Raw genomic sequence first — 116,837 nt, forward strand, 5'->3', positions numbered from 1 at the left:
ACAACCAATGCAGATGGAGTTTTCTTGGGCTAAAAAACGCCAAGTATTCATTCAGCTTGCAATGCTTACGAGGCACTTTTGATTTCTCTTCTCCCCAAGAGTTTGGCCTATAAGGAAAACAGAGTACTTTAACAAAACTGCTTTGAACAAAGTATTGTAATGTTAAAAGTACTAGTTGACCCAAACAGACGTTATCACAGAACTATTCCATTTATCTTTATGAATATTCTTGCTGTTATTCACTATGTATTTATTTGATTATTTATTTGTGTTTCAGGGTACAGCCAATGTAAAACCAAAATCTGACAGTCTGATATAGTGCGTTCTGCAAACAATATCTCGGTCATATAATGCAGTACAAAGAAGAATATTGTAAAAATATTGTTCTATAGCCATAGGTTATACCTACACTATGATTATCTAGATATAGCTTTATTTTAAATGAAAGTTCTGATGAGAGCATTTTAAATGTATACCATACAAAGATATTCACTCTCGTGGGTATCGTGGAAGAGTTTAAAGGAAATTGGAAAACAAAGAAATTGCTTTAACAGTGACCCCTAGTGGATATAAATAGGACTAGTTCAAAATGTTCATACAGCGCCTAATCAATTTCTTTCAGTGCATCAATAAATCATACATCAATCAAATATTTCTACTGTCAAAGAGTTTTGTGTGTGTGTGTGTATATACATATACATATATATATATATATATATATATATATATATATATATATATATATATATATATATATATATATATATATATATATATATATATATATATATATATATATATATATATATATATATATATATATATATATATATATATGTTGTTATAACTTTTATATATGCGTGAGTTACAACAATGAATCAGTGCTAAAGAAACTGCCTGAGCAAGTGGGATGTTTTGCAAGAATTGGATTCACTTTGATCAAATGTTTGTTCTTCTAGTGGTCAGTAGCTCATTAACAATAGATAGGAACCTTACCGTCAACAAATGCGATTCCATGACAGTCCAATAATTGGACTTTGGAATAATTGCTCGAGGGGAATTAGCCCATAATTAAAAGGCATCTGCTTTGGCTAAAAAAATATATTCATCTTACAACAAAACTGGGCTGTTCTGTTGTGTGGACTTTTGGCATTTGTGGGTGATGCACAAATTCCCAAGCACATGATATCCGCACAAACACAACTTCATACACATCCAAGTCCCCGCCGCCCCTGGGAGACCAAAGGCTGCAAATGACAAGCCTGCATTGAGGTAATGACATTTCCGCCTGCATAATGTGGCAAAAGTCATCTTCCTCCAGCCCAGACAACAAGAGAGATATCAGGGCGGCACCGGTGACAAGCTCTGTTCTAATCGGCAGGTAAAGCTTTCCTTGCAGCTCAGGGACGAAGCAGGCTAACAACTAAATAATTGAACAGGAGCAATATGTTGAGGAATGGTGGGGTGGGGGCATGGTGAAAGAAAAGGGGGAGCGCAGGTGGATGTGAATTCTCCAAAATCATGTCTGCAATGTCCAGGGCTTGGGGTAATAGTCATCAAAGGTTGGGTTGGTGAAAATGTCAAAGTACTTGGCTCACATTTACTGGTCTAGAAACATGCTAGCGTCTACCTAATTTCTCAAAGTAGCCCCAAGACACATGCACAGACAATAATCAGCTGCTGCCACACTGTTCCTCATATTGTGGACCATTGTGGAACACAGGGGTCAAAAATATTTAATACTCAAAGAGCCATTCTGACAGCTCAAAAAAAAAGCCAACAACAACAATACTGGGAGCCTCAAAATCTGTTCTGCATCTTAAATAGAGTGGCTGAAGAAGGCAGGAATGGGAAAACAGGAATGAGTCAAAAACAAACAAAAAAGCAACTACAAAAAACATAAATGAATGAAACGCAAAGAAATTGAAAAAAATGGCAACAAACAAGAGCATAAAATACAGAAATACAAACAGCTGCAAACAAAAAATGCTAACAAAATTCACATTGATACAGTTGCAATGAAACAATATGCTAGAATCTGACACCACACAAAAGTTGAGCGGGACACCCTGGTCATCTTGGCAAAAAGCTGCCTAATATGAAAACCTCAAACACATTTTGGCTGGAATAACATTTTTATATTTAATAAATAATTCATTGCCTGTTTCTGGATTTCTGTGTTGGTTTAAAAAGTAGGAAAAACAAAACAAAACATTGAATTGAAGTTGAAGTTGAAGTTTTCAAACTTTTGCAACTGACGTCTAACACCTAAAAAAAATATTTTAAAGTGCCTGTATACATCATATAAATTCATTTTTTAGACCTTTTAGTTTTCCCTCAACAAAAACACCCCTGAAGTGCAACGGCATCAGGCCCGTTTGATCAGCGAAAATGAGAGGGTCCTCACTTTGCTACATCACTAATTGAGGACCGCCCCCAAGCTGCCCAAGCAGACTACACACACGCCCACTTTTTCCTAGTCAGCAATGGCGAAAGCTGTTAGGGTACAATATGGTGCACGTTTGTTCTTTTTCAGCGGCGGTCCGTGCTTTATAATGTTGTTTGCCTTTTTGGGGATGTTTTGCCAGAATTTGCAAATCTCCATGTTACCATGACAACAATATTCTGGCATTTCCAGCATTTCTTACCTAATATGAAACGCTACTTGCTAGCAATGATCAATTCCCAATTTCACATGAAAATGTTGCCAACTTTGCATATTGAGAAGGGCAGTGAAGAAGCTAGCGTTCGGTGTGGTCTGACCTTGGGGGAGACTGTTCTCGTTCCTCCACAGGGTGAGAGATGGATCGTTTTTAGAGGGAAAGAGAGAGAGAAAAAGAGAAAGAGATCCTGTGAAGCATTGAAGTCACACATGGCAAGTGCCGCTGGGGCAGTCATCTGAAACAGACGCGGCCCCTTTATGCAAGCGAGATCATGCCCTTTGACACAAACAACAGCACGGAGCTGTACAGGTACGTGTATCTTACTGGACAGGACAATAGTTAAAAGGCTTTGAAATTTCTGAGGGGGGGGGCGTATCAAAACACATATCTAAAGAAAAAAATCACCATGAAAGTAGCAGTGATCATTGGCTTTTCTAAGTTAGACGTGTTTTTTTTTCTTTGCATGTATATCATTGAGGTTTTTGAATTTCACTACTGAACATTACACCGATAGGTGTTTATTTTCCCGCTCATGTTATTAACACTTTCAGGCTCAAATTAAGTTTCTCGCTTTTGTTTTCCAACATCTAAAAAAAAAATGCCTCAAACAATATTAAAGGTGCTTCAAGGATGTAACAAGTTTCTTGCTAAACGACGACATCTTTAGGCTTTTTGCCTAATTGCAATCTTAAAAGTATGTGTGCGCCTTGATGGCTATTAAATCAAATGTGCAGCTCGAGGATTTTATTTGTCACATAGTTCTCTTTCTCTTAGCTTTCAACTAAAGGTGAAGCCAATAGTGAGTTGTTTTCGAACAAAGAAGGGTTCCAAGCATTGTCAATTTGTCAAATGCCTTTCTAATGTTTATTCTTGTCATAAACTGCATTCTGAAGTCCTTTGACTCGGAAAATTGTACTCGAAAGCCTCTTTGAACTGGGAGGCAGAAAAAAAGGACCACAACTTCACAAAAAAAATGTTTGTTGTTGAGGTTCGCCTTGAACGCTTTGACACAGGAACTGGGACGTTCCGACTTCCCACCTTCCTTGATTGCAGCATTCAAGTCTGCGACCTGATTAACGAGTAATGTCGTCACAGTTTGGTAATACCAAATTAATTTAAATGAATGTTTAACTTATTTTGCCATATGCAGAGGTAAAAAGTAAATATTTTGCTGAATTTAATTACTAAATTGTACAATTAATTCCTTTAAAAACAAATGCTTCCACTTGCTGTTAATTTAAAAATGACATCACGTGCTCAAGGCCCAAGTAATGGCCAATCACGGCGTACATCTTTGCTGAGTTTGACCTTGTGATGATGACAAACTGAGCCTTTAGTGGACAGCAAGTGGAAAAATAATTGATTCATCATATTATTTATATACAAAATAACATATTTTTACTGTATAAAAGGCTAAAATGTTGTATCCCTTAAATTAAAGAATTACTTTGGTGTCATCTTATGGCTGCTTGGTAGCAAGGAACAATGCAAAAGTCAAATTAGGAGTTTCATTTAGAAAAAGTAGTGCTTTTCTGCCTTCTCGTGTCCTCCTGGCACTGAGGAACAGTATTAAAGTGAGCTAACTAAACTTTAGTTGCATTTTGAGCGAAAAAGAAAAGTGCAGCCATCTTACCAGGGCTTGTCTGTGCCTTTGTGCTCCATAAACAGCCCTGTTTTTCTTAAAAATCATGCTTCCAGCTGTGCAGTATTTCTCTAACAATACCCATCAAAGGAGGGATTGTGGTGGAGACCTCAAGTGGCCTCAAAGAGGTGTCACAGTAAGCAGGGGTGTCAGAGACTTGTCACTTCTGGGTGGTTGAAAGTATGAAAAATACCCTCTCTGGGGATGAAGGTGGTGAAGAAAGAGTTTTTTTTTTTTAAATGTGTGTGTTAGCCTTGACTCACTGTAGCCTGTTGCATCAGCCCTTGTCAATCCTCCAGACAATAGGTCTCCATCTACACAGCAGACAGTTTTCACCTTGAAGGTTGATGGCTATATTTTTCAGCGTGACAAATGACGCCAAGAGGAGATCAAAATCGTTGCTTTCACAACTGAACGCTGACAGCTTTGTTTCTCACACCGAAAGTTATATGTAGGTTGATTATTTGATGGATTATAAAGAAGGGAGGATCCCATTAAAAGTCATTTCAGACAATAGTGGGTTCCGATTGAATGTCATTTCTTTATGACAAAAGAAGACTGTATTGAGCTAAACGTTTTTTATGGTTTTATAACAATATCTTTCTAACAGACTTTTTTGAATGAATCGGTTGTCCTTAATGGATCACTGAATTCAAGCGTGGTGATATGATGGAAGGAGAAAAAAAAAAGACTGTCGTAACGAATGCCAAAGTGTGCTAACAAAGCACATCACATAAAGTCCCGCGTGTAGGCTTGCTTGCTAAGGTGCATAGTTGCCAGAACCTTTGCTGGCATTAACATCACAAAAAGCGTCATGGATGTTCACGGCTTTTGAGAAACTGCCAAGCCTCAGTGGACTAGTTTAAAGGAAGACACCCAGACTAGAGCAGTGGAATCATGTTCATGGGTGTGACAAATCTGGAGGCCAGAGAACTACACACGTGTGTGTGTGTGTGTGTGTGTGTGTGTGTATACATATATATATATATATATATATATATATATATATATATATATATATATATATATATATATATATATATATATATATATATATATATATATATATATATAAATAAATTTCATAAATTGTCTCACTAATTGCAATTTTATAAGCTTCAAGGTCAGTTTCAGCTACATCACAACAATAGAGCGGTGCAGTGCCTGTTGAATGATAAAATGATTCCAGCAGAGAGGCTCAGTCAGCCATTTCCCTTTCTGCACTTTCGCTGATGATTATTCTTGATATAAGGATTATTATCCAATTCCAATCACAGGCCCGGATGACTCTTTTGTTATTAACTTTCCTACAGGATGTACAAACTCTTCCTGGACCATTCCCATTCAATGATTGCTTTTGGCCGAGCAGGTGATATAGCAAATTGCACTGGTATGTTTACTTTTATTATTGATTTCCTTGTTAATATTGAGGGGAGCGCTCCCTCGGCTCACTGCCCAGCACTATCTTTCTATACGTTCTGCAAATCTTATTAAAGAAGACAGTTCACTGAGTACCATAAAGAACATATTTTGAATCCCTGTGGCATTTTGTAAAATAAGTTAGATCATGCGAAATATGCCATGAGCGTGGGCTGGGTCATCGCTTGCATGCTGCTGTGAAACTCAGAAGTGTAGAACCTCAAAAGTGGAACTTCCATCCTTTATCCATCCATCCAAATAACATCCATTTTCAATTTTCGCTTATCTTGTTGAGGGAGGCTGGGGCCTGACAATCATGGAGCGCACACTTCTACCCTCTAGATTTTGGTTGATTTCACAGTGGGGTGTTGTTGAACACTTAGACCACAAAATAGAGGGGTAACAGAACTCTGTTAATGTCAAGGCCACTGCTTTTTTTATATATATATTATATAGCATTTACCTTCTGAGTTTGAATGAACATTTGCATTTGTAACCAGGTCTGATGCAAGTGTAAAAGAACGGAAGTGGAAAAAAGGTTAATATAAATTAGATTTTCCAGAGGCCCAATCTATACATTTCTGTCCATTTTGTCTCATCAAGATGATACATGCATGTGAAAAAAAGACAAAGAGTCATTGAAAAATGTAAATACAAAATTCACAGCGGCCCTCAAAATAACACACAAGGAAACAAAACAGGCCTTGCCGTAGACAATACACGATCCATAACATCAAGTAGACTCAGCCAACAGTGATTGACACCAGGGAAGTAAATACAAACAAATTGAGAAGATAACAAGGCATACCTGCACAAGAAAGGTTGCTGGAAGAAGCTAATTGGTTGACATTAAAAGCAGGGTGATGAGAACAAGTACAGATGAAAACCTAATGAGCAGACATGACATACATAAAAACATGAAAAGAAAACTATTATGTCATCAAAACAATGTGTTGAACAAAAAAAAAACATACAGATAGGGTACTAATATACATGCTGCCTTTTAGCGGGTTTTCATGTTTGTGTTGTGTGGCCCCAAGCGGTTCCCGTGTTATTATTGCAGCTGGAAATCTGCACACGCCTCACAAAATGCATTTTAACATTACACAACATTTTACATTTACTTGATAATTGTATACCTTGTCACCACCGTAAGCCCCAAACAGTCTAAGACCAGGGTGCGAATTGTAGCGCGCGCAGCGACGGCTGAGTCGGGTCCCAGTTGGGTGCTAGCTAATGATACTAGCTCACGGTAGATGGATAGCTGGTCTGCGTCTCACTTTAGAGGCGAAGGCCAGCTTGGCCATTTTAAAAGCACAACAGTGTCGCTGTAACACTGTTTGGCATGCTGCTCAGCATCTGTGCGTTACTCACACAGAGTCACCCGGGGAATACTTTCTACCTCTACTGATCACTGGCCTGCACCTCCTGGCCCTGAGAAATCAACAACCAGGATTTATAGATTTGTCTTAGATTGGCTGTCCCACATTTGTACCCCCATAAATACTTTTACAGCTTTGCTAATGCCACTGTGGGGAATAAACAAGGTTGCTGTGGATGTGGGTGAAGATGAGAATTTGCAGGCGCCTCAGACAAATCACAAAATGGAAGCTGCAACTTGCATGGAGATGAACATCTAATCTCAATGCCGGAGTAGTTTTACAGAGCAACGTTCCATAACATCACTCCAAATATTTGCCAAAAGGCGCCTAAACCTCCTTAAACAAACTGAATAACGTTGGACTAAATTCTTATCAAAGAGATTTTGGATGAATTTTTGAAGCACGTTACTTTCCTTCGGCTTTAAATGCTTCTCATTTGGACAACTTCATTAATTTTGCAAGCATTCAGGGAATAAAATATGCATGGTGAAGCCATCGCTCTCTTCATAATGAATAAGTGTACCTTAGAATTGACACTTTTGCTCTCCAAGTGACTTTGACTCATCAGACTGAGGCTGGAAAAGAGATGTTGAGACATTGTGTGTCGATGGTTTGTATTTTTAAATGTACAAGTACAAAGTATGAATTCGTGGAGTGGATACACCTCACGAGTGCCAAAAGATACTTTTCTCGTGACCTCTGAATACATCTGTGGCCACCATTTTGGAGATCCATGAATTGTTTTCTTTCGTGACTTTAAATCCTTTTGGAGGTTGAAAAACTAAATGTGTTAGCCAGCATTGTAAGAATGTGGTAAATTATTTTGCTGTTCATCAGGTGAAGAAAAACTAAGATATAAATACTGTAGTTACTTAAAAAAAAACCTTTCAAATGACTTTAAAAATAATTAACATGCCAATAGTTGACCTACCAGTCGTCCTTCAAGCAACTCCAGTTGGTCCAAAATGCTGCTGCTCGCTTCCTAAACGGCTTGAAAAAGCAAACCCTAAATTCTACTTCTAGCTTCCCTTCACTGGCTCCTGCTGTAGTTTAGAGTTCATTTTAAAACACTTGAGCCTTTTCCGTTAATCTCATATTAAACAATCAGGCAAGAACCTTTTCTATCCACATTTAAAACTCATCTTACACATTTTTATTCTTTGGCGTTCAACTCAGTATGAAACTGATATATATATATATATATATATATATATATATATATATATATATATATATATATATATATATATATATATATATATTATGGTTAAGATAAACACATTTATGTACCTATATGTGTGTGGGGGGGTATTGATTTCTGATATTAATTTAAGTTTTCCACACTCCCGAAACATGCATGGCAGATGTATTGGGACGTGCTAAATTGCCCTGCAATTGGCTGGCAACCATCGTCCCACACCTCCTGGGATGGGCACCAGTAAGCCTGCAAACCTTGTGAGGATAAACAGCTGCAGAAAAAGAACGGATTGACTGTTTTCAGCCTTTAAAATATGACTGATTTTTAACCCCTACAGTGACTTGTATGCAGCAATTTTAAAATGCTATGTATAGTTATTTTGCACATGTTCATCTATTACCGTAACTTAAATATACTCAATAGATTATAAATTGTTTATGCATGCATTGGAGACTTTTCAACAATATTATATTAATAGTAAACTCCGAAAAAACATGTTATGACATCGGTATTATGGAGTGATATCATTATATGTACGAAGTAAGAAGATGCTGAGACGAAGATCCAGCACTTACAGTGAGCCCCTTGCCAAACAAGTTAAAAATTCTAATGATAAGAACACGTGCAGCTCAAGTATGAAAGAGAGCTGGCGCACAGCATTTATCTTCATCTGAGTCTACTTACAAAAGGTTAGCGTTCATCTTGCTCAAATCTTGCCTGATAAATGCCTTAGTAACTCAATATTTTCACGGCGGGGGTTCACATTTGTCATCGTTGGGATGGCGCGCAGTCGGCCACAGATGGGACCCCCCTCTCTCCTCATGCAGGAGATTCGGGCTGCAGGTCAGACCAGATGAGCTCATGTGATGGATGACCCCATTCGCTTGGATCTTAACCATCGAAATTTAACGTGCTAACATTTTTGTACACTGGGTAAAGCTGCAGTGGAATTGCTTTACAAAGAAATAAAAAGATTAATTGATATGGGTAATTTTAATAGATTAACAATCAACTTTGACTTTGTCACATGTAAAGTCCAATTATTTATACGACTTTTAGAGGAGCGTAATGTTTTTTTTAAATGTGGATAGTCGAGAAAACTGCTCCCAGCGGTCAGAACTAAAGGGAAGTGGTTAAGCCATCTTATCACAAAGACCACGTCTTCAAACTTGGATTCATATCTGACTGACATGCGCCCACTACACTTCTAGTATCACTCGCCCCCACAGGGGAGAAAAACAATTTGATTTCCAAATCCTCTGATATGACAGCTGCTGAGGGGGGAAAGTTCACTCTCGGAGGTTTACTCTCCGTAATAACGTAGGTGGGGCGAGACGGGATTGTAAAGGTAAGCTAAAGCGGCTGGAGCAATTTCCTACTGACTTCACTCTATTTGGTTTGTTTGCAATCTTTTTTTTTTTTGTCCTTTTTTCTTCGGTCATCTTCAATCTTTTTTTTTTTTTTTAAAGCCGCTGCTACCAACAGCCGACTGTGTTGATCTAATACTCTCTCAAGTACCCGCGAAATGTAGATATGTGAGTTTGTTTGCTGAACAGAGACATGAACTCATTTTAGTAAATAAAAAAAATATTTTTTATTAAATAAAAGATGAAGACAATCTCTGATGGTCATCACCTGAAATCCAGCCAGACGAGGTAGAAAAAAAAAACACTTTAGCAACATTTACTTAACAAGACTAAATTCATCAGATGAAGATAGAGAAAATAAAAGCTCTCTGTTCTTGTAAACGTAGATCAATGAATGTGCTTAAAAAGGGTCAATACTACATATTCCAATGGTACCACAAATACAACTGCCCACTTTAGAGTTATTTTCTCCAAAGGATATGTTCATATAAGGATACATATGGTTCTGCTGGCCCACAAATTCAAGCCTTGGCATCTTGAATGAATGAAGTATATAAAAGAAGGCATGACAATGTTAATTTTGTCACAATACAGGAAAAAAAATCATGTTGTTTTTATCTTTTATTTCATTCGTTATTGAAGGGATATTTCAATCTACGTTTCATTCATGTCTGTGACACATTTTGTACAGTATAAGTCAAAATATTTATATTATGGCCGCTTAGTGATTCCATTTATTTCCTGGTCGGGAAGTGGTCTACTTCAAGTGTCGTACTTGTTTATTCAATTCAAACATGGTTGATTAATTGAAGTATGGTGTAATTTAAAGCATTTTTTGTTTGGTTTGGCTGAAAAAAACAACAACAACAATGTTTTCTTTTAACAGTACTTACCTGTAAAAGTTATCATTTTGTTTTTTTCTTGGCATCATTATTGTCTTGTTTTGGCCTGGCTGATCGAGCGAATTGCTGCAATTATCAGTTGAGGACATTAAACATACAAAGGAAGTCAATGTTTACATTCACATTATTAAGCATTTTCTCATCAAATTACATGCCTTCAGTGGTCATGTGTATCAAGTCATTAGTTTTAAAAATTACACCGAGAATATACTTTAATTTATATGCATACAATATCCGAGGGGTCGGACATTCTACTTCACAGAATTTCCTTTTGGTGGGGGTTTTCCCATCCCTATTAACCGCGAAAACAAGGGAACACTGTATATCTGTCACGAGACAACCATTGTGTCTTTACTATGACCACCAATTTGTACATTAGGTCACTAGCTGACCACATTTTGGACAGATTATAATTATTAGCTCCCACAACAGGTCAAGTAACGAAAAGGATACCACCACGAGGGGTTTGTCGAAGAGAACGTAGCCGTTGGTTTCCCGCAAGGCTTTCTCGGCACTCTGCTCACTGGAAAGTCCGACAAAAGCCTGCCCTTTCATCCGCCCTTCTTTCATTAACACCACGTCAAACCTGGCGAAGGAACGGGAAGCAGGAGACCATCATTAGCACTCGTGGTTGCTGTGCACGCTTGAGGAAAAAAAATGCATCTGCTTAGTTCACTCGGCAAAAACAGCATGCATTAGGGAACCAATTGAGGCCTGGGAAATGAAAGAGGGGAAGAAAGAAAAGTATGTTTGCGCTCGAACTACAGGTCTTTTATGGCACTACAAGAAAGCCTAAAAATTTGGATCCAGGAAATGGAAAAGCTTTACATTTTCTCCTAATAAAAAAACAGCCTGCTGAATCCTAAACGACACTCCTGAGAGCCCTCAGACTCAGAAGTGATACTTTCAATTGCAAACAGAATGATGCTATAAAGCTTGTGATCACCACTACTGGTGCAGCATGTTGAATCTTCTCCGTTTTATGAAATTTGAAAACTGGGTCGCATACTCACATTGGACTTCTAACACTGACAATTGTGCTATAGAACTGCACTGCTTGAGCACTTCCAATAATATAAAACATCTCTACTAAAGTCGAGACTTCATATTTATTGCATTTTCATTTCTTAAATGCAGACATCCAATAATTAAAATAGCTGAAAATGCCACGCAAAACACACTAATTGTGCAAAACGGAGGGATGTCAAAAGAATAGATTAATTGTGATCAATGAATTACAGTCATAGTTAATCGCTCTAATGTAATGTTCTATCTCTACGATTTTTGTATACTGATTAGATTTTTTTTAACGCATCAGGCTTCTTTTGCATGAAATGTTGGGGGTTGAAAAACAACAATCAATAACACCCTGAAGCAGACACTGATTAGCTGTCGTGTTTGGCCCATAACCTGTTGCGCGCCTGTTGTGGTGGGGGAGGCCAGAAGGAAGACATGAAAATGGAAGAGCATGTGACATTTGTTGGGTTCGATGAATGGTAAACATAAATGGTAAATGTAACTTTAAAAATGGCCCAACCGAAAATTTGATTAAAGTAGAGAAATATAAATTCTCTAGAAGAGCGATCTTAGCACAGAAGCAGCTCAAGTCTTTAGATCAATTAATAACATCTGAATTATTCAATCTCAATTTTTATTTTTGGGAGGTGTGTCACTAAACCCAACAATTGTTCAGGTTTGAGGTCCCAGGTGAGGAATTAAAAGTACGGCTGGTGTGCGAACATTAAAAAAAAAAATCCCTTCTGATCTGCATGTCTGGTTGGATCTTTTTTTAATAACAGTGAGCATGCATTACTAGAATCTCTCAAGAGGGAATGTGACAAATTGCTCAAGTCAAAAATAGCTGATGAATAAGCCAAGGCGTAAATAAAACAGATGGTTACAAGACTCGTTACTTTAGCTGCCATTTCATCAAATCAGTCCTTACAACTAAAATAAATTGATGGACAGAAAAAGACACTTACATGTTTCTTTCAGTTTCTGATGAGGGATCAATATATCTCCCATAGATGTACTTGAGGTCCTGGAAGACAAAATGACAAACAGAGAGAAAATAACAGACAAATGCAGCAGAGGTAATTATGGGATGATTTTACTTGGACATTCAACATTGCAGCAAATGTAAGCACTTCAGCAATAAACATGCAACGGGACCAACACAAGTGGGTCGAGAGCCAAAAAAGAACCTACTTTCTCTTCCACTTGTTTTGCAATATTCTTCACGTACAGTCTGCAGGTCGGTTCACCTGGCTCATAATTCTTAAATACCGACATCCTTTTCATCTCTGTTTTCAAGGAGGAAACAGTGAGTTTGAGGTCATATTGGAGCATGTGTGCATTCCAACGTGTGTTTTGTCATATCCTTGCTTACCGTCTCTTGAGAGGCGACCTTTTTCAAGCTCTTTTCTTGAGATGACATCTGAGGGGAGATCCTGCTCCTCATCATTGTGCTCCTCACTTTGCTGGGACGGCGGGATGCTGGGGTACATCTTCCCAAATCCTTCTGCAGCCTCCGTTTTGTTGTTGAGGGAAACCTCTGTGCCATCCATTTCTGAAGGGTAAACGGGATCTGTTGAAGAAGTTCCAAAAAGGACATTAACTTGACTTTACTAGAACAATTAAAGGGTTTATCAAACAACTGTTGGATGCTGGAACAGATTCATTCAAATTTTAGTGATTCTCAACAAGAAATGTGGCTTTGAAATATTGCCACTCTGGTGATTTTTACCATTCAAATGAATATGTTCATTGGTAGACGGATTATTGTAATTATTTCCACAGCAGCAACTAGTTTGGTTGAGGTACTTTTCATTTTGAAGGTGAAAAAGAAAAGAGCCTACATCCACTATGTGCGACATGGTAGGGTGCACTAAATTCAAGTTTTTTGTTTTTTTTTGGTGAGTGTGTGTGTGTGTATATATATATATATATATATATATATATATATATATATATATATATATATATATACGTGTGTGCGTGTGTGTGTATTACACACACATTCTTTCCCAGTTATCTGCCCTTTTTCTTTTCATTTAAATGACTTGTTTATCAGACAAAACAAGACTAATCCAAAAAGCCACCTGTCGTCGTTTATCTTCACTCCTCGCCTTGAGGAAATCTGCCACGCTTGACTTTGAGATCTGTTTTACTTCTCTGGCGTTTGCTGGTGAGTCAAGTTGTAGCGAGAGATAAGGTGTCAAAATAATATAAAAGGAAAGAAGGGAAAGTGCACAGCCGACAAGTTACACAGACCCCCCTCCCCAAATGACATTTCCACACACTGATAATGGCAACACCTTTTCAGTGCGAGTTCCTGTGATATACAGGATTGCTATTCTGGTTTCCCCCACAGACAGCAAGCATCAAATGTTTAAGCAAATTCCCAAGATTAATCCAATAGTAGTTCTCTAAGGATTATACAGTAAATACTCAGTGACCAAAAAACTGAGTTGCTCATTTTCCCGATGAGGTGCATTACATTTTAAAGAAATCTGCTTTTAAGACAATTATGCTCAAATCGACGATGGCATGAAACAAAATTAGTCCTGCGCTTGTGATTGTTCTCAATTGACATTTACAGTGATTAAAAAAAAAACATGCAACAGCGATTGCCATCTGATTATTTCCAGAGCTGACAATTTCAGGAGTCAACTTTTCAAACACTAGTGATAAGTATTCCAAACTACACCACGCTTCCATGAATCTACACAATAAGGCACAAGACTTAGACAAAAAACATAAAAAAACATTGATGCTACTTTCAAAATAGCTTTGAATGTAATTACTTCCAACCCTTACAATTATGCAGAAAGCAAATTTGCTTGACCAACATATTGCGCGGAGGGCGTGCTAAGCGTTATAACTTGATTTCAACTGGTAAAGCCTTGTCCACTTATCTCCCAGAATTCAAATTCAAATGTATTTAATTTGGATCAACTGCTTGAGAAACCGTCAACCCGGCTTTTGATGAATATTATTTTTGTGGAATATGAATTACGCTGCAAAATACACTCATTCACAGCTCAAATGTTTTCAAAGTTTGGTAATGTAACATTCGCAAGCTAAGTTGTGGCAGGTTATTAGTGAGCCCTGAGCAGCTGTGATGTCATTTTCAGTTGGCATTAAGTAACAAAATGGCCACGTTCTGAGATAGATAAAAATGTGTCGATTTTGCTGCATAATTTTAGACAGATTTGAAATTAATCGGAATGTATTAAGATTAGATGAGATGGAGAACACTAAAAAAATGGTTGAGTTTCCCTTTAAGAGTAGTTGTGTATTTCGAAAATATCTAAATTACAAAAATGTTCGAGGATTTGATTTTTGGTTTTCCCATTTTTTTCTTCAACAGAAAATAGAATGAGTTTTCAAGCTTAAAAACACACTGCTCAAAAAGCTTTTCAGTCAGTTGGAGGGTATTTAAAATTCCAGTCTTGGGTCAACATAAAATCAAATTCTGATAACCAATTTGTGACGTAAAAATTAATCTTGCTTTCCAAGGGTAGAATAGGGAAGTGGAAGCCTTAGCATTACATACCTTCATCACACTGTGTCTGACTTCCCTCCATCCTGACTGCCACGTCAGGAACCGAAATATGGAATTCTATTTTCTTCGGTCCGGCAGGGTTGGGCTGCTCAAACACGTCTGATGGCTGTATGACTGGAGCACTGACGACAGCAGAGACAATCGCACATTTCTGAACAGACACTTCTTAAAATGAACCTGCAATAAAAAATAGCTCCTGTGTGGCGAAAAAAAAAAAAAGGTCTCCAGATTTTCTGGTTAACAGTTCCCAGTCCACCCACATGCGGCCAGGAGACAATGGGTACATAAAGTTTCTAAGAGACTTTGTGGTGTGTCGTTAAGTGAGCATATGGATGGGCAGTATCTTCCTCAACCAGCACCAAAAACCTTAGAGGCCTTTTTTTTCCCTCTTTTTAACAGTTTGTGAGACTGAATGTACTGTACATGGGGGGGCATGCCTGAATGCTTCTGGGGTACCTCTGAGAGTTTGGTTTGGCCACAAAGAGGAGATCCTTGATCTTGGGCTTTTTCCTTGTTGAAGATTTTTTTGGTCTCAAGGGTCTCTTGCATGCTTGGTTGACTAGACCCATCAGACGAAGAACCCTGAAACAAAGCCAGCATTGGAAATGGGACCATTATTCAGCAGTGCGCATTTGAAGCTTCAAGCACAAGTAACTTCAATACTTTATTTCATGCTTTCATGTCATATTATGGTGAAATTATTTCATGTTTTAAAGCGAGAATTGTCGTGTGATTAGTTACTATAGTCATTTGTGTCACCTTTGTATGATTGTTATAAAATTCCCACCTTCGTTTGTGTATTCTTGTGTCTTGCTGTAACTAGTTTGTTCCTTTCAATATTTAAATTTGAGTTCCTCAGTGGCATGTAATCAGAATGGCAAGCCCTCTGAAGCTGTCTTTCTAATTTTCCTTCCAGGTCTAGTTTTCCGATTCTAGTTTTCAAGATCTCAATAACAATGCTCATTGCAGTTATTTTTGAGTACGTGTACTGGTATAGGTCGTTAATAAAGTCGTTTCACACCTCTATTTATTAGTATGGTAACATTATTAGATACAGGCCATCTTTTTGAAAGTCAATTGAGTGGTCTCAAAACGTGAGCATTCAATTTTTCACCTCTCTTTGTCTTCATCGTCGCCACTCTCATATTCCGATTCTTCATCAGATGACATCATCATTTCCTCTGCTGGGGTAGGTGGGAGATCAGGAGGTAACGGCGGAGGCATGGGGATGGGTGGGGCAACAGGCAGGTGCCCATACTACAAAACGCAATTTGAAAAATAACAGCTCATACTTAAATGACATCAACCAGACACAAATTTTCTCTAGTTTCACCTAACGATCTCTTTATGACATAGGTACTTGTTTAATAACAAATAACTGACATCTGAACATCTGACAACTCACTAGGGGGGGTCTGGGAGTAACCGCTCCAAATGGACACGGTAAATTCATCTTGTTCATCAGATGCAGCACCTGGTAAATAGAAGATAAAAACCCTAAGAAGGTGTGGTTTGGTTTATGCAACACATGCAAATATTAAAAAATAAATAAATAAAAACATAGATTGCACAGCTTTTGTGCTTTCCATTCAGAATGCATGGATCAAGTGAGCTTGAGGTGCAAAGTGTGAAAGAAGTGGGGAGGGGGTGATGCTGTTGCTGCCGCGGCACAAGAGCGCCACCAAGAAGCAAAAGCGGCAAACAGCAGTCAGTGTTGAAAATCTAGCTCAGCTCCTCAGAAAATGTTAAACCCATAACTCATGCTTCCCACTTATGGTTTATTATTAACATGTACAAATTGGAATTTCAAAAGGTAAATGTTTTTGGATGATATTTAAAGGAAATGGATGCAGTTCAAAGACCCCATTTATGTTTTCATTTTATAATAGCTCAACTCCCAAGGCTAAACATGCAGAGGTCTTTTTGTAACATATGCGTTTTTGGTTTTTTTTTAAACAGCATGCAAAATTAGGGTGGGAAAAAATAACTTGTGCATATCAAAGACATGTGACAATAATTCTCTACAATTTACTGGGTGATGAAATATGAAAGGAAACAATGTGCTCACCTGGACATAAAACTTGGGCACACACAAGAGGGCATGTGTTATATTTGTCAGGACACTATTGGAAGGGGGTGGGTACAAATACTTCAAAGTGGGATTTGGGTGGTATTTCAACCTGGAATTGACAAAAGGCAGAAATGTATGATAAATAACAATATAAATGTATGACAAAGTTAAGTCAAGTCTCAAAGGGTTTCATAGGTGAAAACGAAATCATACAGAAACTCACAAACACACATTCATTTAACATATATTCAGAAAACCCATTTCTTGTATACTGTAGACCACATAGTGTGCAGTACAGGTGTTAAACTCTCACCCAAGACTCGGAGCAATACCCGTTTCTATGTGAGAAAGGTTAGACTGCTTAGTTTCTTGTTTGTTCTGCGTTTCCTTGCCAACCTTATTACTCCTATTAGAAAAAAAAGAAGAAGCAAATGACTCAGATGTCTGACTGAATTTCAACTGCAATGAAAATGCAATGAAAATGAGTCTTTCTTACTTATCTGACACAGGTGGATCTTTTAATACTGTGATGTTATCTTGGCCTTTTGCAAACTCCACAATAAGCTTTCGATTGAGAATGTCAAGCTGATGGAGCCGGATCAGAGCCTTTAACAAATGATCATCAAGTAAACAATGAGTGTAATACCTGTAGTATATGTATTATCGATAGCACATGTACATACTTATTTAGAGGCTCACCTTTTCTGCTGCTTTTTCACTGCGAAAAGTTGCAAATGCTGTGTGTTTCTGTGGCAAGAAAAGATTAGATCAGAAAAGATACAGCAATCATCCATCTTATTCAGTTTCTTAAACTATATCTGTGCATCTGTAAATTCTGAGGCTGAAATAAAGTAGTTAATTGAATTGAACTCACCATACGGCCAATGTTTGAGAAAACTCTAACGGATTGGGCTCCAAAATACTTGAGCAGGTCCTCCTTCTCATTCTCACTCAGTTCAGCTGGTAAATGGCGAACCAACAGTGTCTTGCTTCCACGCTTCTGGTTTGATCCCTCAGGCAAGTCCATTTTTTCTGCAGGTCAACATGGTAGCTTTACTAAACACTGTGAAAGCTTCTACATTCATACATTACAAAAACTGTTATTCATGACTTGTTAAAACCTGGAGTCAAGCGCTTATCTTAATGTGATGGTCAATCGTATATTATGTCTAACTTCATTCATTTGAGTCCATTGCCAGTTGTGATACACTGCAACACTTGATGCAATTAGTTTACAATTACAACCTGAAAGCATATAATGTTTACCAATTAGACAGAGGATTGTGTACCTGCTACCCCTCAACTCTGCAATATTAACCACACAGAATCTTTTGTGTTAACATTTGGAAGTATGGTGTAGACTCTCATCTCAAAACAAACTGGCGTTGTGCAAATATAAAATTATTAACAAATTACTTCGACTTTTGACGAGTCATTTTCAACTACATTTACATTCCGTTACATGTATGTCCTTTTATGAACTCTGGAAGCATGCATAATGATATTCAAAGCCCACCTTTAGTTCGTTGCTACATTAGCCAGCAGCAGCACACGATTAGAGTTAAACAACTTCCGCTCTGCTCTTCTTCGGATACGAAACGTGTGGTCGGTAAGCAGCAAGTGCACACAGCTGCCCTCATGTGTTCAGAAATGAAACATCACTGTCATGTCAGTTGTGCTTTTTTTTTCTTTTTTGATGTGGTTTTCGTATGGAAAGCCGTTTGAGTGTTTATTCGGCGTTTTCGCTCTTTATGGATACAGTACATATCAAAATTATTGAATACTTTCTAAACCTTTACATAGGTATGTAGTAGATTGCCTTCATGTAATTAACTTGTGATGTATATTTCAAATATATTATAATTAGAATCAAATACGTCCAATTGTATTTGACTTTGTGACATTATTGCTTAACGAATAAAAGGGGGGGGGGGGGGGATTCATGAAATAAATTTGAATAATGCATTTCTGCATTTTTAGCTATCTCTCCACAAAAGCAGAATAGTTTTATTTCTAATATTATGTGCAACACAAATCAAGAATTTGACTTTTAAATTACAATTCATAGACTCCAGAAATTAAAAAAGAAAAACAATTGAAACAAATGAACTTGATATAATGAATAAAGCGAAGCGAGTTGTGTGGCACCCTATTAATGTCCTGAAAATCGGCATTTTATGCACTTTTAATGTTTTTAACCACCAGGTGTCAACCTCTGCCCATAAAATATAAACAGAAACCGAGACGATACACTCGAGAGCTTTTTCAAATCAACGGACGCTAAATGAAATACAAACACGATCATCCGGTCAATCTGGATCATCAAAGTAAGATTTAAATATCACGCAATGTTTGTCAAATTTATGAATACATATTGATTGACTGTGAATCATTTTGTTTTAATAAAAAAGTAATCCGTGTGCATGTCTTGCAGTATTCTTGTGGGCAATTTTGAATTTGGAAAATATTGCTATTTGAGAATAGCAGGCCAATCTGTGCAGTCTTCTGTTTCCTATCACCAACCCAGAGAAAAACTCTGTAACACTTCTCAAGAAGCCTCCAAATTCCTGACCAAATGAAGCCTTTTCTTTGAGAAGCGACGCAAGGGCATTCCTCATCAGGGGGACACAATGCCCCCTTTCACCATGAACTGACTCAGAAATTTCACAGGTGATGGGAGGAACCGTGGACACTTGATCCTCCTTCTTTCTCTCCAACGTAACGGATTGAAGAGAAGAGAAGGGAGATGCTTAAGGGGTGTGGCTGTCTGGGAGAGAGAGAGGAAAACGAATCCAATTGAGTGTCATGGAAAAAAAAAATCTGAGGCTAAAGCTTTAGAGCCAACGGAAAATGAGGAGAAAATAGAAACTATTTAATGAGTGACAAAATGGTGGTAAATGACCCATGCAGCCAGAGGTTGTCAAGATAAGAAAAAAAAAGTAATAATTACATATTACAATAAATTTCATAATATTTCATATATATATATATATATATATATATATATATATATATATATATATATATATATATATATATATATATATATATATATATATATATATATATATATATAGTATTCATAAATAATATTACAACTAACACAGAATATTACCCTAATAAAGATATGAGGTGTGTTTCACAAAATCAGGCATATGTCCCTGAAAATGAAAACGGAGGTATTGATATGTTCCAATTCTGAACTGAATTCTCTTTAAAAATGACATCCAGTACATGGAGGTAGTTAAAACATGAATGTTACAGCAATTTGCATGTTGCCAATTTGAACTCTCTAATTTCACGAAAACCCATTTGAACTTTTGGCACATGTATCTTTCAATGGTTGATATATCGTCTACTAATAATTTCATACTTAATTTCATACACTGTGATTACAATTTGAACATTTTTGCTCCTGGAAAATGAAAGTCAAGACCTTAAGGAGGTTCTTTTTGTAATAATCCCATAATGGACATCTCTGTCGAAAATTTATAAATTATTATGTGATAAAAAATATAGTGACACAAGTGTCACACTGTGTACAAATATTCTGCTTGAACATGCTTGTTTGACTTTTAACTTTTGAAGTGCCTATGTCTGTCATTGTGTTTGACATACCCTGATATGTTTGTGGTTGGGAGGGCAAGTTCCGAAAAATAAAACGCAAAAGAATATGAGTTGTCAATCCAATAAATGGTAAATTTCACCTTAAAAAATGGCACCTTTAGCCTACTACATAAATGCAAAGCGCCAGCTGCACCTACAACCACAGCTTCAATAGAAACTAATATTTTTAAGTTGCAACTTAGAAAAGCTCTTTGCCGAATTAAACTCGAAAACACTTCACATTTGAACAAGCCTTCCACAGACAGAATGGATGATATTTTATTTTAATATTAATTTCTTATTAATTGGCCATCAACTCAAAAAAAAAAAAACAGCGCCATTCCTTTGTATGGTCAAAACTAAACCATCCAGCACTTGGGACAGCTCTTAAATATAGCAAGAGGTAAATGGTAAACTGCCATTTGTAAAGGAAAATAATGAAAATTTAAAAAATTTAAAAAAAAATAAAAAATAAAAAATTAAAATTAAATTAAATATTTTTACAAATTATATATATATATATATATATATATATATATATATATATATATATATATATATATATATATTAATTTATTTATTAATATATATAAAATATATATAAAAATTAAATACATTACAAAAATACCTCTGGGTGAGGGTTTTTCTTAAAAATGTTGATATGAGATAATTTAAACATCCAAATTATTAATCTCTTGACAACACAGGTGGTAAATTACAATATATCAGTGGTTGGCTGGTTTTTCTGAGAAGAAGAACGATCATATGTCTCTTTTTAAAACTTACTATGACATCATACAGGTCATGTGACACGTGGATATCTTACTTGAGCCAACTGGAGCACTTAAAAGTAACAAGTACGGCACTGAATTGGCAAACGTTACAAAAAGAAACTCCCTCATACACACACATTGACACACCTATGCATACTCTGAATAAAAAATGTAACAAAAAAGATATTTCATCATTTATATGACGCCAATATGTAAATAGTTTTCACTAAATTTGGGTCAATTTTACATCATTCATTTTTGAATGCATGTGTGGTATGTATAGAGCGTGCCCATGATATAAAAAGACGGCATGAATATCGTTTATTCTGGTCCATAATAATTTATATTTGGAAATACAAATATTGAATGTTTATAGAACCAAAAGTGTAGTCTTTCACAGTTCTGAAGAATCTCCTCCTGCTCTTTCAACAGGGCTCTGCAGTCTGTTTCAACCCCCTAGACAGTAAACTCAATTCGTGTCCAAACTCCAAGCTTTTAAATGGACTCTTTCACCATTCGGAGCTATGAATGTGTTGGGTATTTCCAGCAGCCTTCATGGAAACTCTCAGGTCCTGAATACATCATATCCATTTGCAAATACACTACAGAGAAATTGCTGTTCTCAAAGGAAGATGGTTTGCTCAGAGTGGAGTATATATAAGAAGGTTTTACCATCAGCTCAACACGTGCATATTTTACCAAAAGATGGTATGAATAAAATATACCATTGTGCCATCTGTCTTCAAATGCAACTAAACACTTTCTAAAGAAATGCACTCGAAAGAGACAGCCACATCCCATCCTCTCCCCGTCTGTCTTTTTGACCCTGTTCATGTGAGTGTGTGTTTGACAAAGTCGATGTGTCAGATTGGTGTGGAATGCCAATAAGTGCTTACCCGGGTCTCAAGTCTCGGCTTTCCTAGCTCACTGAACAGCTGTGATCCTCAAGCGCCATCAGTTGTGAAGCGGAAACATTCAAGTTGCGCTGATTGTTTGAAGAGGATATGTTTGGGAAACCAGGAAGTTGGGAGTTATTTTGCCATAGATGAGACGTTTTTAACATGTGCTTGCTATTTATGTTGGTTAATGAGGATATCCAAAAAGTGATTCATGAAAAAAAGGAAAGAACATTTGTACTGAAGCACTATGAAGAAGCAAGATAAACATATTTGAGTGAAAAGAAAAGTGTTGCTAATGTATTCATTCTTTATTAGATTTTTTCAAATGCATTTGACATTATTTTGTGAATACAATACTCATATTACATGTTTTTTTCCTGATACCATCCATCACTTTATTGATAACACTGGCACGTTTTAAAATCTGTTGTGTAAGATTTTTATGATTTTTAAAGCGGAAATTGGCATGCTGATTACAAAATTAGATATTTTTTATCTCGCAGGTTGAGTTTGTTTGTTTGTTTGTTTGTTTTTTCTTAACAGATTACTCTCAAGATAAGCACAGTAAAACGGCCTTAAAAGGATATCTTTTCAATTTTCACTGACGATATGACTGTAAATCGGTGGTTCTAAAAGTGGGGTCCGAGGATCCCCAAGGGTCCATAACTTAACTGGAGGGGTCCGTGAAACAATTTGGGTGTTATGGAGCTGATTTAGTTTATCTTTCCACATTTATAGATTTGTGCCTTGTTTGTGTATTTTTGACGCCCACTCTGGCCGCTGTTGATCATGCAATGATAGTGTGTTGTCTGTCTACCATGTATGTCATTTTATTTTTATTTCTATCTATCTATCTATCTATCTATCTATCTATCTATCTATCTATCTATCTATCTATCTATCTATCTATCTATCTATCTATCTATCTATCTATCTATCTATCTATCTATCTATCTATCTATCTATCTATCTATCTATCTATCTGCTTGCCTGCCTGCCTACCTACCTACATACCTACCTCTCTCTCTCTCTCTCTTTCTCTCGCTCTCTCTCTCTCTCTCTCTCTCTCTCTCTCTCTATCTATCTATCTATCTATCTATCTATCTATCTATCTATCTATCTATCTATCTATCTATCTATCTATCTATCTGCCTGCCTGCCTGCCTGCCTGCCTGCCTGCCTGCCTACCTACCTACCTCTCTCTCTCTCTCTCTCTCTCTCTCTCTCTCTCTCTCTCTCTCTCTCTCTCTCTCTCTCTCTCTCTCTCTCTATATATATATATATATATATATATATATATATATATATATATATATATATATATATATATATATATATATATATATATATAAATATATATATATATATATATATATATATATATACACAGAGCCGTGTATTTCATTTTATTTTATGTTAAATTGTGAAAGCATTCACGACACTTCAATCGAGCAACCAAGTCAACTAATTTAATATATTTGAATTAGTCAAATTAGTCAAAATGTGTTTTTGTTTCTACAATCACTTGCTAACTAGGCGATGAAGCCAGCAGAGCTAATGCTGTTTTTGACTAATTGGCAGCAACTTTTTTTCGGGGGAAATTGATGTCAACGATCTGGGCAGGCATTGAGTAAGTTAACTCATTCACTGTCAGCTCAGGTAAAAGGCATCTATAATTGTCAATGCCACCGAATGGGTTAATTTTATAAAGAAAGAATTCATGTACAGTATAATTAATACCTTTAAAAAGATTCCTTCCTCTTGCTGTCAACTGAAAATTACATCACATGTGCTCAAGGCTTGGGTAATAACCGGTCATGGCTCACCTGGCTTCTGGGTTTGGTCATGTGATGCTCGCAATGTTACAACATTGGTTGTTATCTGAGAGTTGAGCACATGTGATTTAGTGTCATTTTTGGTCAACAGAAAGTGTCAAAATGTGTTTTTAAATATATTAACTAACTTGAAAAATAATCTAGTTATCAAAAACCTTACAGACAAAACCGTTTTTTTTTTTGCTATAAGTATGACAATTTTCTTTTTGCTAAGCATTTCCCAGATGATCGCTGTATTGAAAGACAGACCCTTTGCTGAAAGGGAACTACAGTATTACATGCTCGTGTGAATGTAATCCAGTTTGATGCATGCCAAAGGATGTAAACGTTATAATACTGGAAAAAAAAAAACATGTGAGGGCATCTGAACCTCATCTGGCCTGCAGATGTTCCAGATTGGCAATTATCATTTCATTATAATTACTACATTTATTGTGGGATTCTACCAAAGTTAAAAGCTTTATTGCATGTTCACATCCCCTTTATGCAAGTTTGTGCTTGTGTTCTTTGCCAGACAGAATGAGTCAGAAACACTGCAGGGACTATAGCTCAATCTTGTTCTACAAAAGAGGGAAGAGCCTGAAGCTATATCAACATATTGCATATTTGAGAAATTTTGAATTATCATGCTAAAGAGTAGATTGTCACCGCACAACTTTGGAATTCTAGGATGTTTTGTACAGAATTAGACCAACAAATGGGCAACATATATCAGCATGCTGTGTGTCTTCCTGCAAGTATAAGTTGCTATTTGTCAAAAAAAAAAAAAAACAAGCATTAAAAAGTGCTTGCATTCAATGATTCGTAGTTCAGTGGAGATTCATAATGAGAGTGAATACTGTACTGATGTATGCAATTGTCCGGAGGCGGATCAGTGACCACATACACCGTTGAACTTTTCAAACATTCATAGAAACAGCTCAGTGGAGAGATATCCTCATTTTGTTTTTTTGTGCGATTCACAAACAAGCAATGTGCTAAAACGTTGCCCCTACTAGCTTAGCAGTTTTATAAGCACACCATTTAAAATACATCCACACAAGTTGCATACAGTACCATTCATATCTATTTTCTGCAATCACTCGGAATGCCAAACTTGAATGCCTCAGCTGGCATCCTGACTTTTAACTTGAGGTGCATCTCCCACCTTGAGCTTCACTACACGACACTAATGAGGACAAGCAGTACAGATTATGAAGGATGGATGTAAACAGGTGTCAGAAGACATCATTTACTTCTGTCCAGTGCACAAAACAGTGCCTGAAGCTCCCCTCAATGATTCATGGTCATGAGGGGCCCCAGTTATTGCAAACACGTTTCTCATTAGGCAAGTTTAAACTAGTTCACATTTGCTAGCCTCCATACCAATTTCAACCATTTATATTTTTTCCATAACACTATTAAATTAACTATCTAAAAAAATATTTGTTACACAATATCACCAGCATCCTTTCATAGATCCAACTTCACTTATTTAACTTCACATACAACTCATTATGTTTTCATTTTACAATTTACAAGTTTGCATAAGTCTACTTCTATAAGTTGCCTAGAGTTGAGAAGAACAGAAGTTAAAGACCTGCACCATTACAAAAAGGAAAAAAAAACAGTGTAGCAATTAAACCGTCCATCACTGATCCTACAATTCACATCATGCCTCACAGCTGTGAACTTCCAGGCATCCCATTAACTTGACATATTTGACATATCTGAAACGTAAGGAATCTACTGTGAATGACTGGAGTCCAAATAGTTATCAAGAAAACATGCAACCATTAACAAGGGCACATCAAGTTTAACTTTATCCAGTAGTATCATAGAAACATTTTTGGTTAAGTGATGAAGCCACCATTTTAGAATGAGTTCCAGAAGCAGTGTCCTCGCACAGTAGGACATTCCCCACTTTTGGAGACAAATAAACAGCTTGTTGCATGTCTGGCAGCTGGACCGCCTTTTCCTTTCATGGCTTCAAAACTAGGCTGCTTTCTATTACAAAAAGCTGCGCTCCAGCTCTATGGTACCTCATCCTTAAAATCATGTGTCGTATGTGACAAAGGAAGGCTGGTTTTCATTTGTGGGACCAATGAAAAGATACTTGACATACAGTCGTGGTATGTACAAGTATAAGATATTTATTAATAGTATTGATGCAGCACCAATGAATTATCAATACTGTATTGTATAATAATTTAGAATGCATCCAGAGAGTAGGCCATTACATAAGGTATTTTGTGTTCTATCAGATTATGCTAACTTTTATGCATAATATAATGGATGTAATGGGTCTAAAATGGAGTATAGGAATATTATATATTATATTATTATAGATAGGCTCCGCCTCCCTGTTTCAGGATTTTTAAAACCTCAATTATTGATCCACACAACGGAAAAAAATCCTATGAATATACATTATTTCTTTAGGATTCAGTCTTGTGTGATCTGCATCAGAGATATTCTTTGTGGCCAGGTTTTCCCTATCATACCTTTAGTCCCAAAATGATATGACCAAACCTTTACCTGCCACCACTAGATTGTGGACTGAATCAAGAGCAGAGAAAGAGCTCTTTATATTCTTCCGTGGGCAATGTGTAAACACTGACAGACAGTGACCGGTGACTGGCTTGAGCGTGCCTGTGAAAAGTGCTTCTCCTGGAATACCCACACTCTGAATGGATGACTATTTACAAAATAGTACAGTAGGAACAATTCATCCATACGTTTTCTATAGCCGCTTATTCTCACTAGGGTTGCAAGCTTGCTGGTGCCTATCCCAGCTGTCTTCAGGCAGTAGGCGGGGAACCCCCTGAACTGGTTGCCAGCCAATCTTAGGCCACAAAAGGACAAACAACCATTCGCGCACCTAATCACACCTATGGACTATTTGGCGTGTCCAATACACCTGCCATGCATGTTTTTGGAGTGAGAGAGTTCCAACATGGGCTTGGGTAGAGCATGCAAACTCCATACAGGAAGGCCGTAGCGACCTGGAATTGAACGCTGGACAGCATACTGATAGGCGGACATGAACTGTTAGGCGGACATGCTAACCAGTCTTCCATTGAGCCAAGCCAGAAGAATACTGACATTTTCTTAGATCTTTTGAAGGGACACATGTACTCATCTTCTTAAAAAAACAGTCGCAAATGACCCCACCCCCTTTGCCCTGACTGCACCATCCATGTTTACACACACATCCTTTCCATCTTGGTGGTCTTTAAGGCAATATACAGTATTCAGTTGGCTTTTCTTCTATGTGGAACATTTTGTAAATTAAGTTAACAAGTACCATTCAATGACTAAGACATCCATTTATTCCATTCTGACTATTTTACTTATTATAAAGGAAGCATTTTAAGTGTGCCAGTTGAAATTTGGCTACCGTTCATGGAAGACGGAGAGGAGGAAGTTGTGTCCGCAGGAAGAGAGACAGGAGGAACACGAAGAGCTTAGAGCTGTATGTGGGAACTATGACTGGAAAAGGTAGATATACCGTGTGTCCAGGAAAGCAGGTGGAAAGGCAGCAAGCCTAGAAAACTTGGAGTAGGGTTCACATTATTGTATTGTGTAGATGGGAACAGAAATGGAGTAAGAATTATCTTGAAAGAGGAGTTAGTTGTGAATCTTCTGGAGGTTAAAAGAGTATTCGATAGAGTGATGAGTTGAAAGCAAGAAAACTAGAAGGTAATAAGTTCATTGTTGTTAGTTTTTGGAGCAGATTGCAATGGACATGTTGGTGCAGGAAACAGGTGATGAGGAGGTGATGGGCAGATTTGGTATTCAGGAGAGGAACTCAGAAGGTCAGATGGTGGTTGACTTTGCGAAAAGGACAAAAATGTCTGTAGTGAATACTTTCTTTCAGAAGAATCATGAACTTTGGGTGGCCTATAAAAATGGAGGTAAGAGTACACAGACAGACTACGTCTTGTGTAGATGTTGCAATTTTAAGATCAGTGACAGCAAAGTAATGGTAGGTGAAATGTTGGTGGAGTGATGTATGATCTTTAGGAAGGATTTAAGACAGGCTCTGAATGTCCAAGAGGCACTTCAAATCAACTGGACAAATACACCTAATGTCATCAGGGAGACAGGTAGGAGAGCATTTGCTACCTCATTTGGAAGGAAAATAGATAATGGAGACATGGGGGTGGATTGAGAAGGTACAGGAGTGTATACAGAGAAAGAGATAAGATCAGAAGAAATGGAACACTGAGAGGACAGCAGAGAGAAGATAGGAGTACATGGAGATTCAATGCAAGGCAAAAGTTGATTCAATGCAAGGTAAAAGTTGAGGTGGCAAAGGCCAAACAAAGGGCTTATAATGACTTGTATGCCTGGTTGGACAGCGTCAAAGGACAGCCTGACCTATACAGGTTGGCAAGGCAGAGAGACGGAGTTTGAAAGGATATTCAGGCTGTTAGGTGATCAAGGATAGAGATGGAAATGTCCTGACTGATGCCAGTATTGTGATGGGGAGATGGATAGACTACTTTGGAGAGATGACGAATGAGGAAAATGAGAGCAAACAAAGGGCAGAAGAGGTGAGTGTGGTGGAAGATGAAGTAGCAAAGAGTAGTAAGGACAAAGTGAGGAGGGCATTAAAGAGGATGAAGAGTGGCAAGGCACTTGGTCCTGAATATATATTTATATAGGTATGGAAGTGCCTAGGAGATGTAGCAGCAGAGTTTCTGACTGTTGTTAAACAGGATCTTAGTGAGATGCCTGAGGAATGGAGAAGAAGCGTGTTGGTGCCCATTTTGAAGAACAGTAGAGATGTGTAGATTTGTGTTAACTACAGGTGAATAAAGGAGATGAGCCATACAATGAAGTTATGAGAAAGAGTAGTTGAAGGCAAACTAAGCATAAATATTTTTGAGCAACAGTATGGTTTCACGCCAAAAAAGAGCACTACAGATGCAGTATTTGCTTTAAGGAAGTTGATGGAAAAGTACAGAGAAGGTCAGAGGGAGCAGCACTGTGTCTTAGTTAAAGACAGTGGTGAGATGTTTTACCAGAGGAGTTCATGGTGGAGGTGAGACTGCATCAGGGATCCGCTATTGCTATTGTAATGGACAGACAGACAGATGAGGTTAGAGAGGAATCTCCAGGAACTGTGGTTCGCAGATGACGTTGTGATCTGTACTGAGAATAGGCAACAACATAGAGGAAAACTGATAAACGCTTGAAAATTTGATCGTCGACAAGGAGACAAATGGGGAATATAAAGTGCGCATAAAATATGAACTCACTATTTACACGAACCTAAGAGGATCCCTCAGCTTGTTCCTTGGGTTGTTTTCAAAAATATGGGACATCAGATGTATTGACAAAACTTTTGAGGCTGCTACCATTTGCAAGCTCATTTGGTTCTGGAAGAAAGTGCTAAAAAATGGGATTACGTTTTATCAGATCCTTTTTATGTTACTGACAATGTGAGGCAAGGGGTAATACTTTCTCCCATTTTATTTAATGCCTACATGGACAACCTAAATGGATGTAATACAGGTTGTTTTGTGGGTAGTACAATAATAAGTCATTTTATGTATGCTGATGACTTTAGGAAATCAAGTTTTCCGATTGTTTTATTTATCAAACAGCTCTTTTGAATTATGTATGGTACTATAGAAACTAAATATCTGGGACATATTATCTCAGAGACATCTTGATAAAGACATCTTAGACAGTGCTGAAAAATATATTCTCAGGCTATTTTCGGAAGTTTTTGATGTGCTCTGATTATGTGAAATGCTCATTGGTCAGAGCTTATAATACACCACTGTATACTGCTTAGTTGTGGTCTAAACTACAAAAAATCAAGTCTATGAAGGCTTAAAGTTACCCACAATGATGCTCTGAGGTTCCTTCTTTGAGTTCTGGGATGCAATCGTGTCAGTCAATTGTTTGTGTCTAAGATTTGTGTCTTAGATTTACTTCTAAGGTTTGACTGCATTGGTGCAGTACTTTGTATCAATTTCAGTTTTTATTTCCACTTTGTATCTTTTATATGTGTATTATTATGTATCTGTTGTCATTGTGGTGTGTTTTATTTCATTTTTATGGGCCTCAGTCTGCAATAAAGGATTGATTTATTGATTGATCGATTGATCACGTTCATTTTGGGGGGTGTTATTTATTTCATTGCTGTCTCTTGCAACTGTGGCAAAGTTTGATTTTAATTATTGTTTCAAATAATAAAATTATTATTCAAGAGACAAGTGTTCCAAAACATGGATGCAATCCTGTTAGCATAATTTTTTCTGCTAGACTTGACATTATAAAACCGTTTTCCAAAAGAATGAGTTGAGAGAAGGTATGTTCTCGTTTCTATTTATCATATTTTTATAAGATAGTTAGCCTTGAATGTCTCTATCCCATGCAACCTCGTTATGCATATAATGAGAATAAGACAATGATTTTATTTGTGTTATTAACATAAGTTAGTTTGTCCTCTTGGTCAGCAATAACAGATGACTAAACAGATAGTTTCTACTCCTGAGAGAATGCTAACATTAGCACACATTTGTAACTGTTACATGCAGCCATGTTACTGAGATTCTGTGATTTACTGAATCATGTGATGAAAGTTGTACCATTGATCTATAAAATGAACTAATCAAGCCTATGATAGTTGATTGCCTATTATTAAAGAATGTGAGGTAGAAAATCAGAAAAGTGAAGGTTTATTTTTCAAGAGCTTTGAAGCCCATATGCCCTCAAATTTTGGAACGTCAGCAGACAACAAGAATTAAAAAAAAAAGGCAGGTTTGGTTGTTTTCAAAACAAGTGTGCAGTCGTGTACACGCATATTTTAGAAATGCAGTACATTTGATGCTCTACTCTTGACAACTTTGTCCATGTTTGTCTTTCCTCTTTCCTCAGACGCACTGGCCGAGAGCGCCCTGCGCGCTGCGAGGCTGATGGGTGGACCCACAGGAGAATTTGCAGCCCCGTGATTTGCTAATCAGGGGCTGGTTCCCTTGTCATTCCCCCCTCTGTAAACGTAGCTCTGGTTTGTGGATTTTGCCCAGCCCTCCTGCCCGTGCACTCACCAAGTGTAGCGACTGCACTCGGTGCGCTTCGGTTAAAGCCCGACTACCCTCACTGGGAAGCTGGGCACTGGCAAGGAGGATCGGGGGGCCTCGTGGTGGCTGAGAGAAGAGGCGTAGAACTCATCACATATGGCTTCTTTGTAGCACGGTTTCCGTCATCACTTGGGATTGTGGAAGGGTCGTCACTTAGAAATCACCTTGAAGTCGCCCCAAATTTTAATTGACGACTATGGAGATGCAGAGGTGGTCCACAAGGTGGAAAACGAAAAGGTGGCTTATGGATTCCTCTGTAACTGCATTTGTTACGTTAACCCTGGTTCTACAGACTGCTAGTGTCTCAGCAGGTAAGAATACAGGCACCTTTCAAAAGAAAAGTAAACACAGCCGGACCGCCTGAGAGTTGATGATGGAGATTGGGCAGTATCAGATTTAGCCTGACGCTGCATGCGCACTTAATGTTGTTTTATAAAGTCGCACCTGAGGCATGCTAGTGCGCCCTATTGAAAACCCACTTTTTGGTGCGTAATGCTCAATTGAGCGCACGTAGTTGGTTGGATTTTAGCGAGGGCCATTACACGCATGGATGGAACACCTCGCTGAATTAAGTCATCCTCAAGCATTTGGATGTGTTTTTTTAAATTGATATCTCAATCGCAATTGGTGTTAATGTTGTTGATATTTGTCATGTTTGATTGCTTGGCGATTGCTTGGCGATGTGCACACGCGTGTGAATGAGGTGTGTGTTATTCAAATGACTTTTATTTTTGCTGATGTGACCAAATATAGGGAGTTATGAATTGAGAAGTGTAACTTGTTATCAGAACACAAAGCTCCAAAATGTCTGCAGGGGGCTTATTGGCAAGGCAGGTTCACCCTATCACCACACTGGCCTGGTCCACACTGAAGGCCAAGAGCTGGCTCACCCTCCACCCCCACACCCCCACCCCGGTGCCCAGCTCTTCTCAACTTTGCACTTAGATGTTTTTTTTTTTTTTTTTTTTTTGCTTGGCCTACTGGACGATGTGTGTGTCTTGTGTGGGAATGCTTCCCCTCTAAGTAGTGAGCCCTTATTTGATGATGGTCCTTGCTGCACTTCCCTATGATTTCAAAGTCTTCAAAGAGGAGGCATCTATTCAGGGCGAGTTGAATCTCAGGATTCTGAAATATTGGCTTCCTACACAGCGCATTTATGGATAAGTTGTCAAGTTTGCTAGTTTGGTTTAAGTTTGGAGTCAATATTGACTCTGTAGGTGTGAAAATAATAGAATTTAACACATCACTAATATATATATATATATATATATATATATATATATATATATATATATATATTGCCTCCTTTCAGAATTTATTTCAGAATCTGTTTTTTCTGTTTTTATGGAAATGTTATCAGGGCTCTCTACCTTTTGGAGGTCTTCATGACAGTCGGAGCTGTTTCTGCAGGGTGCCCTCTCCATCTAGCAGTGTACTGACACGTTTTCTCAGCCCCCGGGGCGCAGGTTCAGATGTGCATTCCACAAGACAAAGCTAGCATTTTCAGAGTACTCCGCACATAATGTGCTGAAGTGGGGAAACAACGGCTAATCGGCTCCTCATTTTACCTTTCTTGGAGGTGTTACCCAAAACAGTCACGATGTGACTTGAGCATTTGAAAATTATTGGAATTTTTAGATAAGTGAAAATTACATTTGATTTATTTAGCATTTCAAGTAAAACGGATGCCACTTGAAGGTAATAAAATGTGAAAATTTCCTTGGTATAATACCAGCAAGCTGTCTTGTTTGAATAGTCAGGATGGCAGTTTGGAAGTGTAGGGAAGGTAAGAGGGAGAGTGGGTGAGGAGAAAGGGGGCTATGGACAGAGGGACATTCTTGCGGGAGATATTATTAGAGTCTCAGGGAGCTGCAGGTGAAAAGGTCCGCCAGCAATTACTAGCCAGTTTTTGTAAAGATGTAGAGGCTGGAAATGACAGTACTACATTTATGATAGATGATAATGTTGATCGCAGTCAATACACCTGTCATGGGCATGGTATCAAATTGGTCCAAGAGTGATGCGTCATCTCAGCCCTCCCCTTCTCAACGTGTCTAAGATCTGCATACGGATGTCAAGACTTCCTGTCTTGCCATTTGTATTTTTCAGAGAGTCTACCCTGAAACGCCACCTGAGCTCTAGTAGTCGCTATGTGGCCGTGTTTGCCTAGTTTCCAACTCCCCCTTCAATGCAAACTCACACCAGTGCATCAGATGCACTCTTAAAATTTCAGCACACTCTTTGTGCCACCTAAATACTGTAGAGAGGCATTATTGACATTTTCTCAGCACCCAAGTGTGAGGGGTTGCAGCCCTGCCAAATTGCCACATCTGGAATAAGCCAGCAGTGGAGTTTGAACGGAGAGCTACTCCGCAGGAGCTCACAATAACTTCCTCAGTTCACTTTCCAAAGTAAGTAAATAGTACGTCCTCAGTTACGATCTTCAGTGATGACATCCTTCTATTTGACTTGAGCTGGTGTGTTTTGCTTTTGTTCTCGATACTGGGGTGGGATGGTTACTCTTTTGGTTTGAGAATTTGTCTTTTGATCGGCTATCCATCCATTTTCTGTTGAATGTTCTGCTCCAGTATGATTGATCATCAGCTACAGGCTGATTATAATGCCAAGCATAGAGTAGCAATTGATTCCACAACAGTTGTCTCACAGTCAGTTATGCGAATCACGACAATTTGAATGAATTTTTCGATTCACTCGGTTCTAAAATTAGCCAGATTTGGTTAAAAGGAGACTATTTAACTAATTGAATTTTACCCCCAAAATTGTGTTTTTAGCACTCTAAAAACAATTTTATCAAAAATAAATCCAATTTGGGACAAACCAAATTTATTAGGTTTTTTGTTTTAGACAATACATTGGATAGGATCATTTTATTTATGTATTATTTTTTCTTAGCCAAGTTGCATTATTTTTAATCCAAATGTTTTGGGTGTATTTTTTAACCATCATTTTTTACACACTAAAAACAACTGTCAAAAAAAAATCCAATTGGGTCAAAAAGGGGCCAATGAACTTTTTATGTTATTCATTTTGACCAAAACATCGATTAGTTCCATTTTTGACCCAGTTTGGGGTCATTTTTAACCTAAATGTTTTCAAGTGTAATTTTTTTACCAAGATGTTTTAACCTGTGAAAACAGAAAACAAAAATAAATCCAAATTGCATCAAACGGGGACCAACACAAGCTTTTGTGGTTATCCATTTTCCCCCAAAAGTTGGGTCATCCATTTTTTCTTACCCAGTTTGGGTTATCTTTAACTGAACTCTTTTAGATTTTTTTTTAAGCAACATTTTTATTTTACACTCTTAAAAACATTCTGGTAAAACAATAAATCCAAATTGGATCAAAAGGAACAAACCCAACTTTTTAAGTTATTTAATTTACCCCAAACATTCCATGCTGAATTCAATGTGGGTTATTAGTGTAAACAAACAAAAAAGCAAAAAAAAACAATAGTTTTGGTTGGGCCCTTTTTGACCCAATTAGAATTTATGTATGACTAAGTTGTTTTTAGGGTGCAACACATGTTTGCAAAAGAACTATACAGTAAAACATTCCATGCTGAATTCAATGTGGGTTATTAGTGTAAACAAACAAACAAACAAAAAAAAACAATAGTTTTGGTTGGGCCCTTTTTGACCCAATTAGAATTTATTTATGACTAAGTTGTTTTTAGGGTGTAACACATGTTTGCAAAAGAACTATACAGTAAAACAGTTTGGGGTTAAATTCACCCAAATTTTGTCAAAAATGGCATGACTTAATTTTCTGGACTTTCTTATAAATTTTGGTTGGTCCCCTTTTGATACAGTTTGGTTTTATTTTAAACTGTAAAAAATAGTGTGTAAAAAGATTACACTCTAAAACGTTTGGGTCCAAAATAACCCAAATTAAGTAAAAAAGCCAACTTATGGACACATTGAATAATTGATCTGCTCTTGCCCTGATTTGGGTTATTTTTGATCCAGCTATTTTTGGAGTGTTGTAGCCCATTTTCCATCAAAATATTTGCATGTTTAGAATTGGATGGAATCTCTTTGTGACAATGTATTGCATCTGACTAGTTGCTAGGTACAGTTAAGGATCATTTGATGTGCCTGAGTCATGTGCTCAAATCTGCAAAATCTCAAATAAGGATAATGTGCATTGACTATGCCTGATCCCATTCTTTGAGAAGTGCTTGCGGCACCCGTCATATACACCGGGATTAGATTCATGTTGAAACAGGGACTTGTGCCCAAACCACATGCTTGTCTGAAGAGAATAGCAAAGATCCCCTTGTATTCGGTAGTTTAAGGGATTAAACCTGCACATGGTAACCAAAATGAGGGGGGCTTTAGCTTTCCCCTGTACAGTACTATAGTAGTGAGGTGGTTGTTTTTTTTTTTTTTTTTTTTTTGAGTGGGTATGGTGTTTTTCATTGACTTGGGAATTGACTACATTCGAACATAAAAAGTCATTCAGCCGAGAGTGGTTTGCATACGGGTTGGCCTACCAACTTTATGTTTGCACAGAGAGGTTGTTTTGAAGAAGAAGCAGGGTCATAGTGCTTTCACATGAATCTCAGTGGGCATGGCTGTGCCACACAGGATCCTTTATGTGCAGGGCATCAGTTGCAAGAGAATGAAAAACACTCGGAGACTCTTATCCAGGTAAACCTACACTGATGCAAGAATGGAGCTCAGTTGGCACATTGTTTATTTTGCTCTGTGTGCCTTTGCAGTTTTTCAGAAAAAAAAAAAAAAACAGGAGTGAGATGTTTCAGGGTGTTTTTGCCCTCTGAGAAAAGTCTTTATACAATTCATCTGCAACAATGTAACATTTTAAGTGCAGTCTTATGTTAGTGTCTGTGATATTGGCTCAGTGGGACACTGTGCGGGTTTTATGATGTGGTGTAATCATAAAAGACAGCTGCGCTTCACGACGGGATGATGCTTTGCTGATTCTTTCTTTGGTAGTAAAGCGTTGTTTTCATCTCATGACCTTCTCATTATTCCCAATACCACTTCAATGTGTATCAATTTTCAATTATAGATCCACATGGCGGTTATATAACACAAGCAGTCCCAAGACCCTAACAGATGTTTTGTTTGTGTCTTTTAACAGCACAGCAAGTGGATGTGCTAAAAGTATTAGGATTTCAAAATTACCCAGAAGGAGTGACTAAAACATCAGGATTTTGCACAAACCGAAGAGCATCAAAGCCGGACGCTGCTTTCAGAGTGGGCAAGCAGGTCCAGATCAGTGCCCCCACCACGCAGCTATTCCCTGGTAAGATTCACTACTAGTCTTGCAACTCTTTCAGTTACAGTAACTCTTAGTTTCCTGACACTTATTTTCATTCATATACATTTCCCTGTGGTCCATTGTCCATGTTTTAAATTTGTTCACAATTTCAATGTTACATACATATCACAAGATAAACATTTTACAAGTAAATTAGAAACTGTTTTATCTTGTTAATATTCCAACATTTTTTTACACTTTTCACCTTTCAGTGATTCTCTTTCAATTGCTTTAAGAAAACCACAAACGTAATAAACACCATTGAGGGTTTTGCATGTTGCAGTTCATCTTGAACACAGCATTATATATAAAGAATAAACCATAAAAATACACAAATTACTCAATACATTTTTAAAACATTCTGACAAGGCACTTGTAGTAAAAAATAATATATGAGCAAAGTCCAAATACACAACTCAAATTGATAAACTAAAACTAGGAATAAACACAACATGAGAAGAGAAATGTAACTGATGATAACATCAGAGCTAAATTGACAGGATGAAACCAGGGGACTAAATACAAGCAAAATAATGAGACAACAAGATACACCTGGACAAGACAGGTGAATGGCTAGAGGAAGCCGATTGGTTGACAGAACAGGTGGAAACAAAAACCTAATCAGCAAGAAAATACATCAAATAAAGGACAAAAAAATATGAGTCAGAATCGAATAAAAATAAAATTGACACGGCATAGATCATCACACTTTGTGGCGTAAAAAAAAACACCCATAAGAGCAGGGTGTATATTTTGTTTTTTTTTCCCCACTCATCCCCCAAATTATAAATAACTTGTCTTTCCTTCACCATATATGAACTTGGGCAATTGTGGACAAACAAAAAATTTTACGGTTGAGTAAAATTTTGGACTCTGTCTGACTCCCTGGATCTCGTCTCCCTTTAGGTGTTTTCCCTGAGGACTTCTCCATCCTGACCACAGTGCGCCCCAAGTCTGGCCTCCAGTCCTTCCTGCTGTCTATTTACAATGAGCAGGGGGTCCAGCAGCTGGGGATTGAAGTAGGACGCTCACCCGTCTTCCTGTATGAAGATCAGCATGGCAAGCCAGCCCAGGAGGACTATCCTCTCTTCCGTACGCTGAATCTTGCTGATGGAAAGTACGTCAAATCTCGAACGTTATAATCGGACAACATCTGATCAGTGTAAATATGTATGTAAGGGCTGTCCAATTTTATAAATCAATAACAAAAAAAAGACAAAAAAACTCTCATTTAACTATGATCTGTTTACTCCATTTACTTCATGTCAGCTGAATTCTGCTGTCTTTCCATCCGAATTTAGAGGACAGTTAAGACACAAAGAGAGACACAGATGGCCGCTTATGTAATTTCAATTTGTTTTTTACAGAAGGTTGCTCAATGGCTCATTAGAAGAGAAAATGAAAGAAGATTTTAATGTTACAAGCTTCATAGAAAAAAAAAATAGTTGTTGAAAAATGTGGCTAATCATGATTAATCATACAACAATGCAATGAAATATATATAATATATAATATATAATATATAATATATAATATAATATATATAATATATATATATATATATATATATATATATATATATATATATATATATATATATATATATATATATATATATATATATATTCCCTTTGTTTTTCTTTATTTGCGTTATGCAAAGAGTCTCAGACACTTTCTGATCCCCGCTGGTTTGCCTTTTTGAACAATAGCAAGAAACCAATGCTCTTCTTCCCATTGATGCACCTTAGGTGCCCAACACTGGATTATCCATCTCATCGGGGGTTTTTGGGCACAGAGAAAGGTGAGGGACTCTTGATTACAGTGGCACAGCAGGGACTGCAGTGGGCAACCTGACCTCAAGCATGAACTCACTGCCTCTGTTATTTTAGAGGGAGTGCTGGAGGAGGCCGTGCTATACCCCCCCACCCCCTTACCTCTTGGATTACCTCACCCAACCAGCAATGGTGCTTATAACCTTTTAGCATAAAACTGATTATATGCTCCCAGGTTCAGAAATCCTCTCGCTCTCACAAAGAGCTTTGCCTTAGCTGACATGAACCCTTGTGCGGGGATAAAGGGGAATAAATAAACAAAAAGGCTTGTGAGAAATTAATACATTTAGTGGCTATTGTATTGTATGTACCTTACAGTGTTTTTGTGAAGAATCGCATACCGTTCATAGTACTTGATCCGAATCTTTGATGTCGGTGGTCGTCAATGGCTGTGGATGAGCTCTTTGAAGGGACTGCTCGATACAATTTTCTCAAACCCTGCGTGACTTGTCTGAGTTTAAAAATTGCATTTTAGTTCAAATGGCACGGAAACTCAGACTTTTGGAAACAGTGACACATACACACTTGCTTACTTCCTAATTTGGAAAACGATCCTCATTTGGAACAGGAGCCTCCATGTAATGACCCGAAACTATCCTAGCAGTCAAAACATCTTTCATCAAAGACACCATTTTTCAGTCAGTTTTCGGTCAATATCTATACCGTTAGCAGTATAGCTATTATGCTAATTTACTCATTGAGTACACTTGCTATATAATGCAACAGTTTCTCTCATTCGATTCAAAGCCATTGAGGTTAGCCTTCACTTTTCTACCATATAATGTGACAGGTAATCCTTCCGGCTGCACAGCTAAGCCCGGAGAGTGCAGTGCAGCACGTTTATTTTCCTCTAAGCTGTGTTGCTGGAATGTCTGTTTGAGTCTTGTTCAAAAGAAATGAACATTGTGTCTGCACGATTTATGGGAGGAAATCAACTCATACATGATCAGATATGTATCTGTGATTAATGTCTGATGTACTTCGGTTTGAGCTTCATTTGATGCCAAGTCTCATCTTCCACCTCGGAACAATGTTTTGACTGTATGCCTCCTGCTCTGGCGAGGCAGGTCTTCCTGGCTTCTGACACACACTTTCCACAATGTTCACCGTGTCTGTCATGCCGAGTAACCCAGAAGGAGGATTAAGTTTGGAGTTTAATGAGTGTAATCCTGTGTTAAACAAGGCCAAAGTGTGGGGGCAAGAATGTGGTCCATTGCTGCCTGGTATGCAATAGCTCTTAAGCGCGCTGGTAAATGGTCCAAAGTGGAAGAAGTTGTCATACTCACGTGCGGCCCCAGTTAGCCTGTTGTATATCGAGATGTTCCTCACCAAAATAAATTATGTTTGTTGATTGCACATTGAGAACACGTTTTTTGGTTTACTTATTAGATTTTTTTTTTTTCCATACTGATCTTCGATTCCGTTTTTGTTCTTTCGAACAGGTGGCATCGTGTTGCTATAAGTGTTGAGAAAAAGACAGTCACCATCATTGTGGACTGCAAAAAGAAGATCACCAAGCCTCTCCTCAGAAGTGACCAGGCCTCCATCAGCACTAATGGCATTACTGTCTTTGGCACCAGGATCCTTGATGAGGAGTTTTTCCAGGTAAACTTCTTGGTAGCAAGGTTTACATACAACACGTAAATATAGAATGATTTCAAGCTTGTGGCATCCTTTCATTGATAGAATTACATCAATTCCGTTGCCAAAAAGATGTGAGAAATTGACTGTAGTAGGTTGTCTACTTCATAGCTGTCTTACCTAAGCGTGCCAGAGCAGGAATTCTTAATCTTCATTTTTCATAGTTTTGCAAAGGAGCCATTATAACACAATTTAGCATTGTCACCTCATGTTCCAATTAATTTGTCCTTAACTAGAAAATAAATGTGTTCTGCAAAGCATTACATTTGATTTTCTAATACCTGCAGGAATGTTGTTTAAAATCTCAGATTGAAGTGTCGCTATGTACCCCCAGGGTTACTTGTATTAAGATTTGGGCCACTGTTTTCGATATTGCAGCAAAATATGGAGTTTGGTGTTTACTGTTTTGTCTTAAAAGTCACTGTTCATTAGCTTTTGAATGGATGATGTTGTTTTTCAGTATATATATATATATATATATATATATATATATATATATATATATATATATATATGCTTGGCCAAGTGGTTGGCCGCATATGCGTTTGCGATAATGACAAAAGCTGTTGGTAAATTGCTAATCTAAAGTTTGGCTCTACATTATAATGAGAAATACTGTTTGCAGCAATATGTTCAATGCAATTCATTTGTCTAAACACAGTATTATGATTAATATTGTGTTGTGGAATATGAATTAAGTAACAATATCCACATATTTTTATCCATCTCAGGGATTGGCCTTTTTGCCTCTTACTGTCGAATGAAAATGACATCACAGTTGCTCAGGGCTCGGATTATGACCAATCACAGTGCAGCTTGCGAAAGTCACATGATCAAGCAAAGAAAAGGTGACCCGTGATTAGTCTTTACTTAAGCTCTGAGCAACGGTGAAAGGTAGAAAAAAGATGCTGCTTAATTCATATTCTAATAATACAATAATATGCAAAATGCCATCTTAAGGTTAGTGTGTTGCATAGAAGATTATAGTTTGGAAGATTATGGTTAAGAACATTATGAAGTTGACTTCCCCTTTAAGTACTGTTGGGCTGTGTTTCATCAGTTTGAAGCGCTTGTGGATGAAGCGGATAAAGTGAACATCCAATGATGTGTTAACTTAAAACATCTTATTCTTATGTATATTGTGTAGTTTATGATAAAATACAAAAAAATCGCTCTTTAGTGTAAGAAAAATTTAATCCAACTGGCTATTGAGTGTTGTCTTGTGATTTTATATATATATATATATATATATATATATATATATATATATATATATATATATATATATATATATATATATATATATATATATATATATGTGTGTGTGTGTGTATGACAAGAAAGACTTATTGGAGCTGGCCATTAAGCTGTTTATGGAAAGTTGTACAATAACACTGTTATTGTTTTGAATGGAAACGTGTACGTAATTTGAAGTGGGACGTATTATTTAAATCATCTACATAATTTGACGTTTCCTTAGTGTAATAAGGTAAATCAACGTTTTAGTGAATTCTGCATTGAAATTTAGACAATAAACACAATCTATATGTCAGTGGAACAAAAAAAATAGTGTTTTTAGTTTGACACTTCATTTTTTTTCTTTGACAAATAGTTTGACATTTTAGTGTAAACTTTTATTGCATCTTGCTTCCTCACATTAAACTTTTACAGTACACCACAGACAACTATGTATATTATGAGAGAGTTTATCATGTTTGGCTGTCACAGTTTTGGTAACTCTTTTGGGTTATGTGAGGATAGAGGGGTGAAGAAAAATAAAATAATGAAAATGACACCCTTGGCCATCTCCGGTGAGAAGGAAAGGTCACACAAAGGCCATGTTTGCTTATGGGACACTGCTGGATTGTTTATAGGCAGTCATTATTAGGATGCCGTTTATGAAAGAATGGCTTGCATCTTTGTTTCACAAAAAGCCCTACATATGCTCTTTACTTTTATCCCAATCAAAAAAAATAAAGATCAGGCATTTTTAAAAAAATAATTTTTTTAATGAACAGATATACAGTGCTGTTCTTGAATATCCCTGTCAGTTTTGATTAGCTTTACGAGCGGTCCCTGAAGGCTGCATCTGTATAACAGTGTGTGTAGTCAGAGGCCGACAAAGTGGACGCGCTGAAAATAGGAGCCATAAGTCCACCAGCAGGGTCTTCGCTGTGTGGTTTTTGGAACAGGTTTCCTGTCTGTTCTCTGTCCCTGCTCTTTGCTCAAATCCACCGGGCCCTTTGCATGCTGGGATGTAAAGGGGAAGGAAATACCAAAGTCTTAAGCATACACACGCTTACAATGAGAAAATAAACAGTCAAACTAGTTTGCTCGAAGTATTTTTTGTGTGTCTGAGCCACAGTGACGCTTTATTTTCAATGACAAGTGAATACGGAATAGCCAGACTAGCGTCCCTCGTTTTGTACTCTCCATCAAATAACATGAAACATTCAAATTTAAACTGACTTTTTTTTTTTAAACTGCCATGTATTTTGCATAGTCGTTTATTCATGCCATATCTGGCCCAGGTTTGAGGTGACCACCTTTGGAAAGGAATCCGCTTGAGATGAATGGAAGTCTTTCATTCCCCCCCATCACTTCCTCATCTCCTCCCCTCCCTGTGTATTCTGCCCCTTCCCTCCACCACCGCCTCTCTCCCCACCTTGAGGCCTCCTCACCACGCCAAAGCAATGAGACCACCTATTCATGCAAGGGTGACATTACTTGGCTGAACTGAAGACATTAGTATACATACCTGCCTGTTCCTTCGTTTCCTGGTTAGAACACACTGATCTTTGCTCTCAGTGGCAGGAATAGATATCAAATAGGTGTTCCATTTCACTGAGTCTGTCACCTGTATTAAGTCTGGTGACTTGGCTAAGCGTATGTTTTCTTTTTATAATTCATCCAATTTCAAAAGCCGCTTATCCTCAGTGGGGTCACTGTCTTGCTGGTGCCGATCCCAGCTGACGCCCTGAATTGCTTGCCGGCCTCTCGACTCTAGAGTGTCCAATACAACTGCCATGCATGTTTTTGGAGTGAGGAGAGAACCCGTGCAGGCATGGGGAGAGCATGCAAAATCCACACAGACAGGCCAGAGCAAGCTGGAATTGAACTCGGGCCTCTCAAATGTGAGGTGGTGTCAACCACTGCCACTCTGCTGCTACCTTTTACTTTTTAGTATTATTTTAGTAGTATATATATATATATATATATATATATATATATATATATATATATATATATATATATATATATATATATATATATATATATATATATATATATATATATATATTATTTACATATTTTTCTATGCAGTATTTTATATTATTATTATTACGTGTGGTAGACAGGCAGTCAAATACTACATTCCTCCAAATTGTGTTGAAGATGCTATAATTAAAACATTACATAATTGGGAAGTACTTTTTATGTATTGCACAATAATCAATTTTCTCTTGTAGCATGGAGTATATTTATAAGAATTGATAAAGTAATAATAACCTTCTCCAAATATCATTTGCATGATTGTTAGTGACCATGTTGTGTTATGTTTGTGTGGGTGTGTTTGTATGCGGGGGTGTGCGCGTGTGTGTCTGTTGACCTTTTAAAGTTCTTGGCTAATTGTTGTACAGAGATGTCTAATTATAGCTGTCTACGGTCGGACAAAGGGAAGGTTGCCCTTGGCTGACATCTAACGTAGCCTGAGGCAAGGTTACGTCAAAGCATGTTTTTTTTTTTTTTTTTTTTTTGAGGGTTGGGGGATCATAGAGCCTTTTTAAGACATTAGTTGCAACTGACAATGGCCAATTCTAACACCTTTGACTTGTGCCCTGTTTATTTATATCCATGGTGCCTTGTTGTCATTGAGAGTTTAAAAAGCAAAAAAAAAAAAAAAACGCAAAAAAAAAAAGAAAAGAAAAAGTGCTATGCCAGCCGTGTCTGATTTGTTTAATCTTGGAACTACATTAGTAGTAGTATCCCTGGGCGTATTTTATTTTGTGCCCCCTGAAGATTGAACGGGAAACTTTTTTTTTTTTTTCTGGCTCATATGGAAAAATTGTAACTATTGACAATGTGCTAAAATAAAACAGAACAAAGGCATACAATGTTTTGCGAGGGTGTATCTTGACACTATTTGCCAATACGTTGCTTCATATTCCAATTAATTTTCTTTTAATTTAAAAAGAAAAATCTACTGATCATTCAAAAGATTAAAACGTTTTCAGTTAGATTTGCTGATAGCTGTGTTAAGTCAGCGCAACAGGATAATTGGACACCCACACAGACCGAAGTCTCTCAATTCCAGAAATGTTTATTAATAAAAGGCCCACGCAACACGTGGAAACAAAAACACAAAAATCTAACGTTCAACTGAAACCAAAAAACATGACACCCAGGAAAAATGAGCATGTAAAGAATTCTCACCCGAAAGATGGAAGCGGAGCCAAAAGGGGAAACGAGGCAAAGTAACAACACAAAGAATACACAAAAACTCTCGGACTATAAAAGTAGCAACAAAGACAAAAACTAGACAGCAAAAGCAGAAAAAACGGGAGGAATACGAGCATGGAAAAGCACAGCCAGTGGCATGGAATAATCCAGTGTCTTCCCCTGCTTCAGCCGCACCTGATAAAGCCCATGATGACAAATGAATGTCAGGTGTGCAGTATGTGGCTCCGCTCACGGTCTCTGCTACTGCAGACAAACAAAAAAACAAAACAGTAAGGCGGATACATGATAACCTGCAAAGACCATGTTAAAACACAAGCAAAATTGCTTGATGTTCCAATTAATTTGCTCTCAATTTGAAAATATAAATATAATGTTGCCATCCCAACATTAACAAGCATTAAATTAGATTTGCTGATACCCAGGGAAACCTTGACAAAATGTCATGTGTGTTATTTCCAAGCCAAATAGAACAGGATCACAACTATTAAAGTAGATCTTTATTTGCTGTATAGCAGTGCACCAGTGTGCATTTCCGTTTTATGGAATTAGGTGCCATACTGTTTAATTTTCATAGAGGTTCCAGGCTGTCAACACAAACGCTACTAAGAGTGCATCATATAAAAACCGTGTGTTTATAAAGAGTTGCAAATGAGGTTCACAAGTCTTTGCTGTTGAGCAAGACCCCATTTCAACCCTTTTCTCATTGACCTTTTGTCCTGTAGTCATTAACAACTCAGCCCCATGAGATGGTTTCTATGCAGTACTTTGCAATGCTTTAGCCAGGAGGGGCATATTTTCCGAGATCTGGTATTACTCCAAGTTGCCCAAGGCTTTTATCTCAGCAGTCCACCATGGAAGACAGACCCGAAGCCTCGGCATAACCCTCCGCAGGTGTTAACCCTGCACAAAACATCTTTTGCCATGGCAGCTGCTCTTGTTTAAAACCGCTGCCTGCCTGTCTGTCTCCTGGCTTCTCTTGGTGTTCCCCCCTCCTGAGTTGGCAGTTTTTAACTTGCCTGTACTTGATCTTGTGAATTGGCCCACATTTGCCAAATGGCACGGCTACAATGTTATTTTTCCCTGGAAAGAAAGGTCATTGTAGCCAATGAATTTCCAAGAAGCAAGAAGAGTAGGAGTGTATTTTTTTTTTTTTTTTTTTTTCCTGCTTGTTGTCTTCACTTCACTTTAATTGTGAAAAATAAATCAATGGAATTATTCAATTGTAATAAAATAGAAGGTTTAACGTCATGTTTCCACGGTGTATTTGTGTGCAAAGGGGTGGCTCACAGATGTAGACTAATTAGAAGTGACTCCAGGCCAGGTTCAAGCATTCACTGTTGGTCTTAGGGTGACACATGAGGTAATACATGTCAACTTGAGTCAGGGCAAAGCTTGATCTATCCTTTCCTTTCCAGTTTTCACAAACACACCTCAAGATGGCGAGAGCTTGTCATACTCGCTCTTGAGTTTTTATTAGTCATGTATCGGTTTAGTCCCTTCAAATGGCGCATACTTTTATTTTTAACAAGAAAATGAGATTAGTCATTGATGAAACAATTATTTGGATGGCATATATTTTCGTTATTAACCCACTCCGTGCCAGCTTTTTCCAACCCCCATATACCCTAGTGTATCTATTTAGAAACTACTTTAAATAAGTACCTGGTACTGGATGTTTGTACTCCATAAAGGCACATAAAAACGTCTTTGAGATTGATGGAGTTAAATGCATCAATGATTTGTTTTGTTTTCACTCAATGTGTATGCTATGTGTGACAATTTGATGCACAAATATGTCTGTCCTGTTTAATATAGCATGAGCTACATACTGTCACTGTGCAGAGGCAGGTTTGGTAATTGGCTCAATGGTCATGGTCAAAACACCTTGTCGCTCAAGACACACACTTTTAGAGATTTTTCAAATGACCATGTGTTACTTGGTACAAAAAGTAGTCAGTATTGATGTTAGTTGCTGCTAGGCTCCATCAGAATGGTGTTTTTTATTGTCCTTAAAATAAAAAGATGTCTTGTGAAAAAAGTGAGGTTATGTTCATATTACACTAACTGTTGTGGCATTATGTAACAAATTATGGAAATTCCTTTGATTTTTTTTGTCATAAAAGAATCAAAGGGAAAAAAAACACGAAGGAGCTGAAATTTCCAGCAGATGACTAAAACATGTAAAATTTAAAAAGGCAATGATTCTGACATTTCTATGTGATTGCAGCTGGACATGTGAGATTTTGTGTTCACAATTAATCATTGTCCAAATTTTGGAGCATATAAAACCATTATAATTACAATTTTTTAGATACATTTTAATACAATTTATGACATTGATTTTCCTGTGATTTTTGCTTTATTCCGTTGAGCGGCACTCAAACTATGTTACCAAATATAAAATTATTTGTTGACTTTTGTTTCATCTCAAGACAGTAGGTGACACAGACTACAAACATAAGGTCATATCATTTTTCAATATTTTTGTGCGTGTTAATAAAATTAACCAACGTATGTATGGATAGAACTTGATTCCACTGAACAATTTGAGTGGTTGAAGAAAAAAGTATTCATAAATAATTTGAATTATTACACCTTTAAAAGCATTTACAAAATTAACAAAAAAGTGCAACGTGTATACAGTAGTGTGTGCCTAAGCGTAAATCCATTGATGCAGAATAAGAATATTTGGCATTGAATTGCCCGACAATGCAGTCAGCAGGCAAATATGTTTTTGTAAACACAGTTTGTTTTGATTTTGTGGCAGTTATCCCTAAAATGGCCAGTACCTTAATAGCTGCATCTTAAGAAATCCAGTCCTTTTTAAAAACAGCTTTACACTGAACGAAAGGCATCCAATGAGGAATCTTGAGCCTTGAACTGAAACGGTCCATGATGTTGATGGATGGTTGAACAAAGAGATTTTCAAGGGGCTCTGCAAGTCTTAGCAAATGGATGTTTATATGAAGGTACATGTTCAGGATCCATAGATCACATTTTTTATGCAGGGGGAATACATGCTCACATTCTCCTGGCAAGTTACAGCCCGCTTCACTCCTCTCATGTTTGACTGCCAATCATCTAGTTGGCCCATTGACACCAAGATTTGCTCAAGGTTTGCAAATAGCATGCCACATTTAACTCTTGAGGAATCATATTTGATGAACATTTAAACCCTTATGAATCATCATTGGTCCATGTTATAAAAGTATCGAAACAAAAAATACAATAATACACTATAGATCTGAGTTGAGTTATGAAGTTGTAAAAAAAGTGTTTTTATTCAGTTGTCAAAAAATTCTACAGTTTTTTAGGCATAAACAAAATATATGTATTTTCCCCAAAAAAAGTTTCCAAGTCGAATAATTGCGATGATTGGATTAGGTCCTTTGGTAGGTCAATAATTCATAAAATCAATTATCCGAATACCTTTTTAATTTTGGTACAATCCTCGTGTTTTCAAAAAAATAAGGAACAGTATCATAAATGGTCCCCATAAAACAATGAAGTATCATATCAATAATCAATATATATTTACAAGGTTTGTATTTATGTTGTTTTCGTCAGAACAAATACTGTGCTTTTTCAAGAAAATAACAGAAAATATGTATTTTGTCGCCCCCACAAAAAGTTTCAAAGTCGATGATTTTAGTACAGTTTTAATTTCCTAGCAATGACAACGTTTAAAGCATGAATCATCCCAGCTATAAAACCGATTTTTTTTTTGTTTTTAACTAACTTTGGGTCATTGTATTCCACATCATTCTGGCAGCATTTTAGCCAAGTAATGGCATACTCCTGGTAGTGTGATAACTCAGTGCTCATACCATGTTAAACTCTGACATTTTGTCACCATCTGAGTGGAATCCCAGCTTCCTAGTGTCTTCTGTCAATGTTTTCCCTTTGAGGTGAAATGCCCTTGATGTAAAGATCAAAGGATTGGACAAAATACCGCACAAGATTCACACTCACACTTTAAACTGATGAGAGAAGCTGCAACTTAGCTAGTTGCCATGATCAAAGTATCCGTGTCATGTGTTTATTTGCATATTCTTGCTTTTGATTTGAGGACACTCACCTTTTAGTTTATATAATTTCATCATACTGTGCATGCCAAATTTTATTCATATTTAAACAACAGTTGAATAAACTCCATGCCCCTTCTGAGCACCGCCCTAAAATGATTGGATCGCAAAAGCATGCGAGGAGAAAAAAGAACACAGCTTGCAGTGTATGTATCAAAAATGTAATTACTGCTGGAGCAACTATTTGAAAATAAGTTAGGAGAAGACAAAGAAGATTTGAGTTTTACATTAACATTTTTGACGTTTCTACCCATCAATGGCAATGAATGAATAACTCCTACGGGCAGTTCAGGTAATAACAGTATAATAATAGATTTTGCCAGTTGCCCCAGTGTATATAGGAAATCCTTTCTTCATTATCGTCTGCTGATTACATCATTATAGCGTATATTTATAAAAGTTCTTGTGTTAAGCCTCCTGTGCAAATAATAATAGGTTCCCAATGCCTCAAATTCCAAGTTGAGAAGTCTATGTGTCCCTGTGTGGACCTAGTTTTTTTTTTTTTAATTATTATTACACAGGGGCTTCTGTTTATACTGCCAGACTCCATAAGCGTAAAGGTCCAGTGAGATGTCGCCTAGAATTTTTAATGATACCACCCAACCCAAGTCCATGGGCAAGATGAGACCCGAGATCACTCATCACTGAAGATTTAGTCTCGTCCTGTCTTGCCTGTGTTGTCATTTGTTAAGTAAACACTTTCATGAGCTAACCTGATTATATTTTTTCTGCTTTCCACAGGGTGACATCCAACAACTTCTGATTGTTGCTGATTCCAAAGCAGCCTACGACTACTGTGAACATTACAGCCCAGACTGTGACACCCCCCATGGTGAATCCCTGCAGGCCCAGCAGCCTCAGGAAGAGGTCAGCCAATCAGGGAGGGTGGGAGAGGTTCTGCAATGTACTTCTTTAAGTTCCTAATTTGTTTTTATACTCCAGTGAAGACACTTTTATTTTCAACATGTTTTTTTTCAGCATCCACACGTTTCACTTCAACAGAAACAAAATCTTACATATATGCCTATACCTGGATTAAGGTGTTTCCAGATGTGCTTAAATAGGCTGAGATGTGAACAACTGTGCGGTATCTGAAGTCAGTCTGGAAAGCTGTGTTAACGGCATTGTTAAAATGTTAAGAGAGGACCGGCTTCATATTTCATATCATCATAAAGAATCATTTGGTTTCAAAACAGATTACACGATAGGTCTTCCGAACTGTTTAATCATTATTTTTTTTTCCTCCTTAATGGCCTTTATATGCTTAAGGACGCGCAAAAAAACGTAATAATCGTATTTCTCCAAGTACAAGTCGAGTTTTTTCTTTCCCTTATTTTTAACACTCATATTAGGGGGGTCGACTTATAACCACATAACTCAAAACAGACCAATTTTTTCCACATATTTGTGTTTTAATAACATTAATTTGAATGTGAAATAAGTAACATCTTTAGAGCGTTTGCACAGAACATAGAAAAAATATACTTTCGTCAAGCATCGCCTAATTGCCTCTTTAGGCACAAGGCTGCATGGATAACGTTTTCGGCGGACTTTGACACATTATGAGAAGGAAAAGACTAGTTGAATTGTCTCCTAGAGCCCTTAGATGTGTGCTTGAGCAAGCCGGCATGAATGTCGGCAACTGGGGGGAGAAACAGTGAAGGGCAACCTTCCATGCTCCGATCTCATAGCAGTCGTCACTTGAGTAAAAAACATCCCAAGTAAAATGATTAGTAAATCATCTCTGAAGACCTCCATTTCAAACGAATTGGTCCGGGAGTTAAATGGAAGGACCTATTCGGTGTGTCAGATAGTTATGGTATTGTATTATTATATATCCAGCTGTGTTGAAAATAAATAAATAAATAAAGCATTTAAAGAAAATTCATTTTATTGTTGTAACATTAGTTTCAGCAATTGCGTCTACATGCATGTGCACATTGCCTCGCACTTGTAACAACAGTTGTACGTACTTGGAGAAATATGGAAACCAAGTTAATCTTAATCTTTATATCTATGGGTGAAATGACCAAGCAGAAAACATTTGTAGTGGATTTTATTTTTTAACCCTCATTGTAGGTTCATAGACATATACATTGAATTGGAACACAATCAATGAACTGCACTTATTTGCCCATATTTTGCCCATAGATGGTTCAATATGTACACTAAACACAAGTACTTAAGATCAATTGGAATGTATATTTTTGAGCAACATTAACTTGTGTTTACTGTATAAAAAGCAAACTGCTAGTACTTAATGACTTTGGCAGATAATTGAGTGAATTTATTGAGGATTTGAATGCTCCTCTTCAACCCATCTTTCATTGAGTTGACCTTAAATGCCCTTAAGCATGTAATTATGTGCTTTCTTTGGGAAAGTTCCATTACAATGTGCCTAAAAAATGCAGCTTGTACATATGACTTTGAAGTTTGGCTTTTTGTATTCCTCCACTTTATGAGCTTTTAAACATCCCATCTGTTAGCATGTTTGGAGGCTAATAACAGCAAAACGTGTTTCTGTACTCCGCTCATATGCTCGCCACATTCAAGCCGCTACCTTATTCAGTAACACTTGATTTTCATTATTGTGTGAAGGTGGAACCTTCACACATATGTTATTGTGCTCGGCCATTTTCTTTATTATTGTGTGAAGGTGGAACCTTCACACATATGTTATTGTGCTCGGCCATTTTCTTTATTATTATTATTATTATTATTCTTATTCTGCCTGTTTTTCGACGGGTTTCAGCTCATTCCCAGTTTATCCGATTCACACCGTTCCAATTTCACATTATTCCAGTAAAGCGCCCGAAGGGCGTTTCCATTTTTGGAATTCCAAGTATTCACAGTTTTCCCAGAATTCCCGGTTTTCCACCCCAAAAAGTCCCATTGACTAACATTGGGTCATATTTTGTTTCATTATTACAGCTCTCCCTTTTCATATTTTCAATATTTAACTTATTCATCTCGTTATAGGGATCCTTCCTATCATTCCAGTAATTAATACATTCCAATATTTTCCCATAATTCCATATTTTTCATCCTTCAAATATTCATAGTTCATTTCCAATGGGAGGGCTTCCCATTCATTCCCAATGGGAGATTAAACATTTCACATTTTGAGCTTTCCTATTTCATATTCATAACATTTAACTCATACATTTCGCCTGTTGGCTCATTCCCACTATTGTAACAATTAATAATTTTCAATATTTTCCCATAATTACATATTTTTCATGTATAACAATTCATAATTCATTCCCAGTGGCGGACTTAACATTTTTTATTTAAAGCTTCTCCACTTCACACTCACATTAATCAGTTAATACATTCCCCAATTTGAATACTACTCATATTCACACCTTCCAGTAATTCATAACTATTTTCATATTTTTACCCATAATTCCTCATTCCCATTTTCCTCATCCAAAACTTTGTAACCTTCTATCTTGGCCATTCCTGCTCCGATTCCCACCGTTCCAACTTTAATGGATTCCCCCAATTCCCACCATTTCATTTGTGTATCCCCTTTCCTCTTCCCATGATTCAAAAATTACCCACAATTCCACTTTATCAGTTTTTCCCCTCTATCTTTTCCATTCTTTATCCGATTCTGACCATTCCAACTTTAATCAATTCCCCCAATGCCCGCCACTCCATTTTTACCCACAATTCAAAAATTACCCATAATTCCACTTTTTCAGTTTTTCCCTTCTATCTTTGCCATTCTTCATCCGATTCTGACCGTTCCAACTTTCATCAATTCCCCCGATGCCCGCCACTCCATTTTTACCCACAATTCTAAAATTACCCATAATTCCACTTTTTCAGTTTTTCCCTTCTATCTTTGCCATTCTTCATCCAATTGCGACCGTTCCAACTTGAATCAATTCCCCCAATTCCCGCCATTACATGGTGGTATCTATTTTCTTCTTACCTGAATTAAAAAATTACCCACAATTCCACTTTTTCAGTTTTTCCCTTCTATCTTTTCCATTCTTCATCCGATTGTGACCGTTCCAACATTAATCAATTCCCCTGATGCCCGCCACTCCATTTTTACCCACAATTCAAAAATTACCCATAATTCCACTTTTTCAGTTTTTCCCTTCTATCTTTGCCATTCTTCATCCGATTCTGACCGTTCCAACTTTCATCAATTCCCCCGATGCCCGCCACTCCATTTTTACCCACAATTCAAAAATTACCCATAATTCCACTTTTTCAGTTTTTCCCTTCTATCTTTGCCATTCTTCATCCGATTCTGACCGTTCCAACTTTAATCAATTCCCCCAATGCCCGCCACTCCATTTTTACCCACAATTCAAAAATTACCCATAATTCCACTTTTTCAGTTTTTCCCTTCTATCTTCACCATTCTTCATCCGATTTTTACCGTTCTAACTTTAATCCATTCTCCCAATGCCCGCCACTCCATTTTTACTCACAATTCAAAAATTTCCCACAATTCCACTTTTTCAGTTTTTCCCTTCTACCTTTGCCATTCTTCATCCGATTGCGACCGTTCCAAGTTTAATCGATTCATCCAATTCCCCCCATTCAATGGTAGTTTGAATTTTCTTCTTTCCAGAGTTCAAAAATTACCCACAATTCCACTTTTTTAGTTTATCACTTTTATCTTTGTCATTCTTCATCCGATTCGGACCGTTCCAACTTTAATCAATTCCCCCAATTCCCACCATTCCACATCATTCAACACCTTTGCCTTCAGAGGTTACACCTTCACACGCAATTTCTTCAGAAATTGCAAATATTCTAGTTATTATTATTATTATTATTCTTATTCTGCCTGTTTTTCGACGGATTTCAGCTCATTCCCAGTTTATCCGATTCACACCGTTCCAATTTCACATTATTCCAGTAAAGCGCCCGAAGGGCGTTTCCATTTTTGGAATTCCAAGTATTCACAGTTTTCCCAGAATTCCCGGTTTTCCACCCCAAAAAGTCCCATTGACTAACATTGGGTCATATTTTGTTTCATTATTACAGCTCTCCCTTTTCATATTTTCAATATTTAACTTATTCATCTCGTTATAGGGATCCTTCCTATCATTCCAGTAATTAATACATTCCAATATTTTCCCATAATTCCATATTTTTCATCCTTCAAATATTCATAATTCATTTCCAATGGGAGGGCTTCCCATTCATTCCCAATGGGAGATTAAACATTTCACATTTTGAGCTTTCCTATTTCATATTCATAACATTTAACTCATACATTTCGCCTGTTGGCTCATTCCCACTATTGTAACAATTAATAATTTTCAATATTTTCCCATAATTACATATTTTTCATGTATAAAGATTCATAATTCATTCCCAGTGGCGGACTTAACATTTTTTATTTAAAGCTTCTCCACTTCACACTCACATTAATCAGTTAATACATTCCCCAATTTGAATACTACTCATATTCACACCTTCCAGTAATTCATAACTATTTTCATATTTTTACCCATAATTCCTCATTCCCATTTTCCTCATCCAAAACTTTGTAACCTTCTATCTTGGCCATTCCTGCTCCGATTCCCACCGTTCCAACTTTAATGGATTCCCCCAATTCCCACCATTTCATTTGTGTATCCCCTTTCCTCTTCCCATGATTCAAAAATTACCCACAATTCCACTTTATCAGTTTTTCCCCTCTATCTTTTCCATTCTTTATCCGATTCTGACCATTCCAACTTTAATCAATTCCCCCAATGCCCGCCACTCCATTTTTACCCACAATTCAAAAATTACCCATAATTCCACTTTTTCAGTTTTTCCCTTCTATCTTTGCCATTCTTCATCCGATTCTGACCGTTCCAACTTTCATCAATTCCCCCGATGCCCGCCACTCCATTTTTACCCACAATTCAAAAATTACCCATAATTCCACTTTTTCAGTTTTTCCCTTCTATCTTTGCCATTCTTCATCCAATTGCGACCGTTCCAACTTGAATCAATTCCCCCAATTCCCGCCATTACATGGTGGTATCTATTTTCTTCTTACCTGAATTAAAAAATTACCCACAATTCCACTTTTTCAGTTTTTCCCTTCTATCTTTTCCATTCTTCATCCGATTGTGACCGTTCCAACATTAATCAATTCCCCTGATGCCCGCCACTCCATTTTTACCCACAATTCAAAAATTACCCATAATTCCACTTTTTCAGTTTTTCCCTTCTATCTTTGCCATTCTTCATCCGATTCTGACCGTTCCAACTTTCATCAATTCCCCCGATGCCCGCCACTCCATTTTTACCCACAATTCAAAAATTACCCATAATTCCACTTTTTCAGTTTTTCCCTTCTATCTTTGCCATTCTTCATCCGATTCTGACCGTTCCAACTTTAATCAATTCCCCCAATGCCCGCCACTCCATTTTTACCCACAATTCAAAAATTACCCATAATTCCACTTTTTCAGTTTTTCCCTTCTATCTTTGCCATTCTTCATCCGATTCTGACCGTTCCAACTTTCATCAATTCCCCCGATGCCCGCCACTCCATTTTTACCCACAATTCAAAAATTACCCATAATTCCACTTTTTCAGTTTTTCCCTTCTATCTTTGCCATTCTTCATCCGATTCTGACCGTTCCAACTTTAATCAATTCCCCCAATGCCCGCCACTCCATTTTTACCCACAATTCAAAAATTACCCATAATTCCACTTTCAGTTTTTCCCTTCTATCTTCACCATTCTTCATCCGATTTTTACCGTTCTAACTTTAATCCATTCTCCCAATGCCCGCCACTCCATTTTTACTCACAATTCAAAAATTTCCCACAATTCCACTTTTTCAGTTTTTCCCTTCTACCTTTGCCATTCTTCATCCGATTGCGACCGTTCCAAGTTTAATCGATTCATCCAATTCCCCCCATTCAATGGTAGTTTGAATTTTCTTCTTTCCAGAGTTCAAAAATTACCCACAATTCCACTTTTTCAGTTTATCACTTCTATCTTTGTCATTCTTCATCCGATTCGGACCGTTCCAACTTTAATCAATTCCCCCAATTCCCACCATTCCACATCATTCAACACCTTTGCCTTCAGAGGTTACACCTTCACACGCAATTTCTTCAGAAATTGCAAATATTCTAGTTAATTAATATTATGCATCCCATAACTACAGTATATCATTTTGTTACACATAATGGATGCCTGTAATGTCATCCAAAATGGAAAAAAAATACACTGACCGTTTTTACTCCTTTTTTCAAAACACAAATAATGCAATTATTTGGTTTGACCTGTTTAACATGCTTGTGATGTTTGCATTAGATGCAACATCATCTCGCTCTGTATTAATGTTGCTAATGTTAACACATTCATTCCCTCCCTTTCTCCCTGTTGTCTCTCTTTGTCAATATCTGTAGTACACTACTGATTTAGATTACTCTCAGTACTATGATTATGCTGTGGGAGCCACTGACGTCGTTCCCACGGATGATGAGTATTCTGTGCCGCAGGTAAATGAAAAAAGGAAAATCGATCTGTCATCTTTTATTTTACAGTTCGTTATTTGGTTTGTCTTGTGTTGTCTTGTGTCTCAGTGTTATGTTTATATGCACATTGATATTCAAATTACTGATTTTTATAAGGCCCGTGACGTGAGTTCCAAGAATGCCCATCTATACAAATATGTTTATAAAAGACAAAAGATGAATAATAGCATAAATACCATAGATATTAAAATATATTAAAATATATATTAAAAGCAAATATATAAGCAAACATCCTTGGGTGAAAGAGTCACTTTTAAACAATTTAGCAAGCGGGTACGCATGCGCCACAGTAATTACTGATGCGTAATGTGCTTCACTCTTTGCGTTTGTGGACCCTACCTAACTTTGATCCATACAACAACCGAGCCTGAGCTGAACAAACTTTTTTTCTCTTTTCTGAAAAGTGGCTTCAATATGTGCCCTGGATTTCGGCACACTAAAATGTGGTGCAAGATTTATCGCTCATGTCCTCAGCTGGCACTACATTTGATACAGAATAAAACTTTCGAATCAAAAGTACAGAAAGGGAACGTGAATGTTGCACAACTTATGGCTAACAAACAAGCTAATTGAGAAGCAGTAGCTAATTGCCCTCTTGCTAGATGACGAGACCAACTGCAGGAACAACGTGGGCTCGAAGTAACAGTTTTCTCCTTGCCTTTGATAATGCTAAAGACACACATCCCATGCGTTCCTATTCTGAGGAGATGTGTTTGTTTATTGAATCTGCTTGGCCTGGCTGTCGGGGCTGCGTATCATTCACGTGAAAGTGTGAAGGAGATCGTTAATGTTGTCATCCTACAGTGACAGATAATTTAAAGGGGTTGTCGGGTCTTCGAAGGTGACTGTCATGGGTCCCATTCACTTTGAAGTTGCGAATATACAATTCTGAGGTGCTAACTAGCATTATCTTAAAATCTAAATTTGATAAGAAAAATGTATTATTTCTGTTATCAAAATCCAACTATGAATACGCACTCTGACATGGCTGTTAGATTTTTTTCATGTGCACTAAAAATCACATTAAAATACCAGCAGAAACCTTGTTAGAATTTCACATGGACCCAAGTGTTTTCACGTACCACAGAGGTACTTGTATCCCCATTTTATCCCCATTTCAGAACCGATTCTCTAGTGCTATTTTTTTAATGACGCTATGCATCATTGGGAAATATCAGATCATTTTTGTACAATAGTTCAGATCTCCACCAGTGCTAACAATAATCACAATCATATAAATATTGTTGAATTGTTAATGAAAATCGAGTGTTATCACATTATACATGCACTTTTGTTCGATCTCATTAATATTTGCAGGTGTACATAATAAAATCTATTATATATCAATATTTTAATCAAATTCATTCGGAAGAGTGTTTTTGAGCAGTAATTTTGGCTGTGATGTGGAGATGTGGAGGTATTTAATGTGCATGTAAACATAGTCAGTTTGTCAAACATCTTTTATGAGGTTTCAGCCTTCCCAGACTGAATCTCATTTTTGCATTCCAGCACGTCTTTAAAACGTCTTTATATCTCTGTGATTTTTTAAAAAGTTCAGCAATAGCAGATATAATGGCTCTGGCTATTTTATTGTGCTGCAATAAGGGCTGCTGAAAGGCAAATAATTATGTCTGCATCTGTCCCAAAATCATACGATTGACTCAACATGGATTCTGTTTCATGAAAGGCACGATCTGTGATTGTTGCATTTTAGTGTGCATATTTCCAAATGCAGCCCAAGTCTTTTTAATGGTGTATATGGTCGAATCAATCAAGCACCTAATGGGCTGTTATTGGGAAACAATATTCACATTGTGCCTTGAAATCATTCCCACTCTTGAATGTTTGTCTTGGTGTTTGTTTTGTCGCCGCCCCCTCTTCCAGAGAACCAAACGTAGTGTCTCCATGAAAAAGAAGAGGACCCGAAAGTCCCTTAGTAAAACTAAGGCCAAGCCCTTAAAGTTCTTGGCTGCCAAAAAATCACCGGCTAAAAAGTTTGCCGCTAAGAAGAAGCGACAGATGCCTGGCTACCAAGCCACAGCTCCGGCGCGACCCCGAGGCAGTTTTAGGGTAAACGCTGGAGATGGGAACAGAAAACCCATCAAGATTTTGAAGAGAAAATCTGTGATGGTAGCCCGCGAGCTCCTTAACCTCTTCCGTGTAGCAGTAGCAGAGTCTGTAGTCAGCTTGGGAGGACCCCTAGAAAAAATAACCCCCACCCCCACCCCCAACCCACCCCGGTGCAAACCTTTTGTGTTAACCCTTGCTTTATTCTTCTTTCCTTTTTTCAACATGCCTCAGCTAAACAATGTAGAAGGAGATTACAATACAGGCATTGACTACGGAACTGTAGATGATTCTCAGACTCAGTCCCCCTTTGCCACGCATGGACCCATGGAGGTAAATTTTATCTTCATTCTCATTGAAATTAAATTTTAAAAAAAGATTGGGGAAAATTTGGCCCAGGAGGATTTGGCCCCTTGCCCAAGCAGGTACCTGGTATGTAGAAAATATGCATTCTACAAAAGAATGCACATCTTGAAGCTTGAAGTCTAAAGATTTTACCCAACTCGTACTTACAGTATCTTTGGTTAGTTGGTGTTAAAATCTTTATTCAGTCCTTATAGGCTGTTAGGTTGAATTTTCTTTTCACCCTGTACATCAATTTGCCTAAAAAATGATATTAGTGTCCAATGGAAATCATTTTCTTGAAGTCTGAATGACTTGCTGGCTTTTATTAGCTAATATAAGGTTGCAAATGATACACTAAGTTAACCACCATAGAAGCTTGGTTTTGCGTGTTCTGCTCAGAATTACGATCAACAAAAACCAAAGCTTCCCCACAGCCAGCTCTAAACTTTCTTTGCTTACCGCAGCATTTGATTATGTGAATTACGTGAATGTGAAAACTCAGGCACCTTCAATTCTATCATTCGGCTCCATGGATTAGTGCCAATCAAACCTGTGTTATCACATTCTTTTTGTTGCTCCATAACATTGAGTCTTTTACATTTGAATGAAAGAAACGATTGGGCCAAATCATTGTGTGTTATCAGCAAAATCCAAATTTGTGAATTTGGCTACAATCATATGAATGCTTGAGCTTGGAAAAGACATTTATTCCAGCCTTGTTTTTAACCATATTAGTAAATGGTATGTTATGATTACAAACAAAAGAAGGCTGAAATAATATTAATTCTGTTGTGACGTACCGTATTTTTTGGACTATAAGGCACACATAAACATTTTTCGCAAAACAGCAGTTACAGTCAGGTCCGCCTGGTGTTAAAATGAAATTAAAAACATTTGCTGTCTTCGTTTGTTTCCCGTAACTCATTCACTACCATTGACGACGCTAGACGTCAAAGATCTATTTTTCGTCGGCTGGTGGTGAATCAGTTAATGTGTAGTAATGCACTGTATAACCCAGTGTTCTTTATAACTCAATGCTACCTATTAGTGAAAATTTTTTGAGACTGCATCTTTGAATATGGTGTGCCTTAAGGCCCTTGCCCACTGAGGGGCCAACGTTGGGGAGTGCCCACTAACCCACTGGCTCAGTGTTGTTCAATGTCTTAAACATTTGCTGAAATTTCAGCAGAGGTCGCCAAAATGTTGCCAGAGGTCCCTAAATGTTCAACCGCTCGTCACAATGAAATTTTGAACACTTTCAAAATGTTGTTGCGACGAGCAGAAAAACAAAAAAATGGTGACTTTTTGGCAAGTTCTGGTGACGTATTAGTGAACAATATCAATTTTAAATGAACACTGAAAAGCTAAAAAAAAAGACGATAAATTTGTTGACACTTGCCAAAGCTTTTCCCTCAGTGGGATTAATACAGTACGTACTAACTCACTCTTGACTCTCTGAGACTCTATAATGATAACACCTTTTGTATTATATAGAATTGTTACATTTGACGTTGAGATATTGACAAGTGAAATAAAACCTCATGAAATATTTCACAACAATATCTTTTTAAATACTAAAGGTGTTACCATTGTTAATTATACCAAAATATTTGCATATCACTGCCGTCGGGCCAAAACCTTGTAAGTCATAAATTAAACAACAAAAAATCTATACTGTTGTTCAGTCTACCTATGTGGGATGTTAAGTCACTTACTGATCAACAGGATGCAATGCTAGTGCAATGCTAACAAACAAATTGGTTGGGGGTCTCCTGAAAAGTGCTGATTTTGGAGATACAAGGACTCCGCCCGACGGCAGGGATAAACTTGCTTTGGTAACTTCTTAAAAAGTCCAGAATTTGCTTAACTAACAATCTGCTGGCAATTGTTTCCTTCCTTGGCTTTTTGTAACAACCCAAGGCTGTGGAGGAGGATGTTGTCGGTCAGTATGTCACCGAAGCCCCTCCTGTTACTCCGGAGCCCGCCGTTGTCCCAGAAACAGCGGAAAATGTGGACACTGGTGTGGAAGCGTATGACTTGAAGGAATATGATGACCTAAAGGAGTATGACTTGGGAGAGGTTGACAACAGGTTGTATGATTATGGGGCATATGATGAGTATGGCCCCGCCCCCTCTAAACCTTCTGCCACCTTTGACGAGGAAGTGGGGCCTGGGGTAGCTGCTGAACTGGACTTTTCTGAGAGCGCCGTAAGTATTCGCACCCTGATTTGAAGACTGAGGGTGTGTGCATGCGTGAGGGGTTTATTCTGTCTTCCCTAGTTGGCATGAGTAATGAATCACTGGCATGTTGCGTCTGGTTGGTCCTGTAGATGGTTTGCTGGTGTTTTGATTGATATCTATGAGGGATGTATGTTTGGGTTTGTTCTACCGGAATGCTTCACTTTATAGATTCTGACCCTGATATCCACATCTCACCGCCCCTAACTATCAATCAATGTAACAAACTAACTCCACCTTCAAGCAGACTTTATGATATATTCCCTTCCAATCGATTACAATTAGGCCATCAATTAAGTGGATCACCAGCCTCTAAGTCTACACTCTTAATGTCTGATGCATTTTACATTTTATTGAATATCCCCACCCAAAGAGTTCCGTTCCTGTGGTTGCAAAGTAACCTGAATTCCGGCCTTAGTCGGATTTTACTGCTAAAATTGAAATTCCTCTCAAAATTATACAATACTAGAGTGGGACCCCGGCTTACGAGATCAATCCGTACCACGGTTAGGATCGTAACGCAAATTCGCTGTAGGGCGGGAAATCCAAACCTTAGTTAGCTAATGCGTGTAAAACCCCATGTAAAAATATGAAAATTGTACACACAAATTAGAAATTTGTATCAAAATCGTATAATAAGTGCTGCTTGAATAGCAGTGAACAATTACTGTATTTTTAAAATTTCATCCATACTACTTAGTATGACACAGAATTAAAAGTATTAGTATTATTTTAAAAAAGAACAATAATTTATCTACCACTACAGTATCACCTGCTGAATCTGTTAGTATACTGGACCACTTGTGCTTTAAAATTTTCACAGAAGGCCAAATTTGTGTCAGTGGGCACAACCTTGGCCAGCAATTCAAAGGTCTCGCTCTATATATGAATGGGTTAGAAAAAAAAAAAAAAATCATCTCGTCCATTCTACCCACCACTTCTCCAGTACCAGTACAACAAGAAACGAGACCACTGATAATGGAATCCAAAATATACAGCTCACAAATAACGATTATGCATTTCTCTTTATATCTCTTTGTCTTTGGGGTTTGCATGTCAGCAATAACTTTTTCTCATTGAATATTGCTCTAGTAGTGGATTAGCATTTGCCATCCCACACAGTGTCAATGCAGTGACTGCATTGCTCCACTTCAAGCACACTCAGTCTGGGTCCACTCCTGCTCCAGATAACTAACATTTGCCTGTTTAGTCATTTTTAATCCACATTGTTATTCCTAAATCTTCCCTATGGCTCCTACATAAACAGCACATGACACCGAGGATACAGCATGATGGACCAAGCACAACGTGTCACCTCTTTGCTGTCTTTATAACCACAGGTTGCTGGAGCTGGAGGAGCTTTTGGCCAAAAGGGAGAGAAAGGAGAGCCTGCGGTGATTGAACCTGTAAGACCCTAAATTTGGTGCTCGGGGATTTGTTTCCAGAAAGATTTTACTCTCTAAAATGCCATGAATTGGAGTAAATCTATTTGCTTATTCACACGGTTTTTCTACTGCCAGTGTTTGTGGTGTGAAACAGTATTTGTTTTTTTCAAGGGCATGCTGATTGAAGGACCGCCAGGACCTCCTGGCCCAGCTGTGAGTCTTGAAAAAAATCATGATATTAAAAAGAACCCTCTGGGCTTTATTTTATTGTCACGTGAATTGAGTGCCATATTTTGCTAATGGTCTGCTAACTTACTGTTTTTTGAAAAGGGTCTTCCTGGTCCCTCAGGCCTTCAAGGACCCCCTGGTGCTGCTGGAGATCCTGGTGACAGAGTGAGTACTTAATATAACAATTTGACTTCCTGAGACCAAACTTATTCATGTGTTATGTTACATTTGCCTTTTTGTCTTAGCAAGACTGCAAAGTTAATTGCACTCAAACCCATTAGACACCATCAGGAAGGACAGAATGTCTTTTACTGGGTAAACTAGGACTATTAGGGTAGGATGAATGTGTCAAAAAGATATAGAAGAAAAACAGACATCCCTGTGGAGGATATTTATAGTTTGCCAATTTTTGGCACAAACAAGCTGAGTGTAAGTTTTCAGTTTGGTTGTTTTTCGTCAGTCTTTCTGTCAGTTATGAATTGTTGTGCTTGTAGTGGAATGCAAGCAAAAGGGAACCCTATTACGGTCATGTGAAAAAAAAGAACAAACAAGGTCCATCGATAAATGTAAATACTGAAAATCACAAAATAATGATACTCAATAGTACTAAAATCACAAAAGCCAGAAAAACAAGGAAACAACAACGCTCAACTGACAAGACTCAATACACCAGGGAACAAAATACAAACCAATTCACAAGATAATAAGGCAGACTCACAGCACAGTGCGAGGTGATGTTTTTTTTCAAGCTCTGTATATGTTTTTCAAACGATGTGTTTTATGAGCCTTTCTTGAGTTCATATAAAATAAAGCAAATTATATTTGTATACTAGAAATTAACATGGACGTTGATATAAGGTTACTTTCAATTCTAATTTACAATTGTGACATACATACCGAGGTTTCTTTAGAAAAATAATATTTCATCTATTTGAATGGGTAACGTAGTTCCTTCAGTGGTCAAAAGAGTTGGCAAAAGTGACAACATTAACCTCATGAGAATCGGCCTATTAATTTGTGTCCACTGTAGTGGCCGTTAGTTCTTAGTTTTTTGTCTTTGACTCATTGGAGCTTCTCTACTAGGTCAAGTACCCTGTGTTTGGATGATTATAAAGTAAATGTAAATAGTTCAATGAAGCAAAAATGCATTCTATGCAGTGTACAGCATGCTGATACCTACCTGCAATAACGATGTGGAAACCGTTACGGGCCATCCAACACGAGCTGGAACGCATGCCCACTAAATTACATAGGAAACAACAACAAATTGCACTCCTGTAAAATACTTTTTTCTATTTTATTTGATGTATCCTTTATATAATATTTATTCTATTTATTGTATAGTTATTACTCGGATCAGCGCTTCAAATTCCAAATAAAATAAAAATAAAGGTATTGTCTTCTGTTTCCACCCAAATTGCAACTCTCCAAAGAAGTAAAAATGCTAACGCCAAAGGCTATGCCCGTCATCAATTTGCCATGATGTGTGAAGTGCATTTCTTACTCGAATGTTGTTTTAAGTTTATTATGATCTCAGCTGCAGCTAAAGTTAATTACATCAAGCACAGGATTTCATTTTGTGTGCATACTAATCACTTAATCGGTTAGGTGACCTGGAGGTTAAAACTGCTGTGTTTGCACAATACCTGAAAAATGTCACCTCATGTCAAATTCTTCTACTGTAAAAAGTCTTTGTTTGGAAGCGCCAACTATTGACCTCATTTGAATTCACCTGTCTAATTTCCCTCACTTAATATATGGCAGTTGAATTTAAATTTTTCTTTTCTTAATCAAATAATGAAATGATTATTCTGATATTTTAGGGTCCTCCCGGTCGTGCTGGTTTGCCCGGTGCAGATGGCCTGCCTGGGCCTCCTGGTACCATGCTGATGCTGCCAGTAAGTTCTACAAATATCAAAAACTTAAACCAGAGTTATTTTTGTCCTACGGAAATAATGAGGGACAATTACTAACGCGCTGAGGAACCTTTTCATGGCCTTTGTGTGTGTATATTTGTATCTAACAGTTCCGCTTCGGTGGTGATGGTGAGAAGGGTCCGGTGGTGTCGGCTCAAGAAGCTCAAGCTCAGGCCATCCTCTCCCAGGCCAGAGTAAGTGGACCAGAACAGGCATGGAATAGAGGAAAAATAAAACAGAACGTTTTTTGTTTTGTTTTTTTAAAATCAGAAGTGATATAATCGCTTCTACTTACCTTGCAAGGGTAAAAAGATATATGCCAAACAAGACTTCTTTGAACAAATGGATATAGGAGAGGCTGTTAACCCTTTCACTCCTGTTGGGACAATACGTCCCACATATTTCCAAAAAAATGCAGTGGGTATAGGAATTTTAGCAATAATATGAAATTGCATCCCAGTGGTTTATTACACACATATCTACAGATCCTAGTGGCATTTAGCAACTTTTTTGTACACAACAAGCCAGTGCTAAGACGAATGTCAACAAGGTGGGTTGCGTTGTACAATTTCTCGTGAATTAACCAGCTAGTACTGTGGAACTATATAGAGAAAATGTGCTATTTATATATATATATATGTGTTGCTAATCTATAGCAACACATTGTAGGAACTGATTGTAGTTGTTTGGTGATAATTTTCACTTCTCTGACATTATTATTATTATTATTATTATTATTATTATTATTATTATAAAATACCAACAGTACACAAAAAAATCTCAGAGCCTGTAACGTAATGTATAGAAGTGGAAAATATTTTAAACACGTTTTCCAAGTATCCTAGACTTATAAAAATATAATAAAAGTTTTATCCCCCCCCCCAAAAAAAAAAAATAATATGTAGTGAAAGGGTTAAAATACCTCCAAGATCTTCTAGCCTGTGATGGACGAAATTGACCGGTGCAGATAATTCCTGTGTGTTTGTTTGGATTCAGGTTTGGCCTTAAAAATCATAAACCTACCCCATAATAGAATACATAGAAACAACCATATGAACTCATTCATTGCTAGTCCAATTAAAATCGGTTTTTGACTATATAGCTGACTAGTGTAAAAATGCCAATTTGATTAACATTCTTTTAATACGAAATATGACTTAAGCAGCAAAAGCCACCATCTCAGGGAGCAGTCAGTTTGCTACTTGCTGTCAACTGAAAATGACATCACATTTTCTCAGCGCTAAGGTAACGACCATTCATGACTCATCTTGCAAATGTCACATGACCAATCCCAAAAAAAGGATAAAATCATACTGCTGTGTTTAGACCAGTTGGAGCACTAATAGGTTTTTGAAGATATGTGTTTGAAAATCTTTACTTTCTTTATGGATTCAGTACATAAATCAATGTTACTGTTTCGCTTTTCAATTTACCTTGCAGTTGGCTATGCGGGGACCCCCGGGGCCAATGGGTTTGACAGGAAGATCGGGGCCTGTAGTGAGTAACTTTTTTCAACTGTTCACCTTTATGATTTGTTTTGTGCATCTTGCATCTCCTTAAAACACACACTCAAAGAAAACATCTTTTATGAAATGTGTTTTTACTCTGGCAAATGTTGACATGATGTTTTCCTTTTATTGTTCATTCTGATCATTAGGTATTGTTGCTGTCACAAAGTTCAAACCAGATCATTTGTATAGAAATGTTGTTGGATCACCACTATGACACAGTGGCAGTGTGCTTGTTACTATCTTGGTGGTACTTTCTGCCTAGGAAATGTACTTCTGTTTACTCCCTCTGCCTTTTATCTTTTTGGACTTGTTGACACACGATCTACTCATTATCTGCTCAAAAAGCACACTGACAGGGCTTCTGTGAAATCTGCCTTTCACTGGCTTCAGTCCAAGAGTAATAACCTAAAAAAAAAAAAAATCTGTATTGTGTGTGTATTCTGCTCTGAATTGTCAGCCCCCTAAACATTCTATTTGTCCATATTTTGTTGCGTTTGAGACATTTTGGACTTTATATATGACATGAATGCAACAACCATTGAAATACACATATTTTAAACAAGTACAATAGTTTCAATGTTATATTTTTATATCACTGGTTGCTAGCGGTGTCCCTAATTAGCTCTTGGACATCTTTTTGAGGTCGTACAGAGGGATTTATTGTAGCTAAATACTTCCCCCTAGTGGTGATATTTGAGCACCTCCTGCCAGTTTTGGGAGAAATGTTAAGGATGACAATTTTCGAGACAACTTTGAATTCTCCTATCTCCTGTCAAGGGTCTTCCCGGTTCAACTGGATTGAAAGGTGAAAGTGGTGATCCCGGTCCTCAGGTGAGAAGAATATATTAAAAAAAAAAAAAAAAACAAGTAAATGCCACATCCAATGTCACTGCTGTTCTTATGTATCAACTAGGGGCCCCGTGGTGTCCAAGGGCCACCAGGTCAAACTGGAAAATCTGGCAAAAGGGTGAGTGAACTCAATGACCCCTGTCCAACTCTTAATGTAGCAAATGTTAGAATATCTCTGTTTGTTGTGTGTAGGGTTGTTTGTACCTGCTGCTCAAACTCTGAGAGGATTATTTACAACCCAACAAACATTCGCTTGATAAGTACTTAAAGACCCGTGCAGCTTTCAATCCTCGGATCAATTGCCGGCTTGTTTAAGCTGTCTGAAAATGTCAAAGTGAGTCAGAAACCGAATAGGGGACGTGTGGGCCCATGTGTGTCACGGGCCAAGCGCCTTGACCTAATTGGTCAATAATAAACATAAACCAATTGTCGGCAAATCAGTAGTAATCTTAATTTGTGCATCTCTATTATCTTGATTTTAACCTGCATTTTTTTAAACATTTTTTTTATATAATGGTACAACCATAATCCAACGGTCATTTTTATTTTTATTTTTGTTGCTAAATTTAGTTCGTACTCTAAATCTTTATGATCAAAGTGACGTGTTTTTTTTCTATCTAGGGCCGTGCCGGAGCTGACGGTGCACGTGGGATGCCCGGAGAGCCAGGAAGCAAGGTATTGTGCAATACATTTTTAATTTTTGCTAAATAAATAAAAAGCTATTCACTAATTCTATGAATGTATGTATTGATGTACAGTATGTATGGATGAATGAATGTGTTTATTTATCTTATATTTTTTTTACCGTGCTTTACATTGAAAATACTTTTCCTTATAAAACAGGGTGACCGAGGCTTTGATGGACTCCCTGGGCTGCCTGGTGAAAAAGGACATAGGGTAAGTAATAATAACATTTTATTTCACAAAATAATTTGTAATTTGTTCCCCAAGGTTTTTTTTTTCTATCTACCTTTTTTCTATCTATTCTCATTTGATCATGTTCAAATTGCATTCTGAGCCTGAACTAAAAAAAGAATATACTTCGATTTCTTCTTTGTGTTACATTTAAAAATGATGTGAAAACTAAATTTCATTTTGACTGCTCGTATGTACTACTTGTGCTGTAATAGATTTCATTATCTCAAAGAAAATTAAGAAATGCCTTACATGAAATAAGTGTAATTCCAAACTATATCAAACCATGTTAGATTCTTGATGACTTGTTAAAATGTACTAATATACTTGATTACTATAATTATGTAAAACAAAGTACTGTGTACATTGTGAATTAATCGTAATCTTCCATTTCCCATTTTTTTGCAGGGTGAACCAGGACCAATGGGACCCCCAGGTTCTCCTGGAGAGGATGGACAGAGAGTAAATACTTTCTGTTTTAGGGGAAAATACTAAACTGAAATCATCCAATTATATTTCTCCTTATACTTATGTTTTCATTGAAACTTGATTTCAAGAATCTACTAAAGTGTCTATTTTTCTCCAAAGGGTGAGGATGGAGAGATCGGACCAAGAGGGTTGGCTGGCGAGAGTGTAAGTCCCCCCCCAAAACTGTATGTTTTTTTTTTATGTTGCAATACCAAAAGTATCCATCAGGGGCATGTGCTTTTCAAAACCATCAGCATGTTTCAAACTTTAATAATAATATCATTATCTCATTTTGTAGGGTCCAAGAGGTCTGCTGGGACCTCGCGGTTCCCCTGGACCTCCTGGCTCACCTGTATGTACCAACAGCATTGTCACTTTACTGATCTAACTCTTCTTGATATCACTCAATCATATTAATCCTCTTTTATTTTTTTATCGCAGGGTGTCGCTGGAGTTGATGGGCCTCCAGGTCCAAAAGGCAACATGGTAAGAACATGTTTTTGTCTCCGTGTATCTTTAAAACATTTCCTTTCAGCTTTTAAAGCACCATCGTTTGTGACGGTAGTTCTTTGACTGTTCCTGCAACTTTGCGGTATCTACGTTGAGCTGTTAACATTCCTTTGGGATTCACAGATGCGAGGTCAGAGGTCATCCCAATGCCTCAAAGCACCTACAGAGGAGAACCGTCATTTGCTTACATACTACCATGTCATCATGATGTTAGATCATAATTGTTATGACATTTTCCTTAAATAACATCAGAAGGATGGTCTTAAAGGAGAAAAGTTCACTTGAATCCCTTTATATATGTGTATTTACTTTCATTAATATAAACTCTTTTGTTGATGCGCAACCCAAGTGCCACTTTTGGATTGCATGCAGGTTTTGTTTTGTATTTATTTTGCCCACTATTCTTCATTTTGTTTAGGGACCACAAGGAGAACCAGGACCACCAGGCCAACAGGGTATTTCAGGGACTCAGGTAAACTCATTAATCATACTTGCAAACTCAAGTCAAAACAAAGACTGTGTCAAAGCTTCAATTTGGTACCATCCCATTCATGATAATGGAATCCCTACAAGCGTGGCACACCTCCTGGAGCAAGCTTATGTGCTTTGAATGACAATCCTACTGCAGATAAACATGCACAAATTTTCATCAAGCTGTCCCACATAAATATTAAATTCTAATATGCCTCCTGATCCCCTCTTATTTAAGACACACGCACAAGCTTAACATTCATTTTCCAGCTAATTCACAATGCCAACAGACTCGACTGCTGATTCTATGACTATGTTGTCATGGCGACCATTTCTGTGTGTCTATTTACTTCATAGGGTCTTCCCGGTCCCCAAGGCCCTATCGGACCACCTGGTGAAAAAGTAAGTTCTGATTATTTGTTAATCACATGTATACTGTTAGATGTGCATCATTTAATAGGGAAATTGTTTGTTGAAGCTCTCTTATAACAACATACTTTATTGTAAACCATACGTTTTTTGTTTTTGTTTTTTGACAGGGACCCCAGGGCAGGTCAGGGTTACCCGGACTGCCTGGTGCTGACGGACCCCCTGTATGTGCTTTTATTACCTGTATTCATGCAGAAATTTAATATTAGATACACATAATCTGGAGCTTCTGAACAATAGAAAATAATTTTTGTGTGTACTTAAGCAATTTAGATGACATATTTTGAAGAGTGGTAGTAAACAAGGGTAGATCGTATGTTTCATTGATGTATTTAATGTAGTTGATGCATAGGGCCAGGGTTAGGGGTTGGGTTAGGGTTAGGGTTAAATTTCAATTTTTTCTTCACATCTGTAATATCTGTAGATCTGTATTTGTATTTATAATGTGCATTCATAACTTTTATATCATTCCGTATTGTTCTCAATTGCATTGTCAGCTCTTTGAGTGACATTGCCTGATGTTCACAGAACTCAAATTTGGTGTGTAAACAAATTATCCAAAAAACAAGATGCCCTGCTGTAATCTTGCAAGTTTCATATTGGCTCTCATTCTATGAGGATAGCATTACATTGTAAACATCAAGGAAAAATGTGCTATTCCATTTTATCTCTCCGATGATTTACTTATAAGGATCCAATCTTCGTCTTATGTTTTTAGCCTCATAGACCTCTTGCCAGTCCGCAGAGATATTTTGTTATTTTACTGTTTTATGTGAGCTGTTATATCTGATTATGTTTTTACAGGGTCATCCTGGCAAGGAGGGTCCCGCCGGAGAGAAAGGAGCCCAAGTAGGTACCTTTGGGAAGTTAGTTGATTTTTTTTTTTTTACCAAGATGAATCAAAATAAATATCAAATACATGATTAAGATGCAATCAAACATTTCCAGTTTTGTTATATAAAAGATAACATGCATAGTAGGTGTACTGGACACGGCAAATTGCCCTTAGGTGTGATTGTGAGTGTGAAGGCTGTCCCCCACCTTCAAGAATGATGAATGAAGCTGCATTATAAGAACATCTAATGGGTTTTTATCTCAGAAAGTTACATCTTCATAGAACTACATGAATGCAAAGCCTTGATGTTATTCTTCTTTCAGGGTCCAGTGGGTCCCCAGGGTCCAATCGGCTATCCTGGTCCTCGTGGTGTCAAGGTAGCATCCTTGAGAAATTTTCTTGCCCAGTGATATTTTTCAATTGGTGTTTTGTGTCGAGCCAAGCTTCATTTGATGAGATAAATAAAGTGGTTCCTGTCCAACAGGGTGCTGATGGTGTGAGGGGGTTGAAAGGCTCAAAAGGAGAAAAGGTAAGATCAAGATGCTAAATGGGATCAACAATATATTTTAAAGCTGTGCATTTTCAAATCAAATCCTAATCCCACTTTGTTTTTCCACGTTCAAATGTTTCACACCACAATAAAGAAGACTTATTGCATTTTCACAAAACCAGGTTGATGAAAGTAGATGTCCATTTTGAATTTCTACGAAAAAAAAACATGGTCTCAATTTTAATTTCCTAGCAGCCGCAAGGTTCAAATTGTATAAAAGTGTATGAAAATAAAGTATTAGGAGAACATGTGCATCATTGAAAGATTTTACCTCTGAAAAGAGTTGGATCCCAGGGATTCTAACAGAAATGGTTCCAAAAAATCATGCCGTATAAAGGACAAAAATAAAGGTTCAAACTGTATTTAGAAAATGTGAGCAAAAACCAACAACAGATATTAACAAATGTCAGTTAAATGTCTTTAAAAAAAATAGAATGAACTTACATGTGCCTCCGTAATCATTTTCTTCATAGATTTGATATAATGGTCTATTTTGATAGAAAAGTCTGCTCTGCTTCAATATGTCAACATATATTGTAAAAATTGTTTGCCAGTTGGCAAAAACTAGGGATGGGAACCTGAGAAGTGTGTGTGTGTGTGTATATATATATATATATATATATATATATATATATATATATATATATATATATATATATATATTGGCTGAATCGTTTTCAAAAAATGCCTTTAAAAATGTTTTGATAAAACGATACCATGGCTTTTGTAATGTTTCTGAAGTGAATTAGACAATCGAAACAAAGTTTGAGGAGCCCGCCTGTTAACATATTCAAACTAGAGCTTCTGTAACTTGAGCCTGTCTTTGCCCTCCTCACGTCCGTCTGAATCCTTTGAGCTATCGCCTGGCAGAGGTCAGACGATGGCCTCCTCCGGTGGAGACAAAGGCGGCGTGCATGCGAAGCTGTCGTGCTCAAGGCATCTCACTTTCAAAGAACCGTTCACTTCATCTCGAGACGTTTGAAGTGTTTGCGTGCGTGTCACTACGCAGAATTTCAACGCATTCATCTGTGAAGTATCAAGAGATGGTCACTTGAGATCGATACAAGTTATATTGAATGAAGTACATGATCTGACTGTGTGATGCTGTTGTTACCATAGGGACAGGTATGCATGTATGCATAGTTCCTGAATCATTAAAGCTTGTGGTAAAGGGTTTGGCATGAATAAGGGATGGGCTTTACCTCATGCGTGTGTGTTTGAGCATATGTGATGTAAGAAAGCAATGCTAAATAATCTTATCAAATAAAATGATCAAGGACAGGAATTGAGTTTAGGCTATACGCACATTTAAATTAGGATTACAAGTTTTAGTGTTGTTTGCGGCTGTGCTAAATCAATTGCTGCATGGAGTCATACAATATGCAATGTGGTTTCACAATATGACCTGCAGGTGGAAGCATAAATTATTCCATGTATAGGGTAGGTGTCATAAAGATCGTGACTAGATAGCATAACTCATCTGATTTTTTTTTTTTTTTTTTTGCTTGCTTGCACAGACGCAATGAGCAATTCTAGAAACATGCTGTAGGTTGTTCTTGTTTTCTTATAGGGTGAAGATGGTTTCCCGGGTTTCAAAGGTGACATGGGAATCAAAGGAGATCGGGTGAGGACGAGTTCAGACTTCTCATAGAAAAGCTTCTTCTTAATCTTCATCTTGACCATTTTGCTTAATATGGCATCAGGGTGAGGTTGGCATGTTGGGGCCCCGTGGAGAGGATGGTCCTGAGGGTCCCAAAGGAAGAGCAGGCCCCAATGGAGAATCAGGTCCCATTGGTCCTGCTGGAGAAAAGGTATAATCTCAGGTGGTAGTCTGCACCTTTTTGAAAATTATTTGGAGCTATTGTGGTTTCATGGTCTATTATTACTCAGGGTAAACTGGGGGTGCCAGGATTGCCAGGATATCCAGGAAGACAAGGACCTAAGGTAATTACTCATTTTATGTTTTTTAATAATTCAACAAAATGACGTGAAATAATTCAACACATTTGCGCTTCATGTTCCCAATGCAACTTAATGTGGATGTCACATTCTGGTAAGATGGTCATAAATCGTCTGCTCATATAATTAGCTGCAGCAATTCTGCTATCCTGTCTTTTTTTTGGCTCGTGGCCCTCTTATGTAGTTGTGCATGTGTTTCTAATATATTCATTTAACCCTTGAGGCAATTTAACATTTGGTGAACGTTTAATTGCTTAAGCAGCATAAAAAGTGTTGAAACAAATAATACAATAATGTATTTTATATTTTCATCACATTAGCTTTTTTTCAATAACATCTGGTCTAACTATATGGATAAAAAGCCTGTAAAAAAAGTGGTAATAATTCATACTTTTTACTGTTGGCTTTCAACATATCATCTTTTCAACAATGTCAGCTATAACAATATCCAATTAATATAAAAAAAGTTGTATTTTATCAATTAATAGTATATCCTCAATCCTCAATTAATAGTATATGTAAGTTCACATGTGATATATAGTTGACAATCTCAATTCCCAATATATGATGTAATAATAGGAAAAATAATTATTTCACAACAGTAACAATATTAATAACAATATTATATACAATTGTTATTATTATTACTATGTACATAAAAAGTATAGCCTGACATTTGTATTCATTATGGAAAAATAGAGGGTCATAAACTAGTGCACATCTAAGACTGCATAATTTTTACACCAAAATAATGTTATTCAAGAAGAACATGTTAAATTATAGTGAGGAAAGTCATGTGTATAATGTGAATTCAGATTCATATTAAAACAAAACTACCACTCATTATATACCAGGAACAAACTCCTTTTCTATAATAGGTAGAAGTGTTCCAAAAAAACTTCCTAAATGCATGTAATTAGGGATCATATCTGTGTGATGCCCTTTGTAATATGTCCTTTTCTTTGAATTTTTGATAGGGCTCCAGTGGTTTCCCTGGATTCCCAGGAGCTAACGGAGAGAAAGGTGCCAGGGTAAGAGACACATTTTCTCCTCATGCGTAGCTATAGAATTTTATTTAACTGAGAAAACAAACATTAAAACATTCTTATTGATTCTATAGGGCTAACATAAGATGAACAATGATGAAGAGTGACAAACAAGCACTGTCTCTTCTGTCTTTTTTTATTGTTGGCTATCTAATAGGGTGTTGCAGGCAAACCTGGTCCAAGAGGACAAAGGGGTCCAACGGTATGTAACAATCAACCCATCATTTCTACTTTGTTGTATCTACTTTGGTTATGTTATGACTATACATTGCTTTTTCTGCAGGGTCCCCGTGGGGCCCGAGGAGCCAGAGGCCCAACAGGAAAACCAGGCCCCAAGGTATAATATTTTAATATTATTTATTTATATTTTTTAGCCTGAGACATTCTGTTCCATTTATTTATTTGTTTGTTCATTTAAATTCAAATTTTTGGCTCAAGGGGGGTCTAAAAATGGTACTAATTAACTAATCAATCACTTTAGTACCTTGTCGATTACTTTAGTGCTTGCGTACAAAAATAATGACTTTACTGCCGAGAGCAATGGGGCGGGCCCCCCTGGGGGGTCGCAAGGTAATGCCAGGGGAGGCGTGGATGACCCCATGTCATGTGAAGTTTAATTGCAATCAAATGAGAATTATTATATTTTTATTATTTTTTATTTCAGGCACTTTGATGCACTTGGTTATTTTTTTATTGATTATTTTTTATGAAATATTTTAGACTAAGCTGTCACCTGTATAACACTGTAAAAAATAACTAAAAGTTGTTGAAAGTTGATTCATATTGTTTTTCTTTGTGTTAATTTTAAAAAGGATACAGGTTTAAGTATACTTATACAATTATTATAGATAATAATCGTATTTATAGTCAGCACGTTGGGGGTGGGGGGGGTGGGGGGTTCTAAACGCATTAGCTATTTCACATAGGTTTGGATTGCCCGTCATACGGTGAATTCGCCTTACACGAAGGGTTACCCTAAACCCTAACCCTAACCCTAACCCGGATATATATATATAATTTTGGGCTTGAATAACATCAATCAGACATATGAAAACTTCAAATAATATCTTATAAATGGAGAGAGTTTGGGGTGATGCATAAGAAAGTGTAAAAGATGATCATATGTTGTTGTTCCGTCTTACAGGGAACATCAGGCAATGACGGTCCTCCAGGCCCGCCGGGTGAGAGAGTAAGTCCATGATGCATGAGTCTGATCAACAAAAAAGCAATTTGGCTGGACCGTTCAGTAATCTTACATTTCTACATATTGATTTGGAAACTAGTTGCTGTTCAAAACTATGTTTGGGCAGGTAGGGAATTACCCTTTAAATCCATTTACCTTTTACTTTTTTGCCTCTTTTTTTATACTGAATGAGGGGACTTACTATATGTATAATACTTTTGCAGTGTCAAGAAAAAAAAAACTTAATTAAAGAACCCTGCAAGCCTAACTACACTTTATGGTGGTTAAAATAAAGTCTAATGGAGTGTGTTGGCCGATCTGGCACCTTGCTGGTAATAAACTATTGATTTGAAAGTACTTTTAATGGACGGTTATTAATATTAAATTTAACACGTTTTGGACTTTAACCCTGCTCATATTTGACTTCCACATCTGCCTTATTTATTTGCTTTGACTACCTCTTCATAATTGTTCAGATTCCAACATCTTATTAACTACAACAGTGACATTATTTTTATGGCACTATTAAAACTAAACTGTATGAACTGCCTAATAAAGACTCTCCTGATGGCCATTTTAATTCGGGATTATTGGGAATGAAAAAGTACATATATATTCATTATTCATTCAATCTTGTGGTGCATCAAAAACACTAATAAAACATATATAGTTATGTAAATGATAATGTTTCCTTCCACAATATTGTCATCGGTCTGACAGTTTATACATTTATTATAGGGACCTCAAGGACCACAGGGGCCTGTGGGCTTCCCTGGACCAAAGGGACCACCCGTAAGTAGTTTGCAAGATTTACACTTTTTCATCAAATGTAAATGAATCCACTTGAAAGCAATACGGAATGAGAAACAATTCATTGCTATTGTTTATTAAAACAGCAGCCCAGCACAGCAGCTGATTTGTGATGTTCATTCACCTCAGTAGTACCGAGAAGTATGCATAATTCTATAAAATGATGGTTGGGGGAAGCAAGCACATTCCCATTATTTTCTTTCAGCCATGTAATAGTCAATTGGGCCATTTATTGTAATGTTTCTGTCTAGACAGATATTCCTTATTTTGGTGCGCCATATGGCTCACATAAATTTCTGTAACTAAAATGAATCACCTGGTGTTATTATTTTTGCACTGATGATGACCACTGTCTACATCGTGAATGAGAGAACGAATTTTGTCGAAATAGGGACCACCTGGAAAGGACGGACTTCCCGGACATCCTGGCCAGCGTGGCGAGACAGTAAGTACTTCCATAATGTATTCTATATTTCATACTTTCTGTTATAAGGCACACAGCATGAAGCAGCAGTTTGTGTCAGATTTCTATGATTAAGTTCCTGCTTTGACAGGAGGTAACAATTCATCTTTACACTAGTGGTGATATTCCGGCAGACATGAGTTTAATCCAACAATAATAAAAGCAAAGTTGGAGTCTGTCACATTCATTGCAATGACCCTCTCGCCACTTTTATTCCCTACTTGAAATGCATCCACATTTGGACAAGGCTCAGAGAACTATAAGTTCTTCTAAAAGCTCACACATCATCGCAACATATGATACCCTCCGTTTTTGCTATCTGAACTATGGTATATACTCTTCATTAGAATGTTTATAGTCCTGGATTTATATTTGAAGCATGTGCTCCGCAGGCATCCAATATATGGATTGATTACAGCAATAAACTCAGCTCACGGGCGTCTCGGCCCATCAGCACAAGTTGCATCGCAGGAAGTGCATATAAAGATTCGAGTGTTTCTCACAGAGGCAAGATGGGTCTCTGTTTCCACAAATGGCAAGCTAGCTAGCAAGTCCCTTTGAAGTTGCCACCAAATCACCCAGAGTCCCTCGTCTGGAATGTCCTTTCACAAACGAGTTACATTAATTGACAAAGCAACCAATAATGTTCGGAAGCACCAATAATCTGACCCTTTAGCGCGACATCAAACATAAACGAGATGGACGAAAAGCAGTACCAACACGGGAGTGCATACTGTACTGTATGTTCCTCACGTACCTCATGGCAGGTAGATCATCATGTCATCCAAACATCGGCGAATAATCCAAATATAATCAATGGTCAGTTCTGGAATATCTTTCTTTAATGAGTCTATTTTTACTTATAATTTAATGGTTTCATTCAAGTCCATTCAAGTGTCAAGAAATGATTCATTGTTTTTGTTTAAAATGATAATGTATTGTAATAATTCAATATAATAGACTATAATGATGTTTGTTTGGATCCCTCCTCAACGTCATCACTCGTGACTTTTGCCTACCATTGATGGCACGTCATGTACATGACAAATCAGTCTGGGACATAAAAATTTCTATTTTATGCTAGTGTTTTGGAATGAGGAATGAAATCTGAAAAACCTGAAGATAAATAGTTGATTGCGTCCTCATGCAAACAACATATTTGGAGCAGCTTCTAATTTCTGCAATACTGACGCGTTATGTCTTACTAGGAAAGAAAAATCAAAACAACTCTCTCATTTTTGAAGAGACTTAAGTATAGAATTCGAGTATCTAAAATGTCAATGTATACAGGTTAGAAACTTTACCAGAAAAAGGACAAGCACTATAGATGAATTTTGCAACACCAGCCATTTTTTTAATGGGAAAACTCACAAAGGGTACTTTGCCCTATGAAGGTTAAAGAATGTTCAAGCATATCCAAAGGGAATACTGTGCTGCGTAAACCAATCAAGCCCTTCTGTGAACTTATTCAGCAGCGTTTTTTTCACAACTAATTGTTCAGTAGCTTGCGCTCCGCTCCCCCGAGAAGTCTGTGTGTGTACACAAGTGTGTGTGCATAGGTGAGTGGTTTCCTTTAAGATGACATTCAAACTGTTCCTGAAACAAAAAGCAGACATCCCCCGAGATCATAGTTATGAAGGTAGTTTAAAAGAGTGAGATCTTCTATGCAGGAGTTGAAGTGATGCTGCTTAGGAAATCTGTCAGCGAGCTATATTATGTTTTAAGCTTTTAGCTATGCTCATTGTAACAAAATACATCCACATTTAGGGCAATATGGTATATAATGGTTTGCATAGTGGTAAAGGTGCAGGGATGTTGCATTTGTGTGAATATTTTACTTTTGCGGCTTTTATTAATGGTGTCTGTATTTTCTTCCAGGGTTTTCAAGGAAAAACTGGTCCACCAGGCCCAGGTGGTGTTGTTGGGCCCCAGGTAAAAAAACAAAATACAACAATATAATATGTACCTTACACTATCTTGGACTCGCTGATAAATAAATGGCATATCCAACCTTGTTATAACCTTTCAGGGACCTACTGGGGAGACTGGTCCTGTTGGTGAAAGAGGTCACCCTGGACCTCCTGGTCCACCCGGAGAACAAGGTCTACCTGGAGCTGCTGGCAAAGAGGGAGCAAAGGTCAGTTAAGAATGCACCAATTTATAGCAATGTGATACAGTCCTGACTAAACCTGAAGTGGACATTTTAAATCCAATATGCATTACACAAAACAAATTATTCGAAATGTTTTGGCTATGTTCAGCATTTGCTCGCCATTAGAGACAGCCAGAAGACATTTTGTAGAAACAACTCCCTTGACTTTGTGTAACACTTAACCTCCATTGCATCCCTCCTCGCGCCAGTCTTGTGCTTTCATTTCCACCCCCGTCTTCTCTAAAACAGACAATCTAATCAAGTCTGTCAGTTAACTCCAAACACTTTACTACTCCCAGACCCATTTTCCTCACTTGTTTTCTCTCAGGCCTCTGTTTTAGTATGCCAGGGACACTTTGCTGAAGTCCAAGCAGCAGAGTCTAAATCCTTTTATAAGCCCCAAAGGCGCTCCTGCGGCTGTGCCTCCCTGTTTGGAGCTCACTCATTGAGAAGAACAAAGCTAGAAGAAACGTTCTTGCTAAAGAAAAAAGAGATTTGATGTCATTGTGATCGCTACAGCTTATTTTTCCAGATAGTTTCACTTGAGCCACTCAAATAGCACAATAACCATTTTTTTCTGCTTGAAAATACCAGGGTTGCGATTGGCTGACATTCACGAAAAAGTGTACCCCGCCTATATCATGGATGGATGGTTGGATGAATGAATGAATTGATGGATATAGACTCAACTGTAATTTGTGTATTATTTGTCTATATATATATATATATATATATATATATATATATATATATATATATATATATATATATATATATATATATATTATACATCAATCACTGATGTCATTTATCGGTCCTGCAAATTATATGTTGTATGGATGTTTCAAGGAGCTTCATTACGCGTTATTTTATTTGCAATAATGTTACTTTTAATGTCAAGCTATAGCAAATATGCTTGATTTTATAAATAATATATACAAATTGTTGATACACTATGAACATCATAAAAGTATAGTTTATATATGACTATAATACATAAACCTGTTTATATGAACGAGTTCCTAAAGTAGCACCAGTCTTAGACACTTGATCCAGCTTAAGTGTTGGGTATGATATTCCATAAAATATAGCCTTTATATTCCAAATAGTTCCCACAATAGTATTCTCAATTCATTCCAGAAGATAAATACTAAATTAACTAAATCCGGAACTTATTAACGAACACATAACATTGCATTAAAGTCACAACACGATTGTTTTTGTTGTGTATTCAGGGAGACCCCGGACCCCAGGGTACATCTGGTAAGGACGGTCCCCCCGGTCTCCGAGGTTTTCCAGGCGAGAGAGGTCTACCTGGTGCCACGGTAAGAGCTTGACTTCATGTGAACATATTCATCACTCCTTCCCTCAGTGTTTGCTATAAGAGCAGGTGTCAGAACTTTACTCCATAACAAATGACCTAGCAGCTATCTCCGGCTATTCACTTATTTAGAGACAGCAGCACTGGCGTTTAATCTTCTGTAGAGGAAATGCAACGTGACATGGAACAAATGAAGTCTTGTGCTGCAATGCATCATGGTCTAAGATGAAAGAAACATGCGTTTGATGGTCAGGGATCCATCTGCATTGTTTTTCTACGGTTTCATTCTTTTGTTTTTTTCATGCCAGACACAGTGTTTAGGTCCTCCTATATGATTTGATATGACATGTTATTTTACATGTGTGTCATATTGTATTTAAATGTTCATCCTCAGGGTCCTGCGGGTCTGAAAGGAGGAGAGGGCCCCCAGGGTCCACCTGGTCCTGTTGTAAGTATGATAGGTGAATGTACAGTAATACCAGAAAGACAACTCAAAAAGGCATCAAGATATTTTCCACTCGAGAGTAAACAATGGAATATATAGCATTTGTATTAACGAGTGAATGTAACACACATTTTATGCTAAATATTTTTTGAGCTGAATGTGTTAAAGATTTGGCATGAATTTTTATCAGGCTCTCCCCAATGACTTCATGTCAATGTTATCATCTTTTATTAATAGAAATCCAACAGACAAGGCGTGCTAGATTCATATCATCCTGCCCGGATTGCATAAGCTAATATGCGATTTTGAATGTATGAATATCAATATTACTTGTAATAACAGATATCTGTATTGAATAAATGCTTAGCATAAAATGAATGTATTCTAATTGTTGATTGACTTCTTTGAATCTCTTCATGAAGGGTTCTCCTGGGGAGAGAGGTCCTGCTGGTCCAGCAGGTCCAATCGGCCTGTCTGGTAGACCAGGGCCTCAAGGCCCTCCAGGTCCTGCTGGAGAGAAAGGTGCACCCGTAAGTACTGCTGGACATTGATTTGCTTATCTCTGTAAGTCCAAAAGAATGGAAAATATCTGTCTTTGATGTATTAGGGTGAGAAAGGTCCTCAAGGTCCAGCTGGTCGTGATGGTGTCCAGGGTCCTGTGGGTCTGCCTGGACCTGCTGGACCGCAAGGTCCACCAGGAGAGGATGGTGATAAGGTCAGTAAGCCACATGTCTATGTATGCAAACAAATTTCGACTTCTGTGCTCAAAATTTAAGATTTGCAAATGACTGTAAGTGGTGATGATATTTATTTGAGAAAGGTGATTTTTGTGGACTTCCTAGGGAGAGGTTGGCGAGCCGGGTCAGAAAGGAAGCAAAGCCGATAAGGGAGAACAGGTGGGTTCTGGGGGGAATTCCCTTTCACATTTACAAATGCCACATGACATTCTATATGCATAAATGTTCATACATACTTTGTTTTATGTTTATTAGGGTCCTCCAGGACCAGCAGGTCTTCAAGGTCCCATCGGTGCCCCCGGTCCTGCTGTATGTATACCTGCTTTGCCATTAAATATATATTTAAAAAAGTGTACTTTTTTTGCCCGTGTTGCTATGGTGTCATTTAAAAAAAATGTTGCCAGGGAGCTGATGGAGAGCCTGGCCCCAGGGGTCAACAAGGGATGTTTGGGCAGAAAGGTGATGAAGGAGCCAGAGGTTTCCCTGGACCACCTGGTCCCATCGGCCTGCAGGTTTGATCCATTTACTCAATTTGCACCATAGTATAGCAGTTCATTGAACTGCTACCATCATAATAATCAGTTCTGAAATGGAGAAAGAACTAGTTAAAATTATATTGGTGAAAAATGCGTAATTTTTGGGTGAAACTTATGGAGTATTGACTATATTTTAAAATATATACTATATTTAAAAATGCGACCTACCTGAACATGTAGAATTTCAGCTGGAAACAAAATTTGGAAATTGGGAAAATGAAGCTTCATGAAGCACAATATATTTTTTGTATTCCTTTAGATGGTACTCTTGGATTAAAGATGCAAGCGAGTGCAAGGGATATGTTTTACTTAAAAGCAAGAGTGCCCTCTAGAGGAGCAAATACAATAAATATGTATCACGAGTGTTTCATAGGGATTCATTTTTTCCATCACGAGTTAATAAAAAGTCTTTATATATGAGTTGAGGCCTTATGAAATTGACATTAAATGGTTGACTGCAAACATTGTTAAAGTGTATTAAAGTTACCCTGCAGTGGGTTGCATTTAATTGACTTTCAAATAGGATTCATTCACTTCCTACCGATTTTTCATTAATTGCAGAGACCAACCTTCTCCACTCGTCTCTTTCTGTTTATCACATTCTGCATAATTAGACCACTAACGATTTAATCTCAGAGGACAACTTGACACCAGTGAGATGAGATCTTAGCATTGAGGCATTAGCATGCATAGCACAGAGGTGTTGTTGCCCATAGAGTTGACTTACAAGCAATGTGCACAATTATATGCACAATTTGCTCATATTCCAAACATTTTTGTTTATATGTTTATACGTTGTCCCAGCTATATAAATTTAAACTATTGTCGCACAGTATGTAAATTTGTAGTTAACAACAACAATAACAAAAAGTTCAAATTTAGCTTTAGGATACTTACATAAATGTTTAATTACTGGGTATATCTAATTTTATTAATTAAAAATAATAGTTCAAGTTCTTCCAAATGTAGCGTGCAACTTTGCAAATTCCTGAGCTAAATTACCCATCAAATATTTCTGTAAAATTGTTTAAATACATTTTCCATCTGTTTTTTAAATTATTTTGTTATTTTTATTAGGATTCTTCTTAGTTAAGATTCTATTTTATTTATGTTAGTGGTCCTCAACCTCTTTTTCAGCCAACGACCCCCTCCCTAACCCGTGCAACACATTTTCGAGAAAAAAAAAAGACAAAATAGAGTGTAAAATGATAAAATGAATAAACTTTGTAACTACGGTACATTTGTAGTGGAATCGCTAGGCGTATTTTACTCAGAAACCCCAGAATATACTTCTTGTAACCTCATCTGTTTTATTTCTGACTTGTCTGCCAGAAAATTGCCTCATAAATGACAAAGCACATAACGTAAAGCAGTTATTATAACACAATATCCAATAAGTTGCCTCATGTTCTAATTAATTGCACTAATTTGAATAAATAAATATATTCTACTGGTCCTGGTGCTGCATTTTAAAGCTTAAAATTAAATGTACTGATACCTGCAGAAACCTTTGAATAACCTTCATTTACCCCGATTTGGGAATAACTGTTATATGTGACATGATACGGTACGATCATCTACATATTTGTTTTGATATCCTTAGGGGCTTCCAGGACCTCCTGGTGAGAAGGGAGAGAATGGTGACGTTGGTCCCATGGTAAGAAACACATTTTTCTCAGTTTAGTACTGAAAAATATATGCAGTTTATAGACAGTATTTTTTTCTTTTCTGTCTGTAGGGTCCTCCTGGCCCTCCTGGTCCTCGAGGTCCACAGGGTCCAAGTGGAGCTGATGTATGTATGACAGAAAACATTTCTGGATTTTAAAAAAAAATGAAAGAATTAGTAGATTTACTATCTTGATAATTATCAACAGAAATTCTAATAGTGGAAATTCTAATAGTGGAAGTCATTTCTCTGGTATATAGGGTTCACAAGGTCCTCCAGGCGGCGTAGGTCCAGTTGGTGCAGTAGGGGAAAAGGTAGGATTCAAAACACGCCGTACTGTCCTAATTTGCACAACAATGTTTTTATTTACTGAGGTCTGTCTTTCTACAGGGTGAACAAGGTGAAGCTGGAAATCCCGGACCACCTGGAGAGCCTGGCACTGGGGTATATAATCTCTATTTTATATACATCACGATGGTATTGAATCATAACATCATAATGCCAGTATTATTAATTTAACATTATGGTGAAGCTACACAAAAGTGAATGTTGTGGAGTTGGTATTCATGTAAAATGGCAAGTCATTTTTAATGCCATTTATTTACAATAATACCCTTCATTGCCCCAATTATGTTAGGGACCCAAAGGCGAGAGGGGAGAGAAGGGTGAGGCAGGACCTCCTGGTGCTGCTGGACCCGCTGGTGCCAAGGGGCCACCAGGAGATGATGGTCCAAAGGGTAACCCTGTAAGTGTTTCAATATTCTGTGACTTGATATGTATGTGGTCACTATTTATGATTGATTTGTCATTAAAACCATCATTTAGGGTCCCGTTGGATTCCCCGGAGATACTGGTCCTCCTGGAGAGCCAGGAGTGGCTGTGAGTATTGACATTCTTGGGCAAAATTCACATTCACATGTAAAACTTGTTGAGTCACATTAGGTAGGTTCATCATTTAAATTAAACATTTGTTTTCTTTTTTGTTGTAACATTCTATATGTGCTTTAGGGCACAGACGGTGAACCAGGAGAGAAGGGAGAGGATGGTGAAACCGGTCAGGCAGTAAGTTATTTACATCACTGTTGTGGCGTTTGAATCTTGAATATATTAAAGATAATAATAATACCACAAATAGCAATAATTCTGTCATTGAAGTGATTTCTAAAATGTTTGAAGATTCAACGCTTGCAGATGTCATGAATAAAATGTAAATTCAACGTAACTTGTAGGCCTTGTTTCATCTAATTTGAAGCCATTTCTACTTCCTGTCACCAAATTACCAAGTATGCCAGGGGCATCTAATGGAAAACATTCTTGGTATCGAGGTGAACTAGAATTACTCCTGCACGGAAATGGATACACCACTTTTTCTGCCGCAGGGTTTACATATATTTGTTGTTTGAATGTTTGTTATACAATGAAAATCATCTATTTATGTATACAGAGATAGCTCAATACATTTTTCATTGTTGAAGTAGCATTCACTGCATTATAATGACATAGTATAACATTGTGTTTCTTTGCTTATCTCAAGGGCCCCCCTGGTCCATCTGGGGAAGCTGGCCCACCTGGACCTCCTGGAAAAAGGGTAAGCTCACAGCTATTAGGATGACTGGTAATTCATTTTCTGTATTATATTAGTAATCCAAAGGGCTATAATTAGTCAAAATCTGACTTTTGGGGAATTTCGACAAAATTGTGGTAGAGATGAGCAAAAGAGTTCACGATCACCAATCAGATAAATCAAACAGAAAGTGAAATTAATTTAATTTGAAATATGACATGTAAGTAGAGTCTTTACTATGTAGGAATTGTGTTAATATCAGTGTAAATTGACTGAGCTGAACATGTAGAATTTCAAATGGAAAGAGAATTTTGAATTCCCCGCTGCAAACGAATGGGCATTTTTTGGGTGAAGAATGTTGAATTGTGCAAAAACTGTGTAAGTTAAGGATGAGAAAAATAATAGCTTGCAAAGTTGAAATTGAAATTTTTTTTAATCTGTCAAAAAATAATGAGGAAATTGAAAGGCAAAATATGGCCATATACTCACACAAAATGAGGGATTACCTTCCCTCCTCAACATGCTGGTCTTGCTTTCACTCAAGCTTGGGTGATTAGTTTTCATAAAAATAATCCATGGAAAATAAGGTGGAGATTTAGGGACAGAATACCGCTGTTAACGGAAGACGCTCAGAAGTCGGATGGCAAACGAGCACTGAGATTTCAAAATCAGGAGTCCTCTTTTTTCCCTTCCCAAAAGAAATGAAAAAAGGCTTATCAAAAAATTGATCCCTGATTCCTGTAAATCCTCATCAAAATGAAAGCTGTTGCAAGTGTGACACTTTATTGATTTCATGCTGCTGTCAGACATCTGCAGCAAAGCGGATTCATAATATGGGATGTGGAACCATTGCTAACAGGATATTTGAGTTGCCTCAAGGAAAGTTAAGCAGCGTATGAGTAGGCATTGATGTTCGTTTTTGCTTGTTCTGCTCATTGAATTGTTGAATTTTTTGGGGGGGTCACATTCAGCTGTATTTAAAGCTAATGCCATGATATACCATCAATTAAATATCTCCGTGAAACTGAGCTGCTTTTTCAGGAGAGAGTCTTCATGCTGGGTGAGAATAAGATGGTATTTTCTGGATTTGAAACGCCACAAAATGGATTATGAGTTACTTTTGTCGGAAAATGTAGTCATTCCTTTCTATGTGGAATAACCGTTTATTTTCATTATAAACTCATTCTGCAGACCTGTCATTCCAAACAAAGCTAATCTAAATTTTTGAATGAATAATGTGAGAAATCTTGTGAAGTTATGCAAACCGATGACCGCAATGTCACGGCTTGTAAAAACTACACAAAAAAATTAAAAAACAAATATAAAATACAGAATGCAATATAAATTCAGCAGAAATCTAATAATTGGATTCAGGCCAGTTGGAACAATCGGCGAATTGTTTTTATTATTGTACTTTTTTTGTGGGGGGGTGAAAAAAAGTTCTGAAAAGCTGAGGTCAAAATCTTGTCTTGTTTTTCTTGTCTTTTTTCCAAGTTTTGGTTTTCCCAGTTGAGAAAAAAAAAGAAACGTTCGCAGCCTATATCCAATTTTATTCTGTATTTCACACTTCAAAACAGTATATTGCATAGACAACGCTCCACTGTCTTCTTGCTTAAATGTAAAATTTGCATTTTCACCAAGTAGTCACCCTGTTATATCCTGGCATGGTGGGTGACTTGGTGGAATGCTGTGGACCCAAATGTAGGGAGATCAGAGCCAAAGAAAAAAAAAACAAACAAGGTTGAGGACTGTATACAAAGTAACAAAGAAAAATTCTAAAATAAACTAGGTTAAAAAAAAAACACAGGAATACAACTCACAAGAACAACAAGGAACTGACAGCACTGTCAACATTGACACTGACAATTAAACAGTGACCCCAAAAGAACTGAAAGGAAACAGGACACTAAATACACTCAAACCTAACATGACAAAAAGGAGACACAATTGGAACTGGGAGCTCATCGACCAGCACAAAGAAAGCAGATTAACGAAGACAGGTGGACACAACCACACTGACAGGACACTGACACAAGGGCAACAGAAACATGAACAAATGACCAAACCAAGAATGTAAAACGACAAGTCAAAGACCAACAGAACAGAAAGAAACAGAAAACCCTGACAGTAAGAAAAAACACAAACAAAACACCACAGAACATGACACACCTGTCGTTGCTTTGCGATTAAATATGAACCCCATTCAACTACAGTTAACACAAACACATATTACAATAATTATCATCCTTATATATCCAGTAATCGTGCCATGCACTATAATTACTATTGACCCCTTTGCTATTTGTCGGGAATAGATACCAAGCAGACATGTGAATAGTGAACATCCACATTTAAGTCACACTTATTGAAATGTATTGCAAAGACACAAATGCTATTGCATTCATCACAGTGGCGGTCCATGCATTTCACACTTAGGCCTTCAGTGATTGGAGCCCTGATGCGCACCCGTATGTACGTACACAGGCTTTTTTTTTTTTCGACATCGATAATTCCACATTATCAATTAAAACTTATCATTATATGTGCCAAAACTTAGAATAAGTCATAATAATTTCAAATTATTTGTCCACAAAGTTTTATGAAGTCCACCAAGAGCAGGCAAGCTTTAACAAGATTGTACGCTAAATTGCAAATGGCAATTTAACATAAGTGTCAAGTCTGCATGGGCATGGTGAGTTGAGTTGGGAAAAGGAAGGAAGGGGACCCTAAAAATGCAGGAAAACTGAGAAATATGTGGCTCAAAAAAAGAAGTTTTAACAAGGAAATGAGGCAAAACTGGACGGTCAACAGACAGGTGGACCGAATCAAGCTAACGAGAAGGCAGACAGTAAAAGCAGACGCGAGTGGCATCAGCACTTAAAACTTATCATTATACGTGCTAAAACTTTGAATAAGTCATAATAATTTCAAAATATTTGTTCATGCAGTTTTACTACTTCCACCAAGAGCAGACATGCTTTAACAAGATTGTACGCAAAATTACAAATGCCGATTTAATATGTGTCACGTCTGTGCATGGTGAAATGAGTTGGGAGGAGGAAACGGGACCCCAAAAATGCAGAAACACTGAGAAATATGTGGTTCAAAAGGGAAGTTTTAACAAGGAAATGAGGCAGGACCAAACGAGAGCAAAAGTAGATGGGACAAAGTATGACCAGACAGGTGGACCAAATCAAGCTTACGAGAACGCAGACAATAAAGGCGGGTGCGAGGGGAACAGAACCAAGAACAAAACCCCACAACAACAAAAGCCAACCAAGCATGACAACTGAATACGAATGACAAAAATGACAAAAACATATTAACACCCAGTTATTTCAGTACAAAATCCATTCTTCTATTTTTCCTCAGAAAGACTTTCATGACTTTCATGACTTACTCGTTTTTTTAAAATTACTTTATTTAACCACTTCCACTGTTAAACATGGTGGATCAATATCGCACCGTCTTCCTGCAGTGAGCGTCCAGTTACGTCACGTTGTACATGAGGCCTCTAGATGGCAATCTTATGACTTGATTGGCTATTGCAGCTGTCTACCAAAAATATGGGCCCATACACAGTATGTCTTTGCACACTGCACAGAAGCCATCTACTTGTTCAAGTGAAACCCAGAGCGCCTTGCAGCCAAGCAGACATGAAGTCTGCCTGGCGATACATATTAGCTGAATTCTAATTGATTAAAAACACTAAAACGGCAGCACTTGTAGGAGTGTAACCATATGGATATAATTTGACACAAAAAGAACAGAACATGGAGAATATTTTTCATAGAAAATATATATATTTAGTAAAAATAAATTTAAAATGAAATTGACTTTTATTGTAGTTGTTATAATGATTATACTTTATTAGAGTTATGATAGTGTCAGGTTATATTAGGCCAGCAGAGAAGGCCTTGCTGGCCCTGACGGTCTACCACTGATTCATCATAATGTTTTAAATTAATAAGTCGATTTTTCAGAAATTGGCATTCTATTCTGGTAAAAATCATCATGAAAAAAGTCTGAATCAGTCAGGCCCTACTAAATACAGCTGAACTGAGTTACATGAATATACTGTTTTGTATTAGGGAATAAATGTAACATTATAATCAGTTTGAACATTTACGTTTCAGTTTATTCCCTCGCATTCATTTCAAAATGCTAAACCGGATGGATCGAGTCTGTGAACTTAGCCACAGTGCTATAAACAAAATGTCCTAATACTGATGAAGAGACTCTTGTGCACCACTAACAAGTGGACATGACAAACTAATGAAACCTTCAAGGCAGGAGGAGCCGGAAGGGGGTATTAGAAGGCTCAATTCGGCCCTTCGATCGATCGGCACTCTGACTTTGGCTGGCCACGTGAGTAAAGTAGATGGTGGCGGAATGAGGAGAAAGATGGACGCAACTATCTTTTGATTTAACATCAAGCAGACAAAACCGAGTCACTCTAATTGATCTTGACAGATCTAAACTGGCATCAAGCCCCTCTGTGATGTCAGAGCTTATGTGTACTCATGCCCGTCATGGTGACGATCTGAAACTCTTTGAAAAAAATAAGTGATGATTAACCTGGTGGTTTTCTGCAATGGCCCGACAGATCGGTTTTCCTCACTGCCTGTTGCTAGGCAGATTTGTTCCCAGTTGAATATGCTAGTACTCGGGCTAGACGAGACGGACAAAAATGGTTACATTTTATATTTGTAATAAAATCACAGCACTTAAAAACGTTTAAGGTAAACCAGTAATGCTGTTGTGGCAAAATATACATTCATTTTGTGTGTCATACACCAGTGGTTCTCAAATGGGGGTACTAGTACACCTGGGTGTACTTGAATGTACTTCAGACTTCTACTCGAGATTTTAAATGAAACAAACATGGAAAAATCCTTGAAAAATGATTATTAAATTAATTGTTTCAGATAAATAGAAGTTCACAAAACAAATTTTATCTTCAGTAGGTTGTTCAATGTAATTTTGTGAAAAGCCACATTCTCCCCCATACTAGAATGGTTCGACCCACCTTGTCATGTGCCACCACTCGTTACCTGTCAAGTTAATGATTTATTTTTGTGAACACATCTCTACCATAATCCCAAAAGAAGACACTTAAAGTTGAATATTTTTCAGAGGACAAATATTTTATCATAGTTATTTCTTTTTGAGAATAGGTCTGACACTTTATGGTGATTATTTTTTTTTGTGGACAAATATTTAATAATAATTAAGTTAATGATTTATTTTGGAGAACAGCGCTCTACTGTAACCCCAAAACAGGAAGCTTTATGTTTAATATTTTTCTGCGAACAAATATTTATTTATAGCTTTTTTTAGAACAGCTCTGACACTTTATATTGATCCGTTTTGCGGAAAAATAATTATTAATATTTAAGTTATTTCATTCTTCTTAAAGAGAACATTTTAGGTTGAATATTTTTTGTGGGCCAATACAAATGATGTGTGAAAAGGTCTAAAGTTTAATGAATCAGACACTGATGACATGTTTTAGGTCTTTTTTTTTTCAACCCAAAAATGCTTTGCACTGGTTAAGGGTTACTTGGCTGAAAAGATATTCCACAGGAGGTACATCACTGAAAAAGGGTTGAGAACGAGTGTCATACACAATCAGCCGGTCGTCTGCAAACAACTTTGGCATGATAATGTCAATCATGTGGTTTAAATGCTGAACAACAATGCCCTTCCTCCCAGGGGCCTCCAGGAGCTGCTGGTGCTGAAGGCAGACAAGGAGAGAAGGGCGCCAAGGTAACAAATACTTAATTAGATTTCCTGCCTTGACGTGACTCGTTACATTGTGACTTTTACCAACTAGTACAACGTTCCCATACTTAAAGCAACTTCCTGTTTATCTCTTCACAGGGTGAGGCTGGCTCTGAAGGTCCAGCGGGTAAAACTGGACCTGTTGGACCTCAAGGACCTGCCGGAAAGCCTGGTCCAGAGGGTCTACGTGGAATCCCCGGCCCTGTTGTAAGTCTAAATACCAAAATATTATGTAAGGGCCATAATAGTTTACACTCATAAGCATATAATGATTCTTCATTTTTTTCTGATTTATTTGACATTTTTCCACAGGGTGAACAAGGACTTCCCGGTGCCTCGGGACAAGATGGCCCACCTGGTCCCATGGTGAGCACATGTCACATTGTCAAAGATGTCAAAGATCAATTTGTACTGGGCCATCAGAGAATGAGTTACTTATTCCACATATCACTTTAAGTTGCTGGCTTATATCCAAAGATAAAAATGCATCATTGGCAGTAATTCATTTCACTCATTCACTGTCATTGACAGCCGTAGACATCAAAGATCCATTTGTGCTGGGCTGGCAGCGAATTAGTTATTGAATACTTTTCCAACTTTTTCTGTTCTCTTCATCTCCAATTGGTCTGATAACATGTTGATTTCTGCTTGTGCTCAGGGTCCTCCTGGATTGCCTGGTCTGAAAGGTGACCCAGGCTCCAAGGGTGAAAAGGTGAGTCTTACCTTTAATTGGATTAACTGTTATAACCACCATAAGAACAAAGAATAATATTACAAAATAGGAATAAGATGTGTGTGAAGGCTAAAAAATGATGTACCAATTCTAATTTTTGGGCCACGGCACTACAGGAAAAACTCACTAAAATATAAAAATATCACTAATCGTATCCTCGATGCCTGTTGCATTCGCTGGTAAAATATAAGTACTGAAGATATTGTGACAGCCCACATTACTGCTTCAAAATTGCCTCCCACACACTGACACAATGACCCTGTGCCAGAGCATTTTAAAAGTACAGGGTGAAATAGTGTTGAATTTGAAATGCATGGTGTCTGGCTAGAACCATTACGGCTACATTTCAAACTCAGATTTTGTTTTTAATTTTCTTAATAAATATATGACAATGTCTAGGGATTCTGAATCTGATGATGCATGCTTTTTATATATTTCTGTGGAAGACAACCAATTATAGCCTTGCTTTAACGTAATAGCTTTATAGCTTTAAAGAGGATTTTTTTAGTCTTGTGCATTAAAATGTGCATCTTTCTTTTTCAGGGACATCCCGGGTTAATCGGTTTGATCGGACCTCCTGGTGAACAAGGAGAGAAGGGAGACCGAGGTTTGCCTGGACCGCAAGGTGCAGCTGGTGGCAAAGGAGACGGCGTAAGTATCGGTACTTACTGACCAGATATACAAGGTATCAGGCTTTAAAATTAATTGACTTATTCGAAAAGGACGGACACAATTTTTGCCACCTTGTGATGCCGTATAATTCAGATGAGTACAACTTGAGCCTCCATATTAAAGCCATATGATATGTCATGTAATAATTTAGGCCTTTGTCAGATTTGAGAAAAAAAAAGACTTGTAATGTTGACATTGAATTTAAAACAATTAGATATGTCAGCTATTGTTAAAAAAATGTACTGTATATGTATACATATATGTAAATACAGCAGTTTGAACATCAGTACCTACACACATTTTGGGGTCATTTATTCAACCCAAAAATTTAGTTTAAGTGAATATCAACAAACCTTTCGGTGGTTGTATTATGGGTTACTCAATTCTAATGTCAAAAGAAACGACCCATAAACCAACCCATTTTTTTTACTATTTTTTTTTGCATTGGCTGTGTTTTTTGTTTTAAATTAAGTTTGTACATTGTAAATACCATGCACATGGATCGTTACATAATTGGTCAACTTCTCCGTCTTTTATATTCATACCATTAATCTAGCTTTTGAGTCTCACAGTAATACTATTCCTTGTCATTGTTTCTGTAATGCATGGGTGTCTCTATCTCGTCTTTTCATAGGGCATCAGCGGTTCAGCTGGTCCTCTTGGTCCCCCTGGTCCCCCTGGTCTACCTGTAAGTCTATTCACTGATTGTATCGTTTAGATTCCGTGGAGTGAATATCAACTGATGTGTTATCTCATTCAGGGTCCTCAAGGTCCAAAGGGAGCTAAAGGTTCATCTGTGAGTAATATCATTTTAAATATGTTTGGAAATGGCTAACAGGCACTAGGTTATGCAGTATGTTTTGAAATAACATGAATAATTTGCCTCTTAGGGTCCAGCCGGGGCTAAAGGAGACACTGGCACCATTGGTCCTCCAGGTCCTCCTGTGCGTAAATAAGGATTGTACATTTGTTTTACAGCGAAGAACAATTTGCATGTTGGACATGTATGACACCCCATAGGGTCCACCTGGCGAGGTGATCCAACCACTGCCTGTCCGCTCCCCGAAGAAGACCAAGCGTTCCAGCGATATGCAGTCAGACGCAGCCGGTACCTTCTTGGACTACGGCGAGGGCATGGAGGACATCTTTGGCTCGCTAAACAACCTTAAACAGGATATTGAACGCATGAAATATCCCATGGGCACACAGAATAACCCGGCCAGGACATGCAAGGACCTGCAACTCTGCCACCCAGAATTTCCCGATGGTAGGTTCTAAAAGGAAAATGTGAATTGATATAGTGAACCTACCAGCCAATTTTAAGCATTCTGAATGACATTCTGACTTCTCATGATCAAACCACATCTGATCAAATCTTTTCTCCTCCTAATTTCATTAAAAAAAAAGATGTCATTAGACGTCAATAGTGCTCTTGAGTAGGGTTGCTGTTGACGTCTTTTGATGTCAACGGCGCTGAAAGTTCTAACTTTCCCGACGTATATAACATTTTAACGTAAGTGTACAACAAAGTTAACTACCAATAAAAATCATTTGATGAAGTGTTTTTGATTATTTTCAGGTGAATACTGGATTGATCCAAACCAAGGTTGCTCAGGGGATTCTTTTAAAGTTTACTGTAACTTTACTGCTGGTGGAGAAACCTGCATCTACCCAGATAAAAAGTCAAATGGGGTAGGTAGCTTTGGTGTTTATACCCATGATGTTATTTCCCTGAAATCTGATCAGCGTTTGTTTCATTAGCAAACGGGGCCACACGCAAAAAAAAAAAAAAAAACCTTTGCCTCAGGGCTAACGCACACTTGTGCAACCAGCAATACACAAATGAGAAACATTTATTGGAACTAACATGAAGGACATTGGTTGTATAAAAATACTGTTTTTTTGTTTGTTTTTTTCACAGGTCAGAATATCCTCATGGCCTAAAGAAGTTCCTGGGTCATGGTACAGTGAATTTAAGCGTGGTAAAATAGTAAGTGTTTAGTCTTTCTGCTCCAGTCATTTTTTGAAAAGAGGCTATTCTGTCTTAAACTTCCTTCTGCCCACTAAAATTGTTAAATATGAAAAGTGCTTCTAATGAACTCATAAACATGAACTGTTGTGAGAAATCTTCATTTACAACTATTCCAGTGGTGAAAAAAAATGCTGTGAACAAGAGTAACTTATGCTTAAAAAACTTAAACGTCTTTATGTTTTACTGAGCTAGAGCTCATTTGTAAACATAGCAATGATATAACACTACCACCAGCTTTACTTTGTCCTTGAACACGTAAAAATGTCCTGTCATAAACAACACATGTCCTGCTCAATCAAACTGATGTCCTATGGGTGCTTAGAGGACAAACTTTATGAGACTGTTACACACACACACAGTAAGCAACTTTTTTGTTGCCTTATTGCTGTTTTTTCTTATCGTGTATTATCATTACTGTATTTCTCCGAGTACAGGTCAAGTTTTTTTTCCGCATTTTCAACCCCCATATTATAGGGGGCAACTTGTGCACAACTCAAAACCTGACCAATTTTCTCTACATGTCTGTGTTTGAATAACATTAACAAAATATTTAATATCATGTCATGTACAAGGCTTAAAATGATCATATATACTTCTAATTCAATATAGTATAGTTTTCGAGTGTTTGCATAGAACATTGCAAAAATGCACTTCCATCAAGCGCCACCCGAATGCCTCTTTGTTGTCTACAACGAGGCTGCGTGCCTCGTTTTTTTTCGGAGGACTTGACACATTAGGAAAAGGAAAATACGGCTTTACGTGTAGAGCACGTTTGGGAGTTATATCCATACATTCAAATGCAGGGAGCTATTTGGCGTGTCAAATAGTAATGATAACTTTTCCGCAAATTAATTTTCAGTTGTGACAAAAAAATAAAGCTTTGTAACTTCAAATCACTTTATTGTTGCAGCATAATTTTCAGCATTTGCGTCTATGTGCACATGTAGATTGCCTCACAGTCTAAGCTCCTTTTCATCCCCCCATAACCGCCACAGTATGTTACTCGATATACAATGTAGTAATGCCTCTAAAAGTAGAGTACTGTCATTTTTTAAAAAGCTGATGAGGCGCCTTATAATCAGGTGCGCCTTATATATGGATCACTATTGAGATTGGGATTCGTAGATGGGGAATGAACTGATAAAGTAAGCTTTATCTGTTTCTTTTGTGTGTTTACAGTTGAACAAGGTTGGTCATATTGACATTGAGTTATTCTGCTATTGAGAGTTTAGAGTTATTATTTGAGTTATTATTGGTATTACTTTGAGTATTACTATATTGTGATTGAAAAAGTTTTAAAATATGTCATTAATTGAGGGTGCGCCTTATATGTGGTAAAAGTTTTAAAATATGTCATTAGTCTGGTGCGGCTTATAGTGCAGAACATACGGTAATTAAATATATTGAATAACCCATTGGTTTGTGGGTTTTCCTTTTGACTCAATAGAGATGAGTTGATTGAGTTTTATGGGTTAAATCAATTACACAATAAATTGTCCCCACAGTTGGGTTAAAAAAAAAAACAAGTATGAGTAAAAAAAGGACCAACTCAATAATGTTGGCTCAAATTTTTGGTTTGTTTTGCACAAAAGAACTTCCCAAAATTGGTAATTGTTGTCTGCATTATTTATAACAGGCAGATTGATCTCAATTGCTTCAACTTGGTCTTTGCTCTTTCCACAGCTTTCCTACGTCGACTCAGATGGTAACTCAATTAACATGGTGCAGATGACCTTCCTTCGACTACTCACGGCCTCGGCAAGGCAAAACTTCACCTACAGCTGCCACCAATCCGTGGCATGGCATGACGCCACCACTGACAGCTATGACAAGTCGCTGCGCTTCTTGGGTGCCAATGACGAGGAGATGTCCTACGATAACAATCCGTATATTAAGGCCCTCTCAGACGGATGTGCGGTAAGGCAATGAATTAGCTCTGTTGTACTGCAAATAAATATATATGATGCGTTTTCACGAAACCAGACTTACTTTCCCGAAAATGAAATGAGATATTCATACATTCTAATCCTACCCTTAGTTTCCTTGAAAATGATATATGGTGATCAGGTCAAGAATTGACAAAGTTAGAGCACTTTTATAGCACATTAAAGTATTGGTACATTTTTATTTCAAATGTCCAAAGCAACCACTACCTTATGAAACATGTATTGACCCGAAACTTTCAGGAAGTGTTGTCTGACCATTAGAAAGTAAATTGCAATTGTAGGTAAGGACATCTGTGAATTTAACACAAGACAGTTTGCCAGCTCATCAAATGAAATTGGGCAAAAATGGTTCTTTGGCCTCATTCCCAAAACAACCCTCTCAGTTTATAGTTCATTAGGGGGGTATAACGTAAACACCTTATTGTCGCTACCCGTGTGTGTTTTAATGTCAAATTAACCCAAAAGGAAAATCAATTCAATATTTTCGTGCCAATTAAAAGATTACTTCCTATATGGTGTGAATGAATTTACATAAAAAATACAGTTTTGATTACATCTTGATGTTTCAACACAATTTTGTTTTATTTTCTTAACATTATGAACACCACTATTCAGTAATTTAGTCACTTCAAATATGAATTGCTTGTCAATGACGTATGAGTACATCTCGAGAATGGTGACATTGACAGAATGATGATGATGACATTAAATTATTTACGCACATTAATAAGGCAATTACTCAAAAAGAATTTCAGAACTTTTACTAGAAATAGACGCGTTAAAGAGGTCCTGGACCAGATGACAAATTCTATTTTGATTATGCTTTGACATCCAAACGACATGATGATTGGGTTCAAGGTAAGGAAGCGCATGTGCAGTAATTGTCGCAAATGTCACACGTACATATATATATATATATATATATATATATATATATATATATTTCACATGGCTGTACTCCGTTCAATGTTGTGCTGGAGGGTCAGTTGGTCACTTGGTCTGTCATTTATGTTCCTCATTTGTGAAAGGGCATTCGAAATGAGGAACTCCAGGTCATTGGGGGGCAATTTGAAAGGGACGCGCTCGCTAGACTGTTGTGTTAAAAACACCTTAGCAACAGTGAGCATCGTGTATTAATCTTTTATTTTTCTACACTTCGATTGCAATATGATCCGTTTGGCTGCCGGGAAATGAAAATCGAGTCCGAAAGGAGGTTATTTTTGTAGAAATCCAAAAATCTCGGTTCAAAAATGTTTGTTAATAATACAAAACACAACACATGGCTGTTTATGTGAAAACACGTCACATATAAAGATACAGTTTTAGGTCAGATGACGAAATGTGTCTAACTCTGAATGATTTCAATTTCTCTACCTCTGTTGCAGACGAGGAAGGGCTACGGAAAGACTGTGATGGAGATTAATACTCCCAAAATCGATCAGGTTCCAATCATGGATGTCATGTTGACTGACTTTGGGGACCCCAACCAGAAGTTCGGGTTTGAAGTTGGGCCTGTCTGCTTCCTTGGCTAAACCAAAATGACAAGAAAGAGAAAAAAAAGGACTTGATGGGGTCAGCAGAGAAAGTCAAGTTGAAGCCTACCCCCCCAATCCCTCCCCCCCACACACACACGTACCACCGCAACCACCACCCTTGGCTTTTCGATGCCACATGCAAGTTTTGAATACGAGATGTTGTAGCAAACATGTCCTTTCCATGTATGCCCGCGTGACCCAGGAGAATACCTGTAGCCCTTGTAGGGCTCGAACCACATGACTTATCCCCATCACGGAGCAAAAGGTGAAGGACATTTGAAGCGTGGCAGAGGAGGACGAGCCGAGAAAGGCGGCCTGTCAGGCGACACGGGCGGACACAGACCTCCTCTCTGGATACTCCAGGTGCTGTACGAAAATCAATGGTGCTTGTTCAAAAAACACACTCAAAAGAAATCAAGAGGTGCTAAGAAAAGAACGAAGGTATATTTTGATAATAGTAACAAAAAAAAAAACTGTAAGTATTTTGTACATTACTGTTATTTCTGAATCCACTTTCAAAACTTGCATGTGCTACATTCTGTTTCCGGCTCCTTTATTTCAAACAAACGCATCTACATTTGAATTCTGCTATTGTTCTGTTTACCAAATACTGTGTACCTTTCACGAGGTAAATAAAAGTGAGCATCCAAACAATTCTCAATTGCCAAATTTAGACTTTGCCCTTTTGTATATATTGACGCTCCCAAAGCTTTGGAGGTTTTTTGGACCGTTGGTGAAACAACAACACGGCAACATCTCCCACTAATGTTGTGATCCTGTGCGAGTAGCAATCATGGCATTCATTTAATTAATTTAATTCTATTTGTTGTTTTTTTTTTCTGTTTTGTTTTTCGACAGGCTTTTAATTTTGGCTGTATACCTCAGACTTTCTTGATAACCTTTTAGGATGCAAGGATGTTATACCCTGTATATACCTTGGTTAAACAATTAAGTTTATATATTTTGGGTGGGGATTATTTTTTGAAAGAGAGAGTTCCACAACTGCTAGACATCCACTTTTCAAACCTTTCTGTGAATGCAATGAGACGCCCTTAAGGTGACCCATTTTTTTGTAACAAAAGAGATTTTTTTTTTTTAAATGTTGCTTTTTATAGTTCAATTAAATATTAAAAATGGATTCCAAACAACAGTGAACTGCATGTCTCAGTGGTTTGTGTAAATTGACTTTGGAATAGTAGTCCACTTTCTGTACATGTCAAATGCTTTCAACTGAGGATATGTTACATCAACTAAAGACTTTGGGCTGGTGCAATTCCATCTCTCTTGAAAACAATAAAGTTCCATCTTACAATAGTTTTCTTTCATTCTTGACATATGGACATAAAATGTGTTTGTCTTAATTAGTGCTGTTAAGAGATGAAAAAATGTTGATAAATTAAAATCTCGAGTTGATCTAATTAATCTCTTTTTAATCTCACCTAAAAATTTATGTGAAAAATCATCAACCAGTTTTTTTTTATTTTTTTTTTTATGTGCATTGCGATATTGTGCTAGATCAAAACATTGATACGCCACAACAGAACAGAGACTTCAGTCTTTTTTAACACACTTTCCTAGTTGCAGTTGTAACCATTTAATTTCTGTTTTATTTTAGATGATTCCCAAAAGCAACCATAAGTTTCAAGCATTTGTCATGTTGTTTTATTTTGACAATCGCCAAATTAGAAAGTAGCATTTAAATAAACCAGTCCCTTTACAGACTTTCTCAAGTTCTCGATTTTAGTTTGGCAAAGACCTTTGTTATGGTTCACTATGTAAGTGTTTTTGTTGCTATCAATAACTATGGCTGCAGTTACAGCTGGGTGCTTTGCATTTATGTGGTAGGCTAAAATGTAGTTGCTTCTGTGGAAAGCAAATTCCTTATAGTACAACAATTCATTCTACGTTTATCAAAAGAGCCATAGGGAGTTTTTCGAGTTAAATTTACGATTTACTTCACCAAAAACGTTCACGCTCGTCCATTGTGACATCTTTTTTCGGAGCCTAATAAGGTCAGGCCATACACAATGACAGTCAGTGTCCCCTTCCCGGTGTTTATTTTTCAACGTCCAACAACGCAAACACAAGAAATTTGAAGTCCAAAAATGGATCTAAAAAGGATACAGAAAGCAAAAGGTTAAATATAAAAATTAGATTGGAATTTAAAAAACATAACACTTTAACTATAACTATGATGAATTGATTTCAGTCTGTTATTTTGACACCCCTCCTTTTAACAGGCTAGCTTTGCGATGCTAATTATAGTTCATCATTTTCAAAACAACCATTTAAATTGACAGTTAACATAGACTTGAAAAATGTAGTTTGCCTAATTCAATCCCAATTTATTTCAAATAAAACTAAACGGCTTATGGAAGCTCTAAAAAGCTTATTTTACTTTCTCCTCACCCAATGTGAGCAAACATCCATCTAGCTAATACCAAGTGACAAGTCTGCTCTGAGCAGTAAATGAACTTGACTTGTCATTTTCGTTTTATCTTGTCTCCTGCTTTGGTGTGGGGTGCAACCAAAGAGAATGCTCAAGTGGAATTCTACACTGTTGGAAAAGTAATACAAAGAATGGAACGTATCCCGAAGTTTTACAATAAACTCACATCCTTTTGCAAGTTATCATCTGATGAAAATAATTGAACTTTAGAAAACCGGGCTGCAATATATGTGCACTTTTGTGGTGTAATGGGGGAAGGAATGATAGGTATATTTTTTACTTCTTTTTTACTACTTTCAGACATTTTTGTGAGCATGTTATTGTGTCGCTTCTGTTTTTTGTGTTCCATAAAAGCAAACCATTCAATCAATAATACGATAAGAGTTGTTGTTGGCAGGGATGCTATTTATGATTTCCACAAACTGTGTAAAACTATCTCTAATAAAGGCATTAGATTAGATGTTGTCAGTGAAGCTGTTTATGTATGTTTTTCAATACATTGTCTGGGGAAAACGGTGCTCGCTGAGTAGCATATATTTTTTTTCAGGAAGGTTTTTTTTTTTTTTTATCACTGTCTTATCAGCCATTTAAGCAAAAGCTAAATTTGAATCAGTAAATTCTGTACATAATCTACACTGCTGAGAGATTAAAAAAGCAGTCCTGAATCCTGTAGATAAGAAATAGAATACTGTGGTATATTGATGAGAGAAAGACACAGTCGACTTTTATTGTGGAAACACGACTAACAGTAAAACCTATTAATATTGATAAAAAGGAAAACTATAGTGAGAAAGTTTTCCAGTTCTAAACTTAATCCATTTGAGATACTGAATGTAGCATCAAGGCCAGACAAAACGAGATTGTCTGATGCATAATCTTTAGGTCTCTATATTAATAATGGTGCATGGCATTTAAAAGGAATGAACAGACTTTGATTGGCAGCCATTTAAGACAGCTCACACTCACAACAGCGCACACCACTAATCTGCAAAAATACCAATGCTATGTAGCTTGTCTCTGCAAAGAGTTAAAAAAAATACATCTTAAATTGCCACTTTTGCTAAAATAATCTACATTTCATCAGTTTGTACTTTCATTTAAAAAGCATGGCATCTAGACACAATTAGACTGATTTTGATTTAAACCAATGTTTGATTATACCAGCACATTTTTAGACTGATCACAGTTATCTGTAATCAGTTATCAGGCGACTCATGGCTGCATGTGCCTCTTTCATCTTTCACATTCACACCTATACACAATTTGGAGTCCTTGATTAACCTACATGGGGAGGGATTGAGTCCCCACACATGAATCACAAGATTCAAACATCGATGTCAGAATTGTGACCGATGCAGTCGTGCTAACTGCTAGACAACAATGATTATTCCATTCAGAATTGATTGACAAATATCTTTCAGATACACCTTCCAACTCTTAACATTTCTCTCTCGCAATCTCTCTCTCTCTCCCCCTCACACTCATAGTCCTTTCCTTGGCTCTCACTGACGACCGAGCAGAGGTGGGTGTGATGCCAGTGAGCGAACGGAGGTTTATTCGCGAGCAGAGCTCTCTCCCAGCTCTCTGCGCACCCCAAAATCCATAGAACCCACAACAAGCCGCTTTAGGGCTGCTTGTAGTTAAGTAAGAATACAGCTCGGAGCAAAGTGGCAGCAGTCAGCATGCGACTCCTGTTGAGTCTTTTGTATTCCTCCCTGTCCCTGACCATCTTTGGATTGTACCCATCTATGGTGAGTTTGTTTTTTTTTTGGGTTTTTTTTCATAGTCCTTCACTTTCCCTGCTCTTATTGCATGTTCCTTGTTTCATAATGCTAGTTTTTAAGCATAGCCCAAATGCAAAGTATATACTAAAATACTTGCATGCTATATATATATATATATATATATATATATATATATATATATATATATATATATATATATATATATATATATAATATATAAATCATCACGTCAATATATTTACTTGCCATATCTAACAGTTAGGTGCACTCATCTGCCAGATTGATTGATGAAGTTAAATGACTTCTATCTTGAGAGAATTTCACCACAGCGGTTCATCTTCTATGGCATCATCTGGGCCTCACAAAAGTTGAATGATTGCAGCCATATGCATGCTTACCTCTAAAGGTCTGGTTCAATGAAGATTGATCAACATGTTGCCCCCAGTGGCAAGTGAGGAGCTGTCCATATTATGGTGTTGAAATGCTAAAAACATCTGACTGGCTGGGGGGGGTTTTGATCCGGTTTAAATAGGTTGACTATAGAATTAAAGTTTAAAGGGTAAGCATGATCATTCATTATTTGTGCTTAAATCAATCAATATCTCACTGCCATTTGGGCGAATATGTCACATTACTAATGCACAAACAGCATGCTAATTTCTTTTGGGCGCCTTACATTCAAGGTGCAGTGTTAAAAGATGATTTCAAAATACAAGCCTTTTATGGAATTACTCTAAGCCGCAAAGTATTAAGCTGTCACTCACAGGCTGCCAGACCTTTCACACATACACACATAGCTTTGTTCCTTGATGTATTGAAAACAGCAATTTGGCTGCCTAATTTTAGCATGTAAATTAATGTGTGAGAGCTGCTCTTAACTACATACTCAATTAAATGTAAGTCAAAGCCATCCAGGTGCATTTTGTTCTTCCTCTAGAGTCTTTGCGAACTAATCAAAATATTTGCATCGCACAATGTTCCGTCTGCTCCGAGCCAGCCAGGTAATTACACTGTGGCTGCTAATAGAGTATCATGATCAGAATGAAAAGTGGAGTTTTTGTTGCATATGATTACACATTAGAAACAGCACCTGGAGGACATGTTGACTGAAGGATGAGGAAACTGGTGCGCCTACTTCAATCTACCAGAAAGTTTGTCTTTTTATCCTAAATACTGGATTGTTAACCAGTAGGTAAATTGTACTACAATTATCCCACAGAATACATAAAGGAACTTCAGGGGGATGTGAGTTTTTAACAAGTTTTTGCAAGTAGCAGCATATATAATTCATTCTTTTCTGATGCCACGACAGGAAAACTACACTTTTCTTTTCAAATTAAGAGCAAATTATTTAGAACGTTTTTGTTTTGTTTTTGTTTTTTTGCTAATGGTGTGTTTTGTCACATATGACAGAATTTTCAGCAGATCCATTAGTTAAACAAATGATTTTGCACAATCTTTATTCTAGACGTGATCAATAAAATACACGTTAAAGGTACCACTAAAAATGTCACGTTGAATGAGTCAAACACAGTTCAAAACTCACTTTGTTATAAGTCTTTTTGTTTGTTTGTTTCTTTTGTTTTCACCATCAAAAAAATACTGGCACTGGTTAGGATGTACTTGGTTAAAAAAAAAAAATCACACTTTTGAAAAAAATCACTAACATACATATATTGAACAACATATTGATAATACGTTTTAAATGGAAAAGTCATGAAGGTTTGCTCAGTTATTGATATATGCTATCATCTAATTACACGATGTTAGAGATTTTTAGCAAGATTCATGGAGGTTGCTTGATTTTGATTTGCTTACATGGGGGACATAAAATGATGTAGCGGGCCCCTATTTTTGAGTTTGACAACTGAGGTCCTACATTGAAAATTCCAGCCCACACATAGATCTACACCATTGGGTGCCCTTGTAATTCTAACAGTTGAGTGATAGTCCTCCAACATAATTCGTTCTCTATTGATGGCCAAGATATAATCCTGCTCTGGTCCGCTGTACAATTTTTCCATCTCAGATGATATATTCAAAGCCGTATTGAAAAATAGCCATTATAAGCTGAAAAAAAATATATGATTGTGCATATTAGAGTGAGAAAGGGGCCAAAATGAAAGATACTCACTGTGTGAGCAAAGACTAGCTCTGATTGATATCAAGTTGTTTCAGAAATGATCTCAAAGTGTGTCTGCCTGTCAAGCCGAGAGAGTGAAAACACAGGCATAAAATGTCATCGTTGGACTGCATTTGTGAGTAGAAGTTTCAGTTACAAAACCAGATGTCTTGTCAAGAATTTTCAACGAACTTAGAAGTTTACAGTACATTGGTGAGCCAATGCCTTAAACAAAATGACAGAAGTGCAAAAGCCAATGCCTTAAAGCTGCCTGTGAATGTTGGGCTCTTACCCGAGTGTCACATGTTCAAATATCTCATTATATTTTTACATATCCTCCTGAGATGCATCCTGTTCATTTATGTCCGTTTATAGTGTCCATTTGTCTCAGCAAGACAACAAAGTTAATTGCATCCTACCCAAACACAGTAGACATCATTTTAAAGGCCAGGATGTCCTCCACTGAGACCAATAAACCATAGTAGAGTATCTCAAATTGGTCAAGTGATTTAGTCTAAAAAGTGACGGATTTTTAAATTATGCTATTTTTTGGCTGTAATTTATATTATGCCATTAAGTTTTTTTTCCAGTTTTTCTTTTTGTCACTGTCACTAACACAAATGAATTGGCAGTGTCTCAGGATTATAGACACAACAAACAGCAAAAAATAATCATAATAATATTTAAAAAAAAAAAAAAAAAAAATTTATATCACGGAGAGACATGCTGTGAAGGTTTCCTGCATACCAAACAGATGTCAACTATAAATGCACTTGCCATGGGCACTCGTCTGACTTCAAACTAGTGCAGTGCATATATTTACTTAATTCTCAAATTATTATACCTCATACAACAACTGTACTGTTGTCCCTTCCCTTCCTTTGTAGTTTCGTGGAGAGCCGCGGTGATATTAGTGGCGCAAGCAAGTTTAATTGAAGTGAAGCCTGGAGCTAACCAAACATGATAACAATTAGAGCTTGCACTTGAATTTCCAATTTATTACAAAATAAATCTAGGTAAGAGATTTACAGCAGTTCCTCCATTCGTATCTCCCTCTAAGCATTTGCGACTTTAAGGAAGCACAGACCTCATTTGTTTTCATGGGCCAGAATGAATGATGTGCAGCGACAGATCTGGCCCCCTGGCTTTGGGTTTGATACCTGTGCCCACTTGGAATCTAGGGGTGAAGGAAAAGCTGCGTGCCTGTGTTTAGACTGCTGCCCACAGATACTGAAGTACAAGCAAATGGAGTAATGGACTAATCATGTGGACCTATTTTTAGACTGTTTGAGACTGTCATCAGTTTTCCTTATTATAGCAGCCAACACAGCACAAAGGTGAAAGGTGCAGTGCCAGTTATTTACAATGAATACAATGGAACTCGATCCATTTTTCAAAATTTAATTTGATATGTGAGATGTTCTGACTAGGAATCTATTTCTGTGGTGTTAAACTGGAAAGATTCTAATAGAAGCTTAAAAAAAGGATTTCCGAAGAGCAATGTCCGCCATGATTCTCATGTTAAAGCAAGACAAATATTTCGAAGGCAGATTATAAAGGCTGACTCTTAAAATTGCACTTTTATAGAGGGTACCGAAATTAACTTTGAAAAAAGTATACCTTTTTACACACGCTCTTCAAAAGTGTCATTTAAGGGAGCACTCTCAGTGAATGTATCTGTTATTCACTCATGAACACTATGAGGGAAGATAATGGCAGTGCTGGCACCCACATCAAGTAGTGAAAACACTTCAGCTTTCAATCTGATCTGAAAGCGGAACATCTACGGCTAATAGTCATATCCAAAACTGTAGGAGCTATTTGTGCAGCCTACTTTAACTTGAATACTGATTTCAACCCTTTTGGTACGATCATAATGTTAATGAGGATATGTTTTATGTATCGTTGCACACTTATGTTGTCACATCTTAAGTGAGGTCAAAGATGATGAATGTGCAAAAACAGCTCGAGGAAACTAATCTCCCCGCACATGTTTTGTCAAAGCGACAGGAAGGATCTTTTGTTCTCCGCACTGTTTCGTTCTCTCTGTCAGCGCATCGCCGCAACCTGTTTAATGGTCGCTAGTGTTGCTATGGCCGCTGTCTTAAGGGTGTCACCATTCATCTTGGCTGTCTTCGCTGTCAGCCTCGAACTGATTAGAGAACTGGCTGCACATTCAAGTTCATCTTCCTCTGCCATTATGGCTGAAGTGTTCACTCCTTTGAGCCGTATGATCATCCATAACACGAGTGCGCATTATACCACGGTGGTTTGTTTGGACGGGCAGATGGACGACTTGATGAATTGCATCTGCTTTGGTTCTGGCTTTTAGTTAGCAGGTGTGTGCATTACTGTCACTGTCACAAACATATCTTTCGATATGTTAGCACATTTGCCTTACAGCTAGAAGGTTCTGCTTTCTGTCTCTGTGGAGAGTTCTCACAGAGTTTCAGGGGGGCAAATAAGTATTTAGTCAACCACTAATTGTGCAAGTTCTCCAACTTGGAAAGATTAAAGAGGCCTGAAATTGTCAACATGGGTAAACCTCAACCATGAGAGACAGAATGTGGAGAAAAAAAAAACGAAAGTCACATTGTTTGATTTTTAAAGAATTTATTTGCAAAGTTGGAGAACTTGCTCAATTAGTGGTTGACTAAATACTTATTTGCCCCACTGTATATGATATGTCAAAGTAGCAACAACTGTATTTATTGTGCTTCAAAAAGGATGTGCTCATGATAAAAAGGGGTCTTTCAAAGATAAATGAAAGATGATTTACAAAAATTTGGGATTTTTCAGATGCATTTAATTCTTTTTTTTTTTTTTTTTATTCAAGTTTTTCCAGCCAGCCATCCATGCTTTTTCTCACAAGGTTCGCAGGTTTGCTGGTGCCTATCCCAACTGATTTGGGGCAGTAGGCTCTGGACACCCTGAACTGGTTGCAGCCAATTGCAGAGCATAGAGAGACGAACAATCATTTACGCACCCAATCACACCTAAGGACAATTAACCATGTCCAATACACCTGCCATGCATGTTTTTGGAGTGTGGGAGGAAGGTGGATTGCCCGGCAAGAACCCACGTGGAGAACATGCAAATTTCTCACAAGTAGGCCAGAGCTAGCTGGATTTGAATTCTGGTCCCTGAACTGTGAGGCGGACATGCTAACCCCACCTGCTGCACCGAGCCACCCCAGTTAGTTTTATAACAGGAAATCTTCAGACAATATGGTGCACTAAATTATTAGCCGCAACAACAAAAATTTCACAGATCTATTTTTGCCATGTAAGGGCTGCACCGTACTTACTAACATATTCACATCGGAAGATTGTTTCACTTTTTTTCAGACTGCCTGGTTATAGCAAGATCATATCTTCAATATAGACTGAACATGTGAGCATGTTAAGAAATTAAAGCAGCACCAAAACATTTTTAAAATACCACTGGCAGACTCAGATTGTTGGAATATAGCAACAACACAACAGTAACATGCCTGATTGTGATTACTAGTGGCGAGTGAACACCGTTGGCGTGTAAAATAGCAGTTCAAAGTCAAACTCAATACTTAGATAGCACCTTCTTCTGTTTCCCTTTGATTACTGGGAGATCGCCCCCTGATGGCTAGTAAAAAAACAAACAAACAAAAAACTGATAGCCAGATTCAGATTTCGCCAGGTTATGTACAAGGTTGAAATTGTTTAATAGTTAAATAGTTTAATTGTTATTTTTGCGGAACAAATACATTTTTAACATGTTTACACCACTTTCAAAATGTCTTAAGATTGTCTTAAAAACAAACCCTGGCATAAAATGCCTTTGTTATCTTCGTCAAAAGTCGTAAATGTTGGATAGGAGCTGAGGGGAAATGCTCCATTGGAATAGATTGTTTTTTTCTTTAAAACGATCTGGTATTGTTTTTAATTGTTTAAAAAAATGTCAAATTGAAATCCTAGGCCATGCAGCTCAATAGATGCAAATCTGTTTGTGTGCCACATTTCATGCTGACATCTCTCTTGCATGTCTGCAGGTGTGTGATTTGGTTGTGTGTGTGTGTGATGTGAAACAGAAAAATAGCATACAGCAGAGGTTAAATTGAATTTCCCCTTGAGGGATTATAATAAGTATAATAAATTCAATTTTAAAAGGTATCACAGTGAATAAAAGGCTGTCTGATGGTAACAGCTTGACCCTGCAACATTCCATTATATACAAAGGAGAAAATGGTTTTTACATATGAACAATTCAAAACTTTCCTGGAATTGTTTTTTAACTGTTGTGGCATTTTCAACATTTTGCGAATGTTTAATCCCTTAAATGCAATAAATGGTCTTCTTGTATGTGTGTTGAAACAAGCTATACAATCATATTTTAATTTTACTTTCAACACATCAGATCTTTTCGGTACCTTCTGGTCTAACTATAGACATTAGGTTTGTGGGGATTTTATTTTCATGTTTTTATGCTGTTCATAAAAACAAACACCAAAAATAATAATTTTTATAGCATAAAAACAAAATGTGTGTTCGCTACTCACCCTCCACCCGACTCATAAAGAGTTTCCAATTGAAATGATTTATGTTATTGTATTCGGGCCTGAGTTTGGTCAATATTTCATAACAACATTGATAAAGCATTTTTACTTTTGGAACAATGACAGCATTCAAAAACCACACACTCTAACTAACCCCTGGTCACCATAAATGGTCCCCATTAAAAATGTTTAGATATAAAAATTGGGACCTTTTTTGTTTGGTTTTCATGCTGATTTTGCCAGAACAACCAATAGATTTTAAGTTTGTATTCTTCGTTATGTTTTTGTCCTGTTTTTTGGTCCGAAGAACCAAGAAACATAAAATAAATGTTTTTTGTTTTTTTTGTTTTTTCCCCACAGAAAACGTTTAGAATTAAATAATTGAGAATAGGGACATTTAGTCAGTGAATAATTCATAATGTCATTGATTTTAACACAGTGTTTATTTTGAATGATAGAGTTCTAAAATTACTCACACTAGAACCCCAAGTGACCATAAAAGGTCCCCAATATAAAAAAGGTTTAAAAAATTATTGAAATCATGTATTTTGCATTGAACACATCAAATCTTTTCAATAATGTCATATCTAACAATAGATATGAAGGTTTTTTTTTATGATTTATTCTGTTTTTGACAGAACAACCACTGAATTTTTTCATTGAACAAACACAAAATGTTTTTTTTTCCACCACAAAATAAATCAGTGCAACAATTGAGATAACTATTAGAGCCTTTAGCCTATAATCCATGACTACCAGCTACCCTGAAATTTAACCTCAACCCCTATAGAAGTAAAACGACACGCCCTCCTTTAATCTTACACTCTGGAGCTGCAAGTAGGGCTAAACACAGGGAGTGTGTATTCTTTAAGATGTTGTCGTGATTTCACGTATAAAGCCCTTAGCGGTTAAATCTTAGAAAAGCTAGTACTGAAGAAACGTCTTTTCTTTCAGCTAAATTGTCGGCCATCTGAAGAGCCTTTGGAGACTTGTTGCAGCAGCCTGACAACAGAGAGTTGTTGAGACAATGGGGAGTTACACAAAAGCATCGGTGCAGACAAATGTGTGGTAAATTACAAGATGATTGCGGCATTCGCCATGCGGTGTCCTCGAAAGGTTACCCCAAGCTCAATGGTACTTGGCTGGAAGATAGCGCTGGATGTTTTGCATACAGTCAGCACTTTGGAGCGTCTTCCTTTGTGCGGCGTGTTGACTGAGAGCAAACAAAGACAGACCACCTTGGTGACTGGCTAAAAGTGGAAGCTGTTCTCTTTTCTTTTTCAATTCGAGATTGGGCACAAAGGCAGAATCGCTGTGCAGGATATATAAACGGCACACAAAACTGGCAGAAAGGAAAGTTTGCCTGCAGCATAAATAGTGCTGTGGCTAATGAGAACTCTGTGGAAGTGTGCCAAAAAAGCCTGTGTTCACATTCATCTCTTCAATGAGAAGAGTTTTAATTCTGTTTGCTTGCAACTACAGCAGATGGAGAAATAATCTAAAATCATCACGCCATGAAATCTTATTCCAAAGTTTTGGTAAAGTTTAAATGAGGCTCACGAACAATGTGAGAGTTCTTTGTTATGAGAAGCACTGTCTCGAGCAGAAGTCTCCAACAGCCTGTCCGCGGCCGAGTACCGGTTCGTAGATCAACTGGAACCGGACCACGTAGGCCGCAACCAAAACAATAATTGGAACTGAATTAGTTGACCCTTTTACAGTTCATTCATTTGTGCTTTGTTTGACTTGATTTCTGTTTTTTGGCGCCACCTCTGGCCACTGTTGATATTATATTTTGTCGTGAGGAGGGAGGGTGTGGCTTCTTTCAGTTACACACACGTTGTTCTGTCTCTGTGAAATCTGGATCTACGAGTGGCAAATCAGTATGTTCAACCAACAACTTGTGACTCTGGATAACATGATAGCTAATGTTAGTCCTACTCTTCAGCATGTTATATAGAGCTGCCTTTTTAGGTTATTGGCTTGTTAGCATTTTCGTTTGTGCCAGCTATTTCCCTTTGTTATATGTTAGCCATTTGCAAAGGTTTTGCATTGACACTAACTAATTTGCATCTAATTAACGTTTCCTTTTGAAATTTGTAATTCATTTATGTGATTGATTTAATCCAATTTATGTACATTTTTGTAAGATATGTAATTCTTGCATGTGGGATTTACATGACATGAGTTAGAGCAATGTTTGATATCGAAGAGAGATTTACTGACAGCCTTTGTTTGGTGTATTTTCTTTTCTTTACAGTTTTACAATATCAATTATATGCCCCCCCCCCACCCCCCCACACACACACACACACACAAGATTGGTGAAATAATATATTAGTCTTAGCTAAGCTCTGAAGTGGATTTTGTTGATTAGTGGATTTTGTCTTCCATCACTTCCGTAACTGAATAAACACAAGAAATTAACCTTTGTGCTGTATTTTGTCCAATCCTTTGATCTTTACATCAAAGGTATTTCACATCAAAGGGAAAGCAAAAGAAGACACCAGGGAGCTGAAATTTCACCCAGACGGTGACATCATGTCAAAGTTCAACATGGCGCGGCCCCTTAGTTATCACACTACCAGGAATGTGCCTTCCCTTGGCTAAAATACTGTGAGCATGATGTGACAAGGGTTAATAGAAAAAATGTGTGTTTTGTGCTTTCAATCGAGAATATTAATTTTATTTTAAAAGGGTGAATGAAACATTTGGTTTATAGATGTCACCTCATGAAAAGAAACTGTGACCTTAACTGCACAAACACATGAGGAGGAAAAAAAAACACATTCAGTAGAGCACAGACCTCAACTAAGGTCAAACTGTTCATTAAAAAGATGTGTCAAATTTGCATTTGTTTGCCCATTCTCCAATCATCAGCAAGCTGCAGTCGATGAAAATAAATTAATGTTTTTGTAAAGCAACGTTAAAACACCTAAAACAAGATGTAGTATTAATAAACGAAAACACATTTCCGTTGGTGGTGTGGCAGAATGAAAGCATGGAGCTTGCAGTGTAAACATTTTTAACTGGCAGCATCATTTGAATGTACTTGCAAGTACCTTCAAATATTTACAGATGCGTTCCATAGCAGACCATGAGGCATTGAGTCTTTTTTTTGTATAAACATATACATATATGTTTGCGATATATGTCAAACAGCAACAAGATTTCTTTTTTTTTTTTCCTTTTTTTTTCCCCCAGAGTGGTGAGGATATCCTTTAACTGACCAAAAGATTCTGATGGACATTTGATTAATCCTGGTAATATTCAAGAAAATACAAAATTATCATGGCAATGAATTTAGCAACTATCCGAGAGTCAAATAAAAGCTTCATTGTCTTCGTGCAGAGAAATTAAATGGCTTCGGCACACACTACACTATGAATTATTAGAAAATGTTCCTGTAGTTTTCAATTAAAAATGAAATGTTATTGAAATGCAGCTGTTTCATGAACATTTTACCGATACGGGGGAGGATTGCTAAATAATATCAGCAAAAATCGTATTATTCAAATTCTGATCCAGTCTTTATGTAATTGTTGGTTGTGTGCTTGTAGACCATCGGGCCAAGAGAAGGCTGGCAGGTGTACAGCTCAGCCCAGGATGGCAACGGCCGCTGCATTTGCACTGTGGTGGCCCCAGAACAAAATTTGTGCACAAGAGATGCTAAGAGCAGGCAGCTCCGCCATCTCCTAGAGAAGGTAAAATCAGCAATGATATAAATACTCTTCTTGGAGTTTGTTTACGGTATTTTTGGGGACTATAAGGCATAGTCGCAATGAACAGGTATATTTTGGGAAAGTTACTCATATAAGATGTACCAGGTTATAACACACAGGAAAAAAACAAAAACAAACCAATACAGCAAATGAGTCAAACTTTATTCAACATCAATTGATCAATGACATAAGGCACACCGTCAATTTTTGATAACGTTAATGCATTTTAAGAGTGTATTATAGTCCAAAAAATACAATCAATTAATCAACTATTTAGACGTAACAGAGTGGTTGCACCGATGGGTTCAAGGTGCAGAACATGTCTCAGTCCATTGAAGTGCTGAACCTGCGAACTCAGAGGGATTTTCAGTATGTGATGAAGATGGAGAATCAGATGAAAGGCCTGAGGACCAAATTCAGACAGTTTGAGGACGACAGGAAATCTGTCATGGCCAGAAACTTTCAGGTCCAATATACCTATCAAATAATTTGCGATTACTTATTTCCAATTTCTCTATATAAACTCTCCATGCATTATTTTTTTCTTGCTACCACTTCCTCATTTAGGAGCTTCAAGACAAAATGGACCAACTGAAGCCACTGATTCCTGTATTGGAGCAGTATAAGATGGATGCTACACTTATCTCCCAATTCAAAGAGGAGGTTAGAAATCTATCAGCAGTATTAACAGGCATCCAGGAGGAACTTGGAGTCTATGACTATGATGAGCTTTATCAGCGGCTGTTGCGACTGGATAACAGGCTTCGCAGCTGTATGGGCAAACTAAGTGAGTGAAACACTATTATAATTTGATTGCATATAGCTGGTTTATTGTTCATAATGGTCTGCAATATCATACTGCCAAAACCGTAATTGGCAGTAGTCAAAGCAAGAAGGGGTAATGGGATTTTTCATAGTTTTTATTAGAGAAAACTGTAGTTTTTTTTTTAATTACTTGTTTACATAGTTTTTGGTGTATTGAATGAACAAAATATGTCACGCTTCCATTGTGTGGTGCCAACTTGCAGCATTTTTTGTCCTTGCAGCTTTAATGAATTTGCATTTTTGTTAGTAGCTCTTCTGATTTTCATGTTTTTTGTTTGTTTGTTTTTTTTTACACTTGTTTTGTTGTCATTTCTTTATGTTTTGCTGGCTGCGGTGATTTGCCCCCATTGGTTAACATATGTAGCAACTCCATGTTGGCACAAACTTGACATGGAATGACTACACTGACTCTCCTGCAGAGAAAGCACCCTGATACACAAACATGGAAAATCTGACCGATTCCGATCGAGTGCTTGCATTTGACTGCTGTATTTCTTTGTTAACAGCATGCGGAAAGTTAATGAAAATCAATGGGCCCGTTACTATAAAGACCTCTGGAACACGCTTTGGGGCATGGATGACTGATTCGCTTGTATCTACAAGACACAATAGAGTAAGCTAATGGTCCTATTTTTCAAATGATTATTGACAGCATTTCATATGTGTATTTGCTTTGTTTTTTGATTTTGTAACATGATTTACACGATGGGCAAAGATCACATCATTGCCAGCCCAGTTGTTGATCTCTGAAGTAAATGGCAGTGAATGCATTGTTATTGTAAAGTATTTTGTTGATTTTCTACAGTCATTTTACTGATCATTTGAATAATGCTTTTCTATTGCACCTATTTATCAAAGTAACTGTCCACCCATTCATCAAATCTACCCATTATGTATCCACTTATCTGCCAAACATCAAGCTCATCAATCCCTCAACCAATCCACCCAACCTTCCATCTGCTCATCCCCACCATCCATCTATCCCACCTTAATAGCTAAGCATTCACCCATTCGATCTATCTGTCATAGGTTTGGTACATGGACGGTTACACCAACAGTAAGATCGTCCGAGAGTTCAAGACGGTGGAGGACTTTGCGGCAGGTGTGGTTGCTCGCACTTACAGCCTTCCGTTCAAATGGGAGGGAACGAATCACGTCGTCTACAACGGCTCACTTTATTACATCAAGTACCAAAGCAACATTATTGTCAAGTACAGCTTTGAGACAGGCACCGTGATGGCCCAGCGAGCGTTGGAGTTTGCCGGCTTCCATAATATGTACCCGTACACATGGGGAGGGTACTCGGACATCGACGTCATGGTGGACGAACTGGGAATGTGGGCCGCATATGCTACCAATCAAAACGCTGGAAATGTTGTCATTTCCCAGATCGATCCTGACACCTTGCATGTCCTGAAGACTTGGAACACGGAATACTCCAAAAGAAATGCAGGGGAGTCTTTCATGATCTGCGGGACGCTCTATATCACCAACTCCCACCTATCTGGAGCGAAGGTCTACTACGCATACTCCACAAAGACTTCAACGTATGAGTACATAGATATTCCATTTTTCAATCAGTATTTCCATATCTCCATGCTTGACTATAATGCCAGAGAGAGAGTGCTGTATGCCTGGAATAACGGACACCAGGTCATATTCAACATCACCCTATTCCATGTCATAGAAACAGATGATGGCTCCAAAAAGTGAGCAATGAGACAAACAACATTTGAGGTTATTTTGTCCAAATGTACTGGCAGTGTTATTCTGTATTATCATTTTCATGGGGTTCAGACTCTGAAATGGAGCATCAATCTGGCCATAAAATCATTTTCTACACTGCTTATACTGTTTAAGTTGATGATCTGGAGCAGGAGCCTTTCTCCATTTGATTTTAGGCAATGATGTTGCAGATGTTGCTTTGGACTTGGTGCCATCTCTGAATGGGAACTGAACTTTTTGGTGACTTAAAAAATATATATATATATGTTGCAGATCTTTCCATTTTTTTCCCACAAAGAAAGGCCACTAAAATTTAGTATTGCTCTGTATTCTTTGTGCATGCATGCCTGTTGTACATTACATTTATATTGCTCTAATTTGCTTCTAGTGCTTGCTCCTGCTGCAACTTTAAGTCCTTGTTGCGATTTTTTTGTATTATCTACAATATTTTAGTGTCTTTTTAATAAAACATTTTGTGAATGCAGTAAAATATTTTTCTGTACTGTACAATTCATTTAAAGTGTCAATTTATTGTCTACAAATACATATTTGGTTGTGTTACTTGTTTGAATCAAACTGTGTTAACCTGCCCCCTCGGGACAAAAAAATGGTATGACTGTATAAAGTATGCAATCTGATATAAATTAATGTGGATGTCTCAATGTTGTCACAAAATTAACATAAATTTGGTGTTTAAAATAGAATTTATTAATTCTGGATTGCAATATTATTAGCAGAATGTTTGACACTAGTTTATTTCTGACCAATAACAGCACAATACTCAGCTGTTAGGCACCAATTTCATTTGTACTTTTGATACACAACACTTCCCCAAAAATATGAATGACATATCATTTTTTAAAGAAAGTACAGTCCATTATATAGCAGCAGTATACAGCAGGGGTGAAGATGAATATTTTTCCATGAGATGGCCAGGGTGTCACAATACCTCACTGAAGGCTGGCTAGCGGGGGGATTACAGTATATAACTGTAAATGTAAATATTCAGTCAATAAACAGTGAATAACTGGCCGGTATAAAGTAATTTTCCCGTTGGTGTGGAGGTGGTCAAAAGAGAGGCCTGGCAAAGGGTTGCCATGGCCACCAAGTAGCTCGACCCGATTCTAATATATCACTTTCCTGAAAATTTCAAGAAATTATCGACAATTTTCTATTCTTCTTTGTAAGTTCTGTTTCATGATCATAAAACTGCTCTGAGAGATCGTTTCAGCCGCTATCGCAGATACAGATATGGCCGATCACTAATTATGAGGAGGAGGAGGATTTATTATCACTTTATTTTTATTAACAACAACAACGATTTATGATTACCACTTTTTATATAATACAATATATTTATATTATTATTTTATTTGAAATGTTGGATCAGACCTTCTCCCACATGGAGCAGAATAAGGCTTCACAGCTGCAATCTCGATCTATTTGGCGTAGAGTAAATAGTTCAGTCATGCAGTCTTTGGATGATAGAGTTTTAAAATCTGTATTCAGTAGAGAACAAGTGGCAGACAATTCCTCAACAGTTAGAGGTATATAATAGAGAGACAAGGAATGAAGGTCAGTCGCTGCAAGATAAAGTACCTGTGTGAATGAAAGTGAGAGCCATGCAATGGTAAGATTGCATGGTGTAGAAGTGGACAAGGCGTGGGAGTAAATGGAATAAAATATTCAGAGGAATGGGGAGAGGGGAGGAGAGATGAAGAAGAATACAAGCAGAATAGTTTGGTGTAGAAGGACTGCCCAATAATTCTTGAATGAGGTAAATATAGGTGCCCTACTGTCTGAATATACAGTAATGTGGCAAATATAAAATTTCAGTATGCGGCATATCGTGCAGTATAGGGTTTTAAGTATTTAAATATTTTCAAATGAAATAAAATATGACAGCTAGTGATTATGATGCTTGGAATAAAGGTTTTTTTTTTTTTGATGGGTCTGGCTCAAAAGGCCCTTCAATCAATCAGAGGGTGTGGAAAGGACCCTTTGAGGCGCCATCAAATGCAAAACAGCAAGCAACAACGGATTATTATTTTGTATAGAAGCTGAACTTTAGCTCAACCCCAAGCACTTGACCAAATACAGTTAGTTTGTTCTTGATCTTTTGCTAGCAAAGAACAGGTAGAGGTTTTATTCACAATGGGGTAAATTTG

At 37.3% G+C, this 116,837-nt stretch overlaps 3 protein-coding genes and 1 pseudogene across 4 annotated transcripts; 2 read left to right on the forward strand and 2 right to left on the reverse strand.

The window, feature by feature from the left end:
* Positions 1–9,873: 9,873 nt before the first annotated feature.
* On the reverse strand, positions 9,874–18,802 carry rnpc3 (RNA-binding region (RNP1, RRM) containing 3). Its single transcript, XM_088402022.1, has 16 exons — positions 18,728–18,802; positions 18,086–18,243; positions 17,911–17,958; positions 17,708–17,817; positions 17,525–17,617; positions 17,209–17,320; positions 16,546–16,614; positions 16,255–16,397; positions 15,597–15,722; positions 15,132–15,262; positions 12,963–13,160; positions 12,782–12,876; positions 12,556–12,614; positions 11,027–11,159; positions 10,565–10,639; positions 9,874–10,206 (listed from the first exon to the last, which is right to left on the reverse strand). The coding sequence occupies exons 2-15, from the start codon at positions 18,236–18,238 to the stop codon at positions 10,577–10,579; spliced, it is 1,533 nt and encodes a 510-aa protein (XP_088258148.1). The 5' UTR covers positions 18,239–18,243; positions 18,728–18,802; the 3' UTR covers positions 9,874–10,206; positions 10,565–10,576.
* Positions 18,803–27,706: 8,904 nt separating this feature from the next.
* LOC148407759 (uncharacterized) lies at positions 27,707–29,077 on the reverse strand (annotated as a pseudogene).
* A 2,311-nt stretch (positions 29,078–31,388) lies between these two features.
* col11a1a (collagen, type XI, alpha 1a) lies at positions 31,389–98,847 on the forward strand. 2 transcript variants are annotated; one of them, XM_088402113.1, is made up of 67 exons: positions 31,389–31,714; positions 36,530–36,694; positions 37,616–37,826; positions 39,984–40,146; positions 49,470–49,595; positions 56,121–56,213; positions 58,551–58,649; positions 60,582–60,869; positions 62,240–62,305; positions 62,456–62,497; positions 62,615–62,677; positions 64,336–64,410; positions 64,539–64,622; positions 65,869–65,925; positions 66,717–66,770; positions 66,853–66,906; positions 67,410–67,463; positions 67,632–67,685; positions 68,112–68,165; positions 68,292–68,336; positions 68,470–68,523; positions 68,613–68,657; positions 69,100–69,153; positions 69,510–69,554; positions 69,692–69,745; positions 70,386–70,430; positions 70,740–70,793; positions 70,901–70,945; positions 72,537–72,590; positions 72,670–72,777; positions 72,857–72,910; positions 73,903–73,956; positions 74,129–74,173; positions 74,255–74,308; positions 75,116–75,160; positions 75,893–75,946; positions 76,356–76,409; positions 78,306–78,359; positions 78,457–78,564; positions 79,815–79,904; positions 80,295–80,348; positions 80,768–80,875; positions 80,953–81,060; positions 81,188–81,241; positions 81,338–81,391; positions 81,487–81,594; positions 83,222–83,275; positions 83,357–83,410; positions 83,545–83,598; positions 83,675–83,728; positions 83,922–84,029; positions 84,110–84,163; positions 84,293–84,346; positions 84,819–84,872; positions 90,564–90,617; positions 90,732–90,839; positions 90,945–90,998; positions 91,291–91,344; positions 91,909–92,016; positions 92,672–92,725; positions 92,798–92,833; positions 92,928–92,981; positions 93,058–93,304; positions 93,617–93,729; positions 93,959–94,027; positions 95,753–95,986; positions 97,401–98,847. In XM_088402113.1, exons 1-67 carry the CDS (start codon positions 31,600–31,602, stop codon positions 97,545–97,547), a joined length of 5,436 nt encoding a protein of 1,811 aa, XP_088258239.1. In that variant the 5' UTR covers positions 31,389–31,599; the 3' UTR covers positions 97,548–98,847. The 2 variants fall into 2 exon arrangements, with proteins under 2 accessions (XP_088258239.1, XP_088258240.1); XM_088402114.1 differs by lacking the exon at positions 60,582–60,869.
* Positions 98,848–101,529: 2,682 nt separating this feature from the next.
* olfm3a (olfactomedin 3a) lies at positions 101,530–115,161 on the forward strand. Its single transcript, XM_088401906.1, has 6 exons — positions 101,530–101,750; positions 111,958–112,101; positions 112,430–112,585; positions 112,687–112,906; positions 113,451–113,557; positions 113,974–115,161. Exons 1-6 carry the CDS (start codon positions 101,682–101,684, stop codon positions 114,655–114,657), a joined length of 1,380 nt encoding a protein of 459 aa, XP_088258032.1. The 5' UTR covers positions 101,530–101,681; the 3' UTR covers positions 114,658–115,161.
* The last annotated feature ends 1,676 nt before the right edge of the window (positions 115,162–116,837 follow it).

The sequence above is a fragment of the Hippichthys cyanospilos genome, chromosome 19 (assembly GCF_059441005.1).
Source record: "Hippichthys cyanospilos isolate Australia breed blue-spotted pipefish chromosome 19, RoL_Hcya_1.0, whole genome shotgun sequence".
Classification (NCBI taxonomy): Eukaryota; Metazoa; Chordata; class Actinopteri; order Syngnathiformes; family Syngnathidae; genus Hippichthys; species Hippichthys cyanospilos.

Coding starts and splice junctions, on each gene's coding strand:
- olfm3a (XM_088401906.1), top strand. CDS start 101,682: ATGCGACTCCTGTTGAGTCTTTTGTATTCCTCCCTGTCCCTGACCATC. Junction 101,751..111,957: donor TTGGATTGTACCCATCTATG/GTGAGTTTGTTT, acceptor GTGTGCTTGTAG/ACCATCGGGCCAAGAGAAGG. Junction 112,102..112,429: donor TCCGCCATCTCCTAGAGAAG/GTAAAATCAGCA, acceptor GATGGGTTCAAG/GTGCAGAACATGTCTCAGTC.
- rnpc3 (XM_088402022.1), bottom strand. CDS start 18,238: ATGGACTTGCCTGAGGGATCAAACCAGAAGCGTGGAAGCAAGACACTG. Junction 17,959..18,085: donor TCTCAAACATTGGCCGTATG/GTGAGTTCAATT, acceptor TTCTTGCCACAG/AAACACACAGCATTTGCAAC. Junction 16,398..16,545: donor TTACTCCCAGACCCCCCCTA/GTGAGTTGTCAG, acceptor TGCGTTTTGTAG/TATGGGCACCTGCCTGTTGC.
- col11a1a (XM_088402113.1), top strand. CDS start 31,600: ATGGAGATGCAGAGGTGGTCCACAAGGTGGAAAACGAAAAGGTGGCTT. Junction 70,946..72,536: donor AAGGCTCAAAAGGAGAAAAG/GTAAGATCAAGA, acceptor GTTTTCTTATAG/GGTGAAGATGGTTTCCCGGG. Junction 84,030..84,109: donor ATGGTCCAAAGGGTAACCCT/GTAAGTGTTTCA, acceptor ACCATCATTTAG/GGTCCCGTTGGATTCCCCGG.